Consider the following 144179-nt stretch of genomic DNA (forward strand, 5'->3'; position numbering starts at 1 on the left):
TGACATACAGGTGGTGGTGTTCCTATGTCCCCACTGTCTTTGTCCTTCTTGTGATGGATGTGGAAGAAATGGTAGGTGGAGTTTAATTCAAATTAATAAATAAATTTCTTTGTTGTTGAACAGAGTGGACCTAAAGGCAGAGATATGTTGCTCCTTGAAATTAGTGTCACAGGTAGACAGGGTGGTGAAGAAGGCAGTTGGCATGCTTGCTTAGAGAATTGAGTACAGGAGTTGGGACATCATGTCACAGCTATACAAGACATTGGTAATACCACATTTGAAGTATTGCATACAATTCTGTCAGCCTGCTTTAGGAAGACTGTTATTAAACTGGAAAGGATGCAAAAAAGATTTACAAGGATGTTGCTGGGATTGGACGGTTTGAGCTATAGGGAGAGGCTGAATAGGCTGGGGCTAATTGTCCTGGAGTGTTGGAGGATGAGAGGTGACCTTAAAGAGGTTTTTAAAATCATGACGGGCATGGATAGAGAAAATAGACAAGGTATTTTCCCCAGGGTAGACAAAGTTAAAAATCACACAACACCAAGTTACAGTCCAACAGGTTTATTTGGAAGTACAAGCTTTCAGAGAGATACTTCTTTGTCAAGTAGCTAGTCAGGGTAGGGAAGTCCAAACTAGAAGACATAGGTTTCAGGTGAGAGGCGAAAGATTTAAAAGGAACCTATGGGGCAATGTTTTCACACAGAGGTTGGTGCGTGTATGGAATGAGCTGCCAGATGAGGTAGTAGAGGCAAGGACTATTACAACATTTAAAAGACATTTTGACAGGTTTAGAGGGATATGGGCCAATCAAAGACAAATGGGACTACTTCAATTTCGGAAGGGTCTGTTTCCATGTTGTATGACTCGATGACTGAGAGGTGCTGCTGAAGGGGGCTTGCTGAGTTGGTGCAGTGCATCACGCAGATGGTAAATTCTTCGACCACTTTCAGTGGTTGAGGCAATGAAAGTTGAAAGTGGAGCAAAGTTGAATAATGGAGTCAAAGTCCAGATCAGCCATAATCTGATGAAGTAAGACTGACAGTTCTTGACATTAAGGCTACTTTTGGAGTGTTAGAGTCATAGCTGGCACATAGGAAGATGGTTATAGGTGTTAGAGGTAAGTCATCTCAACTTCAGGACATCTTTGCAGGAGTTCCTCAGGGTGATGACTCAGGCCCAACCACCTTCAGCTGGTTCATCAATAACCTTCCATCCATTATAAGGTTAGAAGTGGGGATGTTAACCAATGATTGCACAATGTTCAGCACCATTCTCAACTCCTCAGATACAGAACCAGCCCATTTTCAAATGCAGCAAGACCTGGACAATATCCAGGCTTGGGCTGAAGAGTAGCAAGCAACACAAATACCAGGCAACAATCATCTGCAATAAGGGACAATCCATCCACTACCACTGGAAATTCAATGGTATGACCATAATTGAATCCTTCTTTGTCAACATTCTGGGGGTTGCTATTGACTGGAAGCTGAACTGAATTTGTCAGATAACTACAGTGCCTATAAAGGCAAGTCAAGAATCCAGGAATACTGCAGAGAGTAGCTCACCCCCTGACACCCTTAAGTCTGTACAAGGCACAAGTTGGGAGTGTAATGGAATACTCCCCACTTGCCTGGATGAGTGCAGCTCCAACAACAATGGAGAAACTTGGCATGATCCAAGACGAAGCAGCCTGCTTGATTGGCACCACATCCACAAACACCCATTCCTTCCACCACCAATGCTCAGTAGCAGCAGTGTGTACTAGCTACAAGATGCACTGTAGAAATTCACCAAATATCCGACCCACAACTATTTCCAGTTAGAAAGACAAGTGGAGCAGGTAAATGGGAACGCCACTACCTGCAGGTTCCCCTCCAAACTACTCCTGACTCAGAAATGTATTGTATTTCCTTTCGGTTCATTGGGAAACGCCCAGGAATTCCCTCCCTTAGGGCATTGTGGGTCTGCCTACAGCACATTGTCAATAGTAGTTCAAGAGACACCTCACTATCACTTTCTCAAGGGCAACTATGGATGGACAATAAGTGCTGACCCTGCCAGCAATGTCCATGTACCACAAGTGAATAAAAAAAGAAAATCTACCTGAACTTTGGAGCATGAGTAAGGAGCTGAACATCTACAACTATGACGACAGGATGAAATTTCCGGATCACCTGCCAGTGTGAATACAGTAGTCCCATACATTAAACCATTGTGTCATTTTTGGCACATTTGCCTCTGACCCACTGAATGCCGCCTTTGTTACAAATTCTAGCCAGGACCAGATGTCATCATTTGAACCAATCATCATTCAGAATTCCTCAAACTCTGGCCACTTCCAGTAGCGACAATGCCTTCAGCTATCTGGGACTTGTTGCCTATGGTCTGAAAGGGTTAACACAAGCACCACCCAGTGTGTTGATTTAATGAGAACTCGTGGGAAGGATAATCAAGAAAGTTGAAGGAGTTAGATCTGAAACCAAGTCCTCCTAACAATCTCTGTAATTAAAAACAGCTTGTTCCTATAAACTGTAAATACTTGCAGAGATGCAATAAACTATATCTTGATGACTCAGCAGCACTCTTCTCATTAACCCAGAAGGTGAATACTCCCACACTGCTTGATCAAGCCCCTAAAGGACCCCCATATTTAGAAGATGAGACTGAAAGCACACACAATACCTCAGTTCTAGAATTTTCTCCCTTGATACTTCTATCCTCTTGAAGCTTTCTTAAAACCTAACCTTTGATTAAATCACCAACCCTAAAGTCTCCCTCTTTGTCTTGGTATCAATTTTCTGTCTGATGAAGGGCTTGTGAAGAACCACATCATGTTGTTCCTATTTTAAATATGGTTATTTGTGTGATTTTTCTATTTTTTTGATTTTTTTTGAGGTGTGGGTGCCACTGGTAAGCCTGATATTTATTCTTCATCTTTTATTCTCCTGAGAAATGGTCAGCATTCTTCTTAAACCACTGGTCGAAACACTGGAAGTATTGTTAGTTTGGAAACTAAATGTTAAGAGGACTACATGTCCACTATATAGATGCAAGGACAAATATAGACTGACAGTTCAATGTAGCAATAAGGAGGTGTCAACATTTTCTAATGAGGCGGAAAACAGAGGATCTGTCTGTCCCCATTTACAGACGTAGACAGTCTGATGGCAATACTACAGAAATGAACAGTGAGGTCTGCTGATGACTTGACTGATGTTTATCCATCAACTAAAAGCTGAGACAGATGACTTGATCGCTTATTTCATGACTGGTTGTGGAATCTTACTGCGCACAAATTACCTACTATGTTTTCTGTAGTGGCTGTTTTCAATCTGGTGATGTGTAATGAGGCAGGTTTAACGAATGACATCAAAGGAGAAGGTTCCCTTGGAAACAGCAACTATAGCATGGTAGAATTTAGAACTAATTTGAGAGAAGGAACTTGGGTCAGCAATGACTGTACACAGCTTAAATAAAAGTGATTTTAAAGGAATGAGGACAGAACTGATTGGAAAGGATAAGGTAAAGTCATCATAGCCTCAGAGAACTATGGGCTGCTCTCACGTTAGAGAGAGATGAATGGTGGTGAGCTTAATCTGATGGTCACCATGCCTCAGGTCAGGGGCAAGGTTGACAAAGCAGGTAACCTTCACGGTAATCTCACCCAGTGCAGTAATTGAACCCATGTTATTCTGCATCGCAAACCAACCATCCAACAAACTGAGCTAACTAATTGATCAACAAACAGGAGGGTTCCTTCCCAGTCAGAGAACACTTCAGCTGTCTGGGACATTCAACCTCGGACCTTTGGGTGACCGTCCTCCAAGGCAACTTCAGGACGGCAACAATGAAACTTGGCTGAAGCAGAGACTGATAGCCAAATTCGGTACCCATGGGGATGGCCTCAACCGAGACGTTAGGTTCCTGTCACACTACAGGTGACCCCATTGCACTATACACACAGACAGATGCACAGTCACTCCTATACACACACACACCTACAGACACACACACTCTCCTACAGACCAATATACTCACGCAGACTCTCTCTCATATGCTCACACATGCACTCCCACACTCTCACATGCATCCTCTCACAGACTTATACTGCCTTACACTCACATACACACACTCTCTCACAGACACTCATAACGCGCCCCCCTACACACACACACACACACACACACACACACACACACACACACACACACACACACACACACACACACACACACCTGCATGCACATATACACATGCAAGTTTGTGCGGTGAATTTGTACTTGCAGAATTACATTTTACTTTGCTCAAACACTGCATGAATCTATGCAAGATTCTGTAACTCTGTTTTTTAGATTAGAATCAATCTGACCATTGTGGCACAGACAGTCTCACACAGGGCAGCTTACACCTTAATGGAATTATCTGGGCCGACATGACACCAACTGTTAAGTTCACTTGAGAATGTAACTTTTTAAAAAGTTTTGCGATTTACATATAAAAGAACTGAAACCAACATGGTCATACTAAAAGATGACAGACTTAACAAACAACCCAGGTCTTTTTCAATGTATAATCTCAGTTACAATATACTGTAAACTTTTGCTATAAATTCTGTGCATTAACTCTTAGACTCCACAACTACCTGATGAAGGAGCAGTGCTCTGAAAGCTAGTGCTTCCAAATAAACCTGTTGGACTATAAGCTGGTGCTGTGTGATTTTTAACTTTGTACACCCCAGTCCAACACCTGCATCTCCAAACCATAATATGATTAAACACAGTTAGCATGGTTTTGTGCTGGGGAAAACATGCAAGTCAAATTTACCAAATTTGAGGACGTAACAAGCAGGATAGATAAAGGGAAAGCAATGGATGTAACATATTTGGATTTTCAGAAGGAATGTGATGAGGTACCATATATTCGTTGTTTAATAAATCAAGAGCCCATAGTGTTGGAGCTAGCGTATTAGCACAGACAGACTAATAGAAGACAGCAAAGTGGGATAAAGGGCACATTAGCAGGATGGCAAACTGTAACTAATGGTATGCCACAAGGATCAGTGCTGGGACCACAATTATTTCCAAGTCAAATTTCTGGATGACACAAAGATAGTGGTGAGGGTGATGCAAAGAGTATGTAGAGGGATATATATATGTTAAACAAATTGGAGAAAATCCGGACAAATGAAATATCATGTGGGAAAATGTGAGGTTATACACTTTGGCAGGAAATGTAGAGGAGCTGAGTACTATTTAAATGGAGGAAGACTGTAGAAGCTTGTGGAACCGAAGGATTTGGAAATGGATCACAAAAAGGTTAGCATTCAAGTTCAGCAGCAAATAGGGAAGACAGATTGAATGGTTGCCTGCATTTAAAAGGAAATGGAATATAAAAGAAGGGAGTTTTTCCTGAAACTATACGAAGTACTAGTCATGCCACAGGTGGAACACTGTGAATTGTTTTGAGCCCTTTATCTAAGGAAAGAAACGTTGCCATTGGGGACAGTCCAAAGTTGAATCACTAGGCTAATGAGGAGAGGTTGAGTAGGTTGGGCTGAAACGTGGAATATAAAGGAATGAAAAATGACCTTATTGGAACATGTAAGACTCTTAAGGATTTAACAAGGTAGATGTTGAACGTTTGTTTCCCCTTGTGGGAGAGTCTAGTACCAAAGGGACATAACCCCAGAGTAAGGAGTTTAAGACAGAGATGATGAGGAATTTCTTCTTTCAGAGGTTAGTGAATTTGTGAAAAATTTGTGGATATCAAGGTTGTGTCATTCAGTACTTCATTGTAAAATGCTATGGTGCATCCTGAAATACTGAAAGGCACAATATAAATCCAAGTCTTTCTTTTCTGATTTAGGTATTCTTATATCTCATAGTGAAAAGGCTTTCAGTATCCCAGTACTAAGAGACAGAACAAAATCACATGGAATTCACCCCATTGATCTTTATTCAGTCACTCCTGCTGGATAGCCTGTTTGTAAGAATATAACATCGGATCCAGTCAGGGGTAACTGTGATGACTTTCCCCAACACACAACAACTGCTCCAAAATGTAAAGCATTGAAAAGCATTGACAACACTTTTTTTCAGACAAAAAGACCCACGGAGTTTTCAGAAACATCCTCTTATTCCACTGTAGTTTATGTAATTAAATGAGCTCATGAGGAAGGAATGTTCTAGAGCTTTGATATTCTCAGTCATTTAAACTAATTTTCCCAAGTTCTGCTGAGTTGGCTTGTCTCAGCTGGGAAGAAGCCAAGAGGGATCTTGCATTTGAGCTTTCCTACCACAGGGGGACAGGTCTGCCCACATTGTGGAAAGACCACATGGTTGAGGCACAAAGATATATCCCTCCATTGTTTATGCAAAGACGTTCCATTGTCTGATGGTCAGTTGGCTGAATGCATGATGCCCACAGTCCTCGCAGTTTCCCCCCTCATTTACTCAACACAAATCCTATTTGAAAACTCAGTTACAGACTGGTTATCATGGGAGGACAGGGTACAAGATGAGTATGGAATGAAAGGAATGGCATGGCAAGTATGGAATGGTATGAGTTGGGGATTTAAAGAAGTATTGCTGCAACCAATGCTCCGAATTGCACCATAAATGTTTTGCACATCTCTGCTGCTGTTACAATGAAGTGCAACCAAGAGATCCAGGGTTACTATTCAGAGATATATTTACAATACTGGGAATTGCCTTGGGAATGCTCTTAGTCAGCCATCAGAGCAGCAAAACCAGAGGGACTGATGCCAAATAATCTAACCTTACATATCAGAGGCTGCCATTCAGCCTGTCATGCCTGTGCCACTTCTTTAAAAGAACTATCCAATTCGCCCCATTCATATAAAGGCAGAGTACTGGGGGTGCTGGAAATCTAAGCTAAAAACACGAAGTGCTGAAGAAACTTCAGCAAGTCTGAGAGCATCTGTGGAGAGAGAAATAGAGTTTATTATTTCATTTGAAATCCCATGACTATTTTTGTGTATGTGTTACACAGCACATTACTACAGCAATACTGAGAGCCTTTGGTTGTGGCTGAAGTGTTAATGCACTAATGAGCATGGCCAGACTAGATGAGGCATGGCAAGGTGAGGTAAGGATGCTGTGAACATGCAGGTAGGTGTACATGAGCTGGTGCCAGAAGTATGCAGCTCTGAGATGCAGCTGGGTCTGATCCATGAGCTGGGTAACTGTGCCCACATGGACTCTTTCAATGCTAATTGCTGGTATTGTAGGTCTATGTTTCATAAGCAGCCTGCAAGTGTAACAGAGAGGTGCGATGGTAATCATGATGGTTTGGTAAATGTTGAGTGCCAAAGTCTATGTTGTCGGTGCTCATGGGTGCTGTTTGTGCTGAGCGCTATGGAGACTAGTCACAGCTGAAGTTGCCAAGTATCCGCTCTGACCTCCATTCTGAGAATTTTCTACATTAAGTTCTTTTGTTACATCGGGTCAGCTAAGAAGCTGAATATTGCAGTAGTGAGTTTGGCCATTTATAAAGTGTTTAACAATCTACAATCCTCCTTAAATGGCAACTCCCCGCTGTCTTCCAAGAAACTTACCTTGCCACTTGACAAAAACATAAAAGATGCGGATAGATGTTCTCTGGATTTCTAGCCTGATTCTGCACAAATCTCGCCTTTGCCCATGTTGCTCAGATTCCTATAAGACCCAACCCTCTGTATCTCTCTCCACAGATGCTGTCTGACCCGCTAAATGCAGGCACTGTCTGTTTCTATTCCCAATCATACCTGGTTTGTGCAAACTGCTGCAATTGTTTTTTTTCTCAGTATATATTCAGTTTCCATTTGCAAGGTCTTACTGGAACTGCATTCCCAAACATTCTGAGAATACATTGCATAATATTAAAACTCATTGCATAAGAAAATGTTTCCCATCTCCTCCCTAATTTTATCGTTAATGATTGTGTTTTACTTTCAGTGCCATGTGGTGTTTTACATGGAGATGGTAGACTTGGTCACCGTTACCGCCAACAACCACCCCCACCTTTGGTCAGCTTCTCAGGCAGCAACAGATACATGGGGGTCTGGATCTCCCAGGCGCTACTGGTTCGGTGGTTGTTCTAATGGATCAGGTGGGAAGCCTTACCTGGGTTGCACTTGAAACTGCTGCTGACAAAAGAGTTCCTGTGCTCATGGCCTTGGAGGAGATGCCAGTGTCAGGGTGAATCCACTTAATCGCTTTGTCGGTGAAGATGGTGTAAGTTACTTTGCTGGAATTTCTCGTCTTCTTGCCACTCTTCACAGGTGCCCTCTTCACTGCTTTCTTTGTGTCCTTCTTGGCAACTTGTGAGTTGGTGTTTTCATTGATACTCTGCCAGTGTAAATAATCTTCCATTGTCTATTACATGAAGGCTTCTCATCATTTTTAGCACCTCCTTTAAACCCTCCCGTAATCTTTTCTGTTCTAAAGTGAATAATCATTACTTATCTTGACTCCTCTTATAACTGACGTCGATCATGTCCAATATTTTGGCGTATCACCCTGCATGCTCTTGAAGCCTTTGACATTCTTTCAGAACCATGGCGCCTGCACACTATCAAGAATTCTGTTGATTTTATCTCCTGAGGAAATGTTTCAACAGTTTTACTCCAGCCTTTTCCCCATAATGAAATCAATTAAGCCTCCAAGGACCCGCTTCAACATCTCAACCTCCTTATAATTTATTTTGACAAGGCCACTGCTGTAATCCCTGCTGTAACAGCTCAAGGCCACCATATCTCAGATCAGATTTGATCATTCCTGTCCTACAGACTTACATCTTCTTTGTTGCACATTTGCAAATGCCACATGTGTAAGATCTTCTCTGCTTCTTGATGCTGTCCTGTAGCTCTGGAGAACAAATTAAAAAGTAAACAGGTAGACATTAAACTGCAGAGTTGACGCACTAACACATTTATAAATTCCCTTTTGCTTGCCACTTTAATGTCGTTTATTTAAATCCTTGTTAAACTGGTGGAGGGAGGGGAATGTGATAATCGCTCATGACTAACATTACAACACAATTTCAACCCCAAGGTCACTAGAAGTCTATTGAGTAAAAGCAAAACCCGTGATGGTGTGGGAGCTCAAGGAATAGAGATGCTTTTTATTTTATAAGTGACATTCAGCAAACAAGGAATGAAATGAGTCACTCACATAGCAAATGAATTAATGAGTTTCTTTCCTTCGTTTCGCTCCAACATTTATGAGATGATCTAATCTTCATTGAAGCCATTCTGCAGGGCTGTAGTACAATATGTTTGTTGTACTTATGTCTTGCATAGCTGTTTCCAACATTTGCCCAGATGTGATTCCATTGCTTTGCCTGAAGGTATTGGATCTAAATGTTTTAGATTTGGTGGCAGTTTTCAGTTAAACTCCACTCTAGTCACTCTCTAATCCTCCTGATATATACAATTGCACAGGATCAAGAGGATGGAGTAGTGTTGTAATTTATACACCTTTAGTCAATGCTAAGAGGGAGTGAAATAATTAAATAGATAGATAGACAGACAGACAGACAGATAGACAGATAGATTGAGAGATAGATAGATAGATAGATAGATAGATAGATAGATAGATAGATAGATAGATAGAAAGATTCTGACATTTTCACACCACTTTTCAGAACCTCACAATGTATGAAGGTGCCTTAGAGAGATTGAACAAAGTGGAGGAGGTGGTACTATCACTCAACTGTTAATCCACAGACCCATGTCATGACTTAGTGACCTGGGTTCAAATTCTGCTATGGCATATATTTGAATTTCAATGCAATAAAAGAAAATGTGGAACTAAATGTCTAACGATGACCATGAATCCAATGTCAGTGCAATCAGTCTGTTCTTGAACATCAGCAAAGTGATGGGAAGGGCCTCAAGTAGTGCAATCAAGTAGTACTTGCAAAGGAATAATTTGTTCAATGATGCTCAGTTTGTGTTCCATCAAGGGGCACGCAGCTCCTGATCTCATTACAGCGTTGGTCCAACATGGACAAAAAAAACTAATCTCGAGAAGTGTAATGAGAATGACATCAAGTGGTCTGCGTCCTTATGCAGGAATTTCCTGGACAAAATCCAGGCTTTGGCTTATAAACAACAAGTAACATTTGTGCCAAAGAAGTGCAGGTAATGACTGACTATCTCCAACAAGACTGAACAATTCAATGGCATTACCATCACTGAATGTCTGAGTTACCAAACTGAAGTGGACTAACCATATGAATACAATAGCTGCATGAGCTGATCTGAGGCTAGGGATTTTGTTGTGAGTAACTCACACACTGTCTTGACCATCTACAAGTAACAAGCTAGGAGTGTGATGAAATACTGTCCACTTGTCTGGGTGAGTGCAGCTCCAACAACAGTCAAAAAGCTTGGTACCTTCTAGGATAAAGCAGCCTGATTGATTAGCACCACATCTACTCCCTTCAACATTCACTCCCAACATACAAGATGCACTGCCGTCACTCACCAAGGCTTCTCCAACAGAGATTCCAAACGTATGACCTTTACTTTTTATAAGGACAAGAGAAGAAGATGCATAGGAATATCACCACCTGCAAGTTCACTATGTCCATGCTAAAATAGACTCATGGGATCTTTTATATGTATCTTTGTTGTAAAGAAATGTCAGCCTGGGTTTCATATTCAAATCTCAATTGAGCCTCAACATTCAGACTCAGATTGAGATTACTATTGCCAAACCATAGAGAACACTTTGATGGGGTTAATTTCCTCCTACTCTGTGCTCCAATGTAAGAAATTCACCTTGTATTGTATGATATTTCAGTGCCAGATTCAAAAGCATTGATTAGCTGTCACAGTGCAACTGACCACATTGAGGCAGTTTTGTGATTTACATTCCAGGCTATAAAGAATTGTTTTAAAGAATAACTAACTCATTTTACAGCTGTTAAAGAGAGAGGGGAAATTTATTCCATTCTAGCCTAACAGTGACCAGAAAGAGTTCTGACTCATGACATCACCCAAGCCTGCTGCATGTTTTCCATTTTACGCTCAAATTTGGTTGAGAATGCCACAGGATTCTTTTTCAGATGAATGTCGTGTTATTATATAAAATTATGAATAATATCATATGCTGACATGTACACTCAAGCAGTCACTGAATAAATTATAGCACCAAGATAGGAGATGGCACAAAAAAAAGGTGTTTATGGCATTTGTTGCTTGGCAACCTCACAAAACTAGGGATGCATAAAATGCACATAGTTAGGAATGAAAGATTTGCATTATTCACTGAACATGATGTAAGGGCTTTCCGAAGTGCTTTAGTGCTCATAAGGCATAGGGTGGATGTTTGTGGAGATGACAGGGTTCTCAGCTGCTGACTGAAGAGCTAGGAGGAAGCTATATCACCTCTTTACAAGAAGGCCTGCTGCATCTTGCAATCTACAGGCTCTTAACAGTATAACAAACGGTCCTCTCCCAGGGACAAGGTCCTTGAGGTGAAAGTCCTTTCTACGAGCAACTCTTCTGCACTCATCACTGGGGAGGTGCTGGCTGCTGCTAATTCAAACACTCAAGGAACAGGCTCAAGTGAGTGATGGTGGAGGGGAATACAACTGATGGTCATGGAGGAGGGGAATTTGACAATATGTCACCTGGTGGAGATTGGCTTTGGGGGGAACATCTGTCCTCCCACACCTTCCTGATGCCATTTCCTTTGATCACAATCTGAAAATGTTTGCACAAAGACCTCCCGCTGCCAATCCACAAACATACAAGAATTTGATTATGGCAGTTCCTGCTTGGTGACTCCTTCCCCTATCTGTCACAGGGGTAATAATCTTAATACTCCTCAGAGTGTGGTGGACTTGTGAAATTCTCTATCATAGGCCAAAGTACTCAATACGATTCACCAAAGCTGCTTAGACAGCATCTTCCAAACCCACAAACACTTCCATCTTGAAGGACAAAGGCAACAAATACATGGACACACCATCACCTGCAAGTTCCCCTCCAAGTCACTTACCATCCTGACCTGGAAATATAACACTGTTCCTTCACTGTTGCTGGGTTAAAGTCCTGGGATTCCCTTCCTAAGGGCATTGTGGATTTTATGAGTTACTGTGAGGTATGTGATTTATATATATTTTAAGTATTTTTTAAATTTGGATTTTGAATTTGAACTAGTGACATTTGGGTTTTCTGTGGTTTTCAAGGGACTTAAAATTAGTGTGTATATATTTCCATAATCACAGTTCAAGAAGGCAGTTCACCATCACCTTCTCAAAGGCAACTAGAGGCAGGTAATAAATGCTGGCTCAGCCAATGACACCCAAATACCATGACTGAATTTTAAAAAGAACATAAGAAATAAATAGATTCCATGAGGCTAAAGATGTCAAGAGTCATCGGTGAAAGTGGGAGTATGACGTTGTGATAGAGAACGTTGAGTGTGAGAGCAGCCTTGATATTTGGATCATTATAGTCATAGGTGAGGTGCCGGAAGACTGGAGGTTGGCTAACATGGAGTCACTGTTTAAGAAAGGTGGTAAGGACAAGCCAGGGAACTATAGACCAGTGAGCCTGGCACTGGTGGTGGGCAAGTTGTTGGAGGGAATCCTGAAGGATAGGAAGTACCTGTATTTGGAAAGGCAAGGAGTGATTAGGGACAGTCAACATGGCTTTGTGCGTGGGAAATCATAAACTTGATTGAGCTTTTTGAAGAAGTAACAAAGAGGATTGATGAGGGCAGAGTGGTAAATGTGATCTATATGAACTTCAGTAAGATGTTCAACAAGGTTCCCCATGGGAGACTGGTTAGCAAGGTTAGATCTCATGGAATACAGGGAGACCTAACCATTTGGATACAGAATTGGCTCAAAGGTAGAAGACAGAGGGTGGTGGTGGAGGATTGTTTTTCAGACTGGAGGCCTGTGACCAGTGGAGTGCCACAAGGATCAGTGCTGAGTCCACCACTTTTCATCATTTATATAAATGATTTGGATGTGAGCATAAGAGGTACAGTTAGTACGTTTGCAGATGTTACCAAAATTGGAGGTGTAGTGGACAGCAAAGAAGGTTACCTCAGATTACAACGAGATCTTGATCAGATGGGCCATTGGGCTGAGAAGTGGCAGATGTAGTTTAATTTAGATAAATGTGAGATGCTACATTTTGGGAAAGTAAATATTAGCAGGACCTATACACTTAATGGTAAGATCCTAGGGAATGTTGCTGAACAAAGAGACCTTGAAGTGCAGGTTCATAGCTCCTTGAAAGTGGAGTTGCAGGTAGATAGGATAGTGAAGAAGGTGTTTGGTATGCTTTCTTTTATTGATCAGAGTATTGAGTACTGGAGTTAGGAGGCCATATTGTGGCTGTACAGAACATCGGTTAGGCCACTATTGGAATATTGCGTGCAATTCTGGTCTCCTTCCTATCGGAAAGATGTTGTGAAACTTGAAAGGGTTCAGAAAAGATGTACATGGATGTTGCCAGGGTTGGAGGATTTGAGCTACAGGGAGAGGCTGAATGGGCTAGGGCCATTTTCCTTGGAACGTCGGAGGCTGAGAAGTGACCTTATAGAGGTTTATAAAATCATGAGGTGCATGGATAGGATACATAGACAACGTCTTTTTTCTGGGGTGGGGAAGTCAAGAACTAGAGGACATAGGTTTAGGGTGAGAGGGGAAAGATATAAAAGAGATGTAAGGGACAACATTTTCACACAGAGTGTGGTACGTGTATGGAATGAGCTACCAGAGGAAGTGATGAGGCTGGTTCAGTTGCAATAATTAAAAGGCATTTGGATGGGTATATGAATAGGAAAGGTTTGGAGGGATATGGGCCAGGTGCTGGCAGGTGGGAATGGATTGGGTTGGGATATCTGGTCGGCACAGACAAGTTGGACTAAAGGGTCTGTTTCTGTGTTGTACATCTCTATGACTCTTTTTGAAATGGATCATTTTAGCATCAAGAGTTTTGTAAGAGCTCAAGACTGGAGGCGTTTGGTTAAAATCCTGAAGAGATTAGGGCGGCATGGTGGCACAGTGGTTAGCACTGCTGCTTCACAGCGCCAGAGACTTGGGTTCAATTCCTGCATCAGGTGACTCTCTGTGTGGAGTTTGCAGATTCTCCCCATGTCTACGTGGGTTTCCTCCGGGTGCTCTGGTTTCCTCCCACAATCCAAAAATGTGCAGGTTAGGTGAATTGGCCATTCTAAATTACCTGTAGTGCTAGATGAAGGGGTAAATGTGGGTGGTGGGTTGGGGTGGACTTGTTGGGGCGAAGGGCCTGTTTCCACACTGTAAGTAATCTAATCTATGTAAGACAATTGGAGTTAAGAAAGTTTGAGGCCAGTTAGATGAAGTATCCATAAAGAGGCTATCAGATTGTCTATGCGAGGAGTTTAAAATACCCTCAAATTAGTCCTATCCAAAGTTTTAGGTGGGTATTATTTGGGTGTGAGTACTATAAAGAGTTGTTTCTGGAATTAATGGAGTTATAGTCTAACTGTATGTTTCAAAATCTTTAAATTTATGTTATATATAAATAGTTTGATTTATTCTATTTTATCTTCATTTCTTTTGCATAATAAAATTTTGATTAATTGTTGAACTAAATTTGTAACATTACATGTTGATGTTTCAGTGAGAGACCCACCTCATTAAAATCAAAAGAAAGAATCTATCTAGCTAGATTTAATTCTGGGATTCAATGAAGTCATCTTTGACTCTTCTGAACTCCAGAAGGTACAGGCCTAGCCTGTCTAGCCTTTCCTCATAAGACAATCCAACTATTCCACTAGTTGTTCTAATAAACATTCTTTGAACTGCTTCTGATGTGTATGATATGCAATACTCCAAATTTGGTCCAACCAATTTTCAAACTAAAACATAACCTCTGTTCTTTTGCCTTAAATTCCTCTCACAATAAGATATGACATTCCACTAGCTTCCGGGATTATTTGCTGCACATGCATGCTAACATTCTATGATTCTTGAACTAGGACACTCAGATCCCTCTGCATCTCTCAGTGCTCTACAACCTCTTACCATTGAGATGATCTGCCTTTTAATTATTCTTTCAGTGAAAATAGACCATTTCACACTATTCTATATTATACTCCATTTGCCACATATTTGCCCATTCACTTAACCTATGCATATTCCTTTGTAAGGTCTTTATGTCCTCTCTATAACTCACTTTCTGACTTATCCTTGTGCTAACAGCCAATTGAGCAACCATATATTCGATTTTTTAAAAATAAAGGGTGGCATGGTGGCTCAGTGCTGCCTCACAGCACCAGGGTTCCAGGTTCAATTCCAGCCTCGGGCGACTGTCTGTATAGAGTTTGCACATTCTCCCTATGTTTGCTCCCACAGTCCAAAGATATGCAGGTCAGATGAATTGCCCATAATTTTAATGCATTAGTCAGAGGGAAATGGGTCTGGGTGGGTTACTCTTCAGAGGGTCGATGTGGACTTGTTGGGCTGAAGGGCCTGTTTCCACACTGTAGGGAATCCAATCTAATCCAAAAAAAACTGCAAAAGATTTGTGGTGTCCATACTGACTCCTGTGGCACACCATTCATGCACATCTGGCTAGCCATACAAAAGACCCATTTATTCCTGCACTCTGCTTCCTGTTAGCCTGCTAATCTTCTATCTATGCTGATTGTTACCGCCTATGCCGTGAGCTTTTATTTTCTGCAATAGCCTTTGATGTGGCACCTTTTCAGATGCCTGCCGGAAATCAAAGTATAATGCCTCTCCTGGTTTCTCTAATCTAGACTCCCTTTATCTACAAAACCATTTACTTCTTTAAAGAATTTCAATTAATTACGTAACCATGATTTCCTTTGTTAAAACCATGTTGGCTCTGCCTGATTACCTTACACTTATCTAAGTGCCTTGTTATAATATCTTTAATAATAGCTTCTCACTGTTCCTGTGATAAATGTTAAGAAAGCAGGTGTGTAATTTCTTGTGTTATGTATCCTTCCATTTTTGAATAAGAGTGTTACATTAGCTGACTCTTAATCCAAAGGAACAGTCCCCAAATCTAAAACGTTTTGAAAAATTAGAAACAACACATCATTTGACTCATTAGTTCTTTCAAGGATGAAATCCACCAGGACCTAGAGACTTGTCATCTTACAGTTCCAGCAACTTACTGAGTAATATTTGCCTGGTGATTGTAATTTCCTTGAATCCTTCCTTCCCTTTCAATTTACAGCTATTTCTGGGGTGTTACTTGTATCTTCTCTAGTGAAGACCATTGCAACTACCTTTTCAATTCTTCTGCCATCTCTTTATCCTCCGTTACTAAATCCCTCGACTCATTTCCTATAGGAACAACACTTTGTTAACTCCTTTTTAAGTATCTGAAGAAACTGCCTATCGATTTTTATATGCCTGGTTAACTTTCTCTTGTACTCTCCTTTTTCCTCCTTATTAAACTTTGATTGATTGTTTGCTTTTTTTAAAGAGACTCTGTTCAATCTTCTGACCTACCACCTATCTTTGCATAATTGTGTCTTCTCTTTGATGCTATCTTTGACTATATTAGTTAACCACAGAAGTAGAATTGTTCTTATTTATTGGAATGTATCTATTCCGTGATTTCTGGAATATCCTCTTAAATGTTTGCCACTGCATCTCTACTGACCTATCCTTTAAACTGAACTGCAGTTTACTTTCACTATCTGTGCTTCTATAATATTCCTTGTTTACATTCAAAGTCATAGTCTTGGACTCATACTTCTCTCCCTCAAACTGTAAATTCAATCACGTTGAGATCTCTGCTATGAAAACATACACTGTCAGTAATTAGTCCCATCTCATTGGTCAAAACATTGACTAGCATTGGCCTGCTCTCTTATTGGTGCCATAACATCGTGGTCTAAGTTGTCCTGAAAATATCCAATGAATTCCTTATCTAGACTACTTTTTCCCATTTGTTTGCTTTCAGTCTATATGTAAGTTTAAGTCCCTCCATTATTGCTGTACCCTTCTGACAAAATCCCATTTCTTCTACCAAGGTACCCTGTCTTACGAGGTGGTTACAGTTAGCAAGCCTGTACACAACTACCACAAGTATCCTCTTGCCTTTATCAGTCTTTATCTCTTGATTCTAAATCCCGATTTGCTGAATTTAGGTCATCCTTCTCTATTGTGCTATTATCATCTTTCCTGAACAGAGCCATTCCTCTGTCCTTTCCTAGCTCCCTGTCCTTCCCAAATGTCAGATACCCTTCAATATTCAGGTCCCCATCTATGCTATTCTACAGCCAGTTCTCGGTAATAGCCACTAGATCATACTTAACCATGTCAATTTGTACTACTAGTTCATCTGTTTTGTTTCAAATGCTGTCTATTCAAGTGCAATGCCTTAAGTTTTGCCCTTTTATTAATTTTGTGTCCTCTAGTCTTACTTGCTGATTGGGTCTTAGATCTGCATTCTTTATCCTTTCCAGTCATCATCCGTCTATCATTTCCCCCATGAATTCCTTCCTCTGATGCCTTAGCCCCACTCTTTGATTCACCACAACTTCCAAAAGCACAATGTTTGAACCTCTGATCCCTTGAATATACTCAATGACTCTACCTCTAAGCCCTCTGTAGTAAAGAATTCCAGAGATTCACTATGTTCTGAATCGAGAAACTTCTCCAGATCCCTTCCGAACTGGGTGACTCCTCTTCAGACTGTCTCCAATGCCGGTATATCTTTCCTAGATAGGGGGACCAAAATTGTTCACGGTATTCTAAGTATGGTCTAATCAATGACTGGCATAGTTTCGCAAAGGTTACCTATTTTTGTACTCTATTCACTTTGAAACAAATGCCAACTTTCAAGTGACCTTCCCTATCAACTGCTGAGCTTGAATGCTAGTTTTTTTTGTAATTTATGCATGGATACCCTCCAGATTTGTGCTGCAGCTTCCTGCAGTCTTTTTCCAATTAATAAATATTCAGCTCCTCCAATCCTGTCAAAATGCATAACCTCACATTTTTCCATATTCTATTCCATCTGCCAAGTTTTTGTCCACTCACTTAACCTGTCTAATAAATTTGTCAGGCACGACTTCCCCTTCATGAAACTATCCTGACTCTGCTTGATTATATTTCGGATTTTTAAATGCCCTGCTTTCATCGTTTATAATAAGTATTAACATTTACCAAAAATTGATGTCAAGCTAATTGGTCTATAGCTATCTTTCTTTTAATCTCCTTCTGTTTTTGAGTAAGGGTGTGACATTGCCAATTTTTCAATCCTCTGGCACTGTTCCAGAATCTCAGGATTTTTGAGAGATTATTACCAGTCCATCCCCATCTCTGTAGATATTTCCTTTAATATCCTAAGATATAATCCACCAGGAGATTATTGGCCCTTAGCCTCATTAGTTTGCCTAATAGCTTTTGTCTAGTGATAACTATTGTACTTACTTCCTCCCACCCTTTTGCCACCTCATTATTTAATATTTTTAGAATGCTTTAGTGTCTCCAACTGTTAAGATTGATGCAAAGCATTTATTCAAGCCCTCTGCCATTTTCTGGTTCCCATTATGATTTTCACAGTGTCATTATTTAGGCATCTCTCTACATTTCCATATTATATCTATATAAAGAATTTCCTCATTTTGACAATACTTGCTAATTTACCATCAATTTATTTTCTCCTTTTTTATTATTTTTGGCCACCTTTTCTTGATTTTCAAACTTCTCAATCCTCTGGTTTATTACTAATTTTTGCCACGTTGTATGTCTTTTTCTTTCGATTCGATGCTACCCTTAACTTGGTTGACCATGATTGGTTGATCACCTCCTTAGAATTCTTTGTCCACACTAGGATTTATCCTTGTAATGAGTCACAAATTGTTTTCTTAAATGTCTGCTGTTGTTTTAGGAAGATTCCAACCGTCTTTTGTGCTGAACACTTATCAGTGTCCAATCCAGTTCACTCTAGCCTCATTACCTATTTGGTTTAGCCCAGTTATTTCTGACCCAGGTTTCTCAGTCTCAAACTGGATGCTAAGTCCTATCACATTCTGGTCACTGTTTTCTAGGGGATCATTTATTAAACCTACTTCAAATTATCAGATTGAAAATAGATTGATTCCTGATTGGATCCAAAACATATTGTTCGAGGAAACTGTCACAACTCAATTTTAAATTCTGTTTGGTAGCTATCTCTGCCAATATTATTTTCTCAACTCATGTAAAGAGTAAAGTCACCCATGACTAATTGACTGCCTTTGTTTACATGTGCTCATTAAGTCCTGATTTATCCTTGTCATATAGCAGAAGTGGCCTATAGACTACCCCATCAATGCCATCTTACCTTTGTTATTATTTACCACCTTCATCTGGATTTGACATCTTCTGATCCAAGATCATTTCTTGCAATTGTATTTATTTCATCGCATATTAACAATGTTACTCTCACTGTCCTTCCTGCCTCTTCTATCCAAAAGTCACATACCCTTGAATGTTTCATACCAAACCTTGTGACCATGTTTCTTTAGTAACTTTAAGACTACACCCATTAACCTCAATTTATTCCAGAAATTCTAAACACTAACTGATATGTAATTGGCAATATCACCTCATTTTCTAAGTTCAAAATTCAATGTTGGAATGGAACAAGCAAAAGAATCAGTTCACTCTTCCTGGCAAGGAACAGTGGGTATTAATCTGCAGTCACAGCACTGGGTAAAGGAAAGTGTAATTGATTCTGTCATATTTAGATTAGATTCCCTACGTGTGGATACAGGCCATTCAGCCCAACCTGTCCACACCGACCCTCCAAAGAGTAACCCACCCCATTTCCCCTCTGAATGATGCACGTAACACGATGGGCAATTTAACATGGCCAATTCACCTGACTTACACATCTTTGGACTATGGGAGGAAACCCACACAGACACGTGCAAACTCCACACAGACAGTCACCCGAGGCTGGAATCGAACCTGGGACCCTAGTACTGTGAGGTAGCAATGCTAACCACTGAGTCACTGAGTCACCCAAATAATTAAATAAGGTATGGCTATTTATTTGTGTTGTGTTATCCACTTTTTTTCTCACAACAGATAAAACTCAAGCATACTATATAAAAATCTGAAGCTGTACATATAATTCGAGTTCTAAGCAATATTACCCTCAAGTATCACCTCATTATTTACTATTTTGGGCATTCCAGCCATAACATCTGTCTTCTATATTCATTCTTTCTGTTATACAACCCAACATACTCAGATGTCAGTCTGAAAGGCAATTCTACATAAGCAAGGAAGTTATGGCAAACTTTTATACCCTGGGTACCTCATTTTAGGAAGATTCCAAAGCTTTGGAGAGGAGGAACTGAAGAGATGCCTGTCATAAGGAATATCAGTTATATAGACTGTGATTGCATTCCTTACAGTGGAGAACATTTAATAGAGGTGAGCAAATTTGTGAAGTTTTCATAGTATTGCTCATGGGAAACTGTTTCTGTTGCCAGGAGAGTCAGAACTGAGAGGATTATTTTGTACAGTGAGTTGTTATGGGAATTACATTGTTTTATTCACTCAGGGAATGTGGGCATCACTGACTAGGAGAAAGTGAGGACTGCAGATGCTGGAGATCAGAGTTGAGAGTGTGGTGCTGGAAAAGCACAGCCGGTCAGGCAGCATCCGAGAAGCAGGAGAATTGATGTTTCAGGTATAAGCCCTTCATCATGTCTGAAACGCGATTTTTCCATCGCTGACTGGTCCATAAATGTCAATGATGGAAGGACTGAATAGTTGTTGATGTTGTGCTGATCAAGATGGATGCCAGGTCCTGAATGATGTCAAAGAATCATGTACTGCATGGGAAGGATGGAGGAAACAGATTCAACAATAACTATCAAAATGAAGTTGTCCATACACTTGAATAGGAAAGAAATTTTAGAGCAATGGGGAAAGAACAGAAGAGTGGGACTAAAGGCAATTAGCTCAGTCAATGAGCTGCCAATTTGTCCCTTCCTATGCTGTAAGATCCTAATGTTCACTTCCAAGTTAATCTTTGAGCTTCCTTCCCAGGCTAGCAATCTGGAATTGTGCAATGAATCTTCCTTTCTTTCTCTGTTCAAGGATACCGTTACACAAATCTTATTTCACCACTACTAAATCAGCCATGCCTCTAATTAAGGGAACAGTTAACAAGCATCACCCACCAGGACAATCCAAGACTAATAAGTGTAGGGGAGGTTAAAAAATGGATAAAAGCAAAATACAGCAGATGCTGGAAATCAAAAACAAACAGAATAAGGGAGAAACTTAGTGAGTCTTGCATAGTTATGGAAACAAGTCCACTATTACTGTTCTTCAGAACTGAAGACTCAGAGTGTTAAGTTTATTTCTCTCTCTCCACAGATGCTCCCAGACATATTAAGTTTCTCCAATATTCTCTGTGTAAATTAAAGTGGAGTTGAAGGGGGACATAGCGGACTCTAAGCTCTGGAGTGCTCACATCACCATAAAGGCTTTGAGGATGTTGGTGGAAAAGTGAATTTCCCTTTTAGACAGATAAAGGGAAAGACAAGCAGTCTATCGAACTCCTGCACACATATTTGCTGGAGGATGATTCGGCTATTCCTCACTGAAGTGGTCAAAAAAGCTTCCATGCGCTTCACCATCTCCCAGCCAGGCTATGGTGGGTTCTGGGAGAGGAACGCCAGCTACACATCATCATAAGGGATGTCTCCATCTCATCTACTTTTAAAGAGGTCACACAAAAGTGTTTTATTTTGTCATACTGAGGCCGAGGTCAATCCCAAAGTTTAACTATTGATACACATGTCACAGTTGGAATGTTATGTGAAATGTTACTAGGGCATTATAATTGCCTGAATGTTTTGGCTGAGAGAGGCACTCCATTATACTGATGGTCATTCTGATTAGTAACTTCTAAGCAGAAAAGTGCATGTGAGTGGGACGGACAAACTAAACAAAAATGGCAAGAAAACACCAACTGGTGCATCAAATATGCCCACACTCAATAGCTGGACTGCTCTGATTAGGCACTTGCCAAACTTGCCTGTTAGCCACTACCTGTCCCAATCCCTGTCCCATCTCCTCCCAAAGGCTTGTAATTTCCTCAGCGAAGGACAGATATTAGAAAGAAAATCCAGTGTTACAATGAGGAAAGAATTTCAGATATTCATTTTCACCACCCTAAGTCAATCAAAGTTAGTTTGGGAGACCACATTGACTGGATGAACATTCATTGTTCATCCACCTATCTTCAATTTGATACATCTGTGACCCAGTCAATAACTGATGTTTTTGTTTTTCTTCTAAGCATGAGGAGAGATAGCAGACACTACAAATTTTAAAAGGTTCACCACCCACCAGAGGAAAGTGATGGCCCATTGGTATTATCACTGGACTGTTAATCCCGACATCCAGATAATTTTCTGTGGACCTGGGTTCGAATTCTTCCATGCAGATGGCAGAATTTGAATTCAATAATAATCTGAAGTTAAGAGTCTAATGATGAATTGATTGTTGAGGAAACAATTAATCTGGTTCACTAATGTCCTTTAGGGAAGGAAATCTACCATCCTACCTGATCTGGCCCACATGTGACTCCAGACATACAGCAATGTGGTTGACTCTTAACTGCCCTCTGGGCAATTAGGGATGGGTCACTAAATGCTGGTGTAGCTGGTGACACCCTCATCCTGTGACTGAAAAATAAAACAAACATTTCTGTCAGAAAGAAAGAACCAGCTAATTTGCCTATTTCTACACTTGTGTCATTTCAATATTCGACTCCAGCCTTCTCAATTCATTAATCTAAAGTGATGATGAAATAGTGATGCTATGTTCAGAACACATGGCTTAATAATCCAGCATCATTTAAGAGTAAGGTATTGAACCTGAATATCTAACCGTGAAGCCCTCCTGAAAGGGCACATTGATGAGTAACGTGCTTACAATATCTTGTGTCTGAGGACATTTGCCAAGGCAGCAGAGAGAGGCTGAGAATTAGAGAACAAATGGTGGAGCAGTAACAATTATTGAGACAAAGTTCAGTTAGAAGGGGTCACTGTCAACAGTTTAGGAGTAAATCAGTGCATGCTGTTAATCTGGAAACCTCGCTCCCGCTCCAGGCAATCTCATTTTCATTCCAAACACCAACTTCAAACAACTTGGCAAAAGTAAAAGCAGGTGTTGATCCAACTAACATCCCATGGGAATTTAGCTCTTTACTTGTAAAATCAAACATGTTCCTCACACTTGGCATTTTAATATTTCAGCTTTAAAAATATTGGGCTGAATTTTCAGGATTCCCATCTGGCAGTTACAGGATGGCTGCCTCAAAATTAGAAGGGGGAGTGGGTGCTGGGGGAGTTGGTAATGATTTCCCACCCTACACCTATTGCTGCTGTAAACCTGAGCTTGCCATAGATGACCAGAAGTAAGTACCAGGAAGACTGAATGGCTCAATCCTATCCCCATGTTCAATTGAAATCAAGGTCTGATGATATACGGGGGGGGGCTTTCAATTATCATTTTTTGAACTGACATGAGCAGAGTGCATGCTATTCTCATCCTGATCAACATTGTGCTGTTACCAATCTGGTCTGTTGTTCCACTCCCCCAGTGCTTTCCCTGCCCCTGGACACTGGGCCTTCCCCACGAACTACAATCTCCAAGGCCACCTGACTGCTTCTATATTATGGCCAGAGTGTTACAGCCTAATGTTAACATTGTCAAGGTGAACTGTGCCTTCTTCTAGTCAGCTGGTTGACCAGCCAATTGTGCACACTCAGCTCAGAGGTAGATCCACCCTCCATGGCTTTTCAGGTGACTTATCAAATAAGAGATACTTAAGGATTTACGAGCTGATTCTTTTTTTTTTATTTTTACGAGCTGATTCTTATTGAGCACAGTGATAACAATTAGCTGCCAAGTTTCAGCTGCACAAATTTATCTTCTTATTAAGATTTGATTGACTCAGGTAAAATTCTAAAGAGGCTTGATTGCATAAATGCTGAGAGATTATTTCTGTTGGGTAGGGAATTTAAAATATAGGGGTACAGTTTTAGGATAAAGTGGCCAATGTTTTAGGGCTGACATTTTGAGAAATTACTTACTGTGAGCAGTTTTGATTCTGTTATTTAAGGAAAGGTATCTATTCATTTGAGGCAGCTCAGAGAAGGTTTACTGGGATAATCCCTGGTATGGAGAGATGGTCTTATGAAAAAAGGCTAAATAGGTTGGAACTTTATGAATTAGAGTTTTAGAAGAATGAGAAGTGATTTCATTGAAACATATAGGAGTCTGAAGGTGCTTTACAGAGTAAATGCTAAGAGAATGTTTCCCCTTGTGGGAGACCCTAAGACCAGAGGGTGCTATCTCTGAATAAATGAATGCTTCTTTAAGACTTGGGTGAGGAGAAATTTCTTCTGTTTTCAGAGTCTTTGGAATGCATTGTCAGAGAGAACTGTGAGGGAGAGTCCTTGTGTATATTTAAGGCTGAGAAGGATAAATTGTTGATCAGTAGGGGAATCGAGGATTACAGGGAAAACCCATTGTAATGGAAGTAAGGAATGGCAAATCAGCTATGACCCTATGGAATTGCAGAGTAGGCTTAAGTGGCTGAATGGTCTACTTCTGTTCTGATTTTTTTATGGCTACAGAAAGGGTTGAGAATTGATGGAACTCTCCATCCTAGAGGGTTGTAGATGATCCATCAATGTGTATATTTAAGATTGAGACAGGCAGACTATTGCTCTCTTTTGAGAATCAAGGGAAACGGACACTCCAACTGAAATCTGATGTCTGTCATGATCATATTGAATGTAAAGAAGGCTTGATGGGCTGAATGGTGGAATCTTGCTCCAATTTCTGGTGTTCTTGTGCAGAGGCACTATATGGAGAACTAAACAAAGGTTAACTGCAGAGGGAGGTTGATGTAGATTGGAAGCTGCATGTAACTCTCAGGAAAGCTTCTCAGGAGAGAGACTTTCTTCAGAAAATTGGGAAAGCAGCAGGAAATGACTGGCTGTTTCTATTCTGTTTTGACTTCTGGCATCTGTCTAAAGTGTGTAAAATGCAAAAGATATGTATCATTTGCAAGAAATGGATACATGCTGGCTGATTTTCAGTGGTCTGGTCCATGGAGATTCAATGAGTTCTCTAATACCATTTAGCAGAAGAAGCTCGCAGGCCGCAGGGAAATAAACCTCACATCTTATGCAAAGGTGTCCAGAGCAGAGCCAGGATCTAGGGTTGGGGAGGGTGTTGGGTGCAGTGATGCAGGCACTGGATCAGCCTGACTGGGTAGAACCAGGGGACGAGAGCTCATAACATTAGAGAGTGGGATAGACATTTTGAGTTGATCCAGAAGGCAGGTGAGAACCTTTACTGAATACCATGGGTGTTGGTAGTATGTTCAGGTCTACACTCTTGTATGTGAACTTTAATAGCGATATTAAACATAAATATGTAGAAGAGTTGTTGAGGGAGGAATCTTCTGGAATCCTGTAGACTTAGGCTCCTGTTCCACGTGTTTGATATCTGTATGACTTCGCTCCTTTATATCTCAGCTCAGCACTCTTTCTTAGAGTGAAGATAAATTTGTATATAATTTATAGAATGGTGTAATATTGAAAACTGTAATTGATGTTGATATATCTCAGCAAGCAAATCTGATCATTGGATGTTCTGTTAGAGTGCCATCTACTGGTGTTAAATGAAAATGTAATTGTTAAGTACAGCAGTGGTATTTAATGTGATATTTTAATGTCTTAAAAGAAAGAAGATATCTTTAGCATTTTCCAAAATGACCACTACTATTGACACCTCATGGTATTGGCCATGGCTACCAGTATGTAGTGCCGAGTGAGAGTTGTTTGAGGTAGTTTTCCGCCACCAACCTTGTTTCTCTTCACTTTTGCCCTGGGTTACCTTGAAGGATACATTACTGTAGAATAGCTACAGAACAGGCACAGTTCTTTGATAGCAAAGAGTTGTAGTGCATGTTAGTAATAAGCACAACTATATTTGGTCAGTCATTATTGCTAGGATCTTGGGGATACATTAGTTGTCTCAAAACTGGAACAGATTTGCTGTCTCCACCAATGGACTGTGTGTAACATTAGAAGAATGAAATTAATGTAACAAACACTAAACCCCTTCATTGCAAAGTTTAAAAATCACACAACACCAGGTCGTAGTCCAACAGGTTTAATTGGAAGCACTAGCTTTCAGAGCGCTGCTCCTTCATCAGCTGGACAACCACCTCAAGGAGCAGCGCTCTGAAAGCTAGTGCTTCCAATTAAATCTGTTAGACTATAACCTGGTGTTGTGATTTTTTAACTTTGTATACTCTAGTACAACACTGGCATTTCCAAATGACCCCTTCATTGCAGTTATCTTGTCCACTATATCCATTGAATGCATGCAAACTTCAACATGTAAACAGGCCACATGTTGTGAAATTTGCTTGCCTGTGTTTTCAAAATCTGCTCATCTCCCTAGTTACTCCTTAAGGGCTCAGTGACATACTTTATACTACCTTGTTTTATTACTTTAAAGGTGGCATATAGGTTGTTGGAATCAGCTGTTAACTCTAGAGATCATTTTTATAATTAATCTGTGACCTTGGGCTGTTTTTATTTGATGATTTCATATGAAAGTTGACTTAACATTTAACTTTTTTTTAAAAGGCATTAGTGGTGATCAGTTAAAGGATACTTCTGAAAGGGTTGTTCAGAATTACAGAGCAACTTTTTCATGCAAAGTGTGGTGCTTGTGTGGAATGAGCTGACAGGCAGTGGTGGAGCCTGGTACAATTGCAATATTTAAAAGGGTGTCTGGAGGGGTATATGAAAAGGAAGGGTTGAGAGGGATATGTGGCAGGTGCTGGCAAATGGGACTAAATTAATTTAGGATATCTGGACTGTGTGGATGAATTGGATCAAGGGATTTTTCCATGCTATACTGACTGTTGAGTGATAATAGGTGAGAGTGAAGTTAGTAAAGTCAAGCAAAAGAACTTTGGTTGTAAGGCACTTTAGGATGTCCTGAGATTTGTAAGAGGTGTTAGAAAATGCAACTTGCCTTTTTCTTTTATTCATCTTGGCATCTTTTGCACTCATTTTGCCCAGTGCTGTTTCACAGCAAGAACTTACATGAGTCCACCACTTCCCAGGCTACTCTATAGGAGCAAATCATTACATTGAACCTGGCTAAGAGATGGTGGTTAAAAGCAAAATCCCTGCTGTGTTTTGAAGAGTATTTTAAGGGGAGAGAAAGTGTAGATAGACAGATTGATTGATTAGTGAGGAAATTCCAGAGCTTGGAATCCTGATATGACAGCTTAAAAACATGATACTGAATGGAGGGCATGAAAGAAATGAACAATGCACAAGACTCCAGAATTGGAGTAAAATAGTTCTCAATGGTTGCATGGCTGGTGGAGATTACAAATTTAGGGAGAGGGGAAACTACAATGAGATTAAGAGTGAGATGTGGTTGGATAAAAATATAATTTTTTTTATCACTGAGCATATAGATGATTTTCTGTAAATCAAGACATAGTCAGCAGAGTTTTGCAAGCGGTTATACGTACCACCAGGTGGCTTTAAAATAGCGCTGGTGTCTGGAAGCAATGGCTTTCCACGGAGTCAATGGCTTAATTGTTGTGTCTACATCTGAGTTACAAGGTTCTGGGTTCAAGCTCCAATTCAGGGCTTGCACACAAGAAATAACTTCATTGTCATATTGAAATGTCAGAGGCATTGTCTTTCAGACGGAATATCAAGTCAAGGCTTCAGCTGCCTCATCAAGTGCTTGAAAAGATCCTAGGCCAAAAGAATGGGGGCTTATCCTGGTCATCTAATCGACTTCATTGCCTTTAGAGTATTTTGAGATGTTAAGTTTTGTGAGAAGTACTATATACATGCAAGTTCTTTTTTTATGGATGAGAATTTCAGTAGCAGACATGCTGTTGTAGAGGAACAAACAGGCAGCATTACAAAGGTGGAAATCAGTGGGCTTAGTAAAAGAGCACATTTAAGATCCAAAGCTCAGTTCAGGGTCAAATATGATACCAAGGTTTCAAACAAACTGTTTTAAGCTGAAACAGTGGTAAAGATGTTTTCTGGAATTAGTACCTTGCCATTAGAATTTGTAATACAACCTCTTTTTCATTTTATTTCATACCTTTTTTCCTTCATGTATTCTTATAACCTCGCATTCAATATCCTTTGCTTTCTCAGTCATAGTCACATACGTTATCATTCATTCTACTTACCTGTCTAAAACTGTTAATCACTTCATGGCATACTTTAATTTGTTATTACTACAACCCATTCTTGAATTTATTCTATCTCGTGTTATTTAGACATTGCTGGATTTGATTATGAAGGTGGTCTTAACAACGCACTGGAAGTATAACATCATTAGAACAAATCAACATTGTTTTACAAAAGAGAATTCCTGTTTGACAAATTCATTTTGTCTGGGCATTTTCAACTTGTCAGGCTATGATGAGTGGAATGTGCAAGGTTTTGATGCTAAAACCTCAACTATTTACAGTCTATATTAATTACTTGTATGTAAAAACACAGGTGTTTAAGCAAGGGGAGGTATTGTTGTGGTAATAATTTAAGTAGTCATCCAGAAAGATCCGGACAAATGCTCTGTTATTCTAGTGATGTCTGCCTGATTTGATTGTTGTATACTCACAGTCCAAGTTCATCCTCTTTTGTTTATTGTACCCAATGGTTCCAAACAACACTATTCCATGTTGCTTAATTCATTCTACTCCACATATTTCCTTCACTATTAGCCCATTCTAGCTCACCCACTTAATTTTGTATTGTCTTTTCAAATGAATGATATTCTGCCTGAATCCAGCAATCAGTAACTGCTCTGTTTCATTCCAACAATAAGGATGCCTCTACCTTATTCTAGCAATCAGTATTTGTCTGCTTGCTTCCAAAAGCTTGTATTCTCAATTTCCAATTCCATATGAATTTACTGCTCCCTTTCTCATTCCAACTCTCGCACAGCCTAAATTTGACTCCTGTCTGATTCCAGAATCCATTGTAATATTCAATATATTGTCTCCTGATTCCGACTCTCTCTGTCTAAGCCAAGGCGTCCCATCAAATTATTTCATCTCTCTCTCTCTCTCTGTCTCTCTCTCTCTCTCTGTCTCTCTCTCTCTCTCTCTGTCTCTCTCTCTCTCTCTCTCTCTCTCTCTCTCTCTCTCTCTCTCTGTGTCTCTCTCTCTCTCTCTCTGTCTCTCTCTCTCTCTCTCTGTCTCTCTCTCTCTCTGTCTTTCCCCCCAAGTTTAATTCCAAATCTCCTGTGCAATCTATTTACAACTCTCTCCCCCTCAATCTAATCACAACTTTCATCCTCTCAATATAATGCCAATCTCATTTTCTTGAAGAATCACTAAATTGTTCTTGTGCAGTAGAGAATGGTTGGCCCATTGAGGCTACATCAACTCTCTGAATTCAAAGTTCAGCTGGTGCCATTTCCTGGCCACTTGCTCCCATTTTAAATCTAGTTCTCTCTATATCTCTCTCTCCTACATCTAATTTCAGCTCTTCAAACTAATTACATCTCCCTTTCTGTTTAATTGCTCAAGCTAATTCTAGCGCTTTTCAGTCTGATCAAAAATCTCCATTTGATTTACATCTGTATTCACTTGCCAACTAAAGAATAATATTGTTCTTCATTAGTAATATGAAGATTTCAGACTCCTCACTTCCCCAATAGCACACCCCACTCCACCAACCGCTCCTCCACAAGTCTCTATTGTTTGAAGGGCTAATTTCTTAGCTGTATAAGGTGTTTGAGCTGGCATATCATTTTCATTGGAAGGCAAACACATTGTGGGATTGGAATGGCAACCCTCAGGATGGCTTCTTCTTGAGCTGTGACACTCCGTCAAAAACTTGAACACAGCAGCAATGAAGATGAATCATGAAAAAAATAATTCAAAAGAACACACCCCAGGACTCAAACAGCCTCTTGAGGAAACAGAATGAACTAAAATTCTTATCCTGTGGTGTTCTCTGGCCTAGGGATGAATTTAATAGATAAAAATAAAATAATAGTTCTTCCCAAGACAATTTTACCATTTCCAGGGTAGGAGTTTATCTTTCCGTAGGTGGTGACATCATGTAGACATTTATAGAGATGTGAGGGCTGCTGAGACATTGGCATGGGAATTTCCTGCAAAGGCAGAACTGCAAAATCGTGGAGAATGGAATAAATTTCTGTACGAGCACCATTAGAATTTCCTTCAGAATTCAGAGCTGATGTAATACCTGCGGACTCACTTGAAAAGTACTTCCTGAAGTTGGATTAGTTTTTATTTGGCCATTGTGAAGGATTTAAATGTTTCCCTCAATGTTCTAAGTTCACTTTGATGTTCCTTGTATGTGATTGTAAAGACATTGCGTAGAAATGCCTTCTGCTGGCCCGAATGGGGCATGATCTAACAAGCCTGAAGTTTGAAAGGACATTAATTAGTTTTGAAGCTCTGAGACAGCCTTCCTGCACAATTGAAGATCTTTCTAACTCCATCCTCCTAAATGGCTCAGATTATACTGTTACACTAGGGCCTGTAGAAGTGTTTGTAACTTCAGTTGTTATCATTAAGGCTGAACTGGCAAAAAGGCTTTGCTCTCACTTTTCAGTAGTGGTCATTCAGGAGGTGGAAGGGAGACGGTAATTTAGTGATTTGAAGGAAGTGGTACTAGCAAACTGTTGGAATTCTGGGCTGGCCAGTCTCAGGGTCAGAATCCCAACCGTGCAGACAGAGGCCATTTGACCAATCAAGTCTGCACTGACCCTCTGAAGAGCGACCCACACACCCACCATTAGAATGAATATAAAGGTGCCTTTGTGGGGGAAAAGAACTCTGGGTAATCAGAGCTAATATGGTTTCATCAAAGGGTAATTATGTTTAACTAATTTATTGGATATCTTTGAAGGAGTAGCACATGCTGTGATAAAGGGTAGCATGCAGATATACTGTACTTGGATTTCCAGAAAGTAATTGATAAGGTGTCATATAAAAAGCTGTTGTGGGAAATAAAAGCTCATAGAGTAGAGGGTAAAGTAGTATGAATAAAAGATTGACAGAAAACAGATATCTCCAGAGCTTTGGAGTTTACATAACTGCATCTTTGCCTGATTGACAGGATGAGTGCTATATCTGTACTGGGGCCTCCATTTTTGACAATTTACATCATTGACTTCAGTAAGGGAAACAAAGACTTGAAAGCTAAATTTATAGATGACACCAAGTAGTATAAAGAAACCATAAGGAAGGTGCAGATAGATATCGATAGGTTAAGAGTAGTGAGCAAAAATCCAGCAGCTAGAGTATAAATTGGGGAAAACATCAGGTTCTGGGAAGAATGAAAAAGCAGAATATTCTTTAATCCGAATGACTGCAGAATTCCAAGGTGCAGTGGAATTCAGGCATTCCAATACATGAGTCAAAGTTAGTATGGAGGTATGGCATGTAATCAAGAAGGCTAATAAGATGCTATCCTTTATCAATGGCATTGAACGCAAATTAAGAACACTGTTTCAGTTACATGGGACATTGGTGAGACCACCTCTTGAATACTATATGATTTTGGTCTCCTTATTTAGGGAAAGATGTAAATGCTATGGAGGTGGTTCAGAGGAGGTTTGCTAGATTAAGATGAGGATATGTCTTATGAAGTGGTTGGGCTGTTTCCAAAGGGGTTTAGAGTGAAAGGAAACTTGATAAAGTGTACAATTCCTAAATGGTCTAAAAATGGATGTGGAAACTGTGTTTCTGCTAGTGGGTCAGTTTTTTCTGATGATTGTATGGTTTTCCGAGCACCACCTCAGAAAGCTGTGAAGGTGGAGACATTGTGTATTTGTAAAACCAAGGTGGACACATTCTTTTTAGGCAAGAGGATCATTGGTTACTGGAGTTGATGGGAATGTAAAATGTGTACCACAAACATCATCCATGACCTAATTGAATAGCAGTACAGGCTCAAGGGGCCAAATAGTCAAATCCAGTTCCTATTTTGACTTTGTACGGTCTATTCTTCTGAGAATAACCCCTTCACTAACCTTGGCAGATGCTGCATGTTCTTGGTAAGTTCTACGAAATAAGTAGACCAGTTTACTAAAATTAATTATCAATTTCAAGAAAGGGCTGTTCTAATTAAAAGATGATAGCTAACTTTACAGGAGCAGAAACACTCAAACATGAAAGTACAGGAAGGTCCAATGACTTTGGCTCCAATAAAGGAATGATCAAAGCAGTAAGAGCAAATCAATATCCAGAATGCTCTCTAGTAGCTTTGGCACCTTTATTTCTCATTGTTTGCAGGCTTTTTTCTGAGAACTGAAGGGCTTGCTTCTTTGGTAAATGTTATTGCTGAAGTGTCTGTAGTGGAATGCAGTTCCTGGCACAGAGTCAATGTCGGAATCTTCAGTAGCTACTGAACCATGAAGGTTTTTCACAGCTCTGCTTAATAAAGAATTAATGATTTCGAAATAATACAGACACAATAAGCTCTATTCCATTTTAGCAAAGTTTGATGTACATCTTGCCTTTCATACTGTCTAGTACTTCCTGAGCCCCATAGTTGAATAGAGGATGATCTGAGGATTGTCCATTGGTGCAGCAGCTGAAAGAATTAATACATTTGTTGAATGTAAAGTGAGCTGTCTTGCCTTATCCCATAATCTCTACATGCTGCAATTTGTCCCATATATCTATAAGCAGGAGAGTTGAAATCTTGTATTGGGTCTGCTACATTCCCAGGAAGAATTTGTCCTGCTACATCCCCTGTTGCTGGATGCAGAACTGGATGGTATTTGAACTAATAAGCTGCTGTTGCATTACCCAATTGTCTCTTGCTTTGGACTTGCGCTCCTTTGTAAAATAGAATGGATTTAATTCCTGCTTGTGGGGTTCCTTCATGGCAAAGACCACACCCTGTTTCTTCATTCACTTGTTATTCGTGTATTTTGAGTCCGAATTTATCCTACATTCTTGTAAAGATCTTGGATTGTATGTAATGTTTTACGGTGGCCTATTTATTTCTTGTTCTTCAGCAATATATTCAGTCATGGCTCCTCGTTTTCAGTTTGAATGGGCTTTCCCAATTATCAGTACAGTATCTAAGATGAGCCAGGACTAACCTGCCCTGACTGTCACTGAGTTTCTCTTTACAGTTCAGATCTCACAATTCATTTTGCACGTGTTTTATATTCGGGATATTTAGAGTATACTTATCTGAACTGCAGCCTCATTTTAATTCTCTCTCTCCTCCAGTCTAATTCAAGTTTGTTGGAAATAAAGTTGGAAACTGTCTTATCCCAGTTTCCTCCTCTGTCTAATCCCAGCTCTCCCTCTCTGATGCACAAACACTGCCTAAATCTCGATTACTTTTGACTCCAGCCGTGTAGTTCCAGCTGCTTCTCTTTTACCTCTATCCAGATGTCTCCAGCCCTCTGTTTAATGCTCCAACTTCGCCCAATTTTAACACCGTTTAGCTGAAATATCCTGCGCCTGATCCCAGTTTTTTTTCTCCCCCATTTCCAAACCTCTGTCTTTATCTGCCTACTTTGCCCATCTCTCCCTCTGTCCGAGTGAATCTCTAATTTCCGCCCCTTTTTCGATACCGCCCTGATTGCAGCCCACTGCATCTCCCCACTTTCTGTAGTCCCGGTTGCAGCTGTCAATGCCGCCCGCACTGTCTGTGTGTGTGCGTCTCTCTCGCTCTCCCACTGCCTGCAGCTCCACCCTGGCCGTGGTCCGCTTGTTGTGGTGCTGGCTGGCTGGCTGAGGAGGGGAGGCGGACCGGTCAAACGCGCCTGCGCCTGGTCTCCCAGGCTCACTATAAGAAGACGCCGCGATCGTGAAACTTACCAGAAACTAACCTCAATACGAAACGAGATGGTCAGCTTCCGAGCCGGTACAGCAAAATGCTGGATGGACACTGCTCTCTGGGATGGGAACTCTTCGCTGTTGTAGTCTTTCTGACCATCGGCAACACCACTGCCTACTTCGGGTACGTCCTGACCACTTTCAAAACTTTATTATCAAGCTCTAACTTTTTTTCTTGTGATTTCCACACGCCCCAAAACAAAACTTTCTCTCAAACTTTTTTTTCTTAGATCTCTGCAAAGTTTCGCTCTTTTTGTTTAAAAAATGCGTTCCCTAAGAAATAGGGTCTGCTTCAAAAGTTTCCAAAATTTTTAATGTTTCTGGTCTCTTTTTCTTGGTTTTCTTGTCACAGTTGCAAATCTAACTAAGTGTTGAAATTAGCTGGGTGCGCCTCAGTCTCTGAGATTCTGTACTGGAGTCGATCAACACAGCTCCCAGCTGCAGGTTGTATTTGTGGAATTCTAATTTTTAAATACTTCACGTTTTTTTTAAAAAAAATCCCGAATGTGGTTTGATCTCTCTTGGGCAGATCGCTTACACACTTTTTAAACGTGATTCATTTTTTTTTCTCTCTTTTTGGAGAAAAACTGTCGCGATCCAGTCTGATTGTGTCTGTATGTTATACTGTGTGCGCTTTTCTCTGTCATGTCATGTCTCATGTATTAATACAAGGGTTAATCAGTGCAGTGTGGGTCGACAATGCAGTGAGTATGGGGAGGAGGCGCATGCTGTCACTTATTGCTCCGGCTTCCCTCACCTTTTTTCTTGTGTGTGTATATAATAATCAGCTACAACTTTAACACTTACTGCCTTTTCTTTATCTGGCCCCCCACCTACTCAAAGCGTTAAACGTGAGAATAGCAAGTCAAGAGTTGGGATTACAGCTTCGAGTTATGTAGACAGTCTCTTCCCCTGCCCTGAAACCTTCCTCTTCTCTTAGTGAGACCGCCAGATTCACTTTGTATTTTTGAGACTGCTTTACAGTTACCAGCTATAATAACACAAGCCAGCACATGCTGTTTTTCAAAAAAAAACTAAGGCATTTAAAAAAACGATTGGGGATATAATCCCAGGGAATCCTTCAAAATCCACCGGTCTCCTGTGTTGCAGGGTGTGAGGTGAGGCTGGGACGAGTGGATTGTAACGTTAAGAGCAAAAAAAAGAGAATGGTGTGGACTATTTCAGGTAGGAAGTCATCAAGGTAGTCATGTTAAAATTAGCTTTTTATTTGGAAAAGAGATTCTTCCACCTCTTCCTTTTTAGAAAAGGTGAAATGGTTGAAGTTGGAAATTGACCTTATGACCCAGAAGGTTCGCTCACTTTTCGATTTTAGTTCTTTTTGTAGTAATAGATCAGATGTTTCTGTATTTCTCACCACCGCGCCACCCCCCAGAGAACCTCCCGTCTCTCCATCCGAATTTAATCCGAGCGCCCTGCCCTGGACGCAAAACGGTTTTATAAATTAGGCAACGTCTCCAAATTATCGTAAAATAGAAGCAAAAGCAAACAGGATAATTTAATGTTGGATGGTTGAAGATGCAAAATCAAAGGTGCTTATCGATAAAACTGTACTCTGGCCGAAGTTACAGTCCGCTATTTACAATATTCAATGAGCACCTGTTTTTTTAGAGGGACAATGTTGTTGTTTTGCCGACCTCTCTCTGCCCCTCAAAACCGAGCCGCCGTTTTGCAGAGAGCTGTTATTGGATCGCTCGTTCTGCTGGCCTCCTGACAGCAACATCGCAGTAAATCCTGGTGGAACTCACGGACCAACACTTTTTTTTTGTTTTTTAGATTAAATGGTAGTTTGGAGACATTCCCTAACTGCAATGTCTTGGTTTTTCGCTCTCCGTTCGCCTGCTCAAAGGAAGTCCGTGTTGATATTCCGCTCTGTTGTTTTAGTACAGGTGGGAATCTCGAATGTGTTAAGTAAAGTTGAACCAGTTTGTCTTTTTTTTAAATCAATTTCCCAAGTAGATTAAAACTGAGATCAGTTAATGGCCTGACATCAACTATTGTCATTCAATACCCTTTTTTTAAAAAAAATCCATGTCACCAACTGTTATATTCGGGCTGAACTTTTTAAAATAAAACTAAAACGGTTTAGAAACCGGCAGCCTTAACTTTTCGATCTGTTGTATAAACAGACTTGACCAAATATTCATCCTTTTTTTTGCCGAGCCCTTTGTTCAATTGGTAAAGTGTTCACCTTTTGAATATTCAAAGTTTGTTCCCTTTAATGATTTAAGTTTTCATTGAGAATCGACACAATGGGCAGTGGGTGATGCTGTTCCCTCCTTCTCCCAGAATAGTCAATGGATCGTGGGTCTCCGTTTTGATTTGAGGAGTGGTGGTGGTGATGAAAGTTTCTCTCTGTGCCCCACCATCCCACAGCTGTTTGGTCCACTAGCAAGCTAAATGTGAAACTTCAGCTCTTCGGGCGGAATTAAGTTCTTGTCATATCCAGCAAACTCCACCCTTAAACTGTTCTTTATTTCTCTCTCCTACCAGGAGATATAATGCCATACTGTGCCAGGAGCTCCTTATGAATCTGCTCCACACGTGGCAAAGACCTCTCCCCTCTCCATAATACAAACTACAGAAATGTATCTCTCTCTCTGATTTTCCAAGTTCTCATTCTTGGGCCATGACTCCTCAGCTTCTGCTTATGCTGACTTCCATAGACAGACATGGATATTAAGGACAGTCTTTTCTGAATGTCATTCCTGAGTTTTAGGACTAAACACAGTATTAGTTACTGTTGGGAATGAATGTCTTTTTTTAAAAAGCTATTGCATTTCATAACTTCAAAAAGTCCCCAAGCACTTGACAACAGTCAATATTGTCTTTGAAACTCGCTTGCTGTTGTAAGATAGGAAACGTGGCAGCCAACTTAAGCAAACAGGATCCCACAAACAGAAATATGGTAATGACAAGTTCTTTGTGGTGTTGGTTGAAGAATGAATACTACACTGGGGAAAACTGCTGTTTCATCTTCCAGTTGTGTCATGGGACTTTCCTTTCATCCACTTGAGTGCATTACACTCACCCTAAGTGGAAAGGCTGTGAATTCAGATCCTAATAGGCAGAAGTTCAGACATATCAGCATTGTACTGTCAGAAGTGCTGGATTCACGATGAAGCTTCCTGCAAGCTCCGATCCCACAGCATTTTAACAGCAGAGAAAATCTTGCATTCTGGTTACTATTTATCCATCAGATAACATCAAAAACAGATTAGTCAGATTATTACCTGTCTGTGGTTCATGGGAACTTGCTGTTCATAAAGTGGCTGCCATGTTTTCAATATGAAGTAACTGCAATTCCAAACACTCTGGATGTAAGCGCACTGGGATTCTAAGCATTTGGCTATACCAATGAAACTTTTTTCTTTCACCTAACGATGTCATGTCCACCATCCTGTATGAGATCAGCCAGCTCAGCAAAGATTAGTGGCCCTTTTTAATCTCTGCACATATTAAAACAAGGCAGTGAACTTCTATTTGCAGGGCTGACTTAATCATTTCCCCTTGTCGTTTAAGTTCATTGCATATTATTTAGAAATTTTCATGTAATTCCAGTTCTAAATGAGATTGTACCAGTGGTGACACAAGGCTTCAAAGCCTCTTATTCAAATACCACCTTCGTGATGCTTGGCAATGGGCCTATTCAACTACAGGGATGGTAGGGGAGGGTATTCATTGAACTGCCTTTGGCCTTGTTCTACATTTCAACACATTCCAACTAACTGGGTCAGAAGAACAGTTCTAGTTGTCTGTAAACCAGAGTCTCCTTTATCTTTATCTCAAAAGAAATCTCTGCAGAATTGGACAATTAGTTTAAGCCTTAAGACTAATGTGAAGGTTAGGGTCTCTATTTCTTTCAATTGGCCAAGCCCAACTATTAAGGAAGCCCCAAGTCAGCAAATGGCTTTTTGGTGAGGGGAGCTGTAGGGATGTTATGTGATTGCGGGTACCCTCAGCAGTGAATGGTTTTATACCTATAAAAGCACCCCTGCTCACATTTTTAAACAAAAACCTTTATCATCAATGTTGGAGGTACCCATTGCTAAGATGCAAAGTAACATAAATTGAGAGGCATGCTCATACAGACTTAGCAAGGTGCTCTGTCAGTAATAGATACTTTGAATGTTGTTATATGTATCAATTTGAGTGTAACATTAAAAGACTCCCTCTGATATCTCAGTGCTTAGGGTGGTGGCTTTGATTTGCAGCTGCAAATCAAAGTGATGCTGTCTAAAGGTTTGGGTCAACACTCCCTTTCTGCAATAGAATTCCAAAAGAATTTCCAATAGAACATCCAAAGGCTGGCTTCAGTTTCCACTGAGATTACACCTCTTTTGAGAATCTCTTAGGCTCTGTCTTCATTATGATCTTAACACCATCATCCCCCATCCAACCCTACCTTCCCCACTTTAATATGTTGTGTTTGTGGAATCATTAGGATGGGTTCCATAGAAATGTGGGAAGGGAATGCGAAACATTTAAGTGCAGCAGGGCATAAGCTGATGGCTGATATTAATGTCAATCTCTCTCTGACCTGTGCTTTCTCGACCTAACAGCCAGTGACTGGAGTGTGGGCATCTGTTTCATGCTTGCTGTTGTTGCTATGTTTGGGTTTCTTTTCTTAAATAATTTCAGTGAGGAAGAAAGACCATCATTTCCCCTAACATCTGGCAAGATCAGATTGAATAAACGGCATTCGCCAGAGGCTTTGACATGTGATGTGTTGACCACTGACATCCAGGAATGAACTGTTGAGTTGATGGATTCTGCTTGGAACATGCTATGCCCAACACACTGGTGGGGAGTAACTATAGATTATTGTTGCCCAGGCTCCCACATCTGTGTCTATCCATTGCCAGAAAATTAGAAATTTTGAAGCAAGAGCTCCCTCTCTGGCTGATATTTTTAAAAATATATATATATGACTACTTTATCACTTAACAAATTGTCAGGGACACCAACATGCAATTGTCTTGTCTTTATTGTCTTAAGATGCTTCATAGGAGTGTATTCAGATCCCAACCAACAGAAAGGATGTTGGACAGTTAATCTAAAGGTAGGTTTCATAACTCTTCTTGGAAGACAAGTTAGGAACCTGAAGGGAGGAAAATCCAGGAATTGATGACTAAAGATACAGCTGCTAGTGGTGGGATGAAGGAAGTGGGGCATGCATAATATTTAGATGAATACAGAATTGTCTATTGTAGTTGCAGGAGGAGTTTAGATAGAGGGAGTCCTAGTCAGAATTTGATCCATAGACCAGCTTCAAATTGAAATTGGAATCTTTCTGAAGTAGATAAAGATTTTAACCAAGGAATATAAACAGTCACAATGTTTTACTTTTTTTTAAAAGAACTTCCTGCTTCTTTGATCTGAAAATCTAGGTAGAATAGCCTCTCCCTGGCTATTCCACTGAATGGTGCATTTTGGTCTAGTTTGAAGGACCTTTTGCAAACTTAGGGGAGACATTGTGGATAATTGAGGTAATAATCCAGGGGCCCAGGCTAATGTTGTGGCAGCACCAATTTAAATCTCTCCAAAGCAGTTGGTAGAATTGAAAGTCAGATAATGAAGTATAGAATTTCAAGCTAATATCTGTAATAGTGCCATGAAGCATCAACTATTGTAAGTATCCATCTTGTTCTCTAATATCTTTCGGGAAGGAAATTTACTGTCCTTGTCTTATCTACATCTAACACTAAACCCACAGAAATATTGTTGTCTTTGACTCTTGAGCTGCCATGCATTCAATTAGGAATGGGCAATAAATACTAGCCTTGTCTGTGATAACCACATGAAGGAATCAAGAAAAATTTAGATTATCCTTTTTTTCACCTTCTTTTGGTGGAGTCCTCACATTCATTCATTCACTGGTTTCGTGAGTGCTTCCGTCTGGTACAATGTCTCCCACACTTTCCCTGGTGCCATGTCAAACTGTGCTTTGTCACTATGAATGCTGTCTTTGATCAATGGAAAATGGTGTTGTAACAAGTGGCCCTTTGGATTAGCAACTGTCACAAGGAAGAACCTTTTGAGATGAGATTTTTGGGGTCCCCATTTTTATTCATATCACTGAATAATTATGAAAAATTGTTTAGCCAGCTTGTCTTGTGGCCAAAGTTCCCCTATCCTGTTCTGACTATGCCATGAATCATGCCCCAAGTCTTCCTTAATCTTTTGGACTTTGAACTCTAGGTTCACTTGACACTGCTCCAATCAGAAAACAAGCTGAGAAATGTCCTATTCTGACCCCACCCAATTTCATATCTGCTTTGCTATCCATAAGGACTTGCAAAAATGTGATGTTCCTCCCATATCTAGATGAGGTGTATTGAATTTGCCTTTGAGGCTTATTTGGTTATATCATCTTGCTTTGGGTTTGAAATGAACTTAAGGCCTAATCCAAGAAATGATCACATTATCTAGGCCACCTCTTCTGGGCATTAATAAAGGGGTGCTGCACTATTGGAGATGGCTTAGCTCCAGTGAAACATTAATCTGAGGTCTTGTCTGCCTATGGATAAATGTTACACAAAGCAGGGAATTCTCTATCAGAGGCCATCATGCCTATTACAACCAATGCCAAAAGAGAATAACTAGCTTTCAATTCCTGACTGGTTATGGGATCTTATTGTGTGCAATACAGCTAATTATAGCTACTGCAAAAAAATAAAATTGCTGTATGTTGTGTGGGGGTAGCAAGGCACAATCACTTACACCTAAACCTTCCCTGGCTTCACCCTGATTTTAACTCCCAGGCTGAGCAACCTACAATCATTAGTATCACCCATCACAAATCCAGAATAAACACTCTGTTGTATGGTGTTTTTGAACTTCAACTTCAGCAGGAATCATCAGCTTCAGAAGGGAGGAAACAATTGTCAAAAGGTAGATAGAGGGATTAGAAATGGTACATTTAGCACCTAGTGACTGCTAAGTGTCTGTTCTAGTGGAAAGTGGGTCAGATGGGTGTGGAGCTTTAAAATCACTATTTGGGTAGAAATCTGCACTGTGAGCAGTGCTGGGCTCGGCAATCACCTGTTAGCGTGCAGTTGGCTTGACCCTGTGCTCTACTGGGAACCTGAGCCAATGAGTTTCTGGCAGTGAGCCTGGCCAGCCTGGGATGCAGTTAGTTCGATCAGCACAAAGCAGATCATTCCAATGTGTTTCTGACTTGACTCTCAGACCCAAGCCTTGCTGGTTTTGGCTGGTAGCTTCAGTTACTGCAAATTGGATGCATGTGGAAGATGATTGGGGTGGGGGAAGAGAATAATGTCTTCAGTTTTTTTTATTTTGCTCTTTAATTTAAAAGACCATTTTTCGTGGCAGACTCCCACATCTTTAATGAATAAGCAAACTATTTAGGTGATTTAAAAAAAAAATTGTTTCGAAATTTTGTTTTATTTAACCTAATTTTTTTTTCTAATCAACCTGTTCAGAGACGGGATTTGAACCCGAGCCTCTGTGGTCTAGGGGTAGTGCTGCTATCACTGCACCATAACAGTCTCTACAACATTGCATTTCTTTAGCACCATTTCAACTCATGGCTATTTCTAACACCTCAATTAGTTGGTTGCATCTCAATGTAATTATCTTTTCAGAGTAAAACATGTTTAACAAACTGCATAATGTACACGTTTTTCTTCACACCTAGGGAATGTTGAGATGAATGATTTGTTAGTTATGTTGTATTGACTGAAATATTGATTTAGGATTTTTTATATTTCTTTGGGAGATGTTTTTACAATGTGGTCGCTGTGTTTAAGAAATCATGTTGTCACATGGTCCTCATCTGGCTAATTTCAGCTCAAATTCTGGGTTGAGGCATGAATCCCAGACCACCTATTTTAAAAGGGAAAAACTCCTTTACCACATTTCATCCTTCAAGTTGTCCTGAAGGGCTTCCAGCCAGAGCTATACTTCAGAAATTAACTGTTCTGATCTAGGAAATGCAACAACCAACTTGTACATAGAAAACAGCAATGCAATAAATGATTAAATAATCTCAAAGAAAAATAAATGTCTGTTAGAATGTGCCCACTCCTTCATAATATTTTATTTGAATTTTATTAGGTTCTTTTATGTGTGGCTGAGAGGATCAATGGGGTATTGTCATCTGACAGTACAGCACACTTTTTTGAAATGGCGTGTCAGTTTAGATGTTCTAGTCTCCAAAGTGGAACTGGGACCTGTAACTTCACTTTGAAGCAAGAGTTTTACCACTTAGCCCTGGCTGTAAACCTGGAATAGGGAAATTTTGGAGGGGTGGGGGGTGGGGGGGGAGGAAGATTGGGGCGAATCCACGTTTCTGCTTATCAATGATTCCTGCTGGAACATTTGCAATTCACTGAAGATGATGGAACTCTATCAAGAGATGTTTTCTTTTTCTTGCTTTTGTCCTCATTTTAATCTTATCCCCCAAAAAAACTGCACTACTAATAGTGCAGTACTCCTTCCGAATGGAATTAGACAGGGCGTACGTGCTTATGACTGACTTGCATGCATTTTGCTATGGGCAAGTGAGGGAATTAAAGTCTGTCAAATCTCAACACCATTAAATACCCTACAAGTATACTGGTCTAGTCTGTGAAATTTTTTGGGTTACATTAATGGTTGGAAACATGATTATTAAATAATGGGATGAATGGTTGAGTTACTGATTCAGCAGTGCATTGAGGAACAACATGAGGAATGCAAGCTAACTATGTTGGTTATAATGTTATCCTATCACTAATAGATATTCTCCACAACCCACAATGCTTGAGTGTGGAGTCACACTTATTTTTCCACTTTACCCACCCACACTTAGCATCAACATGACCTGACCAGTGTTGGACACACAGTAAACATGTTCCTGTAATATATCTTAGCTGCTTCAACACTACAGTCAATCTTCTGTACCAACCCATCTCACTGCCTAGTCACAAGATTTAGCAGCTATTATTTCTGTCATAATGGTGGGTCTTGGAGGTTGTACTCTCCATATCTAGAAAAATTGCTCTATTTTAAGCTGTTAAGACACTATCATCTGTCTAAAGTCTGCAGTCATGTTTTTAGCCCTTCTCTTCAATGCTGAGTTTCTTTATTAAGAGGAAGTTGAAGGTCAGCATGCAAGACTTGGGCATGAAAAATTAAAACCACTTTAGTGCAGGTTTGTTAAAAGCTCTAGTTTCCAAAATCTGTTCTAAAAGGAATCAGGCCATCTTCAGGAAAAGCTTAAAATGGGCATTGGCAAATGAGTTGACCTTCAATTTTCATTTAGTGTTTCACAAAAACAAGACCTAATTTTAATCCCATCCCCTGTATTTCCCCAAGAGACATTCATAAACCTATGTATTTTGTCCAGTCATAGAACTACTAAACATCTGTACCACATTAACCATATCAGAGTAAAATTAATATGCATATAGCTGTAAATCTCAACCAACATATATTCTTCAATCTGTTTTTATCATTTTTAGATTATATAATGCAATGGATATCCCTCTTCCTTTGAAAACTTTGTAGGGGTTGAGCTGGAGACGGTGATTAACCCAGAATGCATTGCAGACTGGCCACAGGCAGAATTTGCCAATTCTACTGACCTCAGTTAACAATGTTGGCATCTGTCTCTGTTCAGCCCACTAGCCTGTACTGGAAGCATAGCCAGTGGTGCCAAACCTCAATGTTTACATATAAGGGTAGGCTCACCAAGAAGTGCAAGGCTGGTAAGCAATCACCACCCCCATCCCACCATGAAGAGCTAAAATGTAGAATTTACCCCAAGGTCTCTTCCTCTTCTCTCCTAATCACATGAGTTGTTTCAATCTTCCAGTAAGATAAATGGGTAGTGGCTCAATCTTTTTTCCCACATTCTTCCCTTTCCCCGCACTGATTAAAATTGCCCTAAAGTTGGAGGCTAAGTTGCCTTCCCAGCAAGAACCTCTCTCATGAGAATGCCAGTGTACACTATTTAATCATCTGATTCAATAAACATGAAGCTCTGTGGACCACAATTACCACAATTACAAAATATAACAGGGAAGATGATGGTCTCGTGGTATTATTGCTGGACTGCTAATTCAGAGACCCAGGTAATGATCCAGGGACTGAAGTTTGAATCCTGCCATGGCAGATTGGTGGAATTTGAATTCCATTTTAAAACAAAATTCTGAAATGGAGTCTAATGAGGACTATGAATCCTTTGTCTGTTTCTTTTTCAAGAAAAACCATCTGGTTTGTTCATATTTTGGGGAAGGAAACTGCTGTCCTTGCCTGGTCTGGCCTACATCTAACTCCAAAGTTAGCTGCCCCTAGACATTCAGGGATAGCCAATAAATACTGGCCTAGTCAGCAATGCCCTCATCTCATTGAATAAAAACAAAACAAAGTAATTAGAGTAGACAAGCCCAGAATATCACCTCAGTGAGCCAGGATAGTAGATCAAGAAAAAGCAGTTTTTAACTTGAGTATGAGAAGACGGCACATTTTATTGTTTACCTCTAGCTGGCCTTTAAAGATTGCTTTACTACTCATAGTAGTAAAGAACATGAGTTTTCACAAATTTACGGGACAATAAAGAACCATTATGACTGTAGCCACATTTAGTCCAAAGGGTGTAAGAGCTTTAGTTAGCTTTCCTGAAGGACATTAAGAAACTACTTGGGTTTTTCCTACAATATGGCAATTTTCCTGGTTTAGTTTCTTTATCTCCTGGTGCTAGCCCATGAATTTCTAAAATTACTGATAGCTGTGGTAGGATTGAGCTCATGGTTCAATCCATGGTCATACTTGTATACTAGTAAGTTGTTTTAGTCAACAGCATTAGACGTTTAAAATTTGTCCAACAGGATCATGGCAGCAAAGTGACAATGATATAGTAGTGAAAGTGTCGGTGTGCCAGATGCTTCAAAAGGTGAATATAGACTTCCCCCAACACTGGGTTATATTTTGTATTACAGGAGTTTGATTTTTGGTGAGCCAATGTGTTGTGTGGGAAGCTGCAGGAAGGCTTTAGGCTAAATCTAATTAGTTTGACTCTTGTATCTAGTTGCCCATGAAGCAATCACATCACATTCTTGCTTTTGCAGCCTGCCCAGAGCTAGATAGGAGTCTCTTGAATTATCATACGACATGTTCAATAGGTTGTAGTTCTCTACAGTTCATGTTTTACATGTGCTGGTCTGTAAGACTTGTCATCTTTGAGTGTTTATGTAATAATTGACATATTAAAGACAACAATTATCTGGATTCTACCAAGATAGCTGGTGAATATCATTAGTCTGACTCCAACTTTCAACCTGTCTGACTTGAGTTTGGAATTGTATTCCAGCTAACTTTTCAGTCTTTTATGTAAACATGCAAGGTTCTCCTCCATAGCAAGAGAGCATCTTTTGAGGATGGGGAGTTATTAGGAGTAGGCATGGTCGGATTTTGGGGCAAACATAACTGTTAACAATCTTTGTCAAGTGATAGGAATATAGGACATGTTTCCTGCTTTTCATCAAAGTCATTGATCTTAACTGGTAGAGGTCATCTCCAAAAGCTACTTTTTTCCAATTGCGCTGTTTGAAGCTAAAGCTTAGTCCTCATTGTTCTCTATTGTAGCTACAATTTGCATCTTGTATCATCTCAATGTACAATTCTCAGCTTTCATTTCAGATTCTTATTTGGCTTTGCATAATAAATTAGTCACTTAAATATCTTGGTGTCACAGCTACCTTAATGTAGCTGCTATATAATTCACAGTAGTATTATCCATGAGGGAATTGCAAGATAACCTTGTATGCTGGGGATGGCTATATTCACTACCACTTATTGGTTTGAATTTTAACATTAATTTTTGGCTAAGTCCAAGTTCCATCATAGTTTAAGGAGGGATTTCAGCCCTGAGGCCTAGTGAGTTTTCTTACTATACCTTAACAGTTCAGCTCATGAACTATTTACCCAGTCCCATGGCATCCCTTGTGTTCAATTGCAGCTGTCTCTTTCTAGGTGCTATGCCTAAAGCAACTCACTGTTCAGCAGATATCTTGGAATTCACCAGCATCCCTAGCACCAGTGTCTTTTTTTTTTAAAAAAAAACTACCTGGTCAGGCACTCAGTCTGGAACTTTCCTGTATGGTTGTTGACATTTCCCCCAGATAGACAGAGCAGGGGAAATCACCCCAGTTCATGGGCAGGGATCTAGAAATCCTGCTGGCTGTGGTGATGCAGAGGTGACTCACCACTACCTCCAGGACTGACAGTGGAGGCCATGACACCACATCATGCCAGCCTAGTCAGATTGTAACCTTGATTTAAGTGGATTCAGCCTTCTGGAAGAATACACATGAATGTAGGGAGAAAATCAATGACCTTCTTACTCTGACCACACTCTTCTCACCAGAATAGCTGGGTTCATGTCACACTACAGGTCACCCCACTGCATGATGCACACACTCCTAAATACACTCATTCTCTCAGACCGTGTCATACACAAGCTGTCTCTCATATGCACATACACCCCCTCACTCTCTGATGTTCACTCTTTCTGACATACCCCATCACACTCAAACACACACTTAACCAAGCTTACACACATTCTATCATGTGCACTGACACCTGTGCGCATCTGAGTGTATGCATATAATCTGTTGCTCCCATATGTGCACCCAAGCTTATGGGGTGAATTTGTTTTTGCAGAATTACATTATTTTGCTCAGCCTGCATGAATTCATGTAAAACTGTACAGCAGGAATGTCATGCTGACATAGCATTGGGACACAGACAGACTTCACACCTATTGTTTAAAAAGCTGAGCATCTTGAGAATATAATTTGAGTTCTGGGATTTACATATCCAAGAACAAAAACCAGCATATGCCATTATAAAAGATTGTTTACTGTATCACATCTCCATGACACTGGACTCCTTTTGGCTATAAATTCTGTGAGCATGATCATAACCTCCACAACACCGGATGAACGAGGGGTGCTCCAAAAACTAGTGCTTCCAAATAAACCTGTTGGACTATATAAGTGGTGTTTGGTTTTTTTTTTAAACTTTGACTACCCCATTCCAACGCTGGCTCCTCTAGTCAAACTTGCTTTCATTATTGAGTAAAAAATGAGGTCTGCAGATGCTGGAGATCACAGCTGCAAATGTGTTGCTGGTCAAAGCACAGCAGGTTAGGCAGCATCTCAGGAATAGAGAATTCGACGTTTCGAGCATAGATTATTCCTGATGAAGGGCTTATGCTCGAAACGTCGAATTCTCTATTCCTGAGATGCTGCCTAACCTGCTGTGCTTGCTTTCATTATTGTAGACCAAGAGCAAATGGCAATAATTGCAGTCAATTGTCAACTCGGGCAAGACTCTTGTATGGTTCGAAGTCACTCCAGGCAGTGAAATATGTATTAGCTATAATGAGGCCTCTCTCATCTCCTTTGACACTACCTTTCTGGCAAGAAAAGGGAAAACATTTGTATTTTATATAGTACTTTTCATGATTACTGGACATCTCAAAGGGCTTTACAATCAACAAATTACTCTTTATGTAATCATTGCTGTAATGTAGGAAATCCAGCCACCAATAGGCACAAGGCAAACAGCAATGGGCTAATAGCCAGATAATCTGCCTGTTTCATCTTTGATTCAAAGATAAGTATTGGCAGGTCACCAAAGGAAGCTTCTCTGCTCTTCTGAAATAATGTTTATTGGTCAAGAGAATTGAGTGCAGGAGTTGGGAGGTCATATGGCAGCTGTACAGGACATTGGTTAGGCCACTTTTTTAGAATGTTGCATGCAATTCTGATCTTCCTATTGGAAGGATGTTATGAAACTTGAAAGGGTTCAGAAAAGGTTTACAAGAATGCTGTCAGGGTTGGAGATGCTGAATAGACTGGGGCTGTTTTCCCTGGAGTATCGGAGGTTGAGGGGGTGACCTTGATAGAAGTTTATTTTAAAAATCATGAGGGGCATGAATCGGATAAATAGACAAGGTATTTTCTCTGGGGTTGGAGTCCAGAACTAGAAGACATTAGGTTTAGGATGAGAGGGGAAAGATATATAAGAGACCTAAGGGGCAACTTTTTCGGAGGGTGTTGCATGCATGGAATCAGCTGCCAGAGGAAGTGGTGGAGGCTAGTACAATTGCAGTATTTAAAAGGCCTCTGGATGGATGTCTGAATCAGAAGGATTTCGAGGAATGTGGGTCATGTGCTGGCAAAGGACTGATTTACTTTACCATATCTGGTTGGCATGGACGAGTTGGACTGAAGGGTCAGTTTCCATGCTGTACATCTCACTCTAATCATTTAGCAGATGAGTCTCAATTGAAAGAGGGGAAACTGAGTGAGTATGGCACTCTTTTTGTTCCATGCTGGAACATAGACCTAGTTCCTGCTTGAACCTCATAGCAGGATTTAAATCTGAAACTGTGACTGGAGGGAAGAGTGTCACCAACTGTCGCTTTTGCCAGAAAGAACTAAACAGTCAAATGGTGAGTCAATTAGACCACCTTTAAAGTGATAGACTTGTTGGTTCTAAAAGACTTTCCCTATTCTTGTATGTAGTAGGACAACAACACTTAACCATTATTTCGTCATAGTAGCATTGTGGCAAGGGGATAGCACAAACCCTATCATAGATCTCAAGTAATCTTTGCTGTTGTAAGAGTGTTAAGAATAATTTATCAATAAATTACCAACATGGGAATTTCAATGTCAGCACTTGCCTCCACACTCTTTCTTTTTTGAAGGCGAAGAATGTGGGTTCAAATAACACTCTTGTTTGCCTGAACAACTGATCCAGGCTGACTCTGCAGGTACAACTGAGGGAATGCTGCACTGTTGGAGATGCCACCTTTTCAGATGAAAGTTTAAACCTGGCCACACTGGTAAATGTGAATCCTTTTGTGAGACTATTTTGAAAGAGCAGAGGGGGTTGCAAACTGGCTGCTGTATCTCTTAAATTGCATTAGTGATTATTTAGCTAGTTCTAGAATATATCTGTAATGTAGATACCCTGAAGCTGTGAAAGGCACTAACAAGTGCAAGTTCTTTCTGGTTCAGTCTTGTCCCAGCAGTAGTGACAACCTTTTATTATCCTAATGCCTTCCTTGCTCCATTACTATGCTGTACTTGTGCACTGCCACTTTGAGATGTGTGCAAGCCTTTAAGGTGTTTGCTTTCAGTAAAGATTTCCCCTCCAGGGTCTACTTATGGATTCTTGTATTGTATCAGCAAAGTCAGTCCTGTCCAGTGTTTGTATTACTGGATTAGCAATCCAGATAATTGAACTAGTAATATAAAGAACCTCACTTCTCTTCAATTAAATTAAAAATTTAACTTGCAGGTAAATCCTAGAAATAAAAAGCAGACATCAGTAAAAATGACAAAGCTACCAAATTGTCATTTAAGAATGCAATTGGTTCACTCGCTCAATTTCAGCAAGAAACCTACCATCACTATCCAGTTTCTAACATTAGACCCACTGTATTGTAATTCCAAAAAAAGCCCACCACCACTTGGAACAATTTGCAATTTGGCATTCAATGCAGGCTTTTAAAACTAAGTTCAGGATCCAAAAAATGGTTTTGGAGGAATCTGTCTGAAAGTTTGGGATTCTGCCTTTATCTGAAAAGATTTTTAAACTCTGTACTTGTTACTGTGTTTTAACATCTTACTCATTGTCAATTTGTGTGTGTATGTGACCCTCTTCAGTCTGTGTTAGGCTGACTGCTTTTATGTTACTTCTCAAAACCATACAATGCAATATCCGAGTTGATCACAAGAGGGTGCTCCTTAGTTCATTCCTTTCTGAATAAATGTTATGACTGAGAGGGTGGAGCTTAGTCATTCCTATTCCTTGCCTGCATGTCCACTTCAAGTTTTTAAATACTTGTGCAAACAAGGAGGGAGTAGACGCTAAAGGGCAAAATACAGCGGATGCCAGTAATCTGAAATGCAAGCAGGAAGTGCTGGAAAAACTCAAGAGATCTGGTAGCTTCTGGAGAGAAACAACTAATATTTCAAGACCAATATGATGTCTTCAGCATCCAACATCACATAATAAGCCCTTCAGTCTATGTCTGCTTTCTCCTTCCTTTTCAGTCCCCTGTCTTTCTTGTTCATGCTCTCTACTGAATTCCCTCCAACCACTTTTTGTACCATGTCCCTCCATCCTGCTGACTGCCTTCAGATCAGACCATATATACTTTTCTTCAGACCAATAATTACTTGTCTCTTGAACAGAAATTTACTGACTCTCAGTGCCTTTCCATGTAATATAGTCCAATGTTAATTAACCCATTGTTCGTTTGCTTTGCCACTGCATTTGTACTAGTCACTTGTTTAACTCTTGATCAAGGGTAATTGTAAACTTACCAAAAGGAACAATGTGTCGATTTTTCAATTTTCTTTTTTAAAAATCAGGTTAATGCACAATTTTTTAAACCTGAAAACAAAACGGTGTCTTCACCACAGATACCTTGGATCACCAAGGGGGAATGGTCTTGCTGCATAAGATCATCAGGTGACCATAACTAAGTCCTCTACATGAGGTCTGGCAAACACTTTCTATAGCAACACTGTAGTCACCCTTTTTGTCCTCTGTTCCCAACCTATCGGAACCGATGTGGAGTGGAGCCGTTTAGGGGTTTGGAACATTGAGATTTGTGGTAGAATCTAATGAGAATTCTGCCAAGGCCGATCTCTGACTCCCAACTCTATGCTTTTGTTTAGTTGAGGTGAGTTTGTTTGAGGAGGGGCATTGTCAAATTGACAGGATTGCAGTTTGTTAAGCATCTCAACACAACGCTTTTTTAATATTCAGCTTCCTGGCTTGTCGAATAAGCTAGAATTCAAAACTCTGACATGGAAGTCAGTGGTTATCTGGCAACCTCTGTCTGCTACTTTCTCTCCAAAAGACTGACTGGGTTGGACACTGACATCAGCACCTCACCCTATTTTTGTAGACATTGGGATCTGACATTTACCAGTCTCTAAGAACTCTCCTGGCACAAATCCAATCCACTTGCAGTACACTTCTACACTTTAATGCTGCACCAGTAACAATAAACCAACTATAGACTGTTTGCTTATTGTCAGTACTTGCTCTCTTTGACCCTAACTGGATGCTTCAACATTTGCCTTACATTGCTTTAACTTCTAGCACTTTTTTATTCACCTCAGCCAAAGATACCAGGCTCCTATTATTTCTGCTTTGGCTTGCTACTTAGTGCAGACACAAAGCCAGGAAGCTTGTCATGGTTGTCAGCAGGCTGCAGTCAATTCAAGGGAGAATTTTGCTGTGCTCTGAGGGTCCTGGCACAGTAAGTCAATGGAAGCTTGCAATACCAGTCCAGGGATTTGGAAGCAGTCCCAAGTAGCTAGTTGACTATCAGTCATGATGTCAACTGAAAGGGTGAGCAACTGAATGTTGAGCAAAGTCTCCTGACCTGGTAGCAACCTCTGACCAGGTTGGCGTGGTCTTGTGTCATTGCCTCAGAGGTGAATGCATTGCCCTGTACAGTACAATCTTTCTTTAAGCCACACAGTGGGGTACTGTTAGCTGGGTGTACAAATGACTTTGTAAGATGATGCCGACTAGGGATACCACTCACTTCTGTAAAAGCCAATGCATGAAGCATTGTTCCAGGAACAGTAGTAAGATGGGGCACAAGTTGGCAAGAGGAATGTCATGGAGTGGATAGGGAGTTAATGTGGTGATTTTGGTAAGATGCAGTGTGAAATCACTGGGCTTCATGGTATAAAACCCTCCAATGAACACTATGCAGCTTGCACTCAAAGGTTCTGCTCATTGTTTGCCAATACATGACTCCAGTGAACCAATATGATGTGGTATTGTGGATACTTTTTTTAAAAAACTTAGTTATATGTATGATTTTATACCAAGCTACCTCTAATTTTTTGACCCTGGTTGGATAGGTTATAGAGCATTGGCAAGGTCAGTGCCTGAATCCATCTTTATTGGAGCATGGTGCCATGAAGCATTCTAAAATACACCATGGGTGGAATAAGCTCTCCACTCATGGAGCACAAAGAGTTAAGTGAAATCAAGGACTGGAAAAACGCTTCAGTAAAGCAGCTGTAACTATAATGCTTCCTTATAAAAATAAAATTAGATGGGCCTGTGCCAACCTGCAATGAGGAGAGCTGTCAAAAATGGTCTATTGCCTTCAACTAAGCCAATAATGTCATAAGGTAATGATGTCATCAAGGCTGATTCTGAAGGGAAATGGGCTTGGTTAGAGTATCTTTGGGTCTCCTCTGGAGACTGGAAGGCAGTACATGTTCAAATATTGGCCTTTCACCTCCTTGATCTGGCTCCAAATCCAGCCAAGACTGATGGGATGGAAAATCCGTGTGGGTTAAAACCATTTTCATTCCTCTCCTTGACCTAGGTTCAAATTTATATGATACATAAGGGATAACGGGATCTCTTTCCCTCCCTGTCTGCCTATGACTTTCAAGCTGTTTGCTAATCTCTGCTTGTCTCAATTTCAGTGGTTTTTCTTTAAACTTAACTACCCATGGACATGGTGAAGATAGTGATTGGTATGCCTGAGTGCAGGGGGGCCCAAAGAGGTATGCACATATTAAACTGCAGGGCCTGGGGGCAATTGGGCCCTCAAGAGGGAGGAAACCCACCTGGGTCCTTGGTCTCTCTGCCCACAGCCATTGACTCAAGTGGACCTTTGGGCTGCTGTAGAAAGGCCCCTCCAAGATGCTGGCACATTCACTACACAGTGGGGGTGGCCAGCCTGGCACTATCAACCTGCTAGCAACCAGTTAAAATTTATCTACTATAAATAGACCCTCAAGTCTGAAAACCTACCTCCTTGCAGCAGGCAACCAAGCTTTCAGACCCAGGTCCCAACTGAACTTCTGAATCCCCTGCCTCTATTCCTACCAGGAGAAAGTGAGGTCTGCAGATGCTGGAGATCAGAGCTGAAAACGTGTCGCTGAAAAAGCGCAGCAGGTCAGGCAGCATCCGAGGAACAGGAAATTTGACGTTTCGGGAATAAGCCCTTCATCAGGAATGAGGAAAGTGTGTCTAGCAGGCTAAGATAAAAGGTAGGGAGGAGGGACTTGGGGGAGGGGTGATGGAGATGTGATAGGTGGAAGGAGGTCAAGGTGAGGGTGATAGGCTGGAGTGGGGTGGGGGCGGAGAGGTCAGGAAGAAGATTACAGGTTAGGAAGGCGGTGCTGAGTTCGAGGGATTCAACTGAGACAAGGTAGGGGGAGGGGAAATGAGGAAACTGGAGAAATCTGAGTTCATCCCTTGTGGTTGGAGGGTTCCCAGGCGGAAGATGAGGCGCTCTTCCTCCAACTGTCGTGGTGTTATGGTCTGGTGATGGAGGAGTCCAAGGACCTGCATGTCCATGGTGGAGTGGGAGGGGGAGTTGAAGTGTTGAGCCATGGGGTGGTTGGGTTGGTTGGTGCGGGTGTCCCAGAGGTGTTCTCTGAAACATTCCGCGAGTAGGCGGCCTGTCTCCCCAATATAGAGGAGGCCACGTCTGGTGCAGCGGATGCAATAGATGTGTGTGGAGGTGCAGGTGAATTTGTGGATATGGAAGGATCCCTTGGGGCCTTGGAGAGAAGTAAGGGAGGAGGTGTGGGCGCAAGTTTTGCATTTCCTGTGGTTGCAGGGGAAGGTGCCGGGAGTGGAGATTGGGTTGGTGGGGGGTGTGGACCTGACGAGGGAGTCACGGAGGGAGTGGTCTTTTCGGAATGCTGATAGGGGAGGGGAGGGAAATATATCCCTGGTGGTGGGGTCCGTTTGGAGGTGGCGGAAATGACGGCGGATGATACGCTGTATATGGAGGTTGGTGGGGTGGTAGGTGAGAACCAGTGGGGTTCTGTCCTGGTGGCGGTTGGAGGGGTGGGGCTCAAGGGCAGAGGAGCGGGAAGTGGAGGAGATGCGGTGGAGGGCATCGTCGATCACGTCTGGGGGGAATCTGCGGTCCTTGAAGGAGGCCATCTGGCCTGTACGGTATTGGAACTGGTCCTCCTGGGAGCAGATGCGGCGGAGGCGAAGGAATTGGGAATATGGGATGGCATTTTTACAGGGGCAGGGTGGGAGGGAGGTGTAGTCTAGGTTGGAGGAAGAGCGCCTCCTCTTCTGCCTGGGAACCCTCCAACCACAAGGGATGAACTCCAGATTTCTCCAGTTTCCTCATTTCCCCTCCCCACCCCCCCCCACCCCCACCCCCACCTTGTCTCAGTCGAATCCCTCAAACTCAGCACCGCCTTCCTAACCTGCAATCTTCTTCCTGACCACTCCGGCCTATCACCCTCACCTTGACCTCCTTCCACCTATCCCATCTCCATCGCCCCTCCCCTAAGTCCCTCCTCCCTACCTTTTATCTTAGCCTGCTAGACACACTTTTCTCATTCCTGATGAAGGGCTTATGCCTGAAACGTTGAATTTCCTGACCTGCTGCGCTTTTCCAGCAACACATTTTCAGCTCTATTCCTACCACCCGGTATCTAGTTAGAAGGAGCTGTTCTTACCTCTTTTATTCTATCCTCTGCAGAGCTTCTAGGCATGATTTCTATTCCATATCTCTGCCTTCTGTGTACATATTCATTATATTTAATGATCAGAATTAGTCAGTCATACAGCATGGAAACAGACCTTTTGGTTCAACTAATCCATGCTGACCACGTTCCCAAGCTAAACAAGTCCCACCTATCTGCACTTGGCCTGTATCCCTCCACCTTTCCTCTTCATGAACTTAACCAAATGTCTTTAAACGTTGCAACTGTACCTGCATACACCACTTTTTTTTCTGGCAGTTCATTCCACATGCGAACAACCCTGCTTTTCTTTTATTTAAAAAAAGTTGCATTTCCTGTCCTTTTACTTTTTGAACTTTCTCCTCTCTCCTTTTTAATGTGTCCCCTAGTTTTGAAGTCTGCCACATCCCCCACCCCAGGGAAATGACCCTTGTCATTCACCTTTTTTCTATGCCCCTCATGATTTTGTAAATCACAATATGGTCACCCCTCCAGTGAAAAAAGTCAGCCTTTCCGGTCTGTCTTAACTCAAGCCGTCCATTCCCAGCAACATCCTGGTAAATCTTTCTGAACCTCCTTCAGTTTAATAATATCCTTCCTCCTAGAAGTGTGAACAGAACTGAACACTACTCCAACTGTTAGTACCTGGTGCAGGTAGAGAAGACACTTGCTTACCTGTAGGTTTGTGACACAGGGTTACTGAAGTTGTTAGGGCAGGATAGGCAAGAGCTAGATGTGCTTATGATATCACTTTCCCCAGAGGTCATTTACTATTTTAAGGAATGTTCTTGAAACAATAAATAATACTGACAGCTGAGGTCACAGCACTGGATTAAATACATAGGGCTAATTTTTTTGGTTAAGTCTGACTTGAAGTTTTCTTAATTTTTTTTTTAAGCCATGAGGCCTAGCAAGTGTTCTCTCCATATCTTGCATCATGGAAGACTCAAGTCAGCAGCCTGCTTTGTGGGGAGAAATCTAGAGGTCCCTGCTGGATGATGTGGCACAGCTGGGAGTTCCTCTGACCCCAGGACTCTGCCAAGCTGGTCTGAGTTTGCCACCTAGCTTAGTGGTCTCCTCCATCTTGAGGAATATCATTTAAGGTCGGCAGGAGGTCAGTGGCCTTCCAACAGCCCTCTAATGTGCAATCATCTTTGCAATATCTCCCACTTGCTCTGTATCTACTACAGTACCCACCTGCCACCAAGGCTTGTGCTCTATTGTCTGCAACGTCTCTCTTGCTCTCTCCCACTTTCGACAGGATCAACTTTGCATAACCTCTGCTGTCTACTGTCTGTCTTGGCACAACTGTGTACCTGCATCAACGGTAAAAGCTGTGCCACTGCTTTCATCCTTTATAATACCTGCCTCATGCACCCTCAAAGGACACAGGCCATATTAGGGTGGTGAGAATCTGTCATTCAGCTCCTTCTCTCTTGAGGAGATGGCTGATTCTGATGATCCCCTAACAGGGCCTGGACTGAGCAGAGGCTATCCTCATCGACTGACACCTGTTGACAACTGCTGAGTTTCCTGGTGGTGTCTGTTAGCCAGCAAGACAAAACTAAACTTCTGAGCCTTATTTCTGGCTGAGGAGGGTAAAGTGCAAAAAGAAGGCAAGCCAATGCAAGGTGGAAATGCTGAGAAACCAGATTGCTTGCTTACTGAAACTCTGCATGTAGAGGTAGTCCAGTCCCATCTGAGCTGAATGCTTATTTGAGTGCAGTGTTTTTGCTGCAACATTACAATGATTGCCAGTACAGCATTAAATTGTAGAGTCATCCTGAATGTGGATCAGACATATGCTATGAGTGTTCTTAGAGGCTGGAAAATGTTGGATGAAGAGTGCATGGGGCTAGTGCAAATGGAGTGTTGGTGCCTTTTCTCAAAGGTCAAAGTCTTCGAGAGCAAGTGGCAAGCCGAACTCACTGGTTTCCTTGAGATTTTTTGCAGCATCTTTAAGATGGGTGTCTGAATACTAAAGAGTGAGGTGCGGCACTAAAGGCATTTAGCAATCGATGAGTGTCAATTGACATCTCTCTGGTGCCTAGGAAGAATCTCAACCATTTATGAAATGTGTATATGATGGAGCAACATGATCTCAATTTGGAGATGGGCCTCACTGCACCTGTTACCTAATGTTGCTACACAACTTGCTAAAGGCCACATCTCCCATGCATTCCACCATAGTTTTTGAACTCAAAATGCTGTACTTTTGGAAATACAGGTCTTACCGGATATGTTGTCTTTTTGTCTTTTTAGGGTCAAATATCAATAAAACTATTGACTCACCATTAACTACGATACAAGAGATTCCTGTCATTGTTATGCTGGTTGTATGTGAGATGGAATTGTGCTGAAGCAGTCTCCTAGCTTTCAGCAGCGCACACCCTACAAAAAAACTTCCTGATAGCCAGGCATCCTCAATGAGGGAGACCCTCCCTGGGAATTAGTAAGCAAACAAAATGGGGTTTGCTTATTGAGCTTCCTGCTGGGTTAATACTAGCAGTGGCAGGTTAAGCCCTTTTTATTATATGGGTATTGATTGCCCACAAGAACTTCAACTTGTTTTGGAATGGGAAGGCCATCCATAAGCCTTCCTGCCATGGACTTAATTGGGGTGAAGGTAGAAATATCAGTGTCCAGCCACCACTGTCCCTGACTAAGTGCATTCTTTGGAGGAGCCAGTGTTGGACTGGGGTGGACAATGTTTAAAAATCATAACACCAGGTTGTAGTCCAACAGGCTTATTTGGAAGCACTAGTTTTCAGAGTAATGCTCCTTCAGGTGGTTGTGGAGTATATGATCATATGACAGAATTTTATAGCAAAACTTTAGTGTGATGTTACAAATTGTTTACGTCTCATCTTTCAGAATGGGCATGTTAGTTTCAGTTATTTCATGTAAATCCCACAACTTAAAGTTCACTTGAGAATGTAACTTTTTAACAATAAGTGCCATGTTGGCCCAGATAATGCACTGAAGGCATGACTTGGTAGGTGACTTGGATTAGCCCTGCACCTTTAATTTATTTCTTGCTCTTTCTCCCCTTCCTTCTGTTTTAGTGCTCTGTTTGGAGACATCTTTCATCAAGAAGGGCTGTGCTATGGAAACCTAAGCTGCTGTTGCAGATTCCACTTGGCAACTGCTAACTGCAGCATGTTTCAGATCCGCAGCTCTTGTTGGGAAGGCACAGAAGTGTCCATCACTCTGATACAGAAATCTGGGTAGTATTCTCAAGAACAAGATTTTTGCTTAAGTATTTGGTTAAAGAGCTTTAAATTAAACCATGGTTTTGGTGACCATTTTCACTAAAGCAATAGGATGTATTTCTGCTATAAAGTCTAAGACTAGAATAATTGATAGAGTTTTTTGGATAATTCTCTTTTTTTTGCAATTTTTCTCTATCCAACACTCATTAATTGGACTAGTCTGTCTTCTGTTTCCCAGAAAGTGCTGGTTAAACTAGGTAAAGGGTCACTTTTTGTGGTCCTGTGTGAATGACCATCCCATCCAGTGATATTACCAAGTAATTGTGAAATGGGACTAATTCATAGAATCTCTACAGGATGGAAACAAACCATTCAGCCATCAGGTTTGCATTCTCTCTCTGAAAAGCATCCCACCCAGACACCACCTCCTGTCCTTTTTGTAACCATTTTTCCATGATTAATGCAGAGTTTGCACATCCTTGATGCTATGAGCAATTTAGTATGGTCATTCCACCTATGCAGTCCATCTTTGGACTGAGGAAACCAGAGCACCTGGATGAAACCCATGCAGACACTGGGAGAATGTGCAAGCTCCATACAGTTAGGTTCATTTCCACTGGAGTCCCTGGTCCTGTAAGGCAGCAGTGTTAACCACAGAACTACTGCTCCTTCTGCCTTCTATTTCTCTCCACCCAACCATTTAGTCTCTCTTCCCATGTGAATGTTTTTTTTACCCTAATGTTTTTAGGTATGGGATATCGCATTGGGACTGAAAATTGAAGTTTTCATTAACTGGTCAATTACCTGACCTCTGAAAAATGCTCGGCTCCAACTCTCTCTTACCTGAAATGAAAAGTTGTCTATTTCATCACACTAACCTCTCTCACATCTTAACCAATAAAACCTTTGCAAGTCTCACCTCTTTATTGTTCTTACATGAATAACAGTAAATGAGATTTTGATCTTGCTTTAATTGTTTCAAAGACATTTCCATGACCTCTTGAGATGCATTATTAAAAATATTCCAATAAGTTAGGAAGGACAATTGGAAAGAAAAATTGAATCTCAGGACAATCTAGGTAGTCCTCCAGCCCATGAATTACTTTTGGAGTTTAGCCAATATTGGATGAAACAAAGCCGCCATTTGCCCACAAGCAGCAATGGGATAATGGCCAGGCAATCTCTTGTTGATGTTAATTGACAGATAATATTATCCAGCTCCCAAACATGAACATCACTTGTTCTGGGATTGACCTATGAAATAACTGAAACCAACATGATCATTCTAGAAGATGAGACTTAACAAACAATCCAATTCTTTTTTTTTTCAAAATATAATTTCAGTTGCATGACTAAACTTTTTGCTATAAATGGTGTCTCAATCTTTTATTCCACGATCACCTGATGAAGGAGCAACACTCCGAAAGCTAGTACTTACAAATAAACCTGTTAGACTATAACCTAGTGTTGGTTTTTTAACCACTTAATATCATTGCTTTCTTTTAAATTAGTGCTTTGGGCTAATTTTCATTTTTTCTTCTCTGAAAGATAACTGATCCAAAAGCCCAAGATGCACACTCTGTACTGTGCAAAAGTGTTAGCTTGGAATATTGCTCAGGTCTCTGGAATGGAACTCCCTCTTGGAGTTTGCCATTTGATTTTTGTTTTTTCTAAAGTTTGGGTTGGTGCAAATATGCTTCAGTTTCAGTAAGCTTGCAGCCCGACTTTGCAAAGCAATTCTCAACTGCCTAATGTACTGTATATAAAGTGGCTGTCCATCTACTGCTGTCAGCTTTATTTCTGTTCATTACAGTGAAGGCTTTGGATTTTTCACTCTTGGACCACTTATCTTTGTCTAATCAACCACAATGGATGTCAAACTGGATGGATTGTGGCCTCAGCTGGACTTAACACACTTCTAGAAATGAACTTCAGAAAATCTGAGTTCTCACCCAGCCTTCACCCCTATCCACTACAAATAACCCTAGCTTACTGTTCAAATGAAGAATAGACTAAGGTCAGAATTTGGCTGTCTCCATTTCACAATGGAGACAGGTGTGAACTCTTGAGATGAATGGTTTGAGGTTGGGCTGCCTTCTGATTTCTTTACAACTCTTACTTTTTTTAATATAATCTAAACTGAAAAGCTGCTTTAAGAGTGTAACCACTTGCCATTCAATTGTGTGGACTATTTCAATCGCCTGACATTATTTAATTGGAAGTCCATGGCACTCTTTCAGAATTTTTTTTCTCTCTGGGAATCTTTACAGATCGTCTCAGGATGAGTCTGAAAAGAAATGATCATGACCACCTCCAATCACTTTTTGTGGTGAATTTTCCATGTGACTTACAATTGCCCATGATGTATATAATGACTACTTCCATACTTCAAATGCCTCAAACATTTTAGAAATGGGCAGTATTTCTTGAAGTCCTGTTACTGTTACCACATGCAAAATTGGTGTCCATTTTGAACAGCAGAGTCCCACTAACCATCTCAGGGAAGCTGGTTTTCACACTAACTGTAAATTATTTCTGTCTTGACCATAGAGCTCTTTGTCTTGACTTCATAATGTTTAAGATCAGTCATTTTCACTTGTAAAAAGGTGATGTCACTGCCAGCTGCTTGGTACCAAGTTTGCGAGAATTGGCTAAAGGCAAATAGTTCTGCAGCTGAGAACTTTGGCTAACATGAAGGAACTGTAGAGAGTTGATAGATAGTAGAGCACAATTTCTATGACACTTCATTATGGAATAGCCAATAGTTCATAACCAATGAAATGCATTTGAGGCCCTCTCCATTACACAGCAGCAATTTTACATGTGGCAAGATCCCAAAGACAGCAATGAGATGAACTGCCATTTCTGTCTAATGGCAGCTGTTGATATTTGGGCAACTCCCTTTTTAACTTAGAGTTGTGGACAACTGCAACATCAACATAAACTACCAGGTACCCAACTGAACAGACAGAGCCTCACTTTAATAACTTACTCAAAGAACTGCAATTTTCAAATTTGCTCTTGAATTATGGGCAACATGGGTGATACCAGCATTTACTGGGCTGGAGAAGATATCAATGGTGTAGGTACTGCAGTTATTTTGAACCATGCATCATTGCAATTACAGCATAACCTATAAATTTATGGTCCTGTAGCAGAAAGCAGTGCAAAGCTATAACCTCCTGATTTGATTCTAGCACAGGAGCTACCCTCCAATACATCGAGTGAAGATGGGCAAATAAAGTTGGAGTGCAGATAATCTGTTCTCTATTTGAAAAGGTGAAGCTCAATGATGAAATGTCCTCCCATTCCTTATTTTTCTACCAGTCCTGGTAGAATGAAGTGAGCTTCAATCCAGATCTAATGCATTCCACACCTAACCTGGGAGTATTTCGATGAAACAAAGTAGAGGAGGATCAAGTATTGAGGCCATACTGCAGTCTAGAATTGTATGCTATTGCATATGTGGAATCGGGGTGTGTAGATTATATTAAAATGTTTTCTTTGAGGAAAAATGTCTTTTCTCCAATTTCAACACTAATTTTTTTTTCCCTTTGTTCTGCTTTCCTTCACAGTTTAACTGGTAATGAACCACTCACCATCTTGCCTCTGACTCAAGAAACAGAACTGACGCACGGGAAGGCTCACTTCAAGGTCTGTGACCGTCTGAAGCTGGAACGGAAACAGCGGCGAATGTGCCGGCGGGATCCTGGAGTGGCAGAGACCCTCATGGAAGCAATCAGTATGAGTGCCCTTGAGTGTCAGTACCAGTTCAGATTTGAGAGGTGGAACTGCACCCTTGAGGGGCGATACAGGACAAGCCTTTTGAGGAGAGGTTAGTTGGAGCTCTTTCTGTACTGTTCATTCCTTAATATCCTGTCACCTTCACTGTATAACTGTGTACAATCAATGTATTTTTGAGAAGTAAGGTGGGAGAAGGAATGTTGACACTCTAACATTGGCTCCAGCTATGACCCATTCCCAATAGACAGTGGTTTTCTGTTTGAATGTAACAGATTCAAAACAGCCCTATAAAATATAGGGCTGGATTTTATTGTATTTTTGGCCTCACCTTTTTTGACTGAAGCTAGAAAATATATGAATAGCCAACCCACTCCAAGGAGGCTGTTGGGAGAGTTTATTTTAAAATATGATATTGCTATTCTTCCCTTAATTCACTGAGTGTACAGATTTGAGCATAGTTAACAATAACACTTTATCTATTGCATTTGGACATTTACACATAATTGATGTATTGCCTATACTTTACAAACTCAAGTTATTAAAATAATTTACCCTCAACAAATCTGCTCTGCCTTTCTTTAACCTGCCTTTTCCTAAGTGGATATTAATTTAATCCTGAATAATTATTTCTAGAAGCTCAAAACTCAACTATGGATGCTGGAAATCAAACAAACTGCTGGAAAAATTCGGCAGGTCTGGTAGTATCTGTGGAGAGAAATCAGTTAACATTTCAGAACTGAAATTACTGGACCCAAAACATTAACTCTGTTTTCTCTCCACAGATGCTGCCAGACCTGAGGTTTTTTTTCCAACAATTTCTTTTTTTTTAATTTCTAGAAACCTTCCTGTTATCAATGTTGAGCAGATTGATTTTGTAGTTTCTAGGTTATTCTCCACACCCTTTATTTTCTTGAATAAGAAAATGTTTGTTTGGTTTTTTTCCAGTACTGACCCCACCCAGAGTCTAAAAGACTGAACTTATTAGATTAGATTACTTAGTGTGGAAACAGGCCCTTCGGCCCAACAAGTCCACACCGACCCGCAATCCACCCATACCCCTACCATTACATTTACCCCTTACCTAACACTATGGGCAATTTAGCATGGCCAATTCACCTGACCCGCACATCTTTGGACTGTGGGAGGAAACTGGAGCACCCGGAGGAAACCCACGCAGACACTGGGAGAACGTGCAAACTCCACACAGTCAGTCGCCTGAGGCGAGAATTGAACCCGGGTCTCTGGCGCTGTGAAGCAGCAGTGCTAACCTCTGTGCCACCGTGCCGCCCACTGGTCAGTGCGTCCACAATTTAATATCTGTGGATACATCCTATCCAGGCCAGGCTCCTGATACAGACTAAGTATAGATAACCTATCCAATATCTACTTTTTTATCATTTTAAAACCACCGAGTTTCTAAGCAACCTCTTTCACCATGCGATAGACAGCATCTCTCCTTCCTGCCTAATTGCAGCAGGTAAATGTGAACTGTGCTCAACTAGTCTTTGTTTGAAAGACTAAAACAGTGCCCAGCCATACATGTAATTCTGCTTTGCACAGTATTTACTAAATCAAGACTGCTATGAAATTAGAGGAAACTAATTTAATATCAGTCAAACTTGCAAGTGCTTCATTAGCATGTGCTAGAAGATACAAATATACTCAACTAGAACCTCTTGTGTAAAAAGAGTTTCCGCATAAATTTTTCATTGTCGCTTAACCCCTTTAATTTTTGCAGAATTCCTGTAGTCAATGCCTGACGGGTCAGTCAATCTGTCTCATTGACAGTTAAAATGCTTTGGTTTCTTAGCTATAGCCAAATAGTCTCTTTGATCCCAGTAACATATCCTTTCCCTCTTGCTCTGCAATATTCTCTTCAATCAATACTGCCACCACTCCAATTTTCCTACCTTAAACCGTTTTGTACCCAGGAATATTTAATATCAAGTGCTATTATTTTATGAACCAGGCTTGTTATAGCTACATATTTCCATATTGTAATCTTAGTGCGATAAATAAGATGGCTTTTTTCATTCACATGCACAGGAGTCCAGGTTTAGACTTTACTGTTCCCTTCTTACTCTGAAACTCCACTCCCCTAATAACTCATTTCCTCCTGTACCATGACCTGTGTTCTCAATATCCTGTGCACCTTGATCTTTTCTTTTTGATATTACCTCCTTGTTCCCACAGCCATGCTAAGTTGCATTGAACCTTTTCCCAATAGCAAACTGGTCCACAAGGAAATCCGTCCCAGCTATTTGTGTGTACCCTGTCCCTCCTGTATGGGTCCCATCTCTGCCAGAGTTAGTCCCTAATACCATGAATATGAAGCATTTCCTTTTTTGTTTTATTTGTGCTTGCACATTAGACCAAGTAATCCAACCAGTTACTACTTTTGAAGGCCTGCATGTGGATTTATTGCTTGACTCGCTGAATTCTGACAGAATGACCACATCCATCCATCCATCTTCCTATGCCATTTTATACAAAGATGGGACCATGTCTATTCTCCACCCCAGCCACCATGGTCTCATTGATTCTTGGAATGGCCTAAGAATGTTGCTACTTCATAGATTTGCAACCCAACTGATCAAATTTGTCCCATCCCAAATGACCTCCATTATTACCACCCCTTCATTCAGCAGCTCCACACGGATCAATATCCATGCTAGTCCCTTATTTAACCTTCCTCCCATTGCCTACGATTGAGACCCTCACTGATCTGCTCCTCACCCAATTGGTAATTCGGATTGTCAGTCACTTACTTTGGTGTTCAATTGGTAAATGATATGCTGTTGAATTAAATTCAACATAATGGGGAATCTTTAATACCAAGGATTTCTTCCAACTCGTGCTTGACCCCAGAAACAAGTCATGTAACAGCTGAAATTTGTTTTAGTGCTTTGTTTATTAGTATCCACTTTCCCTTTTTTCTCCCTTGACTGTACTCAGGTCAGGTGATGGGTTAGGAGTCTTAAAGCTATTCCTTGCACTTGTTTTTCTTGAAAAATAAATTGGGATATGCTTTGAGGGCCAGGCTATCCTGCAACTAAAGTACTATGCAAAGTCCTTTTTTTTATTTTGTAAATTTTGTTTTCAGTGTCAGCTTGGCTCAAAAACTGGTTGGAATGCTGTCAATCTCCATTTTAATAAATATACATCTTGAATGGAGAGCCGATGACCATTTGTTCTTAAACCGTTTTCTTTGTCTAAAATTTCTTTCTTTCATCCAGTTTCCCTTGCTGGTAGCTGAGCAATGCAGCAGCAATAGAGTTGTTCATTAATTATGACAAGCAATCTCCAACACACTCTCTCATAATGAGGAGAAAACCTCTGGTGGAAAGCTTTGGGAATTATGGGTCAATCATCTGCTCCTCCCAGGCTCCTGCATTTGGCGTGGGTGATGTCTGAAATGACTCATACTATACTCCAGACTGTTTGTTTGGATTCTTAAAGAAACCCATCAAATTTTTCTTTGTATAAATCAATATTAATTATTTCTACCTGCTACAAAAGTTACTCACTCCCTCATTAACCTACTGATCTCAGAACTAGGAGCATTTTCTTGAAAATAGGTTATTTATTTGAACACTTGACTTTCCTTTTGGAGATGTGACTGAAGCAACCTGTCGCCCAATTCAAGCTATCTAACAGGGGCAGCACTAAAAATGTACAGCCTGCTACTGGAAACCATCTTTCACAGGAGATTGGTTTCCCTGACCAATACTATGGGCGAACTGGAGAGATGATCTATGTTTAGATTTTAAATGTGGTGAGCTCAATCGGGTTTAGTAAATAGATATGAGCCATGGCACTGTTCTGCATTCTAATTAAATTCAAAACTGAGCAATCTTGCTCAAAATCCAGGGTAGATGATGTAGGAAACTAAATATCACACTGGTGGAGTAATGGGTATTTTTCTTGGATTGATGTGGAGTCACATTTCTGGAAGAAGGAAAGATTTTAGCAGCAGTTGAAGTTGTGGTGCATTTGAATTAGTATGGGATGAGGAAGCTCGCTGACCGTGTACCATACCAGTATTATATGACAAAAGGAGGGCAAGTGTCATTAGCCCGAGATGTACATTTTTCAAAACCTAGAACCAAGGAATCGAGTGGGGAAGATAAATGGAAGGAAAATTTGCAGAGGAAAGATTACCTAGATGGAAAGAAACAGATGTGGGAATGATAACAGGCCAAAGGGAACCAACCAAAGAGGTAAAAAGATCTACAATAAGAAAAACCAGGTCTGAAAGGGTTAGATGGAGAAAGACGGAAAAGGCACAGAAGGTGACAGGACATACAAAGTACTATTACTTACATTTTCCTAAATGTATATTTCGGAACCGAAACATGACAAAATAATGTCTTTGGAAGCTAAAGTTTGGAGAGTAAGTTTTAAAAAACTATGAATGAGTAGGAGAAAGACACAGTAAAGCAGTAGAATGAAAGTGAATACGAACATCAAGTAATGCAGACCCATGGTAAAGTTACTGGGATTTTCACTGCCCAGGTATTCAGTGCACAAGTGCCCAATCAAGCTGAGCATGATAACATGAGATCAGCTCATTGTAACTTTTTTTATGGTGGAGACATGGGGATTTTGCAGCTGGATCACTGGCCAGTGGCTGCCTGTAAAGTGCTTCATTTACTTTGCTTTTTTTAATACAAAGGCCCCCTGCAAAAATTGGCTGTACTAGGACATGGGGCAACTGAGCCAATAATGAAGGATGGTCCCTGTTAACTAAAAGCTTTACTCTGGAGTTAAATAGAATTGGCTTTCATTGAGTTGTGATTCATTTGTCTACAGCATTACTCAAGATGTCCAATAACACTTTATAAAGTGTTTATTTTCTGAAATAAACTTGGGTTCTTGATGAACACAGTTGAATACAAGGTACAACTATATTACTTTCTGCACTTACTGGTATTTGTCCCTACCTGGCACCCTCTGGTCACCATATGATTATCCTTAAATCTCTAAGCATTCTCTGAATATCTGACCATATTGCCTGCCCTGGGGAAAAAAAACTTAAGTGAAAGTTGGTAAAGGGTGCCCCTATACGGAGAGAAAAGACCGTGGCAAATATTAAAAAACTTGGATGGATAAATGTACAGCTAACATGCACAGACAGGGTCTGTGCTTCTGAACTTTAACCTGAAGAGTGCAGTTCAACAAGACAAACTAAATTCAATTTTCCAGACTAAGTTCTGGCAATAAATTGTTGACATGCATTGAAATGGGCCTGTCACCACTGTTGTAAAAACCTAACTGGTTCACTAATTTTGGGAAAATAACCTGCTGCCCTTCCTCAGTCTGGACTATTTACTCCAGTACCATATCACTTCTGTTGATTGTAACTGAAATCTGAAGTGGCCTAGCAAGCCATTCAGTTGAATTAGGCTGTTGCACTTTGCACTTTGGTGATGTCAGAAAGGTGACTTACTATCACCATTTTGGCCCACTTGTGAAGGACAATAAATGCTGGCCCTGCACCAGATCACAGGAAGAAATGGGGAAAAAAAAAATCTAATGGAGCAGAGCAAGGGGCTTGAATTCATGTTAGGCAGCACAGTGACTCCGTGTTTAGTACTGCTGCGTTACAGCACTGGTGATCCAGGTTCGATTCCACCCTTTGGCAACTGTCTGTGTGGAGTCTACACATTCTCCCTGTGACTGTTGGATTCCTTCCTTAGTCGAAAGATGTGCAGATTAGGTGGATAGTCCATGCTAAAATTCCCCTATAGTGTCCAGGGATGTGCAGGCTAGGTGGATTAGTGGTGCTGGAAAAGCACAGCTGGTCAGGCAGCATTCGAGGAGCAGGAGAGTTGATATTTCAGGCAAAAGCTCTTCCTGATGAAGGGCTTATGCCATAAACATCAATTCTCCTACTCATAGGATGCTACCTGACCTATGCTTTTCCAGCACCACCCTCTCAACTCCAATCTCCAGCATCTGCAGTCCTCACTTAGGCTAGATGGAGTAGCCATGGGAAAATGTAGGGTTACAGGGATAGGGTAGGGAGTGGATCTGGGCGAATGCTCTTCGGAGGGTCAGTGTGGATTTGATGGGCCCAATAGCCTGCCTCCACAGTGTAGGGATTCTGATTCTACATTGACAATTAGTGTCAAACTCTGTGAGCTTGAGCACTCGAGTTACTTTTTTTTGGACAACATCCATTTCTGTGTCTGTGTGTGGCTCTCTTTCAGTGATGAAGACAGACAGTGATACATATATCAGAAAAGAGCAGACTGAGAAAAAAGGCCAATGAAGACTTCCAGACAGGAATTGACAGGCAGATTAGTGCATGAGGCAGCCTTGGTATTTGAACCCATAATCAAGAGGCTAAGGAGCAGACCTCAATTGTTTCTTCCACTGAGACAACTATTAAACTTGACTTTTCATATTTTTAATGAGAAATTAATATAGCATTTTTATCCAAGAGGACAAGTACATTTGACTGTAATTATTTTTTCCATTTTGAATTGCCTTGCCAGCAAAAAGGTTATGAGTTTATTACGGCACATCTGGCGTACAGCATGCTGATTTATGAGCCCTGGTATGACTTCTGCGAGCTGTACACTTCAGAAACTCCATATATGCAATATTATCTAATTAAAAATTAAATTGCACACTTTGCTTTCTCTTTTATAAAACATGTGCAAAGAATAAAAGCATCTCTCACCACAAACTTGTGACTTGTCCAATATCAGATAAAACTGACTAACAGTCAAGATGTTGCCCACTTGTTGTACAAGCTGTTGTCAGAATCTAGCTCCAGCATTGTGGCAGATGCATTAAGCTGTGCATTTTCAACTGGGCAACTATATTCTGTGGAAAAAATGAGAGTTATGTTGATTAAGAAGTAAGATTGCTAAATATGATTATTGTGCTTTTTTAAATTTAGGTATGAAAATGGATTGTGAATGAAAAATTTTAGTGCAAGGAAGTGAAGCAGTGTCCCACTCTTTTTTTGGTGAGCATCAAGGCCTTGGGAAATGGTACAGGTTAACTAGAGTTTTAAAATAAAATCCCTTCACACTTCCATTAAGCCAAGGGTTCAATACTCAGCACTCCAATTTTGAGTATCTCACCCACAGTGTGATAGCAAACCATCTTGTGTAGAAAGGTTCAGCAAGGACAGGAGTTTTGGACTTGAACCTTGTCATTATTAAAGATACTCAGCAGGATTCCAGTGGTCTTGAGTTTATGTTCAGTAAGGTGGTTGGGTGTATATTTTCTAGAGAGGGGGAAGGAATAGCTTGCCCTTGGAATGCAATCAGTGTGGGGCCAGGAGATTAGAAAGAAATCTAGGGAATTAGGGCTAGATCTTGTAATATGACTCGGCTGGGATGCTCTGAGCTTAGGTCCCAAGGTGGGGTTTAGGTGAGTAAGGTTGGGAATAAAATTGGACAGTACCTGACTGGACAGAACTGACCAAGGACAGTTCTCTTCTTTGCTTTTCTCCTCTGCACAGCTTAGCACTGGTTTCACCCGAGGTTGTCAACCCCAGTACTTTCTGGTCAGAAGGAGCATTAAAGTTTCCTGTTTGCATATATTAATAGGCTTTTTTTTGACATGGTAAATACATGGTAGAATTCTGTGCACATGCCACATCCACCATTTTGGAGACAAAATTGCACCTTGCAGCATTGGAAATATAGTTTGGAGCCAAATTGCCAGTGTTGTTCCCCCACCCCACCCATACCTTCTTTTTAAGGTTTCTTTACAAAGATCTGGTGACAAGATCAGATTCTGAAAGCTTGAGAAAATTGTGCTGTTGGGCTCATTGTTTTCTTCTGTTGAGTCTATTTTGTGTTACTATTAATTGTGACAATGTTTGCAGATTTCACAAAAAATATAGAAGAGACAAAAGGATGGAGATCACATGTATCTGAGCGACACTTTCCCAGAATAGGGTTGTGTACAGATTGTATCAATGTGTCTTTTCTCAAATCCTACCTTTTCACATTGTAACATTGCAAATTGCCACACAGCTATCTCTTGGTGCCTCATTTTAATAAGACTGCCAACCCAGTAGAATTCTGATAATTTAATTTTTTTTACTGTGGACTTGTACGGTTGCATGTTACTTGCTAATAGGCACAAGGCCCCTTGCTTATAAGCAAGAAGGGATAGACAGATACTGGGGAAAAGGGAAAGTTTCCATTTGTCAGTTTTCACTGTATTAAAAATTAAATTTTGAGTTAAACATTGTAACCCATTAGCACATTTGTTTAGCCACCATCCATATCTCTCCTCAATGTTACCATGGTAAGAGGGTTTTGCTTTGCATGCTAGATTCCCTGTTGTGTAGCCAGAATGAATTCTTCTCTTCTGACTTGCATAGAGCTGCCTGCACAGAGGGAGTTGCCTGAAAGCAACTTATCAGAGCAGAATGGCCACACTAGCTGCCCTATATCTTGGACATCTATGAAGTATCATGGATCACAGCACAAGGTCATTCAGCCCATCAACTGCTGACAGCTTTTGGCAGTGCCGTTTAGTTAGTCTCCTTGCCTGGCTTTTGCCTATGGCTGTGCAAGTGCCTTGCATTCAGGGTTTTTGAAATTTCCTTTTCAAAAGCATGATTATAGCTTGTACCTACCACACTTTTAGGCCATGCCTTCCAGACCCTAACCATGTGATAACAACTATTTGTCCAGAAACCTTTAAAGAGTATTTTATCTCTCTCTCTAAATACAGAATTTCATTAACTTGATTCCTCATAGGCTGCTTAACTCAGTCTTTAAAGCCTTTTAAGTTTTTCCATGACCTTATCATCTCCTTTGCATGTGGCAATAAATAAATCAAAAATGAATTGTTACAATAGTGAAGAGTATTGCATGATGTCAATGCTCTCCACCACCATCTTCTAATGCAGAAGTAAAGCAGACAGAATATAAAGTTAGGAGGAATGAAGTTTAAAAATTCCACATTGCAGTCCTTCAGTGCTTAGCCATGGGCCTGGGTCTGATGCTGAGACCAACAGCAGCATGAAGCATTGGGTCAGCTTTGCTTCCCTTCGACCTACCACCACAGTACTGTGTTGCCATTCTTTGGCACCATCTTGCCTCTAAGGATTTTTCACTTGTGTTGAATCTAACTGTATAGTTAATCAGTTGGCCTTTGTGTTCACTCTCTCTCCAGTTGGTCTCTTGAGCCTGATTTTTATTTTTCATTCTCGGGTTCCGGTTAATGTAAGTCTTGTCAGAAGGTGGGGTGAGTTTTGGGTTTGTTGGTTAGATTTAATGTCACTGCCATACAGCATAGACTGGTTGAGACTGTGGGGGAGAAAAGAGAGCTGCATTATGACAGCTCCCAGTGTAACAACCCCTGCTGGGGAAGTTTCCCAGTGCTGAGTCTAGATATGAATTGGTGATTCATTGAATAGAAGTTGTTGGGTGATATTTAAAATTATATAAATTTAATATTGAAGAAAATTCACCAAGGCTACCAATACATTACCAGTGGTGAAAAATCCCCACATACTGAATGGGAGGCTACCAGTGTGACTGTTCAGGGAAATTGGGGCTGGAAGCCATCTCCCAGCATGTCATGGGCTCCTACAAATGCCGTTCCCTCTCTTTCCCCCCCACCATTAAAATACCTATCCCACAATCCATTACATTGGCCAAGGCATTAAATATAAATTTCCCCACTCGCCACGATTTCCCTCCTAGCCAAGCAACCCTAGAATTCAAGGCCATACCTATGTGCTGAGAAGTGATCTATGGCTCAATGGGAGTGCTCTTGGCTCTTGATTTCTGGAAGATCCAAGGTACCTAACTACTTGACACTTTAACCTCACACTTGCATTATACACTTAGTCTTTCACAGGAGCTATCAATGTTGCTGTTCGTGCTGCTGGATATTAAAATCAGACAATACTGCAACACTGCTGTGCAAAATGGAGTGTTGTTTGCCTCCCCTCCCTCGGTACAAGGACACAGTTTGATTAGCAGGCCACTCTGTATTTTTGCATGATGCATAATTGGAATCTCCTGCCAGGAATATGGAGCTCTTTCTTGATGCAGCAATAATAGGAACAGAGTGGCAATTCAGCTGACTGCCCCATTCTAGAAAATCTGGCCCAAAGTTCATGCCCAGGATTGATACTGAGATGCCTCTGAGATGGGCAATAACAGAAGAAAACGAATTGTTTAGTGTCAACATTAAAAAGACTGTTGCCATCCCCACTATGAAAAAGGCTGCAGATGGCAGCCAACTGTATCCTGTGGGATTCCACTACTGGCATTTTTCACTACTCTGGGTAGAGCCTGTGTCTGGCTCTGCACGGCACCCTCACTAAGAGCAGAGATGAAACCTAGAATAATGTCATCTGGGCTGCATTAACTTATGGTGCCTTCATTAGAAATACTGTGATGTAAAATATTTAGCTGTCAATTCCTGCACAGCAAAGTCTCTCCAAAGAGTAACCAGGTAATCTGTTTTGGTGATGTTTGATGAATAAGAATAGTTAGTTTTCCTTTGCAGACTCAATGGGCTGAAGGGGTCATTTTTAACTGTAAGCCTCTATGATTCTCAGTATTGGCTAAAATATTGGTTAAACTCCCTTCTCATGTAAAAGATCCTGTGAGAATATTTTCATTAATGCATCTGAAAGTCAACACTCTGGTCAGTGCAGCTTTTGTTCAGTGATGTACTGGATTGTTAGTCTAGTTCCTCAAGCCTTGAAAGAGAGACTCATGGTATAATTTGAAATCAGCCTCTTCACTTCTGTCATGCTTTCTGCCTTTAAACTCCTGGCTTTTCAACTCTAAGACTGAACCAAACATTCTGGATGACAAGCAAAACCTATCATTGCTTTAAATACTCCGATCCACGTTTAATACCAAGAAAAATTCATTGATTTTGTTTCTCTCCAAGGTTTTAAAGAGACTGCCTTCCTATATGCCATCTCTTCTGCTGGATTGACTCATGCCCTTGCCAAAGCTTGCAGTGCTGGACGAATGGAGCGATGTACCTGTGATGAAGCTCCTGACTTGGAAAACCGGGAAGCTTGGCAGTGGGGCGGCTGTGGGGACAATCTCAAGTACAGCAACAAGTTTGTCAAAGAATTTATGGGACAAAAGAAATCCAACAAAGATTTACGAGCCCGTGTAGATCTGCACAATACCAACGTTGGTGTCAAGGTGAGTGACCAAGCTGACTTTGTTTTGAAGGGTGATTGAATCCGTAGTGTTCTGAAAGCAACACAAATGTTTAACTTTTATGAGGTCATGGTAGTCTTGCTCCAGGGTTTGAGCACATCAAGCTAATGTTTCATACTCAATGGAAAGAAAATGACCCTGTTCCAGTTCCTCTGTTCCTTGCCACATGTTTCTAAGAATCTTTGGCTGTTTATGCAATGAAATAAGATTCCAAGGTTCAGTCTGAAGCTGGAAAAGCACTGTTCTATTGAAATGCAGGTGCATTTTCCCAAACTTGATTCAGTATTTCTCATGTCTATGGTATATACAAGGTGAATGATGAGCTGTACAAGCAGCCTACTCTGATCATTCTGACAAGCCCTCACACCCAGAGTGCAGAAGAATGCCCATCTTAGCATTTCAGGGGTTTAAAATGAACAACAAGGTTTCAGAAGTGTTGTGGAACCACAAATAAGCCCCAACACACAAAACATAAGTGTGAATTTGGGATGTATTCCTTACCAGTGTAGATGGAGTAAAATCAACTAAAGTTTCAGCAGTTCAGAAATGACTACAACCAGTTTCTCATAGATAGGAAGTAAATGCTATCCTCGCTAACATGGATCACAGTCCACAATAATAATAATTATTGCAATGAATTAATTTCGAAACGCATGAAAATAAATGCGCGCGGCAACATTCTGCAAACAGTAATGACAAATTTTGAAGCAACATTTTCCCTTTTTGAGGGAGGAACATTGGCTGAGACATAAGAATTCTGTTCTTTTTTTGATTTTTAAGGGATTTTAAAGATCTATCAAATGCCTCATCCAGTACCTCTGAAAATGTTTAAAGCTCATAACTATAACACTGAAATTCCAGCCTGATTCTGTTTTGCGATTTGAGATGACAATATTTTGACTCTGGAGGAAAGTCTTCCACCAAATGAGCCCATTCCTACTTCTGATTTGACAATTATGACCTGGTATTCTGTCTAGTTAAAGGGCACAATTGTCAGAGCAGGATTTTTTTTATTTAGTTGTGCTTTTATGTGCCAGAAGGATTAGAAGGTCTTGTTAACCATTAGCCGAAGGGTGGTAAGTTGCACACAGCTGTTTTTGTAGTAATTTCATGTGTCGGTAATGGGGGTCTTCTGTCCATGAGTTGAGTTGCACCATCACACCAGATGAAAAATCAAACTGCCAAATGCTTTCGAGGAAGGCTTTCTTAAAAGCTAACTCCATCTTTAATCAAGGGGTGCATGGCCACTCCTGGATTTTGATATCACCGTGGGACTCTGCAGCACGCAGCTGACTTTAATAAAACCCAAGAGTTGCCAAACTATTTGCCTTTGTAGTACTGAGAACCTAATACAGCTTTTAAGTTTGTTTTTTGATGCAAATGTCGAGCTTGTAAAGAGACCAATCTAAAGTAGAAATGCATTCAGTTAGGCAGGGGGCGAAAAAGCAGAGGGAATGCTTCCAGCTCCCAGTTTTGGAGCAAACTGCTTGAAGGAATTCATACCAATGTTGTTCTTTTATTACAGCCCCAGCCTTCTGACATTCCGTTTCCACTCTGTTCCTGTGCATTAAGTAGACCACCTGTCTAAATTTCAATGCTAGAATTCTTCTGGCTCAATTTCATTCCTTCCTCCCCTTTGTAACCAGGCCATCTACACAGACAATAACTTAGACTAGATATAGTGGTACAGGACATGGCGGGGGGAGGGGGGGGGAGGGGAGGGTGGGGTGGTGAATCTGTGCAAAGAGGAGGTCCTCCCATTCAATTTGTCATGAAGCTGAAGAGCTGTGGAAACACTAGGACTACAACAGGAAAATTCCTCTTCTAAACTGGTTTGCTTTGTACCCATCATATCCCATTTTTTTTAAAAGGCCTCCCCCAACTAGCCGATTGTGTCCACCTCCATGTTAGCACATCACGAAGCTCTGATTGTTGCTGCAGCTTAGCAGATGAAAACCTGGTTCCAAGATGGATCCAATCTTCCAAGCCTCAATATTGTATAGCCACAGTGGAAGACATGAGGTTTAAGTAATGTAGAAGATGACTTCACACAGCCTAAAGCATGCCTTGCAACAACTCGCCTCCCTTGTAAATACCACTAAGGGCTACAATGCTGCGGTGATGGACAGCATCCTCTGCCCCCCCCCCCCCCCAAGTGTCAACAGATTAGTAATAACAAGTTGCACAGCAATTTCCTGCCATTGTTTCATCCACACATTCAATGAATACTGCTCCTCAACCCGCAAGTTTGGGCACAATCCAATTTCTAGATTTCTGATCCACCTCTCCTACTCAAGACAGACTGGAGTTTCTTGAAAGATGCACCATATGGATTACTACCAACTTGCTAGACAGTTAATGGCATGTGAATTATAAACTGATGTATAGAGATTAATTAGCAAACTATCCCATGCAACTACCTGGAAGTAATCTAGATGGCTGGTGATCAGTGTTTCGCTAAACAATCTGTGTTCCAATTTACATGTGTCATAGCGCACCCCAAAGTGTAAATGGTGTGAATATATTTAAAATAAGAATGTCACTACTCAACAATGGGTTTCTCAATTTGGAGATGGGATTTTACATTCACCTGGTTTTGCCCATTCCTAATAGAAGTTAAATAGTCTCTGGTCATATTGAAATCAATTAGTCTTTTGTCATCTTGACAGGCCTGGTTAAACATGATTGTTATTGCTTTTTTTTTAATTCTGCTGCCAAGGCACAATGGTTATTTTATAAAATTAGCTTATTGTTTGAAAACTCTACTTCTCCTTCACACTCTTTAGGGAAAAAAAACTGTCTCCATACCCTGTCTGATTTACATGTAACTCCAGACCCAAAGCAATGTGGTTTGTTCATGACTGCTTTCTGAAATGAACTTGCAAGCCTCTCCGATTACCAAAATCATTGCTAAACTAATCCAATTGTACAGACTACCTGACATCAAACTGTGCTGCAGGCACAGTCTCACCAGACCTGTAAATCTTGAAACCACCTGGGCTCTTCAGCCAAAATTTGATCAGCTGTTCAGTCGACTGTTTTACTTAATCTGACTCAGCCATGGATTTCTCAAGTGTTCCCAACTCCTCCACCATTAGCTGTAGAACTATCCTGTTAGGAGATATACAGTCAGGAGGGAGTTGTCCTGGGAGTTCTAGACATTACTGTCTGCCCCATGAAGTCTCATGACATTGGAACAAACATGGGCAAGGAGACCCCTCAGTAATTGCTGTCCTCCACCCTCCCTCAATGAAAGAGTGCATGTCGAACACCCTTTGGATGAAGTACCATGAACAACCGGGGAAAGACTGCTGTGAGTGAGGGACTTCAGTTTTCAGCATCACCATTACTGAACTACTTGACTTGCCCCTGAAAGACCCAACAGATTTGGGTGAGAACCAATATGGAAAAAAAGTTATGATAAACTAGAAAATTGTCCATCCTTGTCTTGTCCTGAATAAAAAGTGTAAATGTAATACATTCAATTACTGCCAATTGGTCTACACAGTCGGTTGCTTGAGCCATCATTTATCATCTGGGTCCAAACATAGACAAAAGAACTGGATTCCAGTCAGGCCTTTGAATGTAACATCACGGGCCACTGGTAAATTGAAGTCAGTGAGAACTGGGGTAAACTCTCCATTGACTGAAGGAAACTGGTTGTGGTTGCTGACACATTGGGCTGAATATTTACGTTCTATGCCATAACATTTGTGATTGTTGAAGATTAGTCATCTTTCTCCCAGAATATCTGTAGGAAAACCTGAGGGTAGTGTCATAGGCCAGCTGTTTTATTAACGAGCTTGCCTCCAACCTATAATCTGAATTGGACATGATTAACTCTGTGCATTGTTCATTTGCAACTCCCCTGATAATGAAATAGTCTTACCTGCATGAAAACCTGGAAACCTTTCAGACTTAGGCTGGTATTTGACAAGTATCAACAGCATCTAAAGACCTTGCAAGCACATCTGAATCGCTTACCATCAATATCCTTGTCACCACTATGGATCAAACATTTATATGAATCAGTCACATCACTGATGCTACAAAAGTGTGTCAAGCTAGGAATTCTGCAGCATGTCACTTCCTGACTCCTCAGAACTTTTTCACCTGCAAAGCACAGGTCAGGACTGAAATATTATCCACTTGAAAAGCTCAACTGTGTCCAGGACAAAACTACCTATTTGGCACCCCATCTAACCCCTGAATAATTTACACCCTCCATCACAAATGCTGTGGTGTGAACCAGCTACAAGATGAATTGCAACCATTTGCCAAGGCTGTCTTCAACAGCGCCTTTCAAACACAACATCTCTATGCCTAGAAGGACAAGGGCAGCAGCTGCATTGGCACAGTTCCCCAATATTTCTCTCTCCATGTGCTATTTTAGAAATATTTCACTGTTCCTTTTGCTGCTGTGTCAAAATCCTGGAACTCCATCCATAATAGCACTGAATGTGCTTTCATCACATGACCTGCAGTAGTTCAGGAAGTCTGTTCACCATCACCTTTCTCAAATTCAGTTCAGGTTGGACAATAAATTCCAGCCTTTCCAGAGGTACTCACATCCCATGTGAGTTTTCAAAAAGGAGCATGCTACATGGTGTAACAATCTTGTCCTTATTACACAAAACATCATATGGATCATGTGCAGTACACAGGAGATCCAATGTGAAGGTGCATTGGAGAGCAGGTAGCTTGTGGGTGAAAGCAACACAGGATCAATGGGCTGAATGGCCTGTTCTCTTTACCGGGACATTCTTTGATCTCTGATACTATTTTTTAAAAATTGGCAGTAGTTCTAAAGCTGCTTTTTGGCAGCTTTTCAAGAAGGCTGGTTCTGATCTGTAGTCTTGTTATTCCAGAAATTTGTCCTGTGATGTTTATATTTTTTAAATCTTTTTTTTTTCTTAAATTCCTTTACATTTTAAAGAGCACATCTGATTCTAATAAAACTTGAGACATGTAATTGTTTTCTTTTATTATGTGCTGATAAATGGTAATGTATTCCAGAAATCTTCCTATGGACTACAGGAAGGGAGATGGAGAGGGTGGGGCAGATAATGCCATTTGGAAAGGGAGGCAGCCTGTTTGAGTCTGCATCATTTTATTTAGCTGTGCCAGCGCTCACTTTTTTAACCTAAGTATTTCAGTTGATCACATTTTGACATCTGAGTTTGAAGACTGAGTTTAATCTCAATCCAGGACTTTAATCTCCAATGTAAGCGTCAACTTCAGCAGAGTAATGGAGTGCTGTACTGTCAGAGGTGCCACCGTCATGCTTTCCATCTTCTTGATTGAGGGATGGGAGGTTTCCCCACTCCGTGCTACAATTCACACTTTTTTTTTGGTTTGGTCAAGGTGCTTAGATAGAAGTCAAAAACTGCAAACCAAGCAGGAAATCTGTTTGGTATATTGGTCAAAGAAAATGAGTTGTTTTCCTGTTTCATAGCTACTTGGTACTCTGTAAACATTTGTTCTGCTGCCTTCACCTATTTAGGCTGACTCTCTTCAGAGCTGTAGCTGTTTCACTGCTATAGTTGCTGAAGTACAGGTACAACTAACTCAGGAAACTCTTGGTCTCATCACTGCATACTGGGTTTTTGAAGTGTGATAATGTGATTATATAAATCCAAATTCTTTATCCTAGAGTCATTTTTAACCAGCTTGGTTTTAACTATCAGATTATGAATAGACAAGTTCAGGAGGGAACTAGATGGATGTGCATTTGACACAGCAGGCATAGATTTTGAATGTGTTTGGGCATAAAAATCACATTACAAACTGTCCACTTCCATGGTGAAAGGTTTTGTAACATTTGGTATCTTTTTTAACTGGTGTGTGATCCACGAAGTCATTTTTTTATGCCAACTTTAAGGTATACTCCATAACAGCCTTTGCTGATTCCAGATGTTGACTTCACTGAGCCTTGGTCCAATGGATCATAAAACTACAAGATCAAGGAGCAAAACTAGGCTATTTGACCTGTTAGTTCTGCTCTGCCATTCACTTATGGCTAATATATTCCTCAAACCTATTCTCCTACCTTCTCCCCATAAACCTTGATCTCCTTACCAATCAGAACTTTGTCTTAAATACACTCTATGATTTGGCCTCTACAGTCCCCTGTATTCCACAGATTCACCACCATCTGGCTGAAGAAATCCCTCCTTGCCTGAGTCCAAAGCATCATCCTTCACTGAGGCTCTGCCCTTGGTTCCTACTAGTCGAGACATCTTCTCCACATTCACTCTGCCCAGGTCTCTCGTTATCATATACATTTCAATCCAATTTCCCCCCTCCACCTTCTAACCTCCAAGAACAGATCTTGACTCCTACACAACAACTTGTATGTCAAGCTCTTCATCCCTGAGATCATTCTTGTAAACCTTCTCTGAACCCCCTTCAAAACCAAAACATTCTTTCTTAAATGCTCACAATATTCCAAATGTGTTCTGACCAGCCCTTTTATATAGTTTCAGCAGTACACCTCTGCTCTTATATTCTAGCTGTCTTAAAATAAATGCCAACATTCATTTATCTGCACATTGACCTTGAATTCTCAACTTGGATTCCCAAGTCTGTTTGCACTTCAGATTTCCAAAGCCATTGCCTGTTTTTAAAAATAGTCTATACCTTTTTATTCTTTCTACCAAAATGCTAACCTCACTGCCCCACATTGTATTCCATCTGCCACTTCTTTACCCATTTGCCTAATCTTTCCAAGTCCTTCAGCATCCTCTCTCCCCCTTGCCTCCCCCCCCCCCCCCCCCCCCTCCCCTCAACATATTCTATCTATTATCTTTGGATCATCTGCAAACATTTTAAGAAATCCCTTCCTTCATCCCCATTATTAATTCATAATGTGAATAGTTGTAGTATTTTTTGTCATTTGAAAAATCCCCCTTTATTCCTCTCTTTGCCTTCTGCTCATCAACCAATCCTCTATGCCAGTACTTGTCCCTAATACTGAAGGGCTTTCTTATTCAGAAGCCTCATGTATGGCTCCATGTCAATTTCCTTTTGGAAATCCAAATAGATTTCACACGCTGGCTCTCTTTTGTCTAACTTACGTATCACGTCCTCAAAGAATTCTAACAGATTTGTCAGACGTGACCACCCCTTGACGAAGCCATGCTGACTCTGCCCTATTTTCCAAATACTCCACAATCTCAGCCTTAATAGACTCCAAATAATCACCAACGGCCAAGGTCAGGGTAACCAGCCTAGAGTTTTCTGTCCTTTGTGTCTATCCTTTCTTAAAGAAGGGTGTTACATTAGCCATTTTCCAGACCTCAGAGCTTCTCTCTGACTCCAGTGATTCCTGAAAGATGATCACATGCCTCTACAATCTTCACTGATATTTCTTTCAGAACTCTGGGCTATAATCCATCTAGTCTGGCTGATTTATTCAGTTTCAGAACCTTCAGCGTCCCCAGCACCTTCTCCTTTAGTGATGGCCAATAAACTCACCTCTGCCCCTGACTCTCCTGAAGTTCTGGTCTGCTACAGGCATTTTCCACCATGAAGACTAGTGCAAAGGACCAAATTCAGTTCCTCTGCTGTTTTTTTTTTTTGATCCTCATACTTCTCTGGCCTCATTTTCCAGCAGTCCAATGCTCTTTTTTGCTTTTTAGATACCTAAAAGTACTCTTGCAATCATCCTTGCTTATTACTAACTGGCTGACTCTTCTATTTCATTGGTTTTCCTTACCGCTCCCCCCCCCCTCCCCCTCCATGTAGCTATCCTCTGAATTTTAAATGCTTCCCAATCTTCACCACATTATATCCTTTTCCTTTCACTTTTATGTTGCCCCTGACTTCCCATGTCAGCTATGGTTATCTCATCCTCCTTTTTTGTTTTAGTATGTTTTCTCTTCTATGGTATTAATTTCTTATGTACCTCCTAAATCACCTTCAAAACTCCTACCATTGCTGCTCCTTCTTCTGTGCTAGGTTCCCCTTCCAATCAACTCTAGCCAGCTCTTCCCTCATGTCTTTGTAGTTACCTTTTTGTATTACATCAGATTCCAGCTTCTCCCTTCAAACTGCAGTGTAAATTGCATCATATCATGGTCAATTCCCCCTTGGGTTCTTTCACCCTAAGTTGTCAAGTCTGCCTCATTACACATCAACAAATTCAGAATTGCCTGTTCCCTAATGTGCTCTACCACAAAATGCTTCAAAAATCTTGTAGACGTTTCATAAATTCCTCTCCTTGATCTGCTACCAACCTGATTTTCCCAGTCCACATACATGTGAATATTCCCTATGATTATTGTGATAGTGCCTTTTTTATGCCTTTTTTCTATCTTTTGATTATCTTCTGTTCCACAGCTTGAGCACTGCAAGGAGACTTGTCCACAATGCCCACCAGGGTCTTTTTTTCATAGAATTCCCTCCCACACAACCTAGTGATCCTCACATTTTAAGAAATGATATAATTTCCCTAGTTTCACTCACTCAAAATTATTGAATATTATTATGAAACTGCAGGTATGAATCCAATGTTTGAGCAGTTCTGGAAATGAAGTAGTTTTTGTAGGAGGTAACAATTGTTTCTTTCAATTTCTAATGCTCCTTTTGCTTGACTTCCAAAGAAGAGTATGTTGAATTTGGAACATTTTAACTTTGGCTTCTTGTCCTCAGAAATAAAAACACAATATTTTGCCCTTCGTTTGTTGCATGATCCTTCATTTTGTCTGAGATTTCATTGGGTTTGAACCTTAGGAACTCGATCTGAAAGGATAATGGACTAAGATTTTAGTTCTGAACCAGAGTGGAAACATTGAGTGAACATCAGAAATTCAGCTATATGTTTCAAATTCTTAATGTTCTCATTCTATAAAGCTCAGCAAAAGGAGCTTTCTATCTCTAATTAAAGGATCTTAATTAAGCCCAATTTAATATAAATTACATGGAAACTCAAACTCTAGTTAATACACGTCTCCAATATATTATCTTCAGACTTGACCTCTGAAACTGAGTTTGGGGAGGTGATTACGGTTGTGTTTGGGTAAGTTGGGAATTGAGATCTGTTTTTGATACAGAATGGGAGATTTACATCCTACAGTTAGGGAGTATATGATGTTAATACAAATCTTAACTGTCCAAGGGTTTCAAATCCTTTTCACTGGCATGACCATTGGACAAATATTGTCCTCTGCCTCTTTTTTTTATCGAAAGGTTTGCCATGCCTTACTCCATCGTAAGAAATAACTCCCCGTATAAATGTCTTTGAGTCCTCCAAATGTCCCAAGTACACTATTGCCATTCAAAATGTTCAAAGTTTTGTCATTGTTGTTCGGAACAAAGGAAAAGGAGTAGGTCCTTTAGCTTGTAAAGCCGACCACACTATTCCGTACAATCAAGTCTGACTGACCACATTAATGTCTGTTACCAACCGCATTCTTTAACCCTGGAAAGAACTGGTAATCAGAAATTTATCAGTCTCTACCCTTAAACATACAGATTGAGATTTCACAGTCCTCTGAGCTAGAGAATTCTGAAGGCTCACATCCCTCCTGAGTATTTGAAATCAGCAACCATTTGCACACTAGTGAGATAAATGATTTGTTTATATGGTGTTGGTTGAGGGAGAAATGTTGGATAGGGCACCAGATGGTGATCCTACAAATCAGACTCTGTTCTGATTGGGCTCTTGACTGGAGAAACTGGACTACAGTGGTTTTGTAGAATCTGAACTACTTCAGCCCTTCAACTGAAAGGCTGTCAGATGTACATAGGAACTCACTTATGGCCTTCATGAACTTGGATGCTGGAGGCCAAAGTTATGAAAGGAGGTGCCACAATTTAATGTGTGGTGCTTACACACTTTTCTGGGTGATATGTTCTAGGGAAAGTTTGGAGAATGATACAATTACCATTTTTATTCATTAAGAATTTGCTGATTGGCTGTTGGAATTGCAATGCTTTTAGATCTAATTATTAACAATCAGATTTTCCTGTTTCACCTTTTTTTTAAAAAAAATAATGTTCTGCACCCCTGGCCTTCCCATTAGTGAGTTCACATTCAGCAACTCGGTGTGGGGTAATTCATGGATTTATGTTCTGGGAATTTTGGACCTAAGCCTATGCCCCACCTCCCTGTACATCAGCCAAGTCCATTTTCTTTCTTCCTCTCCTAAGGCACTGGCTCATGCTGATACCATTAGCTCATTCAGTAGCTTTTCTTCAGGGGGGAACACTCAGACACTGAGGGTTAACAGGCTATTTGCTAATAGAAGGCATCACACCCAGTCCAGCCCTTACTTTATTATGTGTCCACTCCTACTGGCTGATGCTCTGGATAGTAATCAAAAAGGGCAAGCCAGGCTGGGTTTGTTTTTGCATTCTCTAGTCTGGGATACTGGAGCCATTTACAGGAGCCTCCCTGTGCTGTTCAGCATAGGCTTGGAATCAATCCCCTCATCTTCCTGTTCCAACACTCTGTCATGGTTTTCTATCTCCAAGCAATCCTAATCCTTCCCATTATGAATTTTACCCAGGTTGCCTCCTCATTCCTCAGCCTCAATTTTACATCTTGTAAACCTGTGCTCAGATTCCACCCACCGTCTCCTCCCCTATCATCCTACTGATGTCCTCTATCCCGAAAACTCTAAGAGCTCTGCACTCTTCCATTTCTGGCCTCGTATGCAGTGCCAGTTTGCTTTATTCCAAGCTTGGCAGCTGTGTCTTCAGCCAGCTAGACTGTAAGTTCTGGAATTCACAACCCTTGCTTCACCTCTTTACGATTCTCTTTTTAAAAAATGATCTCCTTGGTCAAGCTTTCTTTCATTTAGGAGGGAGGCGATGGCCCAGTACCACGATCAGTGGCCTGTTAATCCAGAGACCAGATAACGTTCTGTGCCCCAGGTTTGAATCTAGCTAAAGTAGATGCTAGAATTTAAATTCCACCAACTTCTAGAATTAAGAGTGATGATCATGAAACCATTGAGTGTTAGAAAAACATGTTTAGTTCACTCATGTCCTTTAGGGAACAAAACTGCATCCCCTGCTGTGCATCTGGAATCACAATCCAGCCTACGTAATGTGGTTGACTCTTCATGCTCTCGAAGCAATTAGGGATGAACATGAATGCTGGCCTAGGTGGTGACTCCCTTATCCTGAGAATAAATAAAAAAAACTTTTCTGGATTCATTATATTTCTGCAACTATCCAAAGGAGAATTATAGCATTAAAGGCTCCATATTTATTTATATATAATAGGTCCACCATTATTTTACTGGCAGGAGATTTCCCTTCATATATGGGTATAATGTCCTCACTTACACAACTAGGACACTAATGCATGCTGTCCTGAAATGCAGAAAGATGTTTTTTTTTCTTGAAATAGTACTAATTTTAATAAAACACTCATTGTTCTCATGAGGTCCCCATAACTACTAATCAAATAAAATTATCAGTCTCTGTTTTGAATTCCTTCTCCTCTTCAAATGGTGAACAGGAAATTCACATCAATGCAGTTGATTCACTCTATTAGGCAGTGAGCACTATTGCATGCCTTTGTTGAGAATCTATAGGTAGAGTCTTTGAATGGTATAGATTGGGATGAGAAACTTTGGAAAATTAGGTGAGATGTCCGTGTAGGCCCTCAATATTATAAACTGAAAAGTCTAATTTTCCTAACCAAATTGCGCAACTTGATGCGTTTCTTATAAGTGGCCAGCAAAAAGCCTCATTAACTGAATCGTACCTCCTTAAACGTGGGCACTCATTCTCTCACTCGCTGCATGGAAACTAGATTTGAGAATTCCCAGCATGAGTCCAAGCAGGTACCTAGTGATTCTAGTTTGCCGTTTGCTCACCCACAGGTCAATCTTGGACACCCAGTACCAATGTCTTCGGAATGTTACACTAACAGTATCTGCACACACCTCATGCCTGCTGATGTTGACATCAGCCTCTCAGTATCATCGTGGCACTGATCTGATCCACTTACAGATTGATTCTGCACTTCAGTGATGCACTTTAAAGCACGGTGGCTTACTATTGTAGGGATATTATGCATGTCAAGATGGGCATCTAACTCCTGAATTGGAGCAAGATGTATTGCAGGACTCGCCAAACTGGAATTAAGAGTCCAATAATGATCTTGACCGTTGTTGGAAAATCCCACCTGATTCACTAATGTCCTTTAGAGAAGGAAATAGCTATCCTTACTTGGTCTGGTCTACATGTGAGTGCAGACGTACAATAAAGTGGCTGATTCTTAACTGCCCACTGGGCAACAAAGGATGGGCAAGAAATGCTGGCCTGGACAGCAATGCCTTCATTCCATGAATGAATTTTAAAAAAAAGCTCTTTTTGCCACTCACTAAACTCATAGGTAAAACAAGGCAGGAATACTATTTGCACTTTGGGTGCTCAGCTGGACAATAAAGAATCACAGCACTTCTGTCTTGTCTTTCTCTTTAGCATAGACATAAAAATATGACAAACTGCTGTATTTTATACAAGGGGTTGGAAATGTTGCTGTATAGTGCCATGCTACATCAATATTACACCTGCACTGTGTGTTTGCCTCATCTTCACCAAAGATATTGCATGCGCTGTAGGTAAGCAGCCACATCTCTCAGTCTGAAGGAGCAGTCCTCAGTCAAGGCCAGGGTGATACCTTTCAGTCAGGGGGTTCCTGGCACAATAAGTGAAGGGCAGCCTCCAATATCAATCGAGGCACTTGAGCATGTTCAGTTGGTTAATCAGGGCAGTTGTGATCAGGGGATCAGTACCTTTACAGTCCGGCATTGGGCTACAGTCAGTCCTGTGCATCCAATGCAATCAGTCCTGGAAGTCACAGAGCACAGGTACAAGGATCGTTTAGGGGCTTGGTCACTTGTCGTCTGGGCTGAGTCACTCAAAAGGCTGGGCCATGGTCAGCTTTCGAGTCCATCCATTCCAGATCATCTTACAGTTATCAGGGCCCACTGCTGCAGGAGAAAGGCTGGAAACTTAGCTGTGGGGATTAGAGTCCAAATGCTGGGATTCAGAAAAGATTATGGTATTTAAGATATAAGATGAGGGGCCAACAGAATATGGGAGCGGAAAGGGTGATGCAGTGTGAGAGTGTGGAGCATTCATTGAGTGATCTGGCATGTTTATTTGGTAGGACTGGGCCAGGAGGAGTAAACTGGATGGATGAAGACGTGGAGAAGTAGGTTGGTTGGGGACATGGGGTGGTGCAAAACCTATAGGATTGATGAAGGCTAACAGGAAGGGGATGCTTACAGTTGAGACTTCAGAAATATTAAAGATACAAGCCTCCGGTTCACTGAAGGAGCAACCATTGCTTCCTCCCATTGTGCTATAAATAAATAAGTGATACAACCACATCCAGAGTGAACGAGGTAAAATGGATCATTCTCTGAAAGAAGGGGCTTCAAGTCAAGCAACGTGAGACCCTCCAAAGGGCAATGGGATTAGACAGGCACCCAAACTTTTGAAACTGTAAGCTGTGTGCAATCCAATTTCTTTCCCCAAGCACTCCTCCCTATATCAGACAAGGTAATGTGGGCTCAGTTGTTAGCACTGTTGCCTCACAGCGCCAGGGACCCAGGTTCAATTCCAGCCTTGGGGAACTGTCTGTGTGGAGTTTTCACATTCTCCCTGTGTCTGCATGTGTTCCCTCTGGTGCTCTGGTTTCCTTTCACTATCCAAAGATGTGCAGGTCAGGTGAATTGGCCATGGTAAATTGCTCATAGTGTTCAGGGATGTGCAGGTTAGGTGCATTAGGCAGGGGTAAATGTAGAGTAATATGGTAGGGGAATGGGTCTGGGTGGGTTACTCTTCGGAGGGTTGGTGTGGACTTTTTGGGCAAATGGCCTGTTTCAACACTGTAGGGCTTCTATAATGGATGAATCCTATTTAATGCCTGTGAAGCAATAGCAACGTTCAATGCTTAGAAAGGTGAAGTCTAGTTGGCAAAGTGGCAATCACCTGTCTTTTACTCTTAGCCTGCATATGATGCAGAGGCTGCTCATTCACTTTTAAACAGTGTGGGCCATGTACCTTCAATGTTGCAGTTGTGGCTAGATGGAATCTTGTACATACAGCTAATGGTAAAACGTGACTACATATTTACAAATGTGAGATCTTATTTACATTTCCCCGTACAGGACGAGAAGATGAATACCTGGTCCCTACACTCAGTCTGATCCTTTCCGGCCTATTGTGGGTCATTTTCTCCAGGAATGAGACAAATGGAAGAATTGAGTGTGATGAACATGGCTGTTTCAACTGTTAGTGCTGGTACAGCTGTGAGACAGGCGGTGGGTTGTTCCAAGTGAGTGAGTAGGCAACACAGGGCATGCATGGTTAGTCATATTGTGCTTTGGATAGAGGGGAAAGTGAGTGGGGGGAATATATTTCATGCAACAGTGAGCATGGTAGAGCGTAAGCCTTTTCAGTAGGTGTGTTTGCAAGCAGGGATACCCTATTGAGGCAGAGAAGGTAATTGACCTTCTCTTGGCACTGCGAGGCATTTCATTAGACTGAAGAGCACACTAACCTGGATAGCAACCTCAGACAAGGCTGGCAGGATCTGATAACCTGAAACTCTTTGCCAGTTATAGAGGAAGAGAACATCTTTCCTCTGTACAATTTGGTCTACAAGGACCTCCAGGTACCTGTTTGCATAGCAAGGTGCCAGTTTCCCCTTATCTGCAATATCCAGGGTTTGTGTGTCCAATTCGGTAGGGCAGCTATGGAGTACCAGTGTTTGGCTGGGTGTGCAGTGGCTATATAAATATAACATCAGCACCAGGGATCCTTGAATACCCTGGCAGTGATAAGTACTCCTTTATTTGGTACGATTATACCAGAAGCCTCATCATGCCCTAAAACGAGGAACCATCCATGAAATTCAATGAAAATGACATTTAGCTGATTTCAGTTAAGTTTTAGCCATTTATTCTGAATTTCTGTTTGTCTCAAAGAATGAGTATCCTCATTTCTGTTGGAACATTCTGGATTAGTGTCCTGCACCTATACCTTGAGACCATAATTTCAGTTATAACTTCAATAGATTGTTGAGGTAGCATTGCATTGTAGGAGGTGCTCTTGCTTGGTTGTGATGTTAAATAGACAAAACACTGCCTGCCCATTTAGACATGTAAAGAATCTCTTTTATACAATTTGAAGAGCAGGAAAGTTCTTAAATACTTGACCAATTTTGTCACTAATGGCCTGCTGTAATGTGATCTTGAATGTTCTAAATCTTTGAGAGGCACCATGTACAAGTGAGTGCTTACTTTCTTCCAGCTGACATTACTAAATTATCGCATTGTAATTTGTGGGATATTTTGTGTGGTTACTGAGTTATTCCTTAAGTTACAGCAGGAACTACATATCAAAGTCTTTTCTCTTGGTTGTGATATACTTTGAGAAGTCCGGAGGTCGTAAAAGGCGGTATATAAATGCAAGTTATTTGTTTCCGAAGGGACTATGATGAGACATTCATCTATTGTATGACTGCTAGTCTTGACCCATTGCACCATCCAGTTCAACCAGTGATTTAATTCACTGCAGAATACAGGAAAGTCTCACTGAATGATCTGAAACAGAATTCTACAAGCTGCATTTGGGCCCAAGACTATTAATTATTCAGACATTCAACATCTGTTAAGAGGAAAACATTCCAGACCTGTGTTACTCGTAGTAAAGTCACGATCTAAACATGCCAACATGCAAATCATCCATTGTATACACCCATCATCCAGACTTTTGCAATCTTGCTCAGGACATTAGTCTTCATTAAACAGACTAATAAATCGTGGTGTCATCCATTAGTTGCCTGCACGATGCAGCCTTGGACACAACACAGTTCAAATAACCATTTGTATGCTCATCTTACTTTGTTCAAATAGCAAATGAAAAAGAATTAGATTTGTATCAGACCTCCTATGAAACCCAAAACTAGTCTACAGCTAAAGAAAAAGTGCTTTATTGAAGTGTAGCCATGGTTTTAATGTTATAAACAATGCATTTTGTGCAAAGCAAGTTCCTGCAAACTAAAATGAAATAAATGAACAATTGATTTTCATGATGCTAGTTCAGGTGTAAAAGTTATCAAAATGAAGGTTGTGGTATTTTACTGCTGGTCACCGCATTATAAAAAGGATGTGGAAGCTTTGGAAAGGGTGCAGAGGAGATTTACTAGGATGTTGCCTGGTATGAAAGGAATGTCTTACGGGGAAAGGCTGAGGGCCTTGAGGCTGTTCTCATTAGAGAGAAGAAGGTTGAGAGGTGACTTAATAGAGACATACAAGATAATCAGAGGGTTAAATAGGTGGAAAGGGAGAGCCTTTTTCCATGTTTGGGAACGGCAAACACAAGGGGACACAACTTTAAAGTGAGGAGAGATAGGTATAAGACAGATGTCAGAGGTAGTTTCTTTACTCAGAGTAGTAAGGGTATGGAATACTTTGCCTGCAACGGTAGTAGATTCATCAAGTTTAAGGGTATTTAAGTCGTCATTGGACAGCATATGGAAGTACATGGAATAGTGTAGGTAAGATGGGCTTCAGATTAGTATGACAGGGTGGTGCAACATCGAGGGCCGAAGGGCCTGTACTGCGTTGTAATGTTCTATGTTAATGTTGACCTTTTTAGTGGTGAATTGATGGGCCAGAAGACTAGGGCAGGATGACATCTGATCAAACCCCCCAGGATTGCAGCTCTACCCAGTGTGTTCAGTGTGACCCCAATTATTTATTAGTTCTTCTGATAGCTCACTTATTACTGAGTCATGTTGACCAGGAGGGTCTTGGGTTTGATCCTCAGCCTGCAGTAAGTCAGTGGATCGTAGTAGAAGAAGGACTACACTTTGTTATATTAGTTAATGCAAATGCAATGTTAAACTTAACATTTGCTTTGAGTTCAATTAGGATTTTTAATTTCAGGACTGTCTTGATGTTTCCCATTTTGATATTGGAAATACCTCTTAACTAACTTGAACCCTGTTTTGAATTGAATGTGCATTCATGTAGTTGGATAGTTCTTAGGTTTTACTTATCCCACCTTTTTGAGTCACGAAACTACATCTGAATATTTGGTTTCACAGACAGTTGACATTTAAAAAAAAAGTCTTGTTAACTTCAGACTGGGTGGTGTAAGTGGTTAGAATACTGGGCTATCGCCTCTGGGAGCTCTGTTGAAACCCAGCCTAGTAAGAAGGGAATGAATGTTATTCTCTCTGACTCTGTAAGGATACAAACTGAAAAAGCTTTTGGTCATTAAGTAGATGTAGGTTCAGAAAATGAGCAATTTGCCCACCTTCTGTTGATGGTGCTCATTCTCCATTTGTAAGTAATTGCACTTCCACTGTTTGATGCACAAATATAAATGTGTTGGTTTATTTATTCTGGGAACTGGATTGACCCACGTTCTTTCCTTTTGCTGCTGCTACGATGTTTTGTGGTAATATTGTGGTTATATTAGTGGGCTAATAATCCTGTGGCCTGGATTAATTACAGTATATAACTCCCACCATGGTCATTTGAGAATTCAAATTCCACTTCAAAATAAATATTTATATTGAAGAAAAAAGATCTAGTATTTGGGCTAGATATTAGGCAACTATAAAAACCTAAATTGTTCACTAATTCTTTGTTAGGAAGTAAAGGAAGATCTTGAGCAAGGACTTTAGTGACTCTAGAAGAGGTCCACGGTTATTTTCTCAGGACAACTGGGAATAGACCATGCATCCCACCTTTGGGCCAAAGAGCGTTACTAGTGATGCTCATATTCTAGAAATGCGGTAAAAAGAAAAGCCTTTTTTTAGCCCACTGAACATGCTCAGCACATCTGCATCATAATTTAAAAAAAATAGCCAGATCATAAGAAATAAGTGCATGAGTAGACTATTCAGTCCATTAAGTCTGCAGCACCCCTCTGAAGGATCATGACTGATCAAGAGCAGTGACCTGGCCAATATTTATCAGTCCACCATTGTCACTAAAGTGTTATCTTTGGAACTGAATCGCTAATCACTGTCTCATCGCTGTTTTGGATCTTGCCGTGCACTGAATTATACAGTAACTGCATCTCGAGCAGAATTCATTGGCTGTAAAGCACTTTGAGTTGTCCCATGGTCAATGTCATTGAGTATTTTTTTTTCCATTTATTTTTGACATAAATCTTAATATCACAGATAGAAAATTTTGGAAATCTTGTGCTTTTATATTGCCTTTCATGACTTCAGGACTTCTCAAATATTTTGTAGGTAATGAAGTGTGTTCATAGTAATCTAGGAAATGTGGAAATTAACTTGTGAACAGCAGGGCTCCATAAACAATAATTAGAAATATTTCAGACATGTTGATCTGACCTTTAAATATTGTAAATGATACTAATGAGAACTCTTGCCCTTCTTCAAAATAGTACCATGGGAACCTTTACATTCAATTGAAAGGGCAGAAAGAGCTTTGCTTTAACATCCCATCGAAAAGTGACACCTCAGACAGTGCTGTGCTGAAATATCAGCCAAGAGTTTGTGCTCAAATCTCTGGAGTGGGACGTGAACCCATGACCGTCTGACTTGGAGGCAAATGTCTAACCCAGTCTATGGAGCAGTCACATTTTTGTGAATCCCACCTCCGGTATCTCAATTTTCCATCACCGCAAAAATGATGAGCCAACTCCAAGGGCCCATCTATTCCCACAGACTGGGCAAGCTAGCTTCTGCTAGTGTCTTCTACTCACACTGCTTTAAGAGAAAATGATCATTTTTCAAACAAAATGGGCAGGTGTATATAATCAGGAAGTGAAATTCAATAGTGAAGCAGCCAGCTGGAATTCTTTGCTTCCTTTTCTTCCAAATTCTTCCTCAATCTTTACTTGTTTTTTCTCCCTTCTGTTTTTTTTCTTTTCCCTCACTTTCCGTTAAACCGTTACCTTGTTTTTCTTCTTCTGCATGTCTTTCTTCCTCATTTGAACTGAATGTCTCTTTAGATTTTCATCTTTCACTTCGTATGTTTTTTTCATTTCTGTATCCTGTCTCAATATTTTTGCTCCATCTGTCAATCTTTCCATATATTCTCTTTTCTCTCTGTCTCTCTGTCTCCCGTTCTTTGTCTGTTTGCCTTCATTTTGCTCTTCTCTCTGTGTTTCTCTATACCCATCCTGTATCTCTATCTTTCTTTTATATTTTTTCATCACTTTTTTGGGAGATAATCCTAAGGCAGCGCAGAGCTTGTAGAAATGAGGGTAGGGGAACTAATTGGGTGGGAGACATGCAATCAGATTCCCGACAGCATGTTAAAGGTGTGCTGTTAAATCTGAAGAACTTCTTTGGCTGATCAACTTCCTATTTGTCATGATCAAAAACCTATTTTGCTTTCATATTATGTTCCAAACAACTCTCAGGGTCAGAATGATGTTCCTCGGCATAGTCTTGCTTGTCAAAACTGGGAGACATTCCTGAATTCACGTCTAATATAAACGAGGCTTCTCCCTAGTGGGGTAAACTTTTGCTTCAAACTCTGATGAATCCAAAATCTTTAGCTATTTGGCTCCTTCATAATCAAGGCGTTTCAATATACAAGTGCTTAGTGTAAACCTCTCCATATTGATCAGCTCAAAATGTCAGTCATATGCAGTCTGGGTTATTTTTGTTAAATGTTAAGAATATTAACAGTGAAGCCCGCAAGGGGTAACAAAGCCCAAGTGAGGCAGCCACTCTAGCTGACATCACCAACCCTTACTGGGTCAGACGAGTAGGACCGAATTGAAAGGGGGCTCAACCCAAAAGACCGTCTTTTGTAATTGCACAGTAGAAACAAAGAAAGTTGAAGTAGGTTATACAGCCCTTCGAGCCTGCTCCACCATTCAATGTGACTGTGGCTGAACTCAGAACCTTGTTCTTGCTTTCTCTCCATGCTCTTTGATCCCTTCAGCCCAAAGAACTGAGATGTTTTGGCTTCATAGCTTTCTGTAGCCGAGAATTCTCGTACACTTAAAGTGTGACCATGGTACAAGATACTGAAAATGTGCTGCTGGAAAAGCACAGCAGGTCAGGCAGCATCCAAGGAACAGGAAATTCGACGTTTCGGGCATAAGCCCTTCATCAGGAATCAGGAACATCATTCCTGATGAAGGGCTTATGCCCGAAACGTCGAATTTCCTGTTCCTTGGATGCTGCCTGACCTGCGCTTTTCCAGCAGCACATTTTCAGCTCTGATCTCCAGCATCTGCAGACCTCACTTTCTCCCCATGGTACAAGATGTTCTTGTTCCATGCAAGCCTTTGGTGAAAAAACATCAGATGCAAATGTTCTGCTTGTTATAATGAAAAGGTCAGTGACATGAACACCTGAATACTGCTGCTCTGTTTTTTTTGAGCATGAAATCTTGACACAGGTGCCAGAATCCAACCTCCTATATGACAGTCCTCCGAAGTGTCAACTTTATAGTGCTCATTCACTATAAATATATAGGGCCATAAAGGATTGAGTAGACAGTGGTAGGTTCTGGCAGAGCACAGTAGATCATTAATCCTCTAGAAGCACTGGATCCCATGGGTGCTGCCCTCTGCAGCCACCTCAGTCCAGGCTGTCTCCATCAGTCGGACTGGCCTGTTACCAAAACTAGGGAATTGAATTTACCCTTCTCTCCTGGATAGTCTCTTTAGGAAGGTATGGCTAAAGTATGGTGCTGGTCTCTGATATCTTGGCGGGAGTGTGGGGTGATGAGCAGAGATGGAGTGATGCTGCAGGTGTGCAGAGAGTGAAGGGCTGTCCCAGTGCCTTTTAAATATGGTGCATTAATGTTGGAGTCCAAAAATGTCCCAGCACAGAACTTCCTGGCCATAAAATGTGGCTTTTTTGCCTGCACACACATGTGAAGAGGGATGTAATTGATTGAGAAAACCTGACTTCTCTCCATGCAAAAGTTGCTCCTGCAGTTTGGCCCACCTCCAACAGAACAACAGAAAATTCTGCCCTCTTTAAAACTCTTCTCTAGCCTTCTTTCTATCTTGCCTATAGTTTGTTTTTGTCTCTCTGATTTTTCATTTCTCTCTACCTCCATTTTTCCACCTCTGTATTTCGCTCCATATTTCTCTAATCAATCCATGAGTGTTCTTTTTGTCCTTTCCCTCTGTTTACTTCTTACACGTATATTTTATCTTAAGAGCATGAGGAAAGGCATAACTCAATACTATGCAGCACAGATGCTCTGGGTTTGAATGCCTGTAAGTACTTTCAATGAGTTTCAACTCATTGTGAATGAAGGGCTTGTCTGGAGTGAGGATGAAGTAATAAAGAAGATCCTCTTCAGTTTTTTTTTGTGTCAACGTTGAATTCCAGCTCTCAAATAGTGATTTGTGGGAAAAAAAAGTCTTTTCTCTTCTGAAGTACACTCTGTCATTCTGTTCTTTCCCTGAGAAAAAGGCAGCCTGCAAAGGAGCATTAATCCCAGTGTAACTGGAAGTCTTTTCTAATTCAGGACATGAGTTAATGGCAGTCTGAGGTGTAAATGCCTCCTCATTCAAACTATGACTTCCCTAACCTTACCAATATTGTGATAGCTTAATGCGATGTTATACTTATATTTCATATATATACACTCTCCAATGTTTTTACATTCCTCATCAAAACATTGTGGGTTGCTGTAGAATGCTAACTCAACTGCTGTGCATTATGAATTCTCTTTCTCCAAAGCACCTATGTCTCATTTCAAGTAAAAACCTATAATCTTTGCTTAGGAGTAGGCACTCAGAAATCCAACTCTCCTGTGTTTAATCATGGAATTAGAACTGTAGACCACCCACACATGAACAGCTCACTCTCAGAACAGAACTAATCTCCAACAAGTGCTTTGTATGTCAGAAAATCATACAGCATGGAAACAGACCATTCGGTCCAACTAGTCCCCACCGACCTTGTTCCCAAACTAAACTAGTCCCATCTGCCTGCACTTGGCCCATATCCCTCTAAATCCTTCCTGTTCATGAACTGATCCAAATGTCTTTTAAATGTTGTAACTGTACCTGCATCAACTACTTTCGGGCAGTTCATTCCACACATGAATCACTTTTTAAAAAAAAAGTTGTCCCTTGTGTCCTTTTTAAATCTTTCTCCTCTCATCTTAAAAATATTCCCCCTAGTTCTGAGATCCTACACTCCAGGGAAAATACGCTTGTCATTCACCTTATCCATGTCCCTTGTGATTTTATAAACCTCAATAAAGTCACCCCTCAATCTCCTACACTCCAATGAAAAGAAATCCCAGCCTTTCCAATCAATTTTGAGACTAGTTTGCACATTGTAAGCCAGGTCCCTCTTTGTCTTTGTCTTTTTTTAAAATTCATTTTGTGGGATGCGAGTGTTCATGGCTGGCCAACATTTATTGCCCATCCCTAGTTGCCCTTGAGAAAGTGGTTCTTCTTAAACCACTGCAGTCCACTGCTTGTGGGTTGACCCACAATGCCATTAGGGAGAGAATTTCAGGAATTTGACCCAGCAACAGTGAAGGCATGCTGATCTATTTCCAAGTCAGGACAGTGAGTGACTTGGAGTGGAACATCAAGGTGGTGGTGTTCTCATTAATGCGCTGCCCTTGTCCTTCTAGATGGAAGTATTCTTGGGTTTGGAAGATGCTGTCTGAGGATCTTTGGTGAATTTGTGCAGTCCATCTTGTAGATAGTATACACTGTTGCTACTGAGCATCAATGGTGGAGGGAGGGGATGCTTGTGGATGCAGTGCCAGTCAAGCGGGCTGCTTTGCCCTAGGTGGTTCAAGCTTCTTCAGTGTTTTTGGGGCTGCACACATCCAGGCAAGAGGGGAGTATTCCATTACATTGCTGACTTGCACCTTGTAGATGGTGGACAGGCTTTGGGGAGTCAGGAGCTGAGTTACTTGTGCAGTATTCCTAGCTTCTTACCAGGTCTTGTAGCCACTGTTTATGTGGTGAGTCCAGTTGAGTTTCTGTTCAATTATAACTCCCGGAATGTTGTTAGTGGGAATTCAGTGATGGTAACACCATTGAGTGTCAAGGAGGTGGTGGTTGGATTCTCTTTTGTTGGTGATGGTCATAGCCTGGCATTTGTGTGATGTAAATGTTACTTACCATTTATCAGTCCAGTACTGTACATGATCTAGGCCTGAGTTTTCACAATGGTGAAAAACCTTTATTCTCAAATAAACATGCATTACTATACCAGTGATATTTTGTCTCCTCCCACTGTGCTAAACCCATTTCTCATCCATACCACATGTTGCCCCTCCGTTATTTTATGAGCCAATACTAAATGAAGCAAATATTTTGTGCTATGGATCTATGCCCACTCTGAACTGGACTAAAGACCGCATCACACATTTAAATAGTGTAGATTTGAAGTATGGAATATAAACATGGTAGGGAGTTTAGAAGAAATGTCTGCATTTGTTTCTCAATACATATGATGTAGAAGTGAGATACTCACCAGGTTTTTCCAGGGGCTGACCAACATCTGCAATCATCTCTAGCCTATAGTCCACATTGCTGAAAATGTGTTGCTGGTTAAAGCACAGCAGGTTAGGCAGCATCCAAGGAATAGGAAATTCGACGTTTCGGGCCAGAGCCCTGATGAAGGGCTTATGCCCGAAACGTCGAATTTCCTATTCCTTGGATGCTGCCTAACCTGCTGTGCTTTAACCAGCAACACATTTTCAGCTGTGATCTCCAGCATCTGCAGACCTCATTTTTTACCCGAAGATATAGTCCACATTGGACTATTAAAAGATCGTTACCTCCTTAAGGTAGCATCAATCATCTTTTTAAATAGAATGCACTTGCAATTATTTTATTTGTTTTATTTTAAGTAGTGTATAGGTGTTTACTAGTAACTGAGCTAAACATTTGAGAGATCTGGATGAAGTATATGGAGAATGTGAGCTCACAATTAGGCCAAGGCAGTTTGAGACTTTACTTTCAGTTTTAAACAATTCTGGCAATTAAAACTTTATGGTATTCATTAAGGCGACCATGAAGCTGCCAGCCTGTTTTCCATAGGTCAGACAAAAGTGGTAGTCATCTTGCATTCAGAAAAATGCTGCAATCAAACATAGGAGCAGATGTAGGCCATTCAAGCCTTTTGTTATTCATTCCTCCATTCAATAAGATCATGGCTGATCAGGTTGTGATCTCAACTACAATTTCCTGTCTGCCCCATTCTAACCTTTGACTCCCTTGACAGTTGGGGGTGTAAAAACTTCAACTGTTAGCTTTTGTTGTTTTAGCCAAGGAAATCCGCTGTTCTTACTCCATCTGGCCTGCATATAATTTCAGTACTGCATCATTGTAGTTGACTCTAAACTGTCCTCTGCAGGTGTCCGACAAACCACTCAGTCACAGAAACTGGGAACGGTCAAACTGCACTGGCCTTGCCGGTTTCTCTCATATCGCCAAAATGAATTATTCTTTTAAAAAAGTAAATATGTTCCTGGGTATTATTTCCCATTGATGCTCTTGTCAAAGTCCCTGATTGATAGCCACACAATTCTGCATTAATGCCCTCGTATTTCAATAGTTCAATGTTATTCAATGGAATAGCAAGGGAATGTACACAGTCTGCAGCCGGTTGCACAATTGGATTTCTATCCGACTTTCAGTGAGACAGTGCCAATTGAAGGCCCATTGCTGCCAGAGAGGAGAGCAGAAGCAATGACTGAAAAGAGCTCCATTCATCTCTGTCAACCTCTATGGATTCGTTTACAGTGATATTGGTGGTGGCCTGGCAGCATGTTTGGCACAACTGATACATATGTGTCATCTTGGCTCAGTTGAAAGCACTCTCCTGTCAGGTCCAGAAGGTCATGGACTTAATTCCCATATGGAGAGTTTGAGTTCACAATCTGACCTGACCTTACATTAGTGTGCTGAGGGAGTTCAGCAATACTGAAGGCAGAATATTGCTGATAACTGATTGAATCGCCAGTGGCCCAGGCTGGCAAGTCATGGCTTTGTTCAAATAAGACACTGAGCTTTCTATATACTCTGACCATCATTTCCCCACCATCTGAATGAATGTGTTCATCTCAATGTTGATTGCAGCATTTTTCTGAATGCAAGATGACTACCACTTTTGCCTGACCTACGTAACAACAATAACATGGCAAACCCACATAAACCACACAAATAGCAATGTGGCAATGTTCAGATAATCTACTTTTATGATATTGGTTGAGAAATAAATACTGGCCAAGTCATCTGGGACAACTCTTCTTTGAAATATTGCCATGGTACTTTTTGTGCCCACGTGAGAAGGCAGACTGGACCTTGGTTTTGCATCTCATTGGAAAGACAGCTCCTCTCACAATGTCACAGCTCTTCAAGGTGCAGACAGTAGCAAGGTGGCAGCTGACATGAATCGGTGAAAGATGGTGTCTGAGGATTGGCAACTTAGTTGGGTCTGATGTAGATGGCGGTGAGGTAGTGGTGGTTCTGAACATGCTCAGAATTTGACCATAGATGAACTTTCTCCTTAAGCTATACCTTCCTTTTCCTCTTAACTTTACAACTGTCAGAATAGTGCCATTATCATAGCAATGAATGAAAGCTTTTCACTGTATTTTATTGTATTCCACGTTGTAAAATATACATGACTATAAAACCATTCAATCATTTATTCATTCAAAATATTCTGGAGAGTCAGTCTTGACTTTTGAGGTCACATTGTGGAGAAGATAATAAAACCACAGCCTTCTGACAGAAAAGCAAGGAGACTAACATTAGAAGCAGTTTAGGTAGCACCAGGACCCTTGGTTTACCTGTACTTAGAAACCCTGAGAAAGTTTTAGTATAACCAATTATGCAGCAACTAGGACCATGGAGTAGTCACAGAAAGAGAACATTCAACCCCTTGTGTTTGCGCCAACTGAATAACCTAGGTGCTTACTTGCCAGCCCTTGGCATGTCGTCTTGCAGGTGGCAACACTTCCAGTGCAGATTAAGATTCCTTTTTGAGGGTTTCTGCCTGAACCATCAAATTGAGCAGCAAATTCCAGACATCTACCGTTTTCCGAATGAAAAAGCGTTTCCTCATCTAACTGATGAGAGAGATCGTACTGAGGACTTTCCTCAGCTATGGAACTAGAGCAGTAATTCAGACATTTTGAGCAGAGTTTAACTGAGTTTGTTGGAATGGGCTTGATTGCTGGAATCAGGGACAGTTTGTGCTGGAGTACCCACATATTTGGTAAAATTGGAAGTGGGAAGTACTCAATACAGGAATCCTATTTGCTGGCACAGATGTCAACTAAATTCATTTTCAAGCTAATTGATACCAATTATATCTGAACCCACTGGTATTTAGTGATGATTTGGGATCAAAGGGGAGCTGCATAATTCTCCTGTGTCTCTCCAAAGCAGTCCTGCTGGGTTTGTCACTGTTTCACAAGGCAGTAGTTCCCTTGTTATTGAGAATCTGGAAATTGGGGAAGGATTTGACAGCTAAAGGCCAATCCCTGCCATTGTCTCCAATGGTTCAGCTCCCCTTCCCCATGATGCCCTTTTGACAACCCTGACCCATCCTAGCTCATTTTTGGCTTGGGGGCCTTGTTTATCTTGCATTACCAGGACTAACCTCTGGTCAGCAACACACTACAGCAGGGTGTTCTCACTACAGGGAAAGTCCAATTACATTCATTGGGCCTCTCTCTCGGAGCTGATTGGGGTTCTCCAACCAGTGGACAAATCGAATCATAAAGCATGGTCAAATTTTGATATAGGAGACCAGAAGTAGAGAGACTTAAGTGAGTAGCACATGGAGTTCAATGTGGAGAAGTGTACTTTGGACCGGAGCAAAGCAAATTGGAATTTTTCTTAATGATGAAAAACTAGGAGATGTAAAAGATTTAGGTGCTCATGTATGCAAATCATTAAAATGACAAAGACAAAGACAAAACAAAATCCATCAAAAATGATTCTTGGGATGCTGGCCTTTATTTGAAGAGGTTTTGAATTTAAAGCTGAGAGAGCGATGTTTCAGTTTTAAAAAGCCTTGGTCATCTCTTAGCTGGAGTATTACAAAGTTAAAAATCTCACAACACCAGATTATAGTCCAACGGGTTTGGATACTAGATTTTTAACTTTGTCTGCCCTAGTCCAACACCGGCACCCCTAAGTCCTGGAGTATTACATTCATAAAACATTAGGAACAATTTGCTAGTCTTGCAGGAAGGTTGGGGATACAGAGCTCATTATCCAGACTGATACCAGGCCTTATAGGGCTAAACCAAGGGCAAGCTACATGAGCTTTGCTTGTATTCACTTGAGTTTAGAAGTGGTACACTGATTTGACAGATTCAACATGATTGTCTTTAGCAATGGAATTTGAACTTTTTGTGCTGAATAACCCAACGATAAATGGTGGGCAAAATGAAAGGGAATATCTCCTTTAGTTAAGTCCTCTAAAAGTCAGATCAACACCTTAAATCACTGTGCCAAATGCTATTCCCCTGTTTTTCAGACAGACTTTTCCACTGGATGATGTCATGGGGTTAACAGATAATACACAGAGCATGGCAGAGAGTCAACTCATGACATCATCAGTGGAGCAGTCCATCGGGAGCATGGGGGTAGAGGGGAAGTAATGTAAATTTGACAGCAAATAAAACTCGATGTTCACACACCACATTAACTCTTTCAGCATCACTAACCTATGTAAATTTAAAGCGATTGCAAGTGGAATTTCTGTTGATTTGTGCCAGCTTTCATTTTCAGCTTACATGGTTGGGGATCATAAGAGTCTCTCATTTGTTCCCAAAACTAACGTTGACTGCATTTTATAAACAATATTTTTGTGTTGAAATTCCACACTTCTGTGTGCAAACAAAAGACTTGAGTACTTGTGTCACATTTTTTTCTGTGTAGTCCAAAGGATGCAATGACTCCACTATAAAACTATTTAATGTTTGTGCCTGTTCTCAGGGAGTGGCAGTTGCTTGGAAGCCGCATTAATTGCCCCTTCCTTATTTATTTTGACAAAGGATGTAGTGAGCTTCACTTACAAACTGGGTGACTGAAGTAATGTGTAACCTCAAATTTCCAAGCTCTCTGCCACTATGACTGCCCTACAGCCAACCTTAAAATCTGCAACCTCTACCATTTAGAACAAGGGCAGTAGATGTATAATAATGCCATTGCTCTGCTGATTCCTGGAATGGGGTTGGGTATTATCTTATTGGTTGAGCACATATCCATTGGAGTTGAGAAGAATGAGAGATGATTTTATTGAAAAATGTACAATCCTGAGGGGACCAGACAGGAGGGTGTTGAAAGGTCATTCAATCTTGTTGGACAGACTACAACTAGAGGACGCAGTTTGAAAATAAGGTGCCACCTATTTAAAATAGAGCTGAGATTTGTTTTCTCTCTGAGGGTTGAGTCTTAGAACTCTTCCCCAGACAGTGATGGAAGGGAAGGCCGGGCCACTGAGCATTTTTAAGGCAAAGGCACATAGATTCTTGAGTAACAAGGGAGTCAAAAGGTTTAAAATAAGCGGCAATGTAGAGATAAGGCCACTATTACATTAGCCATGCTCTTATGGGTGGAGTAGGATTAAGAATCCAAATATCTTACAGGTGTTCCTAAATCTTACATTTGTGTAAGACTGACAAGTTCCCCTGTAAGTAATACCGTGTCGTGGCCCGAGTATATTTCTCCATGTTTTTAATGTCACCTGAGTCAAAGTTAAAGCACATGATATAGAAGTAATGTACTGACCTGTATTAAGAATTGGCCAGAAGTTTGAAAACAGAAGGAATAATTGGACCATATTTGTATTGGTAGGCTATGACTAGTGGGATACGAGAAGGATCAGAACTTTGACCCTCAGATGTTGATAATGTATACAATAATTTTGACATGGGAAATATAATATTTCCGAATTTGCAGATGATACCAAGTTAAGCTTAAGCAAGTATGTACGTTGTGAGGAAAATGTAAAATGTTTTCAAGAGGATTTAAACAAGTGTGTAGAGGTATAGAAATGTACAGCACAGAAACAGACCCTTTGGTCCAACTCATCCATGCTGAACAGTTATCCTAAATTAATCTTGTCCCATTTGCCAGCACTTGGCCTATATTCCTCTAAGTGAACAAAAAAGTAACAGATGGAATGTAATATGGAAAAGTGTGAGATTGTCCTCTTTGGTAGGAAGAACAGAAGTGCAGAGTACTTATTAAATGGTGAGAGTTTGGAAATTATAGATGTGCAAAGCAACTTGGGTGTCCTTGTTAATTGGTACTGAAATATAAAATATGATTTAAGACTGCGATGAGATTTCATTTCAGTTGGAGGATGGTGAATCTTTGAACTTCTGTACCTCAGGGGACTATGGCAGCTCAGTCTTTTAACATAGAGGTTATGATATTATCTGAGTAAAAGGCATTGGAATGTTTGATCAGTCAGGATCATTTTAAATGGTGGAGCAGACTCAAAGGGCTGAATGGCCTACTCCTGTTCCTATCTTGCTATTCAGCCTCAGTTCAGTCCAGTTTTGCACACAATACTTTAGGAAGGTAATGATGGGGGCAGAACAGATTTAGGAGAACAGTTCACAGAATTAGGAATTTTGCTTACATGGATAGATTGGAGAAAACTTGGACTGTTCTCCTCGGAGAACACCCAAGAAGTTAAAATAAAAGCGTTCATGAAGGGTCTAGACAGAGGGAATGGAGAGAAATTGATCATATTATTAGAAGGATTGAGAAGTAGGGCACACCAATGTAACATGAATGGTAAGAGCACCAGAGGCAACATGAGAACATGTTTACACGGTCAGTTGTTAACATCTGGAAGTTGCTGTCTGAGAGTGGTGGGGGCAGATTCAACTGCGGCTTTTAAAAAGTGAATTGTAAAGTTATCTTTTAAAAGGAACAATTTAGAAGGCTTCGGGATAAAAGTGGGAAGTGGGACTAATTGGAAGTGTACCTGCGGAGAGCTGGCACAAACTGATAGGCTGAATGGCCCCTTTCTGTGCTGTAATCTTTCAATGATTCCACAATAGAAGGCATTGAGTTATGTATGCATGAGAAGCTGAAACTGCGATCGATGTGAGTGAGTTGGTCTTTTTGAAACAGTTTTTTACTTTGACATGTTTCTGAAAGTTGGCTTATATCCTGAAATTGGAAACATCTTAGAATCTCTGTCTTTCTGTTGTGAAAATGAGTGGGGTTATGTTTTCAGTCCCACATTGGTCTTCCATCTCTATGAACTTGATTTGAGTCTGGGCTGGCGGGATTAAAAAGAAACAAAACTCATTTCACGTAAGAAAATAAAAATCTCACATGAACATAAGAAATCAAGTAGCATAACTCAACAAAGAAGGATGTCCACAGGTAGCTTAACAAATATTACTCTCTCATTGGCCATCACTAAATAGTTATTTCTCTCCCTGCTATCTTTCAGACATTACCATGTATTGAATAACTGCTCTGTTGGACTCTGTTTCAAAATTAACCTATTCGGCTGTGAAGTGTTTTTAGACATCCTGGTGTTATGAAAGATGCTAAATAAATGCAACTGTTTCTTGGTGCAGCATACAGTGAGTTTTAGTATTCTTTTAACCATCCTACTTAACAATATTTGAGACTGACAAAAGTTTAATTTCCTGATGTTAAAAATTTCTCACTACTAAGTACAATATGAACTTTCACAAAGATATTTGGAAGCTCTGGAGAAATTGGCATTACTGGCCACTTGTGCTTCCACCAATAATCTGTTAAATTAACTGTAGACTTCAGGGAGAATTCCCACAAAAAAACTATTACCATAAATATTTTGAAATGAAGTAGTCTTTTTAGAACAACCTCTCTGAGAAAGTTATGGTAAACTTCTATAAATCATAGGTTCCAGCACAGTTAGAGTATTGTATCTAATTCTGGGCATCACACTATAGAAAGGATGTCAAAGCCTTGGAGAAGATTCAGAGGAAGCTTACCAGAATTACAGGAGGTACGAGGAACTTCAATTATTTTGCAGATGGTAAAAAAGCTGGGATTGTTGTCTTGTAGTCAATAACTGTTAATAGGAGATGTAGCAAGATGTTCAAAATTAGTTTTGATAGAGTGGGCAGAGAGAAATAGTTTCCATTAGTCAAGGATTAATAACCAAAAGACACTGAATATAATTAGCAAAACTAATAGTGAGATGAAGAGTTATTTCTTCACACCGAGTTATTATAAATTAGAAACCACAACGTTGGAAAGGCAAGGACCAATTAGCGATAGTCAGCATGGTTTTGTGTGGGGGAAAGCATGTCTCATGAACTTGATTGAGTCTTTTGAAGAAGTAACAAAGAAGCTTGATGAGGGCAGAACAAGTGGACATGATCTATATGGACTTCAATAAGGCATTCAACAAGGTTCCCATGGGACACTGATTAGCAAGGTTAGATCTCATAGAATATAGGGAGGTCCCGCCATTTGATGCAGAACTGGCTTGAAGTTAGAAGTCAGAGGGTGGTGGTGGAGGGTTACTTTTCAGACTGGAGGCCTGTGACCATTGGAGTGCTACAAGGATTGGTGCTGGGTCCACTACACCTATATAAATAACAAAATGATTTGGGCGTGAACATAGGAGGTATAGTTAGTAAGTTTACAGATGACACCAAAATTGGAGGTGTAGTGGAGAGTGAAGAAGATTACCTCAGAGTACACCAGGATCTTGACCAAATGGGGCAATGGGCTGAGGAGTGGCAGGTGAAGTTTAATTTAGATAAATGCGAGATGCTGCATTTTGGAAAAGCAAATCAGCAGGACTTATACACTTAATGGTAAGGTCCTAGGGAATGTTGCTGAACAAAGAGACCTTGGAGTGCAGGTTCAAAATACAGTCACAAGTAGATAGGATGGTGAAGAAGGTGTTTGGTATGCTTTCCTTTATTGATCAGAGTATTGAGTTTAGAAGCTATGAGATCATTTGTGACTGAACAGGACATTGGTTAGGCCATTTTTAGAATATTGTGTGCAATTCTGGTCTCCTTCCTATTGCAAACATGTTGTGAAACTTGAAAGGGTTCAGAAAAGATTTACAAGATTGTTGCCAGGGTTGAAGGAGTTGAGCTATAAGATGAGGCTGAATAGGGTGGGGCTGTTTTTCCCTGGAGCATCGGAGGCTGAGGGCAGTGACCTGAAAGGTTTATATCTATTTATATTATCCATGCCCCTCATGATTTTAAAGTCTTTTCCCTGGGGTGGGGGAGTCCAGAATGAGAGGACATAGGTTTAGGGTGAGAGGGGAAAGATATAAAAGAGACCTAAGGAGCAACAGTTTCACAGAGGGTGGTGCATATATGGAATTAGCTGCCAGAGGAAGTAGTTGAGGTTGGTGCAATTGCAGTATTTTGAAAGCATCTGATATATGAATAGGAAGGGTTTAGAGGGGTATAGGCCAAGTGCTGGCAAATGGGACTAGATTGAGTTAGGATATCTGGTCGGCATGGACAAGTTGGACCGAAAGATCTGTTTCTGTGCTGTACATTTCTATGACTCTATAAGTAAATTGGATAAATCTTTGAAAAGCAGGATTTTCATAGGCTGTGGAGAAAGACCAAAGAAAGTAGTGCTTGTAGGTTAAAGAGCCAGACAGGTATAATAAGCCAACTGATGTATAGTTCTATGAAACCAAGTTTACTTCTAATGTGATCCTTACTGTTGAGTCCCCAGTTATGTATGTTTTTAATGTTGACTGATATCTGTATTCCTGTCTTCCCTACAGGTTATCAAATCTGGTGTGGAGACCACCTGCAAATGCCACGGTGTTTCTGGTTCCTGTACTGTTCGGACTTGCTGGAGGCAGCTGTCCCCTTTCCACGAGATTGGCAAATTGCTCAAATTGAAATATGAAACCTCACTCAAAGTAGGCAGCACGACTAATGAAGCGACTGGCGAAGGAGAGATTACCCCACCGAAAAAGGCCATCGCTGCTACTCATCACCAACAGCATCAAATCCCAAGGACTACTGATTTGGTATATATTGATGACTCGCCAAGCTTCTGCCGGCCAAGCAAGTACTCACCTGGCACTGCAACACGCAAGTGCTATAAGGACAAGAACTGTGAGAGCATCTGCTGTGGTCGGGGGCACAATACTCAGAGCCGAGTAGTGACTCGACCCTGTCAGTGCCAAGTGCGCTGGTGTTGTTATGTGGAGTGTAAGCAATGTACTCAAAGAGAAGAGATTTACACCTGCAAAGACTAAAGCTTCTGCGTTCCTATGGGAAAGGCCCTGGGGAGTCATGGTGTGGACCATGGACATTTTGCTTGAGGAAATACTGCAATAAATCCCAATAAGTCCGGAATTCCATTTTAATGTACAGAAAATGTATAAACTATATCACACATCTCTTAAATTCAGAGTCTGAGGTAAAAAATGCAGAGAAGATAAATATCAATCGGTTTAATACCTGGTTCTAGAGAAACCAGTTCACTCCAACATCCTGGATATAATTTGTCATCAGCAGCAACTGAACATATCAATGAAACCTTCAGTAACTATCACACTCACCAGCCAATTAAGAATTTGGGAAATGCAGTTCCAATGACTGACAACTGGGGATGTTCAGTTTAAGGTCCATGTATATCATTCAACCCTCCATTAAGTAATTATTGATATTACTTAGAAGCTTTTAAACAGGCTAGGTAAATATGGAAGATCTAGCAGGTTTCATCTGGACTGCAGTGCAGAAGAGTAAAGAAGCAATTTAAAAAGCCAACATGTAACAAGTAGATAAATTCAATGGGATAAGTGATTACTGAAAAGGTAGTCACAACCTCCAAACTTTTAACATATTTAGTGGGACTTCAGGCCATACTCAAGGCATCATTGAGTAACACCTATTTTACAAAATTTGCTCCTTGCATATGTTCATTGTATAATATTAGGGTGCAAATGTACTCCTTGACATAATGGCAAATCATAGACCAGAGAACACTTACATTTGATTCTATGCCTATATCAAATTAATTGAATGGAGAGAATGCAACTGATGTAAGTGCCCTACACTTAAGGAAAGGGAAATAGACTCTCACCAATTTCTGATTACTATCCAGTAACCTTTTGCTAGAAATGAATCTGAGGTCCAGTCTGGATTTGGCTGGGACAACTTTCATAAATGTGCAGAATGCTGACATTCATCACCTAGCTCAGTGAAGAAAGGCTACTGGTGTAAACTAACTATGACGGATGGTGCTGCAAGTGTCCCAAGGGCATAAGAAGGGGCATGTGTTGACAACAGATACAGAAATATATTGAAGAGAGTTGCCCTCTAAGTAGGGTTCAGTCCCAGTGCTGAAGTAGATAATCTTTGTTGGAGAAAGTGAGAGCAGTGTTCCAGGGTTAGGAGAGGACAGTTAGCCATGACCTTCAGTTCCTAACTATTACACTGTGACAGCTATTGTTAGTGTTTGAGTGTGGCAGTAAGTTGGGATTAAGCAAAGATGCCACGATCACCCATTATGATGCAATAGGTTCACAACCCTTACATTTTCAGCTCACAGGGAATAACAATGAGATGACGATAGCTGGACTGTTCCTGTAGTACTGAGTTTCAGCAAGAAATCCATTTCTTCCAACAAGAGATGTGGGGCTAGGGGTAGGGGGCTGTGTGGTGATTAGAAAGAAAATGCATGAGACTTTTCATGGTTTTATTTAGAATCGTGGCAAGTTCTTGGCAAAGCTTTCCCTAACCTTAACATGCCTTTTCTGAAGGTCACTTGGTTTTCATGTTTGTTCTGCAAGGTTCAGGTTGGGTTGTTAAAAGAAAATAGGTCTCCATAGTGCAATTAGAACAAGAAGCCAGACAAAGCAGCTTTTGTACATATAAGGGGCTTAGTGAAGAGTGCTAATATGTTCAGGTCCGTTCATTTGGGAGAAATGCGTTTGAATCCAACTGAGGTACCAGGCAGATGAAAGTCTCCTCACTCCAGTGGCTGTTAATTGTCAGGCTCCCAGAAGATGCAGACCCACTGTGTAGTAGTATCCATGCCAATAGACATTAATGATCTGTTTATATTGGGTCTGGGACCATCCCAGTTTAACATTAATTGGCGCAAAAGAGCTCATACAAACTGGCCATAAATTGTGAACTCTGGACAGTTACATGGCCCCAGAGTCTGGCTATGAGTTCCCACGCTTCAATGACGTAATGATCTCATTACGTTGTGGTATTCATAATAAACAAGGTCTGCAAACTAAATGTTCGCCAATAGCCTGTGGATTTCTATTGAATGGGCAATTTGAGGTACTAGAAAAGCAGGATTTGCACATGTAAAAGATTTGAGATACAAAACAGACTAGAAGTGTGGCTCTTTCTCCTCAACTGGTTGAATAATGACGACCAGTATAAACACCAGCAAACCACTGACCATGTCAATGTAGCTTTCAGTGGAAATCCAAATTGAAAATGGGCATTGCAGTTGAAGGTTCAGAATGTTCCAGTTTCCAACTGTCCGAATAGTCAGAGCTTTATCCATTGTTCTTGCACTGTGACTGTTGTAGTTCAACTACATGTGACAGGAAAAAAATAATAGCCAATAATGTTAAAGAACTCTAAAGATTATGTACAGACTTGACTGTCAAATGCTGTAAGGTTCAGCAAGGATGAGATATTATTCCTCTGATTGTGGTTGTTCAGACTGAAAACTAGCAGACCTTAATATAGACATGGTGAAACATGTTGATGGAAACGCTGGTCTCTGATACTAATCTACTGTGCTTAAGTGGATTTAACTGTTGGGAGATCTAAACAACTGGCGTAATTGCATATTCCACACTCTATTATAACAATTTGACGTATCACCGTGCATGTTCACAAACAGCTATTTAACCCTGACATCCCCTAATCTCTACAAGATGGATTCAGATATTAGTAGCTCAGCTGGGAACCATTCTGAGCTGAAGTGAGCAGACACAAACAGGATTGCCTAAAGGATCAGCAGGAAGATACAACCCCATTACGTCTCGCCTTCTGAAAAATTTCCATGCAACAAACATGGCTTGTAAATAATATTCATTGAATATGCTGGTGGCATCTAACGGTTGAATATCAGCATTGCATCAACTTTTAAGACAATTACAGTACCTGGAACATTTTGGGTGGGGAGCCTTGAATTCATTGGATCTTAATAGATTGCGAATCAAATATGGAGTGATTAATTATGGTTAGATCTAATTCTAATCAAAAATGACTAACTCTTATTCACAAGTCAGTAAATACTGTACTTCTACGAAATTGAAGCTCTCTTGGATATGTGACTGATCCATTCAGCTGAAAGGCCTATTACATACTGACTGTGCTCCATGCATCAGCTTAGTATTAATAATTCAGACACCATATCCCTCAAAATGCCAAGTCACATCAGAGTTTTTAACATTACATGGATCCATACCATCTGTTTCTTGAACGGAGACAATTCTAGCACCTTGGGTTCGAAGTTATACTCAAGATGGTTTCTTGCAGCCAAGAGATTTTTTAGACAATGTGGAAGCCACTTAGGCCAAATTAATTCTGCAAGAAAATGCTGAACAATATGAGGACGAGAACTCCCAGAACCAGTTAAAAGAGCTACATTCGTCAAGTGTGGAATTGGGGATAGAGGGTTCAGTGCATGCAAATATGGTGAAAAGCCTCATTATTAACTTTATAGAATTATCAAAAAAGTTGATAGATTTTTGAAAATGACTTACTAATGTGTTATACACTCAACTTATAACACACCCTATAAACTATAATGTGCTGGGAGAACTGAAAATGTCTTCAATGCCGAAGCTGTATACTTCTGAGAATGGAAGTGAGCCATATGAGGCCCAGTTTCATACACAGAATAAACTGTTCTAAGCAAGAAAACAACCTTAAATGCAACGATTGGGCTCAGGACCTCTGTGCTCGAAGACAGAACGGGAAAATCAGAAAATGTTCCTGCTCCAGATTGCTATCCAATGACTCCAACTGGCAGGCACTTATGTGTGGGGTGTGTAGATGTTGATTCAAGGACAAGTTTGTTCTCAGTCACAATTCTTCTTGGGCTCAATCTTCATCTACTATGAGATGGTGCTGAACTCACCAGACAGTGCCATTAAAACAGGGGAGGAAAGTAATTTGAAGCTGAGGAAGAAACATGTTTAAAAAGTTATGCAATCATGTTTTGGAACATGTGTTCATACCAAGAGGTGGATGACAAATCCTATTCTTTAAATGAGGCAAAGTAAACATGATGCAAACCCCTACTATTACAGGGTGCGTTATAAATGACTAGCACAGTACAGATTATATTGACCCTGGTAGCAGTATCTGAAAGGCTTTACTTTAACTTTCTACCACAGTGCACCACTGACTGATAAAAGTGTGCCCATTGCTGTAATCTATACTATAACGGTCACAGAACCGGTCAGTTCTAATCATAAATATATATTTTATATATTATAAAATATGTAAATGTTAGAGGGAGGGAAGGGGTGCAATGGCTGTTTGTGTGTGTGTGTTTGGCTGTGTGTGTCTGGCTGTGTGTGTCAGAGAATTGGATCAAAAATCTCCAGGAATCACTTGAGGTGAAGGTTGTCTCCGGTCACTGTGTTAAGTGACACTCTAAAACCTAACTAAGATTTTGAGGCATCCACTATTTCTAACCAAGCTGACACAGTGGACCAAGGACACCTTCCTCTAACTCAACTGAACAAATAACTATTGACAAAAAGAATGTTAAAAAGGAGCATGTGAACAAGAATCTTTTTTTAAAAAAAGAATTCCAATTAAACAATGGTAAACAGTACTTCCAAAACTTTCATAAATAGGATGCTATGTAGAAATAACATTGATTTCAGGCATAGATTTTGTCACTTCTCAAGAATATATGATGTACTGAACAGCAGCATATGATCAATGTAAGATTAGTTATTTTGATGAATTATGTACTGGGGGAGATTATATGGAGGTGGGAATGGTTTGTTTATACTGAAAGTCATGCAGCCAATTGCCTCTTAGTTCTGGTACACCAAATAACCACAGGGGAATATCTTGGTGACAGGATTTGTGGAGAATTGGCTTTTCCATGAATGAATGGAAAAAAGGCTAACTTTTCAGACATCATTTATGCAGGCTTGAAGATTGTGGTTCTCTTTTATTGATGACAAAAGGTAGAGAGAGTCTAAATTCCATTTTTATGCATACTATCAGAGGTGGAGTTACAGAAGGGCTTGTAGTTCAGCATGATTCTTCATATTAATCATTGGTCTATAATAAATCGGGGTAATGCAGAGGTCACTTCTTAACTTTATTAGTAGCAATGTATCAAGAAGCTCAAACCCAACATGTGGGAATGTTCAGATTACTGGCTTGGTATCACACCATGTGGTCCACCACTAAGAGCCTGAAATTGTATTTAGGGCCCCATGGATCATGTCCTTAGGATAATTCATTCTTTTGCAGTTATTTATTGGAGTGTGTGAAAATTCACTATGTACAAACGAGGATCTGATCATGTGAGTGAGTTTGAAGCAGGAGTAGAAAGCCTGTACCACTATTCAGTAAATCATGGCTGATCCGATTGTTCCACATCCCCTTCCTGCCTATTCTGAATGCTCACTTTGCCTTCCACTGCTTTTTGAAAAAGGAAGTTCAAAAGATTCTCAACCTTATGTGAGGGAAAAAGAATTCTCATCATCTCTGTCTGAAATTGGGATACCTTGTTTTTAACAAGTGAGCCCTTGTTCTGGAATCTCCACAAGAGGAAGCATCCTTTCTACATCTGTCCTGTCAAGTTCCCTTTGGACCTATTATGCATCAAGCAAGTCACCTCAGTTCAATTGCATTTAGATACACGATTGACGAGACTCCGTAGCAGGAATATGTCTGGCCTATTTTGATACTCATTTTAAACACTTTGAGATTGAAGTGTTCCACACTTGTATAATTGGAATTAGCAAGCAAATCCTGAATCTTCCAATTTAGAGAATTTGGAATAACAGCAGGGGAAGAATTCTATTCAAATTCACACATCAGAAATCTTATTTGGCAATAAACAAACAAGGATCCAGAATTCTAGGAGTAGGTGCTTGAGAGTTCAGTTTTTTTTTCCCCCACTGTCAAAAGGGGTAACTCTAGGCTGTTTACTGAGGACCTTTTAAATGAGTTGAGGAACTACTCTAAGATGAAATTTAAAGGAAAAGAATGCGAAGGAGAGGCAGAGATAATTTAGGAGCGATTTTCCAGATTTTAGAACTGAAGTGGCGAAAACCATGGCCGCCAAAGATGGGACAGTGGAAATGTGGGTCAGAATTATTTTGAGGGTTGCACAGCTGGAAAGAGTTAACTGGATGGTGAGGGACAAACCCATGAAAGAATTTGAACCTAAGAACTAGAATTTTATTCTATGTGTGGGTGAATTGGAAGTCAATATAGCTGGCAGAACAGTGAGGAGATGGATGAATGGGAAATTGGAAGCAGAGTTTTGGATGAGATTATATTTATGAATTGTGAAAGTGGGAAGCTGACCAGGAGAACTTTTAAATGCTAAAGAGGTAACAAAGGCAAGTATATAGGGCCATGTATTTACTTACAGAGCCAAAAAATGTCAGATGTTATTTGTATCTTAGGTTAATTTTTGATAAATGACAGGCGACAGTGTTTTTAGAAGACTCAATGAGGAATTGATAATATTAAAAGTACAGCAATAATATTTTACACAAATGTTTTATCAAATTTGCATTACAGTTAAGCAGAGCATTCACGTAAATATTAAAACTTAGATTTGTATTACAATTTAAATGTATTTCTTTTGCATAACTGAGGTATTTGGCTTTACTTTCAAACATCCTGAGGTCTTGCTGCTGCTAGCTGAGTGGTTTCCCCCTCAGACATATTCCAACACTCAGCTCATATCCTTGTCCCCACCTCCCACTGAATCCTCTTCATTATTCCCCAAACTGCCAAAAATACTCCTCCTCCTCTGATTGCTCTCCAACCATGCTCCAACTCCATTCTCTTGGGTCCTCCCCATTATTTCCCTGAATGCTTGACATGCTTTGTTTTCTACTTCCTCATGTTTAGTGCGTTGAGATGCTTTCTGTATTCAGGGTGCAATTTGTGGGCTACTATATTCAGAACTCTGCCACTCACCTTCAGAGGAAGCAAAATAGATTAACCCCCTTTGTTAAAAGAGCACCAAGAGGAATTTCATGGGGTAATCATTTAAATAGGGTTGCTTCATCCCAAAAGAAACATGGGGAACAAAACAAATGAATGCCATTGTGTATTTTTTTTGTATTTTGTGCATTTGTGGTGGTGTATATGTGCATGCAAGGATGTGTATGTGTGCTTAAGAGTACATGTATATGGGCGCTAGTGGCTATGAGGGAGATTGAGGGTTGCTGTGTGACTTTGAAAGCGGATTCTCGCACTGAACCTGGATGCTTTCTGTAATTATTTAAATATATACTATTTAATGTGGATATATTTTGCTCTTGTAAATTGTAAATACTGAGTTTTCTCCTGTTCTCCTGTGGTATTAATACGTCTCAGTTAATGCGGCACATATACTTTATATTGACATTAATTAGGAGTGCAATGGTTACAGTCTTTCTCTTTTCAAGCCAGTTTGCAACATCTCATTTAATTCCTTGACCATCTCCTCCTGAATTTCCACCACCTCAAGCACTTTAACCCTGAGTGACCAGTAGCTGAGGATCCTGCAAGGCGTTGTTAAGGCTGTGGAGTCAAAATGAGAAAACAAAAATCTGTGATATCCGAAAATGCTGGAAATGCATAGAAAGGGGTTTCCTAGCAGCTGAGGAAAAAGACTTAATAGCTAGTGAAGGATTCTTGTTCAGTATTGCCCAAGACCTACACCTAAAGCATGTATCCATCCATTCTGCTCCCCCTGCTGATTTGTTTTTTATTTGTTAGTTGACAGAACAGGATATTTCGAAATAATTTGGCCCTGAATGTTCAGACCATTAGATTTATGCTGAGGAAAAGTATGATGTTTTAATTTCATTCCAACAGATATACTTAGATTGATCCTATCTCTAGACATCACTAACACATTATTAAGCAGATATCCCTGACCCACAGTGACATTGAAATTCTTGCTTCCTGAGGAAGGAGGTAAACACAGAAGTGCAGAGGCTGGCTGGCCACTTGCCTTGATATGACTTATAAGTTCTTAACTTTCTCTTGGAGCACCAAATGTAACCAGCTCTGAAGCAAGGGTCAAATTCTGACCAGTGTGCACTTCTGCCCTTTCCAGCTTATCTCACTCTCAAGTGTTAATCTGTGGTCAGTGATACCATTTACACAATACCGCCTGTGAGACTCTAGAGTTAGAAGCTATCTAGGCTATTTGAACCAGAGACAACCTAACTCCACTTAAGACATTATTTAAATATTTTACAGTTTGAAGTAAAGAGGATTAAAATATAAAAATGTATCACATGTTTCTGGCCACATTTATTAGGGAGAAATATTAATATTGGATAGAGTCCAATGAGAACTTTGTACTATGCTCCAATGCAGTTATTCTGGTGAAACCCCTGGTATTATGTAGTGCCCCAAAGTTTGATGCAGTTTGATTAAATTGGCCAGTATTTTTCAATCAGCCTCTGAACTTGCCTCACTGTCATAAGTTGTTCTAGGAAGTGATGCTGTAGGTGCTTTGCTCTCATAGGCTGCCCTAATGAGCCCCCAAAAATAGTCTGTGCCTTTCACTGCAGTACCCTTGATAGTCACAAAACTCAATGCCCTGATCCCAAGAAGAAATCAGAAAAAAATCTCTTGGAAAATATAAAAAAATCACATATTAAAATTATGAACATTGCTGGCAAGGCCAGCATTTATTGCTCTTCTCTAGTTATCCCTTAGAAGGTGGTGGAGAGCCGCTTTGAACTGATGCATTCTGTACAGTGCAGGTATTCCTAACAGAACGTAAAGTTGAGACCACTGGGATCTTCACCCAGTAATAATTAAGTAATGGCAATATATATCCAAGTCAGAATGATTTGTAGCTTTGAGTGAAACTTTGAGATGTTGATGTTCCTAGATACATTTTTCCTTTATCCTTCCAGATTGCAAATTTTGCATTCGAGAAATAGTGTTGGCAGCGATTTGCAAATCAGTTTTGGTTGTGACAAATTTGAAATACAGACACTTTTTATTTCATAGAGAAAACTGCAGTCATGATGCAAAAGGCAAGACTGCAGAAACAGTGAGTTGAATAACCAATTGATACTTGCAAACCTTTCTAACCTCTTTATGACAATGCAGTGAGTTCTTTTTAATGTTGAACTGAACAGATTGGATGTGGACTCAACATTTCATCCAAGTAGCAATACCTCTGACAATGCAACATTCCCTTTGTACTGCACTGCAATGTTAATGAACATTTCCTAGTCAGACAAGGTGCGGGAATCTGGAATATCAAGATTTGACAGCAGGAGCGTTTGCTACATATATATTGCAAATTTAACTGGATGGATAGTGGAAAAAGAAAAACAAGCTTGCAGTCATTGCACTCCTGATACTAACATACCCAGGTTATGTGTGTTTTTTTTCTCACAGAGTCTAATGGAGCCTAAATTATTTGTTTCTACCTCATGTGCATAGCTTGTAGGTAATGTACTGATTCTTCAGAGTGACTGTGGAGGATGTATTTAAGTTATTTAACACCTTGGTATACCAAAAGCAAGAGAATTTTGGAAATAAATGAATTGTGAATTATTTTTCAAATGTGTTTTGTATTCATCCTTCTCACATCTAATATTCAGAAATCAGAATGAGGGAAGGCTTCATAGACCAGGGTGGGAGACACATCTCAATTGGGAGTTAAAATTTAGGAAAGGCACCATGGATAGTGTTTGGAAACAGAAACAGGAAAATAGAACTTGGGAGAAGAAGCAGGTGATTTGGCCTGCTCCACCATTCAATTAGATCATGGCTAATCTAGTTGTCATTTTAAATCCTCCACTTTCCTGCCTGCTCCCATATGACTTATTTTTCAGTCAAAAATCTATCTAATTCAGTTGAATAAATTTAAATGCACAGCCTCCGTTGCTTTCTGGGGAAAGGAATTCTCATACAACAACCTAGAGGGATAATAATTTACCTAATGTCTGTCTTAAAGGGGAGATAGACTTCTTAGAATCAATCGATGTACAGCACCCTTTGGCCCAACTCATCCATCCCGACCAGATATCCTAAACTGGTCTCGTCCCATTTGCCAGCATTTGGCCCAGATCCCTCTAAAGCCTTCCTATTCATGTACCCGTTCAGACATCTTTTAAAACGTCGTAATTGTACTCACCTCCACCAACTCCTCTGGCAACTTGTTTTACACTTCCTAAACTGCATTCCTTCATTTTAGTTTTGTCTGCAACAGGAAGCAATCTCCAGGAATCTGCCCTATTCATTACTCTCTGGGAACTTACAAACTCTGAAATTCAGATTTTCTGGGTAGGGAGGGTTGAGGAAGGGACCGTCCCTCCATCATGGGATCAGAGTTGGGAATGTTTGCTGATTGTGCAACAATGTTCCACGCCATTTACAATATCTTAGCTCCTGAAATGACCCATATCCACATGCAGTAAGACCTGGAAAATATCCAGATTTGGGCTGAAAGGTGGCAATTTGTATCACACAAATGCCAAGTAATGACCATGTCTGACAAGACTGAATTTCATGGGGAGATGTTTAGATTCTAAGGTATTACCATCACTGAATCTCCCACTATCAACATCCTAGGGGGTTACCACGAACCCAGAAATTGAACTGGACCAGCAATATGAATACTGTGACCTCAAGAGCAGATCGGAGGTTATGTACACTACAGTGGTTAACTCACCTCTTGACTCTCAAAGTCTGTGTACCTTCTAAACTTATGACCCATGCATATGGAAAAAACAATGGCAGTAAATACATGGGAATGCAACCAACTACAAGTTCTCCTTAAAAACCACACACAATCCTGACTTGGAACTATGTCAACATCCCTCACTGTCATTTTGGCCAAAATCCTGGAACACCCTCCTTAACAGCATTGTGGGTATACCTCCACCACCTGGACTGCAGCAGTTCAAGATGGCAGCTCATTACTACCGTCCCAAGTACTATGAGGAATGGCAATCAATACTACCCCAGCCAGTGATGTCCATTTTCCCTCAATTAGTAAGTTTTAAAAGAAAGCCCTGAGTTGTACTACCTGGTTGAATCCACTACTTTCAAGCCTTTGGGGGCTCCAATATGGTGAGTGACCAATGGGATGAATGTTTCCCTTCCTTCTGGATGTTAATATTTTGGAACAAATTGGACCTGAGGTAAGGTCATATGATCTTAAATTCCAACAGCATGGAGCTCTGCAATATTAGTCAATTCATACTGTTATCCAGAAAAATATCTGGAATTGCCAAGTTTAATACAGTGAAGAGTCACACCGGTGCATTAGAGCAAAGTACACTTTTGCAGTAGCCATTAAGTAATGTTTCATGGGTATGACAGATAGATGTATATTCTGTCTCTAGTAATTCTGCATCTGACCTGGAGAATACAATATGGTGTGAGTAATAGTTGGTGGAAATATTTATTCCAGTTATGTAGTTAACTGATCTCTATTAAACTAGGATGTAAGTTTAAGTGCAGTTCTGACTGATGGGTTGGAAATTACATCTGTCTGCTGGCTAATCAATTGACAGCTGAGGATTGATATTTCTGCTTGTAATCTACTATATCTTCGTGTTTATATATCACATGTTGATATAAAAAAGAGAACCATTCACATATCACAGATTCTACTCCACGTATGTCAGGCATCACATGTCACACATTACACTCTGCACACCACATGCCAAAAATCACACTTCATACATCATGAACCACACGTACTACATGTCAGATGCCAAAGGTCAAACTTCACATGTTTTATGAGGGACTGAAATTGCAACCAAATAAGTTTCAAAACAAAGTATAGAGGAGGAGAAAGAAAACCAATTATTTTTGATTGATTTTCTAGCTTTAAGATATCTCCTGAGGATTGGAATCAAGCAGCTGCCGGGCTAACAATCATGCAAAATAACACCAATAATTAGCATAACAGAATGGTTGTAGCACAGAAGTGTCCATTCAGTCTGACATGTCTGTAACCAGCTCTCTGCAACAATTGCTTGGTTCATCTCACCCACCTGCAATCAATCTCAAACTGATTTTGTGCCTTTATTGATCACAAGAATTAACTCTGCCACAGTTTATATTGACAGGATCCGTTAGCTCCTGAATGCTAACCATACTTCAGCTCTTAGACTACTGAAATAGATGAATCAAAAGTCAGCCAGTTCATAAGCAAAAATACACCACCATTGTCTAATGTTTTGGACTGATTTATTCTCACTGCTTCAACTATGTGGGGAAATCATCGAGTTATAGAATCATGAAGCACAGAAACAGACCCTTCAGTCTAACCAGTCCAAACCGACCATAATCTCCAATTAAACTAGTCTCACTTGCTTGTGTTTGGCCCATAACCCTCCAAACATTTCTTATTCATGTACCTATCTAGAAGTCTTTTAAATGTTGTTACTGTACCAGCATCTACCACTTCCTCTGCAAGTTCATTCCACGCAAGAGCCATTCTCAGTGTAAAATAAATTGCTCCCATGTCTTTTCAAAATCTTTCTCTTCTCACTTTAAAAATATGTCCTCTCGTCTTTGAATCCCCCAACCTGAGGGAAATATACCTGCCATTCACCTTATCTATATCCCTCATTATTTTATAAACCTTGATAAGGTCACCTCTTAACCTCTTACGCTCCAGTGAAAAATGTTCCAGCCTATCCAGCTCTATATCCCTCATTATTTTATAAACCTTGATAAGGTCACCTCTTAACCTCTTACGCTCCAGTGAAAAATGTTCCAGCCTATCCAGCTCTCCTTATAACTTAAACCCTCCATTCCCAGCAACATGCTGATAAATTTCTTCTGAACCCTCTCCGGCTTGATAATATCTTTCCTACAGCAGGGCGATCAAAACTGGACACAATACTGCAGAAGAAGCCTTATCCTTTCACTGAAGTTTGATCACTGTATTCAGGATGCAAAATATAAATTTTTTATATAAAAATATTTTATATTTCAGGATCCACGATAGCACCAATCAATGAGTAAGATGTAAAGTCACTCAACACCACACAACCATAAGATGTGGGAGCAGATGTAGGCCATTCAGTCCATTGAGCTTGCTCCAGCATTCAAAGAGATCAGGCGGCTGATCTGATAATCCTCAACTCCACTTTCCTGCCTTTTCCTATAACACTTAATTTTCTTATTGATTAAAAATCTGTCCATCTCAGTTTTGAATACTGTTTGACTCAACTTTTACAGCCCCCTGTGGTAAAGAATTCCACAAATTTACAGCAAAATAATCTCCCTCAACTCTGTCTTAAGTGGGTGACTCCTTACTCTGAGATGATGTGCTCTGGTTTTGCAGTCTCCCACAAGAGAAGCAACGTCTCACCATCTACCCTGTCAAGTCCCCTAAGAATCATGTACTTTTCAACAACATTGCCTCTCATTCTTCTAAAATTCAATGAGTACAGGCTCAACGTACTCAAACTGTCCTCATAATAAATCCCATCCATATGCAAGATCAACTTAATGGACATTCTCTAGGCTGCCTCCAATGCCAGTGTGTCTTTCCTTAGATAAGTGACCCAAAACTGTTCATAGAATTCCAGCTGTGGTCTGACTAGTGTCTTATATAGTGCATTTCAAGTCAAATCACATCAAAATGCTCTTCCTACCTCTTGCTGCACAACTCCAGATCCTGTGCTCTCAGCAAGGGTTCAGGCAGGGAAGTGGTGAGCAGGAGAGTGAGAGATTCAGGGAGGGCAGGATCAATGAGAGAGTATATCAGGGAGTGGCACAGGGAACAAATCAATGTGTAGGCAGTGGGCGGAATTACAATCTTAATCTCTGTACATTGTGCCCAGTACATATCTCCTACCCTTTCCTGAATAACCCTGTAGGTTGTTTCCACAGAATTTAAATAATCATCTAGGGGTCTCCCAAATGCCTTCTCCCCAGCCCCAACACCCCCCCTCCCAATCTCCTTTCTCTTCCACAAGCAGTCCCCCCTCCCCCTCACCACACCACATGCAACCCTCACCCACCACATGCCATCACCTTTACTCCTTTGGACCACCCCCCCCAAAACCTGACCCCCGGGCCTTGCCACATGTTCACTATCCCCCTGACCTGGAACTCTCTGAGGCCGAACAGTCCGTCCTCAGTAAAGGACTCACATTCGTGCCACTCCACCCCCCCCCCCACCTCAGTGAGTTCTGTACCAACCACGATGTGGAACTCTTCTTCCACCGCCTCCATCTCCATGCCATGTTCTTTGACAAAAACTCCAACCTCCCTCTGAGGACCTCTTCTCCCACCTTCAACCTTTCTCCTCCACTTGGTCACTCCCCCGCTGGCCTTGTACCCACCCTCGATCTCTTCATTGCTGACTATCAATGTAACATCAGCTGCCTCATGTTCTCCACCCACTCCTACCTTTCCCCCTCTGAACGTACAGTGCTGCACTCTCTCCGCACGAACCCCCTGTTCACTATCAAACAAGCTGACAAAAGCAGGGTAGTGCTCGTCAGGAGAATGGACCTCTGTCACAGAAGTTGAATGTCAACTCTCTGACACCACATCCTACCTCTCCCTTGCCCATGACCCCACCACGACCCATCAGGCCAAAATCACCACATTGTCTGTGCCCTTATTGCCTCCGGTGATCTCTCCTCCACTCATAGATCCCTCAGCCGTGCACTGCCCGATTCTACCTGCTCCCCAAGATCCACAAGCCCATCTACTTGTCCTATCTCAACCCCATCCTCTCCCTCTTGGTTCAGGTACTTCCCACCTATATCCATGACATCAACCACACCCTCCATCTCTTCAGTAACTTCCAATTCCCTGACCCCCAGCACTTTATCTTCACTATGGATGTGCAGTCCTTATACACGTCCATGCCACACAAGGATGGCCTCCAGACCCTTAGCTTCCCCAACAGACCCACCATTTCCCCTCCACCAATATCCTTCTCCAGCTTGCTGAACTGATTCTCACCCTTAATAACTTTTCCTTTAACTCCTCCTATTTTTGAAATTCAGGGGGTGGTCATGGGCACCTGGATGGGCCCCAGCTATGCTTTCCTCTTTGTTGGCTATGTTGAATGGTCCGTCTTCAATACCTACACAGGAACTGTGCCCCAACTCTTCTGCCGTTACATCAAAGACTGCATTGGCACAGTGTCCTGCACCCAGGGTGAACTGCAGCAGTTCAAGGGCTTCCACCTCTCCCTCAAATTCACTTGGTCCATTTCAGACACCTCCTTCCCCTATCTTGACCTCTCCATTTCCATTGCCAGCAACAGTCTCTGGACGGACATTTACTACAAACCCACAGACTCTCACAACTACCTGGATTACACCTCCTCCTGCAAGAACTCCATCCCATTCTTCCAATTCCTCCGCTTTTGCCACATCTGCTCAGACGAGGAGACATTCCACTCCCAAGCATCCCAGATGTCTACCTATTTTGAACAACGTGCTTTTCCTTCTTCTGTCATCAAGACAGCCCTCCACCACACCACTTCCATTCCCTATTCCACTGCACTAAACTGCCCCCCTCCAAATGCAATAAATAGAGAGGCCCCTTATCTTCACCTACTACCCCACATCCTCCGCAGCCAACGCATTATCCTTAAACACTTGTTCCAACTCCAATTAAACCCCACCACCAAAGACATCTTCCCCTCCCCATCTGTCTCTGCCTTCCACAAGGACCGTTCCCATCAAAAGTCCTTGGTTTGCGCCACTCTCCCCACTGACTCCCCCGAACCCCCAGGTGTCTTCCCCTGCAACCGGAAATCTTGCAAAACCTGCCGGTACACCACCCCCCCTCACCTCCATTCAGGGCCCCAAACAGTCCTTCCAGGTGAGACAGAGGTTCACCTGCCTCTCTTCCAACCTAGTTTACTGCATCAGGTGCTCCCAATGCGGTCTTCTCTACATCAGGGAGACCAAACGTAAACTTAAGGAATGATTTGCTGAGCATCATAGCTGGGCCCGCAGGGCTGACCGGAACTCCCAAGCATCACCCATATTAATTCCCCTTCCCACTGCTTTTCTGACATTACCACCCTTGGCCTCCTTCCATTGTTACAACAAATCAAACTGCAAATTGGAGGAACAACACCTCATTTTCCGTCTGGGCAGTCTGTAACCCAGAGGACTCAACATTGAGTTCTCCAATTTCAAATGACCTCCCTTCCAATGCCCCGACTCCCTTCCCAGCCCCTCCCCCTCCCTTCCACTCCTCCCAGGCACCTACTGGATTCATTCCTCCCATTGACTAACCAGGCAGTATCCTCTACCGTTCTTCACTTATCCCCACTTTATCACCCTCTTCCCACCACTCCCTTTATCTGCAGCTCCCCTTACACCCACCCCCCAGTCCTGAACGAGGGTTACACCCAAAACGTTGACTCCTCCAGTTCCTGATGCTGCCTGGCTTGCTGTGTTCTTCAGCCTCCTGCTTGTCCACTTTGTGTCCAGGCACTCATTTCATGGCTTTGTGCACCATCATGCCCTTCTGCAATCTTCATTTAGCCAGGATTGATTCCTTGGCTTGTGGTAATAGTAAAGTAAGTAACCAACTCACCATAAATCCTTTGGCAGCATTTTCTATAACCCCTACTGCCTTGAAGGACAAGGCCATCAAATACATGGGAACATCAATACCTGCAAGTATCCATCCAAGCCATATGCCATCCTGACTTGGAAGCATATCATATTCCTTCAGTGTCACTGTGTTGAAATCCTGGAATTGTCTGGCTGCGTAGTACCCACTGCCTTGTGATAGTTTAAGAAGGCAGCTCACCACCACTTCTCCAAGTCAATGGGCAATTAATGGTGACCTCACCAGCAACTCACACATCCGCTAAGGTGCTGACCATGAGGTTGCAGATTGTGGTTGAATACAATTCTGCTGTTGCTGATGGACCACAGTGTCTCATGATGCCCAATTTTGAGTTCTAGATCTGTTTTGAAGCTCTCTCATTTAGGGTGCCGTTAGGGTAGAGAATTTAATCAGTCTGAAAATGGGACTTCACAGGGGCAGTGCGGTGGTCTCTCCCACCAATACTGTCATGGACAGATATACCTGTGGCAAGTGAATTGATGTGGACAAAGTCTAGGAGATGTTTACCTCTTGTTGATTCCCTCATTGTCTGCCTGAAGTCCAGTATTGTAGACATGCTCTTTAGGACATAGCCATTTCAGTCAGTAGTGCAGCTACTGAGCCACCTTTGGTGATGGGTATTGAAACTCCCCACTCAAAGTGCATGCTTTGTCATTGCAACCCTTGGAGCTTCCTCTAAGTGGTGTTGAACATGGAAGAACACTGTTCTTCAGCTGAGGGAGGTTGGTGTGTGATATTCAGTCAGTGAAACATTACCTGATATCATGAGACTTATATTAGTTTGGGAGTACAGATCCTGAATAAATTGCTAAAAAAAGACAAATTTTGCTAAAGCATTATCCTCAGGACATTCACAAGATTACCCATTACAAAGGGGAACAAGAATTTATACTACATGATAAGAGAGTGCTGCTGAATTGGCAAGTTGATTCAGATTGATTGTATTGCCATGAAGAATGCACCAATTAATTGATGACCAACGTTTGATTGCCAAATTTTATTTAGATTAAAACTAGGCAGGTTTAATTGGTCAAGGTATTGCCCTGAACAATGAACCAGAGAATGGCTGATGAGTTGATACAAGTGCATCATGTGTGCATGTCCTTTCTGTCTGCAAAGGACTCGGCCCTGTGCTTTAATACATACACCTTCTAGTATGTGCAAGCACACCACATTGCGAGCCCAAGTGACAATCTTACATTTGAAGTTAACATGCTTCTTAACCCACTCAGGATTAATTAGCAAGTTATATAACTTCGGAATCACAATGGTGGACACTTTATATTGGGATTTATAAGCACTGGCTGTTTGAGTACAGTTAGTATCTTTCCTAATGCAAGCAACTAAAGCAACATTCTGTTTGATAAGATCCTCCAGTCTTGGGACATAATGACTACATACCTGGCACTGAAATTCAAACTCCGCATTACTCATTTATGTGATGAACAGAACATTTATTTTGGTTAGATGACAGTATCCTATACTTGGCAAATACCATTCATGTTGCTACTGCACACTTCATGTGTTGCTTGAACTGGTAGGATACTCTATCTTATTCTTAGGGAGGCTGGCCACTTTACAGGAGCAAAACCTTGTAAGAAATAACCTGATCAGACCAGCTGTTGTTCTGAAGGATAGCATTGATGCTCCTTATTTCTACAGCAAGCTTGCATGGTGAGCAAATTTCTCAGGTCATATTATGTTTCTATCAAAATTCACTCTGGACTTCAGCTCTTAAAATTATGTAAGGTCTTAGCTAGACTGAGAACCTATACCACAGAACCTTTATAGAGTAAGGGTACAACTTTGGTTCCATTCTCGTATAAGAAGCACTAGGTTCAGCTAACACTGATTGTGGTAAAAGGTTCGGGCCCAAGCTTTATGAAGTGAAATTGGTTGAGAAAGTTTCACCTAGATTGGTACAACTTTATTCAATTAGAAGATGGCTGCCTGACTGAAGTTGTAAATAACCAGAAGTTTTTCAAGAAGGTCAAGGAACTATCAGAGAAGCGCAGCAGGTCAGGCAGCATCCAAGGAGCAGGAGAATCGACGTTTCGGGCATGAGCCCTTCTTCAGGCTCATGCCAGAAACGTCAATTCTCCTGCTCCTTGGATGCTGCCTGACCTGCTGCGCTTTTCCAGCATCACATTTTCAGCTCTGATCTCCAGCATCTCTAGTCCTCACTTTCTCCTAGAACTATCAGAGAAGCCAAGGCTACCTTACATGTTGACCAGGAAGCAATTCTACAATCCTGCAAGGTCCGCCCAGTGCCATTTGCATTATGCAAAAGGAGATGCAGAAATCAGGAGGCTGGAAAGTGAAGGAATCATCAAACCAGCCCAGTTTGTAGAATGGGCAGGACTGGTCATAGCGATTATGAAAGGAGAAAGTGAGAACTGCAGATACTGGAGATCAGAGTCGAAACTGTGGTGCTGGAAAAGTACAGCAGGCCATGCAACATCTGAGGAGGTCTCATTCCTGATGAAGAGCTTATGCTCGAAACATCGACTCTCCTGCTCCTCAGGCGCTGTGCTTTTCCAGTGCCACACTCTTCAATACCAATTATGATGTCTGATACATTTGTTCATCTTTGTGGGGAGGGTAAACAAATGGTAAACTGCTTTCCATAGCTGGATAAATACCCAATCCCTCACAAAGAGGATTTATAAGCAAAGCTGGTGGCAGAGTCTTGTGTCCGACATTGGCGTTCCAGATGCCATTTCACCTTACCCGTCCCATCCCCCGCCTTGGTCTGAGAATATCAGGTTTAGCTGGGTGCAGAGTCTTCTCCTCATTAACAACTCTGCTGGAACTATCCATGTAGTTATATGAAGGATGGTTCTATAACCAAATAGGAATTGGGACAGTTTGGTATCAAGCTGTAAACCTGGTAAAGTCATGGAGCCCTGGCTGACAGATATAAACAGTGTCAAAGCTTCTGTTCACTCCAGGAGCCATCTTTGAGCGAGCTGGATCCGTGCCATGTTCTGGGCATGGGTAAATAAAAAGTGATTTAGTGACAGGAAAAGAAACAGGAGTATCAGAGGTTCTGTTCACCCTAAGAGCTGGTTCCGAGGAAGCCGGACCAGTGTCAAGTACTATGCACTTGTAAATAAAGGGCGACTTGGCGATGGGATATTGGCCTCTGTGCAGTTTATTCATAAATAACCATGAGACTTCATGGAGATAGTATTGAAGATTCCAAGAGCATCTCCCTCTCAACTGTATATCACTGTGTTGCCACCTCTGCTGTGTCAGTCATGTCAATTAGATATAATGTTCTCAAGGATGGTGATAGTAGTGTGTGGAACACTGTGTCTAAGGTGCGATTACATAAACATGACAACATTGTTTGACTAGTATGTGGGAAGGGTCTACAAATTTCTCTGGATGTGAGTAAGGAGGAATTTGCAGGGCTGAATGTGGTTTTAGCTTGGTGCCCAAGTCAATACTAGGTGTTCAATCCAGGTTTGCTATTTTATGACATGGCTGTAGCAGATTCTATGTTAGCAGCAGTTCAAAATCAAATAAAGTTTTGTTGGGTCTGGAGTCACAAGTAGGCCAGATGAGGTAAGGACAGCAGATTTCTTTCACAAAATGACATATTGAACGAGAAACATTTTTATGGTAATCTTTGAGAGATTCATAAATCCAGACTGTTTGGACATTTGCCTGGGTTTCTGGATTCAATGACAATATCACTACATAGCCATCTCTCCTATCTGTAATTCATCTCTAATTCATGTTGGACGGCTATGTCACGGCATATGAGAGCATTCCTCCATGTTAATCTCCAATGGCGAAAGTTTGAATGGATGGTCACTCATTGTTGGCTTGCATTATCCTAAATATAGTGGATTTTGGGGTTGTCTGATTGAACTGTTTAGAAGTTCAATACCAAAAAAAATCATTCAGTTCAGTAAACACAGAGAAACAGTTTCCTCTGATGTGGAAATCAAGAGTGTCATTTTAATGCTAGAAGCAAGTCATTTCGGGGGACAACCAGGAGCTTATTTTTTACTTGAGGGGAATATGTTTCATTTTATATCTTCATGCACATTTCTTTCCTCCTCGGGGAATAGTGGAGAATGTTAGCAGACCAATTATCAACTGTCAGACTGTGTCATGAATGCTCCATGCATGACAATAGGTCTTGAGGTTAGACTTGAATCCAAAGTTTCAGGATTAGCAATGAGGAATCTGTCTAACAGAGTTACTGATCACCACTGGATACATTTAAAATAATACCCTCCAGAGGGCTGGGGAATGCTGTCGGGCAATTGGAGATTTGAAGGAGATCAATTGATTTTTGTCAATTAATGGTATCTAGGGATTTGGAGTTAACTGAAGTACATAGGGCTGATATACAGATCAGTCATGTCCAATTGAATGGGAGCAGGGCAGACAGAATTAAGAGGGTGAATGGCATACTCGAACTGCCCATGTTCCAATGAATAACCAACTAGCCATAATGTCTATCAATTTGCTTCATGAGCATTCCCCTTCAGCTCAGGAGGAAATATCAATTCTCAGTAACACAAAAAAAATAACTGACGCAGAATTGCTCTATTGTATCAATATTTTAAATTAATGGATAAATTGAATTAAGATATTGACAACATCTGCCAGTTCACATTTGTAAATTTTCTGCTTGGCTTTCACATAACGTCTCTGGCTATTGTAATTCACAAGAACGAAATAAAAGAACAAAAACTATAAGGCACATGATACTTCACTCCTGCACACGCCTGGAATTGCCAGCAGAAGCCAGAAACCTCCAGCATGCAGGTCTTGTGTGAAATGTTCACCTCTTGAGACTGAACAAAAACTGAAGCCTCAGGCTCCAGACAGATGGGCACGCCTTGCTCAGAGAACATACTTTTCAATGAGGCGCACAAAGCCATAAAGCATACACACACAGAACTATCCCTTAAATGATCACTTTTATTGGCAAAAGTGATGTATTTTTCTAAACCTCTGCTTTTCCTTTGTGTGTGTAATTGTTACATTGGCCCAAATGCAATGGCTGCCATTTGATGAAGTTGATTTAGTGATTTAACTGGCTCATTTTATCTTGGTTGCAGAATGCGGAGTTTTACAATGTAGTCAGTGTCCCCAGCCCTCAGCCGGTAGTGAGCCCTCCTCCAGTTGGCTGGGATATTCCAAGTGGATTTTATGGCCAGTCATCTGTTAAATAGTTCATATTGTAGCTTCTTTTCCTGCCTCCAAAGAATTCCTGACATTGAGAGCTGCTGGATTAAAATATGACAGATAGAATTCAAGCTGGATAAATGCGAGGTATTACTTTTTGGTACAACAAACAAGGGTAGGGCTTATACAATTAATGGTAGGGCCTTGGGTAGTGTTGTAGAACAGAGGGACCTAGGGATGCGGGTACATTATTCTTTGAAGTTTGTGACACATATAGACAGGGTGGTCAAAAAGGTGTTTAGCATGCTTGCATTCATTGGTCAATCCTTTGAGTGTAGGAGATGAGGTTTTACAGGTCATTGGTGAGGCCTGTTCTGGAATATTGTGTCCAGTTCTGGTCACCCAGTCATAGGAAGGATAGTTTCAAGCTGGAGAGGGTTCAGAAGAGATTTACCAGGATATTGCTGGGTATGGGAAGGTTTGAGTTATAAAGAAAGGCTGGACCTTTTTCCACTGGAGCACAGGAGGTTGACAGGCAATCTGAAAGAAATTTATGAAATGATGAGAGGTATAGATATAGTTAGTGGTAGTTGTCTTTTCCCTAGGAAGGGAGATTTCAAGACTAGGGGGCACATTTTTTGGGTGAGAGGAGGGAGATTTAAAAAAAGACATGAGAGGCAAATGTTTTACAATTGCATGTGGAATGAACTTCCTGAGGAAGTGATGGGTACAATTACAGTATTGAAACAACATTTGGATAGGTACATGAATAGGAAAGGTTTGGAGGGATATGGGCTAGGAGCTGGCAGGTGGGATTAGCTTAGTTTGGGTTTATGTTCAGCATAGACTGGTTGGACCAAAGGGTATGTTTCCATGTTCTATGACTCTATATGAATCTATGGTCAAGAAGATGATCAGCATCTTTTCAGTTGCAGCACCACCACTGTGAATGATGGCCACAGTTGGTACTGCAGACTGTCCCCTATGAGAAGTGTCGGTGGAGGTCAGACGCTGAAACAGTTTCTCTGGGGCTCTTAAAATGGACCTTGGCAATGGGAATAGGTGTTGATAAAGTATCGAGCTGGAAAAAGTACTGCAGGTCAAGCAGCATCAGAGGAGGAGCGGCATCGACCTGATGATAGGTCCTGACCTGAAATGTCGACTTCCCTGCTACTCGGATGTTGCTTGACCTGCTGTGCTTTATCCAGCTCCACATTTTATCGACTCTGACTTTCCAGCATCTGCAATTCTCACTGTCCCCAATGGAGGAGGTGTGTCTGAACAGGGGGGGAGCCGGTTGTTCCAAGATATCATTATCATTTAATTTTTTGCATTCTCTATCCTTTCCTACATCTTCACTTTTGTTCTTCCTCCACTAGTCCTTTACATGACACAAAACATATGCTTCTTGTTCTAAAGAAATCATATTCTGTTGTATTGTGGAACAGACTCAGATCATGCTATTCCTGTATTTTTAAAACAGTTGCAAAAGATCATGGCATGTGATATTCCTGTATCAAGGTATCCACCTCACTTTCATTCTGGAGTCAGTGTAGTGTTTTCAGTCAGTTAGTTATGTGCATGTGATATAGAGTAAGACCAAGCTTAGTAGAGTAACTGCAAGCTCAGATTATATGTATATGTCTATGATACTGGTGCCTGTGTTAGTAGTTACTGTTGTAAATAAACTTCAAGATATTGTCTCAACAAGAACCTGGCCCTCTGTGGTATATGCTGTGCGGACTAACATACAGAAAACCACAAAGGGCTTCGTTTTTAATAATAATAACTCTGTATCTTCACAAAAATGTTGCCCAAGCTGTCTGATTGTTTCCATTGGTGTAAGGGGGCAATATTGCAGCCTAATCCACTAACTGACATCAGAAAATATCTGACTAATTGAACTTATTTTACTTTTCCTTTCTGATTTCTGCCGGTTTACAGTCAGTCAATCTGTTACCATAGGAATTGTAGCCATGGATGATTTTACCCACATTATATGCATTTGATGGATGTGCATTTAGATGAGCCATTTGACTCAAAACAATTTGGATCAAATGAAATGATAAAATGAAATTCGGGCGGCACGGTGCACAGTGGTTAGCACTGCTGCCTCACAGCACCAGAGGCCAGGGTTCAATTCCCACCTCAGGTGACTGACTGTGTGGAGTTTGCACGTTCTCCCCTTGTCTGCATGGGTTTGCTCTGGTTTCCTCCCACAGTCCAAAATTGTCCGTTGTGTTAGCTAAGGAGTAAATGTAGGGGAATTGGTCGGTGTGGACTTGTTGGGCCGAAGGGCCTGTTTCCACACTGTAAGTAATCTAAAAAAAAGAAATTTGTGCAAACTAGTTTTAGCCACATTAAATGTTGACCATTGTCAATTATCAAAAAAAAACCCATTTTGGTTCACTAATGTGCTTTAAGAAAGAAAACCTACTATCCTCACACAACATGGTCTCCTTGTGATTCCAGATGTACAGAAATGTGGTTGACTCTTAAGTAACTTATGAAAGCCTAGCATACTACTCAGTTTTATCAAATCTCTTCAAAGTCTGATAAAAGCAGTGAAACTGGACAGACCACTTGACATCAACCAAGTCATTTAAAACACAACAATGACACACATAGCCCTGCTGACTCTGCAAAGTCCTCCTTACTAATATTTAGGTGCTTGTCCAAAATTTGAGAGAGTTGTTCTACAGACCAGACAAGCAACAGTCTAACATAGTATACGCACAGAATCATAGCTTACAATCTCCCAGACCATCATCAAAACCTGCTTGAGTCCTAACATTCTGACAAGACAGACCCGCTAGAATTCATGACACAGTGGCATACAGTTGGGAGAGAGTTACTCCTGGAATTGTCAGCATTTTTTCTGGACTCTGTGAAATCCCTTGGCCTCAGATCAAATATGGGCAAAGATACCTCTTGATGATTATTAACTTGCATAACTTTCCCCTGGGTAATGAATCAATGCTACATCATAGCGGACACTACTTATAACATGCACAGAGGGTGGTAAGGACACAGAATGCACTCTGGGTGGAGAATGTCAATGGGCCTCACCAAGAGTGGCTCAGACTGATCTGGTCAAGTCCTAAAGGATATAACTATTAGATTGGATCTTCTGTTTAATCCATGGAATCTTATGGTTTCATTGTGGAGTCATTGATTCATACAACATGGAAACAGGTCCTTTGGCCCAACTTGTCCAGGCTGAATAGGTATCCTAAATTGAACTAGTCCCATTTGCCTGCTTTTGCCCCAAACTTTTCTTATCCATGTACTTGTCCAAATGTTATTTAAATGTTGCAATTGTAGTCACCTCTACCACTTTCTACTTGAGATTTTGGACTTCTTAATCTTTTAAAAGAAAAAAAAAGTGTCTCACCGAGATTGTATCATGGAAGTCTGCGAGCAAATTTGACAAGGATTATATTTAAGACTTTCTGCAAGATCCTTCCCATCCTTGTATTTAATCAGGGCAAATGTAGGAAGTGGGCAGGGTTCCCACCCACACCATCCTGCTTGATTAAATCCCACCCTCCACTAAACTCACCCCAGGAAGTGGCAATGATTTTTACTTTCAGTCTCTAGCACCAGTTTTTTTTTTAACTGCTTGTTCCCTCTATTTGTTCAGACATATGTTCTTGTCATCAGAAATCCTTTACTCATTTCCTCCATCTTGCCATTTTCCCCTCTACATGTTGCAATGTTCTCAAGTTCCCGTCTTTGGCCACACCTTCATGACTCATCCCATTAGACTTGTAGGTGTTAGTAGATTTGAGGTATGCAAGTAATTGAATTAAACAAGTTCAAGGCACTGAATAATTGACTTTTGTAGGCTATGTTTTTTTTCTGTTATTGCATATTATGAGAAAATAAGCAATAACTTGCAGAAAGAATTGAACAAGTAAGCTATGGCAGGTCACTGTGATATTGTCTGCAAGGAGAAGTAAAGTCTATGAGAAAGCAGAATACAAGACTGAACAACATTCTTCAGAACATGTGTTTTCAGTGAAGGTTGGGTTGTACCAGTTCCTTTAGTGAGATTAAGAAGATTAGTGATTTTCTTTTCTAATCATTCTTTATTTAACCCAATCCCCGACTTTAATTTTCTTTTTCCATTTACGTTTTCCAAAGGAAGAGACTTTGAAGTGTGATCAGATGCAGCAGCCAAGATGCAATCCAGGGCTGAAACTCAGAATCACATTGAATACTTTTGGATGCCACATGATTAGTTAACTGCAGACATAAACTAGGCCAAAGCCTACTCCAGAGAGTACTGAGGAACATGGAGGAACTGAAACTGTTACAAAGGTGGGGTCCGTCTTCATGGCTTTTACTCCACGAGAAACTAATTTCAGAGAGAAATAGTTGGAGAGGGAATGTATTAACTGGAGCTAGTATGAATTATATGTTCTTCTGAATTTTACCATATTTTAAAATATGTTTCTATAGGCTGGTCATCATAGAATTAAATAGAGATTATAACACTAAACTAGCCTAATTTTTAATTCATTCTTAGGATGTGGCATTTAATGCCAAATGCTTTGGCAATAGTTTTTTGCAGTTATTTCTATTCCAGAATTCAAGCCAAGACCACACTGTAGTGGGACAATGAATGGAAATGCAGAGTATTATACAGCAGTTTGTGCTGTTGTGAGGCTGTTCTAAGAACACCATAACCTGACTAAGTGCACGTGGACATGCTATCTGCAGCACTGGTGTTCCTGATGCCTATGCACTGCTTCCTCTTCTTTGCCTCTCCTCCCCTCTCAATTCTGTACTTCCCATGCATCCAGCAGCCTTCGTGTACAGGACATCAAACCATTTGCCTGCAATATCATTTTATTAAATTCATTCATAGGATGATGGCATCACTGGCGAGGCCAACATTTATTGGCCATCTTTCATTGCCCAGAAGACAGTTAACATCCATTCACATTGTTATGGATCATATGTAGACCTGACAAGGTAAGGATGGTAGATTTCCTCCTTCAGGGACATCAGTGAATCAGATAGATTTTTTTCAACAATTGACAATAGATCATTAGACTCATAATCCCAGATTTTTAAATTGAATTCAAATTCTATCATCTGCCACAGTGGGATACAAACCCAATTCCACGGGACATTACCTGGGTTGCTGGATTAACAGTCCAGCAATAATGCCACTCAGCTGTCACTGCCACAGCACTGCCATGTACTATCAATTAGCAGAAGCTCTTCTAGATTATCTCACCTGAAATTTGGATGGCTAGCTATTGCACAGCAAGCATATTTGTGCTGTCAACTTGCACTGTCCAATTATGGAACATGTGTATCATACAGATCGAAAAGGCTATTCGGTATCAGCGTCAGATCAACTGGAACTTTCTAGCATTTGAACTGCATGACTGTGTAATATGCCGTGCCCAATGTGATGAGTATTGCGAAGTAAGTGGATAGAAACGCTCCAGTCACCAACTACAGCTTTGGCACCTAATTTCCAATCCCTCCTTGGGAAATTGTGAAATGGTATTCATCAAAATTAAATGCTAAACATAATTGCTGGAATGGGACCAAAACACACACACACACACACACACACACACACACACACAGTCATTTTTAGGTAAAATCTCAACAGGTTTGCTACTGTCCTTCATGGAAGGGAACTTAATCCTTCTGTTAGTCTGGTTAACACTTCATTCAAGTGGAACACTACAGCCTTATGCTGACTTCAGAACAACTAGTTTCAGACACTAAGTGCATCCTTGCCAGTGTTGCACACCTTGCAAGAGCAAAGTCTGTAACAAATCAAGGTTGAAAACAATGATGGTCAACAAGTACTGGGATACTTGGTCCAGGAAGGACCAAGGCTTGATCTATAACCTTCTCATGCACTCATAATACAACAACCTGGGGCTGAGGCAAATGGGGAAATAGCGAGGGATTCCTACTCATGATTTCTGTTAAATAACTCCACGCTTCCGTTTTGTGTGTCTGTGGTTGTTCACCCAGCGCAGGAGGCTGGGGTGGGAGAGTGATGGTGGTGGGTGAGTATGTCCAGTGGCTATTTCCTTTGCGGCAGAAATGCCTGTCAATACTCCCTTAGAGGAGAGCCAACTTGGCAGGGGTCAGAAAGTTGTTGGCATTTGTGGAACCATACCACAGCAACAGTTGATGATTTTTGCAAGGAGAGAAGAGAAAAATAAAGAAAAGAAATTGGCTGTAAAGAAAATATTAAAAATGGTCATTTAAATTTATTTACTGCTATCAAGCAGATTATTCCCATGTCTGAAACAGACCCACAGCCATCCAAAGAACACATCAATAATCAAGAGCAGCCCCTCCAGCTGAGGTTGAAAATATCCCATTAACATTACATATGAATTAGCTGGCAACTAAGAAGGAAATAAGAGAAAGCCTTTGACTGCACAGAGGATAGGTTTGGGCAGACAGAGATTAGTTGGCGAGCTTTGTAATAAACTGTCTGAAAATTTATTGGGTCCTGTCAAATTAACTTCAGCAGTACTTTAAAACATGCACAAAATAGTCTGAACACATCGCTTTGTAAATTGAACACTCCCCTAGTGGCTGGACAGGAAACTGCACCACTTGGCATGCCATAGGATCAACACAAAGTCTCCGGCTTAATATCTGATCTGTGGCCTCCAAAATAGGATATGTGGAACAGTCCATCTTCCGCAATCGTAGGATATGTGGAACAGTCCATCTTCCGCAACTACACTGGCACCACCCCCCACCTTTTCCTCCGCTACATCGATGACTGTATCGGCGCTGCCTCGTGCTCCCACGAGGAGGTTGAACAGTTCATCAACTTTACTAACACCTTCCATCCCGACCTGAAATTCACCTGGACTGTCTCAGACTCCTCCCTCCCCTTCCTAGACCTTTCCATTTCTATCTCGGGCGACCGACTCAACACAGACATCTATTATAAACCGACTGACTCCCACAGCTACCTGGACTACACCTCCTCCCACCCTGCCCCCTGTAAAAACGCCATCCCATATTCCCAATTCCTTCGTCTCCGCCGCATCTACTCCCAGGAGGACCAATTCCAACACCGCACAGCCCAGATGGCCTCCTTCTTCAAGGACCGCAGATTCCCCCCAGACGTGATCGACGATGCCCTCCACCGCATCTCCTCCACTTCCCGCTCCTCCGCCCTTGAGCCCCGCTCCTCCAACCGCCACCAAGACAGAACCCCACTGGTTCTCACCTACCACCCCACCAACCTGCGCATACAACGTATTATCCGCCGCCATTTCCGCCACCTCCAAACGGACCCCACCACCAAGGATATATTTCCCTCCCCTATCAGCGTTCCGCAAGGACCACTCCCTTCGTGACTCCCTTGTCAGATCCACACCCCCCACCAACCCAACCTCCACCCCCGGCACCTTCCCCTGCAACCGCAGGAAATGTAAAACTTGCGCCCACACCTCCACACTCGCTTCCCTCCAAGGCCCCAAGGGATCCTTCCATATCCGCCACAAGTTCACCTGTACCTCCACACACATCATCTATTGCATCCGCTGCACCCGATGTGGCCTCCTCTATATTGGTGAGACAGGCCGCTTACTTGCGGAACGCTTCAGAGAACACCTCTGGGCCGCCCGAACCAACCAACCCAATCACCCCGTGGCTCAACACTTTAACTCCCCCTCCCACTCCACCGAGGACATGCAGGTCCTTGGACTCCTCCACCGGCAGAACACAACTACACGACGGCTGGAGGAGGAGCGCCTCATCTTCCGCCTGGGAACCCTCCAACCACAAGGTATGAATTCAGATTTCTCCAGCTTCCTCATTTCCCCTCCCCCCACCTTGTCTCAGTCGGTTCCCTCAACTCAGCACCGCCCTCCTAACCTGCAATCCTCTTCCTGACCTCTCCGCCCCCACCCCACTCCGGCCTATCACCCTCACCTTGACCTCCTTCCACCTATCCCACCTCCATCGCCCCTCCCCCTAGTCCCTCCTCCCTACCTTTTATCTCAGCCTGCTTGGCTCTCTCTCTCTTATTCCTGATGAAGGGCTTATGCTCGAAACGTCGAATTCTCTATTCCTGAGATGCTGCCTAACCTGCTGTGCTTTGACCAGCAACACATTTGCAGCTGTGATCTCCAGCATCTGCAGACCTCATTTTTTCCTCCAAAACACTCGTAAAGGCTTCTGCCTCTAAAGGCTGGAGGCTGAATAGAAGATGGGAAAAGACAGAAGAAGAGAGAGGAAGATAATTTACTCAGGATTAACAGAGAATAAAGAGAATTTGATCTATGAAGCTCCTCTTTTTTTTCAGAAACTAGGTACAATCTGCTCTATTAGGGACTCAATCCAATTTATATAATCTCCTGGGAACAAAATGTTGTCAAGTACTTTATTATCTTGAACATGGAGAAACAAGCTCAACGTACAGGCTCATGGAAATATGAGTATGGAAGAGGCTATTCAGCCCATCAAGAATTTCATGTCTCAACTTATCCACTTGCTGCGTTCTCTTTAATATCCATATGATCCGAACTCAGTTGCCATGGGATATTCAGTGCTGTCCTATTCCTATTCCTAATAGTCCTATTCCTAAATTGAAGCACAGCTTAATGTTAAGACTACAATGAAGTATGAGTGAGTTCTTCATTGCCAAAAATGTAGCCGATTAGATGAGGTGTCAGACCAAGGTCCAATCCACTTGCATGGGTAATTTGGACAGTGAAGCAACTTCTACTAACATAGAAATAAGAGCGGGAGTAGGCCATTGTGCCCTTTGAGCCTGCTGTACCATTCAATGTGATCATAGTAATCATCCAACTCAGTACTCTAGTTCCACTTTCTCCCCTTTGATCCTTCAACCCCAAGAACTACCATATATACCTGTGTACAAGTCAAATTTTGAAGATTTTTTTTAAAGATGAAGTTATGGGTTGACTAATACATAGGCACAAGTTTTAAAGGGCTGAAATTCATGCTGCATTTTTTAACGATACTAACGTTTGGATGTATAGTGTACAAAGTGTGATAAGTACTGATAGACTTAATACCGGTTTGAATGAATGAATGGATCAAAACATGCTGGAGTAAACCAAGTGTGGTAAGTAGAGTTATGAATGAATGAATAGAGATGTGTTATAGTAAACAAAGAGCAATGAACAGAGTTACTGGTATGAATTAATGAAAGTGATTTAATGCAATAAAGTAGGGTCGACTAATGCATGAGATATATGGGAAATACCCAAGAGTTTTGGCCAAAAATAAGCTGTCAACTCATACATAAGATCGACCTATACTTGAGATTGTACAGTATATCTAACTCCTTCTTGAAAATATTCAATGTTTTGGACTCAACTGTTTTCTGTGGAAGAGAATTCCGCAGACTCACCACTCTCTGAGTGAAGGTAAAAACAATGACTGCAGATGCTGGAAACCAGATTCTGGATTAGTGGTGCTGGAAGAGCACAGCAGTTCAGGCAGCATCCGAGGAGCAGTAAAATCGGACGCTGCCTGAACTGCTGTGCTCTTCCAGCACCACTAATCCACTCTCTGAGTGAAGACATTTTTCCTCCTCTTGGTCCTAAGTCACCTACCCATATCCTTAGACTGTTTCTAGTTTCCATTTTCTGGTCATGTTCCTGTCGTAACCAACATCAATCCAAAAATAAATCAACAGGCATTGTGTGCTTATTTCCAAAGAACTTTGATTATGTTAAGTTTGGCATTCTAGATGGACTAAATAATGCTTGTATTCAAAGGAGTTAAATTCAGAACTAATCTGTGGAAACAGTAGAATTTTAATTGTCAAAGGAGTTGAGTTTGGGTGCTGGCAGGAGTTAAAATGTCATAAAATGGCTTCAGTTCAGAAATCTGGTATGATCCTGCCTGATTCCGAGTTTAAATTGGGTGTGTTTGCAGATGAGTGGGAAACACATGTTGTGAATATTTAATAACCCCAAATCGTTTAGAATTAACTCAGAGTGCGGCTGTACAGGACATTAATTTGGCCACTTTTGGAATATCACGTTCAGTTCTGGTCTCTCTACTAAAAAAAATCATTGTGAAACTTGAAAGTGTTCAGAAAAGATTTACAAGGATGTTGCCAGGGTTGGAGGGCTTGAGCTATAGGGAAAGGTTGAATATATAGGGAAAGTCTGGGGCTATTTTCCCTGGAGATTCGGATGTGAGGTGTGACCTGATAGAGGTTTATAAAATCATGAGGGGCATGGACATGGTGAATAGCCAAGGTCTTTTTCCTAGGATAGGGGAGTCCAAAATGGAAGGGCATTGTTTTAAGGTGATTGGGGAAAGATTTAAGAGACCTAAAGGGCGACTTTGTCATGCAGACGGTGGTGCGTGTATGGAATGAACTGCCAGAGGAGATATTGAAGGTTGGTACAATTACAACGTTTAAAAGGCATGTGGATGAGTATATGAATAGGAAGGGTTTAGAGGGATATGGACCAAATTTGGCAAATGGAACTAGATTATTTTAGGATATCTGATTGGTATGGACTAGTTGGACTGAAGGATCTGTTTCCAAGTTGTTTAACTCTATAGCTTTATTACTCTAATTCTTGCTTTCACAGCCAGCACACTGGTTTCCTGAGCTGCGTGGAAATCAACAGAGTCAATAAGGAAAGAGCACAGTAGGAAGCTACTGAGCACTAAAACTGATAATCTCAAAAGACCTTACATAGTAACATTACCAGCTGGCCAGCCTGTGTTCATTGCACTTGATCTAAGTTTACAGCTGCAAAGGTCATTTTCAAAATTTTGGAAATTATTTGCCTACCTTGAACTTTACTTTGATTTTCACTTCTTTGGTGACAGCCTTCACTGCAACATAAGCAGCTACAACATGGATCTAAAATGAGAAACAACAGGAGCAGACAGATCAACACTAGTAGATACACCACCAATTACGGTGCCACTGCAGCAGAAGCAGAAACCAGAGCAGAAGCATCGAAACACCAGGAGCAGCTCCAATCTCCACAGACACATACTGTTCCACAAGACACAGAACATGGACAGAGAGTTCCAGTTCAGAGGAGGCACAGGCTCTGCAGAATGGAGTGACAGTGCCTCAGAGGGCTCACTCTCTCACAAAGGTCATTGCTCACATCTGCAGCCTCCTAGGACAGGACGCTCTTGCAAACTTGATATGTCAGCTCATAGCCACCGAGATCACCACCAGTTCCTTCCAGGGATCTGCTAATAGCATCTCCAGAATCTGCTACCCACAGGTTCATTCTCCAGGCTTCCTTTGCAATGTTCACAAAGGCTGCCACTTAGGTTTACTTTGACACAGAGTTCTGTCGGTGTCACTTCAATGTCGCGATTCTCATGGCTACAGGAAGCATTGACTGTGCAAATGTGGCAAGCAAAGCATCCTTCAGTAAGCAGGGAGTCTTTATAAATTGTAAAGGTAAAGGTAATGGAACGTTGCCATAGTTTTGCCAGACTATGGGGCTGCTCTCTCATGACAGAGAGAGAGTGAGAGACAACTGGTGAAGGTTGAACCTGAGGATCACCACACTTCAGGCAAGGGGAGAGGTTGAGGAGACTATCCCTTCATGGTAACTTCAGCTGGTGCAACAAATGCTGTTGGTATCATTCTGAATTACAAACCAGCTATCCAACCAACCGAGCTATTGTAAAAGATTCCACTCTCTCAATGTTTAGCTTGTTTGTCACCACCGAGAACTCGTGGCCTCCTCTCCCTGAAAGATCTTGTGGAGAGAAAGTACATGATCCAAGATTGATATGGAGAAAGGGTTTGAACTTGAAATCACACAAATTGTGGCATTTTAGTTCCTGGTGACATCAAATCAGTGTATGTTAAGGACTAAGTAGCACTGTGTAATCCAAAGCTGTTACCAGGTCCTTGGGTGACCTTTATCTTTTCTTCACTGGGGTCTTTGACTATATCCTTCTCTAAGGTGTGCTCGTCCAGTACATTGAGGGAATCGATGTCTGCAGAAACATAGGCCCCACCCTGGTCCTGTACCTTTCCTTCAAGTTGTGGGCTTTTTCTGCCACTGGGAGGAAGCAGGGAGTAATAAGTGTGGGACGTGAAAGGTACAGAGAGGATGGAATGTAAGCATTTGTGGAGTAGCAGTGAAGGATGATAGCAATAGGATAAGAGTGAATGTGAGCATTGGCTGTTCAGATGGAATTTTGAGGAGGTGCCTGGAGAGAAAGGTATGTGTGGGACTTCTGTAATAGGAGTGTCAAGCTGGAGAATGCTAGTCAGAGAGTTGCTGAGTATGCCATTCATCTTTCTTAAACTAACAAACTCACTAAACCTTTTCCAGCCCTGTAACTAGGTCCTAGGCACCCCTGCTGCTGACAGTCTTGGCTCCCAACCACACCTGTTTTGCCAGTCTGGTTTGTCTCTTCCACCTACCCTGAGGAAACAGCACATCCCTTCTGTCTGTTGCTAACTCCAGGGAAAAGTCAGAGAACCAGGGAGAAGCCTTCCCAAGTTTTCCATCCATTTTAATTTAAATTTAAAAGCATTAACATTGAAGGTTTTCTGATGCCACTGCAAAATTCTGGATGGGAAACACAGAAGCAGGGAGTTAGTGTCCTAGCTGAGTGAAAAAAACCAACCAAGTGGCAGTGGAGACATTGCTTCAATGCCAATAACCTTCTCAGAAAGATGAGGTTAAAATCTGGAATAAAAAGATAAGCCATAATGGCAAGCATTGTCATTTGCCGCATAAAGCTATCTGGTTCACTAACGTCCTTTAGGGAGGGAAACTGCCTTCCTCACTGGGTGCTATGTCTTCTGATCACTAATCATGAGAGTGCAAAGGAGAGGGACATCATGAAGGGGCATAGCAACATGAGTGTTCAGTAGCCTTGATGACCCATAGCTTGGGTATGAATCCTAATGACGTCAAACAGGAGGTGGATGTGAAGATTAAAATGTCCAATGTGACTGAATAGCTCTGAGTGGTGAGGCATAGGCAACGTCCTACATGCATTTTTCATCATCTTGCAGGGTAAGTTGAATGGTGGCAGAATAAGATGGTACACCTATACAGCAGGATACCACACCTCACATCTGTGATGCACTCTCACTCTCAACTGGTCCTTGACCTGGCCAGACTTTTAAACCATGTGGATTCTTGAAATGGAGAAATTGGAGCCCACGTGATAGACCGTGTCAAAACATTTCATATCTTTAGATTCTGAAGGTTCTGGTGATGTTGAAGCCACAGCCAAACTAACCAATGATTATGATACCTGGAGAGCCACACAAAAACAGGAAGCCCCATCTGAATAACCAGTATGAGATGTGTACTACTTGTTAGACTTACCAGTGCAGTGCAGATGGACTGAGAGTGGAGTATGCCATTCATCTCAAGTTCCAGAATGGCTTTGAATGCATGAGCTGCTCTATTAAAAATGCAGCCAACCAAAGGGAGTGAGTTAAAGCCAGTTGAGCTGCCTTTGGAGGTGGTCACATTTGCTTCCCTCTCCTGCACCCTATGTCAAAGCCAAGCCCCACAGGAATCATGGCCCAAAGAAACCAGGGAGGAGATTTAATTATGTCCTCACTAGGTCTGGCCTACAAGTGACTCCAGACCCATAGCAATGTGGTTGAATTTTAACTACCCACTGGGCAATTAGAGATGGGCACTAAATGCTGGCCCTGCTGAATGAATGGAAAAATGCAATCTTTCTGAGCACACCCTTCCTTAAACCAAGAGGCCTACAATTACAGGAACCTGTTTAACCCGGAAGTGTCCATCCTCCTCAAAGCTCAAGGGTGAAGAGGTTTAGCAGATGGTTCTCCTGACCTAATGTAACTGGCTGCCTCTCAAGAGAAGCCCTTTTCTGAGCCATCTTTGGTGGCGACTCATGCTGATGTCTAGCTGTTTAGTGCTACTCCCAATTTAGTTGAACCTCCTCCTCCCCAACAGACCCCTCCAAGATCCTATCTTCTGGACAAAGATTGACCTCAACAAATTTACACGAGCTCTTTGAGTAGCTTACTTGGTTATTTAATGATGTCAGGCAGGTTGGTTCGCCTGGTTCTGGGTGAGACTTTTAACCTTGGAGTGATTCTACTTTGTAATGGAAATCCGGCTTCCTAACACGAGGGGCAGGTTTGTGCAATTGCCCACTCTCTTAATTGAATAAAAATCCTGCCCGTTGTTTCCAAAGTTGTTAATCATTGGAGTTTGTTGCATGTCTGCACATCTTCTAGTTCATAGAAAGTGATTGCCATGATCGGTCATCAGCAGCATCAGGAGACTACGAGGATGGTGGAAGATGAAATGGATGATGATTTAAAGTGACTCATTGCACATGTCGGAGTTTTTGTCAGGCATTATAAGAGACTTGAAAAATCCAATCTCTTTCCTTGAAGATGTAATGCAGTAAAGAAGGAGCATACTCAGTCCACTGTGTTTGCAGTGGCTCTTTGAATTAAATATTCAATTGTTTCAACATCTCTTGTGCTTTTTCCTATTGAACTTTAAACACAATTCTAAGTTACCATTGAATATGCTTCCACCACTTTATACATTTCAATTCATAACAACAATATCAAATTGCCCCATAAACATTCACTTCTTTAAGGAGAAGAAATCTCTGTTTTCCTTCTCCCTGGTGTAGCTATCCAAAAGCTGAACATGTGTCCATTCCCATGATTCTAGATGAAGAGAAAATCAGATGGGGATCTGTGTCCTGAAGATTGTTGTTCCTGCCAGATGTGCACACATGTGCAGACTCAAGTTTAACTGGGTTGCTCATGGCATGCTAATCACAGATGACCTTGCTCCATTTCCAGAACAATCCATTAAATTCTAATCAAAAAATTCTATTTGATTTCCTCCTTGGTCCCAGGTCATTAAGGTTAAATGTAACCCTGTGATCTGCTCCTCTGGTTGAGTTAATTTAGGGCTATATAGATAAAGAGTCATTGGACCTGTATAGGTTAGTTACTCACTGATCTATCAAGTTGAAGTCAATTTTTGCTACTTCCGCCTACTTATCAATGAAACATTGAAACCTCCACCTGGGGCATTTCATGACAATACCTGTTCCTCCTGTAGGTGGTGCTGTAATATGTGTCTTCAATGTCAAAGGTGTCACTTTTCCTTATGACAATGTGTAATAAACAGAATGGTTTCTATATTCCAGTAATCATACATCACTCTGTATTGTACCAGTTGGTAACTGAATTTTCACAGACCATTCAAAATGTTTTCTGAATTCTTTTACATTCCCCATTTTTCTTCAGTAACTGAAATCTCTAAGCTCTAAAATAAGGATGTTTAATTTTTTTTGAGAATGCATACTGGATAATACTTGACTACATTTGTTCATGAAAATGCCTTTGTTCTTGTTAAATTATTTAAGTAAAGCTTTACCTGAGAACAGAGTCTCTCCCAGACCTCTGAGCTTAGAACATGACTATGTTGCCCAAAGGTATAGCACTTTGATACAAGCTTACATTGCATAGCTTTGAGTGAAGACTTCATGTCTTATGTCCCCAAATGTATCAGTATCATTCTGTATATGGAAATATTTTCCTACAGATCCTAATGTTTTGTGATCAGCTTTTACGTAAATAATGTTGAAAACAAAGAGGACTACTTTCAAAAGACTGGAGTTTAAATTTCTTTTGAGAGTTTCCTTTTCACAACAAGCAAGCCTTATATATGGATGTGAATACAAATCAATGTTTTTATTGTAAGCATGTAGCTTTTCAAATATGATAAACTTTCAAAGCTGTATTAGGCTGTGGAAGGAGAGGCAAGGGAAGGATTGGGGAAGAAAGGATTGGCATGTTAATATTAGTTAGTGTAAAAAATGAGGTCTGCAGATGCTGGAGATCACAGCTGCAAATGTGTTGCTGGTCAAAGCACAGCAGGTTAGGCAGCATCTCAGGAATAGAGAATTCGACGTTTCGAGCATAAGCCCTTCATCAGGTTAATATTAGTTCACTATTGACTAACAATCTAATCTATATTTTCGTGACATTAAAAAATATCAATGCTGATTACTGTTTAAATTTATGTACGTAAGGGAGTGATTAGTTTAGGCATGGTGAGAAATGAATGAGGCACTAATGAGAATGGGTCTGGTGTCGGACAGAGTAAAAGGATTAAAAGGCAAGAGGAAAAGAAAGGCGTATCTGCCTAATTTAAATATTGATCCAGTTTTCAAAAAGCAATAATTTTGATATTCAACTGACCAAAACGTTGCTCACCATCTGGAAAATATCAAGATCAAGATCAAGATTAGAAATGTACTTATCTCACTTTTGAATATACTTAATTGCCCAGCCTTGACAACCCTCTACGGGAAAGAATTCCACAGATTCAACATCCCTTGAGAGAGAAACAAAATTCTTCTGCTAATCTGAATAAACTGGAGGCCTGTTGAGTGTTCAAGGCCTGGGGATTACAAGTGTGGCTAGGATTCTACCACCTGATTGGTGGTGAGTGCTGCTGGTGCCTAATTTTATTTTCACTTGAGGGACATGGGCATCACTGGCTGGCCACCATTTAATGTCCATCCCTAGCTACTCTTGAACTGAGTAGCTTACTAGGATACTTCTGAGGGTCTAGAGTCACATGTAGGCCAGACCAGGTGAGGATGGCAGATTTCCTTCTCTAAAGGACATGAGTGAGCCAGATGAATTTTTCCTGTCATCAGCAATGGTTTCAGAT

General features: G+C 41.0%; 1 protein-coding gene across 1 annotated transcript; it reads left to right on the plus strand.

The window, feature by feature from the left end:
- The first annotated feature begins 33940 nt into the window (after positions 1-33940).
- Positions 33941-106342, plus strand: wnt9a (wingless-type MMTV integration site family, member 9A). Its single transcript, XM_060824450.1, has 4 exons — positions 33941-34058; positions 61250-61509; positions 72312-72577; positions 105318-106342. Exons 1-4 carry the CDS (start codon positions 33973-33975, stop codon positions 105798-105800), a joined length of 1095 nt encoding a protein of 364 aa, XP_060680433.1. The 5' UTR covers positions 33941-33972; the 3' UTR covers positions 105801-106342.
- Positions 106343-144179: the final 37837 nt, after the last annotated feature.

The sequence above is a fragment of the Hemiscyllium ocellatum genome, chromosome 4, assembly GCF_020745735.1.
Source record: "Hemiscyllium ocellatum isolate sHemOce1 chromosome 4, sHemOce1.pat.X.cur, whole genome shotgun sequence".
In the NCBI taxonomy this organism is placed as follows: domain Eukaryota; kingdom Metazoa; phylum Chordata; class Chondrichthyes; order Orectolobiformes; family Hemiscylliidae; genus Hemiscyllium; species Hemiscyllium ocellatum.

Coding starts and splice junctions, on each gene's coding strand:
- wnt9a (XM_060824450.1), top strand. CDS start 33,973: ATGCTGGATGGACACTGCTCTCTGGGATGGGAACTCTTCGCTGTTGTA. Junction 34,059..61,249: donor AACACCACTGCCTACTTCGG/GTACGTCCTGAC, acceptor TTTCCTTCACAG/TTTAACTGGTAATGAACCAC. Junction 61,510..72,311: donor GACAAGCCTTTTGAGGAGAG/GTTAGTTGGAGC, acceptor TTTCTCTCCAAG/GTTTTAAAGAGACTGCCTTC.